Consider the following 123,728-nt stretch of genomic DNA (forward strand, 5'->3'; position numbering starts at 1 on the left):
TTATCAAGCAGGAAACATCTTATTTTTTCAAAAAGGTGATCTATCATAAGATGAAGGTCTTCAGTGTCAGGGTTTTGAAAGAATACCTGATCTATATGATTTGCCATGAGACAAGGCTGTGACTTGGTCTCAGATTCTTTATCACTGTTTGAGTCATTTTCCAAGTCTTCCCATGATGCCATCAGACCCTTCTTCTTCCTCCTTTTTTGCTTCTCCTCCTTCTTTAACTTGGGACAATCAGATTTGAAGTGCCCCATTTCCTAGCAGTTGTAACAAGTTTCTTCATTTTCCTTGAACTGCCACCTTTGCCTTTGAACTTCACCATTTTCCTGAATTTTTTGGCAAACAACACAAATTTATTTTCAGATGAGTTATCACTAGATTCATCATCCAGGGGGTTAGTTACAGAGGAAAAAGTAATTCCTTTCTTTTTTGAATCTTTTTTCAAATAAGTGTTTTCAAAAGCAAGAAGGTTTCCTCTCAAATCATCAAATGTCATGGAATCAAGACTACTGCTCTCAGAAATAATTAAAGCTTTTGTTTTCCACTCTTTAGTGAGACATCTCAACACTCTTCTCACAAGCACAAAATCAGAATGTGTTATTCCCATAGCATCCAAGCCAACAATGATGGTGTTGAACCGTTCGAACAGTTCATCAATGAATTCTCCTTCCTTCATTGTAAACATTTCATACTCTCTGTTTAACATGTCTATCCTAGTCTTCTTCACAATGGTGGTTCCCTCATGAGTGATTTGTAGTTTGTCCCAGATTTCCTTTGTCGTTGTGCATCTTGATACCCGTCGGTATTCCTCGAAGCTGATAGCATAGTTGAGTAGATTTACAGCCTTAGCATTTAGCTCAACCTTCTTTCTATCTTCCTCAGTACAGCTAGCTTCTGGTTTAAGTGTGACTACTCCTTCAACACTTGTGTTGGTTGAAAATTGAGGACCTTCTAGGATGATCTTCCAAAGCCTGTAGTCTACTGCTTGCACAAAGATTTTCATTCTCTCCTTCCAATAGGTATAGTTTTTCCCATTGAAAAGAGGCGGTCTATTGCTTAACTGTCCTTCTGTAAGGTTGAAGGACACCAGATTTGAGCCACTGCTTTCTGCCATGTGGATCTTTTCTTCAAGCTGCAAAGCTTGATCTCTTTGAGACCAAACTCTGATACCAATTGATGGTTTTCAGTGGCAAAGAGAAGGGGGGTTGAATCTTAGCCCCTTTTTATCAATTACACTTTCTGATCTTTGAGGAGACTTTTGATTTTTGTCTCGTCCCAAACCACGAGATATTTTTGGTTTTAGCTCATGTGCAGTAGAAACAGAAATGGAGTAGAAGAGAGAGAAAATTATACCCAGATATATCTTGGTTCAGCTGCTAAGTGCAGTGCAGCCTACATCCAGTCTCCATCACAATAATGATGGAATTTCACTATAATCATCCTGATTACAAACTGTAAAGTGCTAACCCAACTTACAAGGGGATTCTCACAGAATCATGAAACACAACATAGATGAACAAAGAAACTCTAAGGACATCTATGGCTTTTTCTTTTAATTTTGTACTCTCTGTCTTTTTCCGCTCTATGGCTTTTTCATACAAATCTCACAGTTTGCCTTTTTTCATGAGACTCAAGACATGAAAAAATTAAAACAAAAAATTACAAAACATAAAACATTGAAGGAGAAGAAAATCTATAAACTTAGGTAGCTATGAGACTTCTGTGCCTTGCACTCTCACTGCTTACTTCTAACTCCTTGAATCAAACCGTGACTGTTTATCCCTTTTATAGAGAGGAGAAGCCTTCATAGTTGAAACAAAAATCAAGCTTAACTTCTTTTCCTTCACACATAACTGGTTCGGCCAAAGAGATAGAAGAGATAACTCATGCAAAACCCAACATGCAAATACCTCTAGTTCTTCCTTGGTCATCACTCTTCATCAATCTGTGCGCTCCATCCTTGGCTTGCTCTCCAAGATGAAATTCTGGTCTTTGATGCTTCATGATGATGACGGCTTCATCTGCTCCAATCTCTGCCTCTTCCATCACGTAGTCACCCTAGCTACCTTCTGTGGTGGTTGAGCAGAATCAGAGACAAGCCATGCCTCCAAGGATCTTCACCTTACTGGCCGAAATCTTCTTCTACCATTTGTTGTATGAAGAAGCCAATATCTCATCACAAAATCTTTTCACAAGTGATAAGAATCTTAGCCACGGCATACTTTATATTTTTTATGTTTTCTTGTCATCAGCTTGATGGTCTTTGCCTTTTCTTCTTTTCGGTAGCTCAAAGTAGCTTCCATAGTTTGCTGTGTAAGGACCGAAGAAGAGAAGGAAAGTGATGAGAGAGAAGAAAGAAATTTGAACATCATTGAATTAGGAAAAAGAATGAAATTAATTGAAATGATTGTTCCCTTGTTGAGTAGCGTGTAGCATTAGATGCTGCAATAAAATCAGATGTCCTTTTTTCTCTCTCATTGTTTCCATACAATAAATGATAATTGAATGAATTTGAAATTCATCACATCGTAAAATGCTTTGGATCCGTTGGAAGCAATTTTCGCTTTCTTCTTTGCTTGGTTTCGGATCAAGCATGAGAAACATTCATCAAAATTAAAATTGGGCTTGGTAGCAACAACATTTAATCTGGCCCAACAATATTTTGATTCAGCCAAAACAATTGGGCTTATGGTAATGTTTGAGTTCTGGCCCAATTTATCACAAATTGCTTCAGCCACATAATATAGGAAACATTCAACACGGCTGAATATATATATTTTGATTTGGGCCTGCAACAATTTTTATTTATCGGCCCAATAGTAAACACCTGCATTGCAAAATTTAATTTAATCAATATTTAATCTAAAATTAATTTTGTAATTATATTAATAATATTTAGTTATCACAAATATTAATTTAGAGTTTTCCAAACTCATTGAATAAAAATTTATGATATAATGTATAAGACTCTTTTATTCTATATTTATAGAGAGTAAAATAATCTTATTATTTCTTTAGTCTATATTAATAGATTCTACTTAAATATAAAAATTATTATGTTTGTGTTTAAATATGATACTATTATACAATCTAAAAAAAAATAAAACTTTAATAAAAATAATTTATATTCTAATCACACAAACAATAAATACTAATTAAGTGACATTTATTTATGTTATTAAACCCCTAATGTATAATTCGTGTTACGCATAAATCATATAATTAATTTATTTTATTATATTTATGTATAATTCGTTTATAAAGAGATTAATATATATTTATTGAAAGAATTAATTTACTTAGTATTCAAAAAAATTATAGTGTAAAACCCAAATTACGTCCGGACTAAATATTGTTCTACTATAAAATTTTGTTGGTAGCTGTCTATTAATATTAATAATTATTATTTTTAATTTAAAAAATCATTGTATTAAAAATTTATTATACAAGATATAACACTATTACATTCTATAAAGACCAAAATAATGATATTTTTTGTCTATATTAATGAGTTCTACTTAAATATAAAAGTTATTATGTAAATGTGTTTAAATAAATATTGTTATACGATTACTGTTATAAATTCAAACAAATTAGAACTTTAATAAAAATATATAAGACAAAAAAAAAGCATAAGAATTAGTAAGACATATATATAAAGTGGGAAGTACCTTACATAACATATAAGCCGTTAAATAAGTTATTTTTGTTTGATGAATCTTTGTGCTTGCAATTTATCTATGAACCATTTTTATTTGTATATGAGTGTTTCCATCTAAGACATACTTTTCATCCTAATAATTTATAGAAATTCCTCATTAGATTTTTAAAAGTTATAACTAAAACCTACTTTCAATTTACTTGCCTTTAATAACTGCAATATCCAAGAAAACCATTAGGCAAAGATTCTCTTCTGGGTTTAATGTTTTCATTTGCCACCAAAATCATTTTAAAAAAAAAAATTGAAGCTAAAAGTGCAAGATGAAAGAGACAAAAAAAAGACTTATTTCTGATTTAATTAAAAACTTTTTTGTTTCACCAGTCTCTTTGAAACATCCAACCTCAAATTTTGTAATGCTCACATCTACCTTGGTATAAGCAGAAATAAGTCAATTATTAACAATACTTATATACTTAATAATGATGCACACAGAAAATAAACTCAAAACTATAACAAAATCTGATAGAATTGATGTCCTTTCGTAACATCGCATAGAAAATCTAGCTAATGAGTATTTCTTTTCAAATACTTCTGTGATAAATTGTTCATTTCAACCATCAAACATTTTTGATAATTCAATTTTTTTCTCTAAAAATAAAATATTACATTGTAATCCCCACAGTGACAGAAACATCATTGACTTATAAAGATTTGGAGAAAAAAGAAAGTATGTTGCACACGACCTTTCTCACTTATACTGACATGGAATGAGTCAAAATTATGTTCTAAATCAACATTAAGTTTCAACAACTTTGATGGATGGAGTTTCATTCTTCGTATATATCACATATTTAATGAATGATTCCTAATAAAATAGACAAAAGCAGAAAAAATGTCTATCAAAAATCTTAATAATAATTTGATGAGTTTGGAAAATTCCAATTTAATTTGATGATGAGCAAACATTATTAAAAATAATTAATTACAAAATTATTAATTTGATCTTAATTCATACTTACTTAATTAATAATTTTGTGTGTGCAGAATTGCTATTGGACCGAAAATAAAATATAAATGTTGCAAGCCCAAGTGTGAATTTTTTATTAGCATTGGTTCAAAAAATAATCAATGAAATGTGGCTGAATTGTTATTCTTGTGTTGGGCTAGACTTAATGCTTGTGGTTACAAGCCCAATTATAATCTTTGCTAAGTGATCCAATACTTGGTCCGAATCTTATTGAGAAAGAAAGCAAATTGTTTTGCTTCATTGCTTCCAACGGATCTTAAGCTTCACCAAGTAATGAAATTCAAATTTCATTAAAGTGAAGTTAATAAATGCATTGGAACTATGAGAAAGATTGTCATTGATTTGATGGTTTGCCTTAATGAGGCACGCTACCTAAGGCAAAGGGAAGTAAAAGCAAATCACTTTTTTAATTTATCAAGATCACTTAAGTGCTTTTCTTTCTTCTCTCTCATTTTTCTTTCTTCTCCTTCGGTCATATCAACACAGAGAAAGCATGGAGGCTATGGCTACACACCGAAGAAAAAGAGAAGGAGATGCACGCCAAAAGACTATCTCATATGATGGCAAGAAAATATAAAAAATACAGTGGCTGAGATTCTTATCACTTATGGTAAGATTTTGTGATGAGATCTTAGCTTCTCCATACCAAAAATGGTTGAAGAAGATTTCGGCCAGCAAGGTGAAGATCTTTGCAGGGATGGCTTGTCTCTGATTCTGCTCAACCACCATAGGAAGTAGCTAGGGTGGCTACGTGATGGAAGAGGCAGAGATTGGAGCAGATGAAGCCATCATCATCATGAAGCATCAAGGGCCAAAAATTTATCTTGGGGAGCAAGCCAAGGATGGAGCACTCGGATTGATGAAGACTAATGACCAAGGAAGAACTAGAGGTATTTGCATGTTGGGTTTTGCATGGGTTACCTCTTCTCTCTCTCTGGCCGAACTGGTTATGTGTGAAGGAAAAGAAGTTAAGCTTAGTTTGTTTGGTTTTAACCTTGGAGGCTTCTCCCTATAAATAAGGGTGAACAGCCACAATTTGATTCAAGGAGTTAGAAGTAAGCAGTGAGAGTGCAAGGCACAGGATTCTCAGAGCTACCTAAACTTACAGATTTTTTTCTCCTTCAATGTATTCTATTTTGTATTTTTCTGTTTAATTTTGTCATGTCTTGAGTCTCATGAAAAAAAAGACAAACAGTGAGGTTTCTATGAAAAAGCCATAGAGCGAAAAAAGGCAGAGAGTGCAAAATTAAAAGAAAAAACCATAGATGTCTTTAGAGTTCCTTTGTACATATGTGTTGTGTTTTATGATTCTGCGGGAATCCCCTTGTAAGTTGGGTTAGCACTTTACAGTCTGTAATCAAGAATATTATAGTAAAATTTCATCATTGTTGTGATGGAGACTGGATGTAGGCTGCACTGCAATTAGCAGCTGAACCAGGATATATCTGGGTGTAATATTCTCTCTCTTCTACTCAATTTCTGTTTCTACTGCACAGGAGCTAAAACTGAAAAATATCTCGTGCCAAGTGACGAGACAAAAATAAAAGTCTCGTGGCTAGGGACGGGACAAAAATAAAAAAGTCTCCTCAAAGACCAGCAAGTGTAACTAAGCAAAAAGGGGCTAAGATTCAACCCCCCTTCTCTTAGCCATTGAAAACCATCAATTGGTATCTTTGAGATCAAGCTTTGCAGCTTGGAGAAAAGATCCAGATGGCAGAAAGCAGTGGCTCAAATCTGGTGCCCTATAACCTTACAGAAAGACAGTCAAGCAACAGACCGCCTCTTTTTAATGGGAAAAACTATACCTATTGGAAGGAGAGAATGAAGATCTTTGTGCAAGCAGTAGACTACAGACTCTGAAAGATCATCCTAGAGGGTCCTCAATTTCCAACTAACACAAGTGCTGAAGGAGTAGTCACTCTTAAATCATAAGCAAGATGGACCGAGGAAGATAGAAAGAAGGTGGAGTTAAATGCCAAGGATGTAAATCTACTTAACTGTGCTATCAGCTTCGAAGAATACCGACGGGTATCACGATGCACAACGGCAAAGGAAATCTGGGACAAACTGCAAATCACTCATGAAGGAACCACCATTATAAAGAAGACTCGGACATATATATTAAACAGAGAGTATGAAATGTTTGCAATGAAGGAACGAGAGTCCATTGATAAACTGTTTGAAAGATTCAATATCTTCATTGTTGGCTTAGATGCTCTGGGAATAATGTATCCTAATTCTGTGCTTGTGAGGAGAGTGTTGAGATGTCTCACAAAAGAGTGGGAAACAAAAGCTTTAATTATTTCTGAGAGCAGTAGTCTAAATTCCATGACATGTGATGATTTGAGAGGAAACCTTCTTGCTTTTGAAAATATTTATTTGAAAAAAAATTCAAAAAAGAAAGGAATTGCTTTTTCTTCTGTAACTAACCCCCTGGATGATGAATCCAGTGATAATTTCTCTGAAAATGAGTTTGTGTTATTTGCCAAAAAATTCAGGAAAATGGTGAAGTTCAAAGGGAAAGGCAAAGGCAGCAGCTCAAGAAAAATGAAGAAAGACCGAAGCAAAGTAACTTGTTACAACTGCAAGAAAATGGGGCATTTCAAATTTGATTGTCCCAAGTTGAAGAAGGATGAGAAGCCAAAAGGAGGAAAGAAGAAGGGATTGATGGCATCATGGGAGGACTTGGAAAATGACTCAGACAGTGATGAAGAATCCAAAACCAAGTCACAACCTTATCTCATGGCAGATCACATAGATTAGGTAGTCTTTCACAACCCTGACACTGAAGACCTTCATCTTATGATAGATCACATTTCTGAAAAAATAAGATGTTTTCTACTTGATAATCAAGATCTTGAACAACAAATTATCATTCTTAAAGTTGAAAATGGTTTTCTTAAAGAAAAGTTAAGGGAGGCCGAAACTGCTTGTGATCTTGTTGAGGAAAATAAGCAGTTAAAAGTCCAACTTAGAAGTTGTGAAAGTGACCATTCTGTTGTTGCATATGTAAATTGTTTTAAGGAGAATGAAGAGTTACTGAAAAAGATTAAAAATCTTGAAAATGATTTAGCCAAGTTTACTCAAAGTTCTGAAAATTTAAATAAAATATTGGCTAGTCAAAAACCACTCTTTGATAAAGTTGGTTCGGGGTTTTACAAATCTGATGAGAAACTTTCTTTTGAAAATAGAGCTTCATCTTCTAAAGACACAAGGTTTCAAGATCCCACCTATTTTAACAAAACAGCAACTCCAAGGTTTTATAGGCTATGCAACCGAAACAGTCATTTTTCCATTCAATATTTTTTTTTGTGAAAGAATGATTGGTGATAAAGTTTACAAAGTTGTTTTTTATTACAACGGTTTGGGACATAGGAGATGGTTTAACGTGAAAGGATCCAAGAAGATTTGGATACCTAAGATCACTTGAGCTCATTTTGTAGGTATGCCTAGCATCCAAGAGGAAGGAAAATATGTGGTACATGGACAACGGATGTTCTAGGCACATGACCGGAAAGACAACCTTCTTCATAAAGCTTGATGAGTATGATGGAGGACTTGTCACTTTCGGTGATGATGGTAAAGGAAAGATAGTGGCTGTTGGTAAAGTTGGTAAAAGCTTTTCATCTTGTATAAATAATGTTCTTCTTGTAAATGGTTTGAAACATAATTTACTTAGTGTAAGCCAATTGTGTGATTTAGGATTTGAAATTATTTTTAGAAAATTTGTGTGTTTAGTTGTTTGTGAAAAAATTGGGGATATTTTGTTTGAAACTAAAAGATGCAACAATGTGTATGGATTAACTCTTGAGGACTTGAAAGAACAAAATGTAACATGCATGTTTTACTTCTCTTGAATCTGAAAAATGACTATGGCATAGAAAGTTGGGTCATGCTAGCATGTACCAAATTTCTAAGTTAGTAAAGAAAAATTTGGTTAAAGGAATTTTCAAAATCAAATTTGATAAGGATCTTACTTGTGATGTTTGCCAATTAGGCAAACAAGTTAAATCCTCTTTTAAACTAAAAGATGGAATTTCAACCAAAAGGCCATTAGAAATGTTACATATTGATCTTTTTAGTCCAATAAGAACTCAAAGTTTAGGAGGTAAACACTATGGTTTAGTAGTGGTGGATGATTACTCTAGATTTGGTTGGGTACTTTTTCTTGCTCATAAAAATGATGCTTTTATGCATTCTCAACCTTTTGCAAAAGAATTTAAAATGAAAAAGATTTAAAAATAGCCCACTTGAGAAGTGATCACGGAAAGGAATTTGAAAACCAAGACTTTGAAAAATTCTATGATGACTTTGGAATTGCTCATAACTTTTCATGTCCTAGAACACCTCAACAAAATGGGGTTGTTAAAAGAAGAAATAGAAGTCTTCAAGAGATGACTAGGGCTATGCTATGTGAGAATGAGGTTCCAAAGTTCCTATGGGCTGAAGCTGTAAATATAGCATGTTATATTTTGAATAGAACCATCATTAGAAAAGGGTTAAAGAAAACTCCTTATGAGCTATAGAAAGGAACCCCTCCAAATCTTAAGTACTTTCATGTTTTTGGATGCAAATATTTTGTGCTTAACAACAAAGAAAATCTTGGCAAGTTTGATCCAGAATCATATGAGGGAATATTTGTTGGTTACTCTACCACTTGCACGGCCTATAGGATTTATCTTAAAGAACATAGAACCATCGAGGAATCCATACATGTTACTTTTTGTGATTCTAATTTAATTCCCAGTACTGTGATAGATAATGATTCAGATTGTGAAGAAGCTGGAACAAGTAAAGAAAATCCCAAGTCTGCCCAAATTGAAGAATCTGCCAGTCCAGTTTTGTCTCGTCAGATTGGAGGAGTATTTTCATTTTGTCTCCTGAGCCAGCACGAGAAACTGAGACAGTGAGACCAACAGAAACTCATCAAAGCTCAACACCACAAAGGAAGCCTAGAGAATGGAAGTCCATGAGGGGTTATCCTCATGACTTCATCATTGGTGATCCCTTTCAAGGAGTAACAACAAGATCCTCAACCAAAAGACAATTCGAACCAAGCAACTTTGCACTCTTGTCACAAATGGAGCCCAACAATGTCAAACAAGCTCTTGAAGATCCCTCATGGGTCAAAGCCATGCAAGAAGAGCTTGCTCAATTCGACAAGAATGAGGTTTGGACACTAGTACCTCATTCGGATGGTAAGAAGGTAACGGGTACTAAGTGGGTTTTTAAAAATAAACTTAGTGAGGATGGACAAGTTATTCGTAACAAGGCTAGATTAGTGGCCCAAGGTTACGATCAAGAAGAGGGTATAGATTTTGATGAGTCTTTTGCTCCGGTAGCTAGAATGGAAGCAATTAGGTTGCTTCTTGCTTATGCTGTCCATAAGGGTTTTAAAATGTTTCAAATGGATGTTAAATGTGTTTTTCTTAATGGTTTTATTGATAGAGAGATGTATGTGGCACAACCCCCTGGTTTTGAACATAAAGATTTTTCAAATCATGTTTTCCAACTTTCAAAAGCTCTTTATGGCCTTAGACAAGCTCCAAGAGCTTCGTATGAAAGGCTTAGTGCCTTCTTATTGGAAAATAAATTTTAAAGGGGTACCACGGACACAACTTTATTCATTAAAGCATCTAATGATGATATTCTTCTAGTTCAAGTTTATGTGGATGATATTGTGTTTGGATCGGCCAATGAGTCCTTGTGTGAAGAGTTTGGAAAACTCATGACTAGTGAGTTTGAGATGAGTTTAATGGGAGAGCTAACTTTCTTTCTTTGCCTCCAAATTAAACAAACTCCTAGTGGTACTTTTATTCACCAAGGAAAGTATGCTAAAGAATTAATCAAGAAATTTGGCCTAGAAAATTCTAAACCAATGGGAACTCCAATGCATCCAAACACTAAGCTTGAAAAAGATGATAATGAAAAAGATGTGGATGAAACACGATATAGAGGAATGATTGGTTCACTAATGTATCTTACCTCCTCTAGACCGGATATCGTTCAAAGTGTGGGTGTATGTTCAAGGTTTCAATCTCACCCAAAGGAATCCCATCTTTCGGCTGTTAAGTGCATCATTAGATATATTAAGGGAACTAGTGATTATGGCTTGTGGTATCCAAAATCCGATGACTTTGTGCAGTAGGATTTTGTGATGCAGATTATGTGGGAGATAGAGTGGATAGAAGGAGCACCTCCGGCATGTGTTGCTTCCTTGGAAGCTCACTCAACATGTGGTCAAGCAAAAAACAAGCCACAATAGCTCTATCCATAGCTGAAGCTGAATACATATCCGCATCTGCATGTTGTTTACAATTAATTTGGTTAAAAATGCAGTTAGAAGATTATAAATTAAAGATCAATAGTATACCCTTATTTTGTGATAATATGAGTGCTATAAATATTTTAAAAAATCCTGTTTTGCACTCAAGAACTAAGCACATTGAGATTAAATATCATTTTATTAGAGAACATGTGCAAAAGGGTATTATTGATATTCAATTTGTAAAATCTGAAGAACAACTTGTTGACATTTTTACAAAGCCCTTATGTGAAGACAGATTCTGCACTTTAAGAAACAGTTTGGGAATGATAGAATTAAGTTTTGTTAAAAATTTGTGAATCATTTTGATTCTGTTTGGTTTTGTCTCGTAGGAAAGTAGGAGACAAATTTCAGAATATGTTGAACGGGCCATGATACAGGAGGAGACTGAACTGAAGTTAATTATTTTGGGCCCCACCAAATCTCTTTGACCTCACTCTGACCCGTTCCTCATTTTTTTTAAATTATACTTTTGGAAAGTTGTCAAATCAAATCTTTGTCCTTCCCTCATCCCTTGATTCTAGGAACTATTTTCACTTGTCTTGAATTAATATGGACTGCATTATTTTTCCTCATTTTTTTCAGGGTCTCTCCTTGATGACAAAAGGGGGAGAAGAAGAGAAAAAAGGCTGAATTGAAACTGTTATGTTTTATTGATTCGTTGCACTATTTTGCAGACCTGTTTTGCTCTATTTTATGCTTTGATCTGGCTTTGTTTTGAGCACCTTGTATTAGTGGATTGATTTCGAGTTGAGCTTTGATTGTCATTTGCTCAAATACAAGTGTACTGACTAGACCATTGTGTTTTGGTGAAAAACAAATATTCTGCCTTTTGTATGTTATTTTCTTTTATTTTGCAGGTGCCCCTTGATGCCAAAAGGAGGAGAAATAGTGCTGAAAATTGAAATTAGAAAAACAGGGAATAAAATCCGTATGGATTTATGATTATCCTTGTTATAAACATTGTGTTTTTGATGATTATGTTTCATTGATATAATGCTTGTGATGCATTTGTTTTAATAATGTGGCTGCCTGGTTGTTAACATGCATTCTTGTGTTGAAGCAATGGATATATCTTGATGAATATGCTTGCTACTATTGGAATAGGAATATTCTGATTCATCTTGGTAAACATGCTTGCTGAATACTTTATTTTTGGCTGTTCTTTTAAGCATTGGGTATGAAAATAAATGTTAAAAATTGTTGTGATCATGCCGTGATTAAAAATATTTTCTTACCATAAGTATGTTGCTCTGATTTGATTGGACAATATTTTTAAACAATAATTTATTTTTAAAGATATTTTTTGGTTGATTATGTTGTGTGTTTGAGCAGAAAATCAATTATTGATAACAAATGAGTTTTGATTATCATTCAACTCTGCTCATAAATCAAGCATTCAACATTTCAAAATTAATATGTTGAATAACATTGTTGCTTTAAGCTTGATAAAAATTTGTTACAGGAAAGAGCTTCCTTTGGTAAAAATAGCATATATTAAGGGGGAGCCATGTGACAATTGGAAAGGGGGAGAAATTCAAATATCCAAAGGGAGTATTCTATACTCTAATCTTTAATTTCTTTCCATTTCAATTTTTAATAATGTTTGTCATCAAGGGAGAGATTGATGAGTTTGAAAAACTCCAATTTAATTTGATGATGAACAAACATTATTAAAAACAATTAATTACAAAATTATTAATTTGATCTTAATTCATACTTGCTTAATTAATAATTTTGTGTTTGCAGATTTGCTACTGGACCGAAAATAAAATATAAATGTTGCAAGCCCAAGTGTAAATTTTTTATTAGCATTGGTTCAAAAAATAATCAACAAAATGTGGCTGAATTGTTATTCTTGTGTTGGGCCAGACTTAATGCTTGTGGTTACAAACCCAATTATAATCTTTGCTAAGTGATCTAATGCTTGGTCCGAATCTTGTTGAGAAAGAAAGCAAATCGTTTTGCTTCATTGCTTCCAACGGATCTCAAGCTTCACCAAGTAATGAAATTCAAATTTCATTAGAGTGAAGTTAATAAATGCATTGGAACTATGAGAGAGATTGTCATTGATTTGATGGTTTGCCTTAATGAGGCACGCTACCTAAAGTAAAGGGAAGTAAAAGCAAATCACTTTTTTAATTTATCAAGATCATTTAAGTGCTTTTCTTTCTTCTCTCTCATTTTTTTTTCTTCTCCTTCGGTCATATCAACACAGAGAAAGCATGGAGGCTATGGCTACACACCGAAGAAAAAGAGAAGGAGATGCACGCCAAAAGACCATTTCATATGATGGCAAGAAAACATAAAATGGCTGAGATTCTTATCACTTATGGTAAGATTTTGTGATGAGATCTTAGCTTCTCCATATCAAAAATGGTTGAAGAAGATTTCGGCCAGCAAGGTGAAGATCCTTGGAGGGATGGCTTGTCTCTGATTCTGCTCAACCACCATAGGAAGTAGCTAGGGTGGCTACGTGATGGAAGAGGTAGAGATTAGAGCAGATGAAGCCATCATCATCATGAAGCATCAAGGGCCAGAAATTCATCTTGGGGAGCAAGCCAAGGATGGAGCGCTCGAATTGATGAAGACTGATGACCAAGGAAGAACTAGAGGTATTTGCATGTTGGGTTTTGCATGGGTTACCTCTTCTCTCTCTCTGGCCGAACTGGTCATGTGTGAAGGAAAAGAAGTTAAGCTTGGTTTGTTTTGGTTTCAACCTTGGAGGCTTCTCCCTATAAGTAAGGGTGAACAGCCACGGTTTGATTCAAGGAGTTAGAAGTAAGCAGTGAGAGTGCAAGGCACAGGATTCTCAGAGCTATCTAAGCTTACAGATTTTCTTCTCCTTCAATGTATTCTATTTTGTATTTTTCTATTTAATTTTGTCATGTCTTGAGTCTCATGGATAAAAAGGCAAACAGTGAGGTTTGTATGAAAAAGCCATAGAGCGAAAAAAGGCAGAGAGTGCAAAATTAAAAGAAAAAGTCATAGATGTCCTTAAAGTTCCTTTGTACATCTGTGTTGTATTTCATGATTCTGTAGGAATCTCCTTGTAAGTTGGGTTAGCACTTTACAGTCTGTAATCAAGAAGATTATAGTGAAATTCCATCATTGTTGTGATGGAGACTGGATGTAGGCTGCACTGCACTTAGCAGCTGAACCATGATATATCTGGGTGTAATATTCTCTCTCTTCTACTCCATTTCTGTTTCTACTGCATAGGAGCTAAAACCGAAAAATATCTCGTGCCAAGTGACGAGACAAAAAAAATAAAAGTCTCGTGGCTAGAGATAAGACAAAAATAAAAAAATTTCCTCAAACCAGCAAGTGTAACTAAGCAAAAAAGGGCTAAGATTCAACCCCATTCTCTTAGCCACTGAAAACCATTATAATTTTATATACAATTTGGTAAGGTATTTCTTATGCTTCGCCCGAACTATGCACTCATTTGATATATAGTAGTTAGTTCTAATGAAAATAGAAAATAAAATATTTTGATTGAACAACAATTACGTTACTAACTGGAGTGTTTGTTGAGTGAATTTTGATTATATAAAACCATGATATGCTACTAAACGCTAAATATGTTACTAACTTTGATTGTATAAAGGCAATAAGTTAATTTATATTTTAATGCTATTGACGAACTTTTTAAAGGAGAACTACCCCTTAGTACTTGTGGCTACTGTGGAATGTAACATGGCATTTGAAATGAGCAAACTATAACCTTTATCCACTCCAAGTTAAATTTGCGACACAGGCCAAGATATTGAAGTTAATTCAAAAGATAAGTGTTAGGTGAAGAGGCAAGATGCAAGGCAATTTTCATCATCGCAATATTTTAAATCAATACTCAAAATGAATCGAAGTCTACCAAAATCAAGTAAATTAATAGAAATATAAGTATTTTTTTAGTGATTATTCACACTGTCAATATAAAGTGCTTTATATAAAATTAAACATGCATATATCTTCATAGTTTAGATCATAATCATAATTATTGGATGCACAGGAATGATGCTGAATTCATTGAAGAAATTGTGAAATATGTGTTGCAAAGGTTGAACCAAGAATACCAATGTGATCCAAAAGAATTTGTTGGAATTCATGAACCAATTGTAGAGCTAGAATTAGTATTGTGCAGGGAATCGAAAGCTGTTCTTATTGTCGGACTTTGGGGCATGGGCGGTATTGGTAAGACAACTCTAGCTAATAATATTTTCAACAGAATGCAATATGAATTTCAAGGTGTATGCTTTTTGGAGAATGTAAGAGAGAGAGTTCTGAAATATGGCATGACTCATTTATTTTTGTATCTTATTATAACAATTCTGTAACCCTATAGTGAGAATCTTTTTGAGAACGATGCTCTCACTCCCCTACAGGTTTTTTCCTTTTCAGGATATGGGCGACGAAACTTCAGAAGAGTTATATTCATTTTCTGTTTATTCGACAATATTTTGTATTATCTTAGTTTTTATTTTTCTCTCACCTTTATTTCTAGCAGTTTTTGCAAGAGGGATAGGAGTTTTAATATGTGAAGTTTGTATATTAGTATGATGTATATATATATGTATTATTTGTAAGTATTGTAATCTGTATTGTAACGTACAAATGTATGTTTGGAATATTCGGTTTCAATTTTAAACAGACTCATGTTTTAGCACTAAATATTTTAAGAGTCATCATAATACTCGAGTTATAAGAGTGACGCAGCCGGAAGAGTGATTTTGATAGTTAGGATGTTACATAGTCGATGTGATCAAAATGGACATAATCGTGTTAAATATAAAAATCTTAATCCAGAAAGAATATAAGTTTTTTTTAGATAATTCTGGCTTTATGAAGTGATTCTATTTTAATTTTACTTGTATTTGTGAAATCATACGCTTGAATTTTGTCATTTTACTTTGATTTTAATTATATTTATATAATCTTGCACTTGAATTTTGCAATTTTATTTTTATTTTAATTCTGTTTATTTTTATTTTAATTGTGTTTATGCAAAGCTGCACCTAAATTATGCACATAGTAAATTAAATTCTGCATATCTGCACTAATTCTGTGAAACTGCAATATGAAATAGGAATGTCAACTAAATAACAGGGTTAATAGAGTTATTCAAATTATCTTTTCACTGTGTATGTTTTACTCTTTGATTTTCAATTATTTTATTATAGACCATGATTACCAATAATCTATGCCGTTTTACTATTGTCATCATAAGCTCAGATCTTACACTACATAAGGACCACATTTGCCAAACGGAAAAAAAAATAGATAAACAACTAAATGAAATCCAAATTTTAACTGATTTGTAAGAGTGTAAGGTCTTAAGCTTTCCAACACCTTCGATTAAAAAAAAAGATTTTATTTGGAATATCAAAGAAAATGTTAGAAATGAATTAGGTTATTGTTAATTGTGAAAATAAACCTCTCAGAAATTACAATGCAGCAGATTATTGACATTAGTAAAACAAAACCAAATCTCTTAGAAAAATAAACACCTTCTATTAAATTTTTGGTGAATTTTACTCTATCTTTTCTAAAATAAAGGGTAAATTATCCCTTGTGATATTTATAGTGATTATTCATAAATTATTCTTCTACCAGAGCTCCAAGATTTACGTTATCTTCTCTTTTCTTTTCAATTGACGCGATGTTTCTCTTGAAACTTGATAGTAGTGTCATTTTCATAATTCCCACCAAATACATACACCTCTTCTTCTCCAATTTTAAAACCATAATTCCTCTCGAATCCAATTACCATTTCCAATCAATTAGGTTAGGGTTTTGAACTTGTTCATATGCTTTCAATCTCCCATTTCAACGAGCATATCTATTAATTTTTCAGCTCTCTCCTTCCTAAGATTTTTTTCCTAGTATTTTTCTTAAAATTCAATCAAAGCAACAATGATATTCCTCTTCAGATAACCAACTCTCATAGCCTTGTATAACTATATAACAAACACAAATTAAAATATTAGTTAGTCATAAAAACAATGAGTTAATAATTACCATTTTAAGATTTTTATTATTTGAATAATGATTGAAAAATAATTTAAGAACAATTAAAGAAAAAAATAAAAAATAAAAAATTTTGATGTCTTCTTTCACGCATCAATTACCATCATTTTTAACTAATATATCACAAATCTTTATCAATTTTTTTAGTTCTCTCGTTTTTAGGATTTTCTAGCGATTGTATTAGAGATAGCAATTAGATTTGACGATCTTATTCGAACTTTGAAACTCTGGTTGAAAGATAATTTATCAATAATCACAGTATATGTCACAAGGAATAATTTACCCTTTATTTTAGAGAGGGCATAATAGAATTCACATAAATTTTTAATTGATATAATTTTATTACAAGTTAAAGATCTAATTAATAATTGTACATTAGCTAATGTTTCATCACAAAGAAGGAAGCCATGTCTAGAACTACAGCTGGTCAAGTCATCAAGTGCAGAGGTACTGCTACTTAGCCATGTTACATTTCTTTCTCAGCTAACTAGTAATAACACCCATGTGTTAATGTTGCAAGTTTGAGAATATCAAATTAGTCCCATCTTGAAGAAAGCAAAGAAGAGTGAAAAGTTTATAAGATGATAATTAGTCCAACTCATTTGATTATGTACAGGAGGAGGAGAGTGATAATTCAATCTGGTAAAATTAAGGGGTACATCGTACATGAGCTTAATTATATAAGTGGGAACAGAATCTCTAAAAATTGAGCGACATAGACTTCTTTCAATGACAAGATGAGTAGTGATAGCAATTTTCCAATGAATAGGATGATCAATGATGCCAATCCTTTTCACTATTCTCTCTCTGAGTATTTGTCCACACACAAATCACAAAAAGATACAACATATAAAAACTATTTGCTAGATATTTTCCACATGGTGGGGTACTCATCATAATGAGAAACAGCGTTTAGATTTAGTACGATACGATACTTGTTCAACTAAAAAATTATTGCAGCATCCAATTACCATTATTATTCAGTGCACCCTTCACTTGATAAGTTAACACTATTATTATCAGTTGAATTGCAGAAGAAACTAAAATGGCTTCTTCTCCTTCCATTACTTATGATGTGTTCTTGAGTTTCAGAGGCACAGACACTCGGCGCGGTATTCTTAGCCATTTGGTTAAGGCTTTCAATCAAAAGCAAATTGAAACATATGTAGATTACATGCTGAGGGAAGGAACTGAAATATCACACTCACTCCTTACAGCCATTGAACAATCTCAAATCTCTTTGATCATATTCTCCCAAGACTATGCTTCTTCCAGATGGTGCTTGGATGAACTTGTGACAATAATGAAATGCAGAAAACAAAATGGTCAAATCGCAATACCTGTTTTCTATGAAGTGGATCCATCTTGGGTACGCCATCAAAAGGGAAGTTATCAGGATGCATTTGCTAATCACGAGAAAACTTCATCACAGGACAAGGTTCAAATCTGGAGACAAGCTCTAAACCAAGCTGCCAATTTGTCAGGATTACATTCATCAAATTTTGGGTCAGTTCCTTTCTTCATTTCTCTTAAAAGTTCAATTTTGATGAAGCGTAAACTTTTTTATAATCAATTTAACCATATTTATTCTTTTTAGTGACTATTCACACTGTCAATATAAAAGTGCTTTATATAAAATTAAACATGCATATATCTTCATAGTTTAGATCATGATCGTAATTATTGGATGCACAGGAATGATGCTGAATTCATTGAAGAAATTGTGAAACGTGTGTTGCAAAGGTTGAACCAAGCATACCAATGTGATCCAAAAGAATTTGTTGGAATTCATGAACCAATTGCAGAGCTAGAATCAGTATTGTGCAGGGAATCGAAAGCTGTTCTTGTTGTCGGACTTTGGGGCATGGGCGGTATTGGTAAGACAACCCTAGCTAGTAATATTTTCAACAGATTGCAATATGAATTTCAAGGTGTATGCTTTTTGGAGAATGTAAGGGAGAGAGTTCAGAGATATGGCATGACTCATTTGAAGAAAGAGCTTCTTTCTAAACTACTAGAGGAAAAAGATGTAGTCCCTTTCATCATGCCTGATGGAATAACCAATTTTGCCAAAAGAAGACTTAGTCGAAAGGCAATTCTTCTTGTTCTTGATGATGTCAATGATCCAGACCAATTGGAAGATTTATGTGGAAGAGGGTTTGAATGGTTTGGACCAACTACTAGAATTATAGTAACAACTAGGGATAAGCATGTATTACTTGTTAAACAAGTTGATCACATACATGAGGTTAAGCCATTGAATGACGATGAATCTCTCAAGCTTTTTAATTTGAATGCCTTCAAACAAAACTATGACATTGAAAGAGACCAAGATCATGCTGAGCTGGCCATGAAGCTGGTTACTTATGCTAATGGCATTCCATTGGCTTTGAAAGTTTTGGGCTCCTCTCTTTATGGAAGAAGCAAAGAAGAGTGGGAAAGTCAACTGTCTAAACTTGAGAAAATTCCTCATGTCAAAATTCAGAATATATTGAGAGTGAGTTACAATGACTTGGATCGTCATGATCAAAATATTTTTTTATACATTGCATGTTTCTTTGAAACAGATAATGCAGAACAGATAAAATGTCTACTTGATTCTTGTGGATATTCAACAGCCATTGGGTTGAGAAATCTTCATGATAAAGCTCTTATTTCCATTGCACCAAAAAGTATGGCAATGCATGATTTGATTCGTGACATGGGCCGCGAAGTAGTTCGCGAAGAATCTCCGAGTAATCCTGGAAATCGTAGTAGATTATGGGATCCCGTTGACATCTATGAAGTATTGAAATATAACAGGGTAAGTAGTGTATTAGTCCTGCATCCTACTATATATTATCAAATGAATGTGGCACTCTTTTCTGCGAAATTTTTATATTCTCTTGATATATGTGTAGGGAACTGAAACTGTTGAAAGCATAACATTCGACATGAAAAACATTGACATGTATTTGAGTTTGCATCCCCGGGCATTTGCAAGAATGTACAAGTTGAAGTTTTTGAGAATCAGTTGTTCTTGGACGAGGCATGGGGAATGTCTGTTGCGTGTTCCTCAAGGTATTGAATCTCTTTCAGACGAGTTGAGACTTTTGGAATGGAATGCGTGCCCTTTGAAATCTTTGCCATCATCTTTTTGTGCTGAAAACCTTGTTAAACTTATGATGATGGATAGCGGGTTAGAAAAGCTTTGAGATGATGTCCAGGTATGTAAATTTTTTCCACTTTAAATGTTCTGGTTAATCTTTTACTCTTTCCTTTTAATTTTATTTGGCAATGTTATAATAATAAAACGAAGATGACTACTTACGTAAAAATATTTTTATGTGAAAATAATATTTGATAATAGTTGAATAATTTGACATATTTAATATAATATATGTTAATATTTTAATATAAGTAGATAATTACCTAAACAATATATACAAAAGATCATAATATTAGACATCACCTATCATCATGTGAGTAATTGCAGAAGACGAATCACAAAACATTAAAATTTTAGCTACTAACCAACTATATGATACGTATTTTCAGAATATTGTAAATTTAAAGGAAGTATATCTTCAAGGATCTAGGAAGCTAATGGAGCTGCCGGATTTATCTAGAGCCTTAAAGCTTCAAGTATTAAACATTTCTGAGTGTGTGAGTCTGCGCCAAGTTCCCTCATCTATTGCATCATGCCACAATCTACTTGAGCTCAACTTAAGTAGATGTTACGAACTTGGCAGTTTCCATCACTGCATCTATCTAGAATCTCTCAAAATACTCTTCCTTGACAGCTGCATAAATCTCAGAGAGTTCTCATTATTATTGTCCACTGACAGTGACACATTGCCAGCCAAAGCCACAGCCGCAATGGCACTTGAAAATATAAGTTTGGTTGATTGTTGTAATCTTTCTCTGCTGCCACACAACATAGGCATGCTCTCATCATTGAAGTACTTGTCACTTTGTCGGAGCTACATAACTTGCTTGCCCGAAAGCATCAAGCATTTGTCACTGCTGAAATCACTCAACTTGAGGGGTTGTCAGATGCTTCAGTCCTTGCCGGAGCTTCCATCTTCTATTACAGAATTAGATGTTAGTGACTGCACCTCATTAGAGACTACTACTCCATCTACATTTGCCTACTCCGACGAGCAGATTGAGACCGAAATCTTTGCTTTTGCCAACTGCATAAAGTTAGACCATCTTACAAAGAAAGGGATTATGGAAGATGCTTGTATGAGAATAAAGAGAGCAGCGAATACTTGTCTAGCAGCAATAAAAGAGAACGAGGACGATGATAGAAGAGCATTACTTGTTAATCCACACTATCACTACAAGGTTCAGGGTTGCTTGCGAGAGAACGAGATTGAGAACGAGGATGGAAGAGAATATCAATATCATCACAGGGTTCAGTTTTGTTTGCCTGGAAAACAAGTTCCAAGTTGGTTCACTCATAGAAGTAGAAACAAAGAAACCATGATGACTATTGAACTTGTCCTTCCTCATCGTGCTTCGAATGACAGGTTTTTGGGTTTCATCTTATGTGTTGTTGTTCCTAAAAAGGGCAGTTCAGGAATCTTGGGATGTAAGTATTGCATTGAAAGTGTGGAGTATAGCAGCTGGTGGAACCCAAGTCCGAGGGTCGGTGTTATTGACAATGTGTTTTTGTGGTATGTGGGGGAATGCTGCATTGATATAGTGAGAGAAATGAAAGAAAATGTATGTAAGTTGAAGGTTTCATTTCAATTCTCCATTATTGGAGGCAATATTTGCACAAGGGACATAAGACAGTGTGGTGTCCACCCGATTTATGCCTCCGATGTGTTCAAACAAGGGGTTGTGGTGACACACATGGATGATGACAATGAGAATGAATGTGGTATAGAAGAACAAGAACAACTTCCTTGAATATTAATGATGAAGTGAAGAAGAGAGTAAAGCATACCTTGCTGTTCCAGAAGTAAAGATCAGAATGACAAAGACTACTAGTGTAGAGAATCTTCAAGCGAACTTCACCAGCCTCTGGTGGTGCTACCTCTACTTCTTCTATGGCCACTGGCTTCCCTTCTTCCCATGCAACCGCAGCTATGAACGCAATAATCATTTCATCAATGCATTGAAGAAAAAGAGAAAAAGAAACATAACATGGTTAAGTAGTAGTACCTCTGCACTTGATGACTTGACCAGCTGTAGTGCTAGACATGGCTTCCTTCTTTGTGATGAATGATGATGGAATGTTTGGTACATTCTTTTTTTTAATATTTAAAATACAAATTCAAATATCTTTAAAATCAATTTGTTTAAAACTAAATTTAAAAATCAAAATTTTAATCTGAATAAAATCCGAAATAATCTAAACGGATTCAATGAAAATAAAATAAAATAACATATATATATATAAACCATTCCAATTCCTCTATAAATTTCCCTCTGGAATTAGAAAACTTGAAGAGCGTAGTATTCAAAACTAACCTTTCTTCTAACCTTGTGCAGAGAAGAAGAAGCAAGGAAGAGAATCGAGAGGTCTTCATCTTCTGCCAAGATGCCAAGAACCCAATTACCCAAAATTGGTCAGTTTCATCTTTTTGTTTTATTTGTGAGGAATATTCATACATGAATGAGGAAATAAATTCTTTTTACCATTTCAATTTTCAAAAGAATTAGATGTAGATAATCAATGAAAATTTTCTTGTTTCAAGTTTTTTCTTTCCTGAGTGTGTAAGAATTTTTGTATGGGATAATGTCTATCTATTATGTTCTTTTTTTTTCTTTTTCAGTTCTTGCTACTTATTACATTAATGATTCAATTTTATGGTGAACTAATATGGTTTGGATTCATTATTATGAGTTCAAAACAATTTCTTTTTATTTGTTTTATGTGCCTTTATAATGTCAATCTTTACCTTTATGATAAATCTCTTTCTTTTTTTAACATATTCTGAAGATGGCCTTAAAGTGGAAGGTTTGGAACGTTTGGGAAGGCCTGTCCTTTTTGAGTTGATTGTGAATCCTGGACAGGTATCATCATATAAACTTTTCTATTATATTTTACTAGTTAATTATGAACCAAGAATTAGTCCCTCTTTAAATTTGGTGCAGGATGTGGTTGCGAAGCTACTTGAGGTTTGGGAAGCAAGCGATCAGTCTAGCTATATAATTTCAGTCTCTGGTCATATATCAAAAGCCGCAATTGGCAAACCAAGCTCAGATATGTTTTATATATATGATGTACAAACAAACAATCACTTATATGCACTTGTTCATGTGTGTCATTCTTTCATGTTCTTCTTATATTCCATTTACTTGCATGCTTTTCTATCATCTGCATGCAGGGACACTTTTAGATTCTGTCTCTGTCTGGACATTGGGGGTTTAAAAAGAGGATGGTTCTGCAGAGTATTATCTGTGCATCACATTGGCTGATTCTGATGGAGAGGTTTTTGATGGAGAGGCTTTTGGTGGCACTACTGTCAGTAGATTAATAGCTTCCGACACTGTAGAAGTAAGAAAAATTGACTTATTCCTTAACTTTCTTTCTCTCGAAAGTTTTTAAACTGTTTGTATAGAACCGTGTTACGCCAATGATTTTATTATTTCTAGTACTATTAAAAGTTGTTCATATCTATCATGAAATTGATAAAATTGTGTTGTGTACCTCCATAATTAATTGGAATTTCTTGAATTGTAATGTGATCATACATTCTACTAACTTTGTAACTTCTCTTCTAACTTCTTATGATGAATTTTGTGAAAGAAGAGGAAAAGAGCACCTAGAAAAACTGCAATGAAGCTAGAACTTCTGCTAAAGCATCATCATTAGATATTGCCCTGCTCGTGCTCCTATTCTTTGTCCTTGTGAAGATAATAGCGTGATAAGGAAAAACTAATTTGAGAACAATGTGATTAGTTTTATTTCTGAAAGGGTTACCTTTTTCGTTTGAGGATAGCATATGATTGTATGTTTGAGGTTTGGTTAAATAAATAAAGTAGACTATAAAACATTTCAGTATGATACTTGATCGCCACTCAAGAATTGCATTCATCATCAGTCATTCATTTCACTGCATTAAGCTAGCAATTACTAGCTACTTCTCTGAAATTACGTATGATGTTGCTCAGTTTCAGAGGCACACACTCACTTTGGTTGTCCAAATCAAAGATATTGAACTAGACATCTTACTTTTTAAAGAGTTAGAGAAAATAAATACAAAGCATGTGTATATGAATTCAATTTGAGAGATTCTAGATGGACGTAGTGTTGGAAACTGCCAAGTCCATAGCATCCGTTTTCAAAGAGGTCAACCATATTGTGTCATGATGCAACAGATGGGGGAACTTGACGCAGACTCACACACTCAGAAATGTGTAATACTTGAAGCTTTGAGGCTCTCCACAAATCTTCTGGCACCTCCATTAGCTTCCTAGATCCTTGAAGATATACTTCCTTTATTGTTTTGTGATTCGTTTTCTGCAACTACTCACATGATGATATTTGAATACTATAGATAAGATGTTAGATGTTGAATAATCAAACTTTTCATGTCAGAATAATTAAATACTTTTATAAAAATATAATCTAACTTTTTCATCAACACTAATTATGTATCCTATATGATACTTGATGTCTGATATTATGATCTTTTGTATATATGTAATATGACTATTTTTTAGGTAATTATCTATTTATATTAAAATATTAATATATATTATATTAAATATGTGAAATTATTCAACTGTTTTCAAATATTATTTTTACATAAAAATATTTTTACGTAAGTAGTCTTCTTCATTTTATTATCTTAAAAGTGCCAAATAAAATTAAAAGGAATGAGTAAAAGATTAACGAGAGCAGTTAAAGTGAAAAAAATTTACATACCTGGATACCATTCCCAAGCTTTTCCAACCCGCTATCCATTATCATAATTTTAACAAGGTTTTCAGCATAAAAAGATGATGGCAAAGATTTCAAAGGGCACGCATTCCATTCAAAAAGTCTCAACTTTTCTGAAAGAGACTCAATACCTCCTTCAGGAACACGTAACAGACATTTCCCATGCCTCGTCCAAGAACAACTCGTCCTCTAGGAAGACCATGCAAGAAGCGCGAAGAGTCACAATTTCAATACGTGTGTTTTTACAAATGTAGTTGATGTGGGTCATAATCGTGTTAAATATAAAAATCCTAATCCAGAAAGAATATAAATTTTTTTAGATAATTCTGACTTTATGAAGTGATTTTATTTTAATTTTAGTTATATTTGTGAAATTATACGCATAAATTTTGCCATTTTATTTTGATTTTAATTATATTTGTATAATCTTGCACTTGAATTTTGCAATTTTATTTTTATTTTAATTCAGTTTATTTTTATTTTAATTGTGTTTATGCAAAGCTGAACCTAAATTATGCACATAGTAAATTAAATTCCGCATGTTTGCACTAATTCTGTGAAACTGCAGTATGAAATAGGAATGTCAACTAAATAACAGGATTAATAGAATTATTCAAATTATCTTTTCACTATATATGTTTTAGTCTTTGGTTTTCAATTATTTCATTGTAGACCATGATTACCAATAATCTATGGCGTTTTACTATTGTCATCATAAGCTCAGATCTTAAGATATCTAATGAATAATATTATAGTTTACTACATAAGGACCAGCTTTGCCAAAAGAAAAAAAATAGATAAACAACTAAATGAAATCCAAATTTTAACTCTGACTCTAAGGTCTTAAGCTTTCCAACACCTTCGATAAAAAAAAAAGATTTTATTTGAAATATCAAAAAATGTTAGAAATGAATTAGGTTAGTTATTGTTAGTTGTGAAAATAAACCTCAGAAAATACAATATAACAGATTATGTACATAACTAAAACAAAACAAAATATCTTAGAAAAATAAACACCTTCTATTAAATTTTTAATTGATATAATTTTATTAAAAGTCAAAGATCTAATTAATAATTATATATTAGTTAAAGTTAGACAACTCTAATATTTCTCTACCGCTATTCTTTGTGTTTTTATAAAAATAGATGATATTAGTATATCAGGTTTATTTGAATGAAGTTGATGCTAAAGTTGAGTAGATCTTAGTTCAAATTTTTCATGTTCAATATTATTCTCTTTTTAGCTTGACATCACCTTGTTGACACTCAATTACTTGAAAAGCTTTAGAGTTCACTAGAGGAAGTATGGCAAATGAAAATGATCTTTTAATAGTAAAATTGAATAGTATACAAATAAAAATAATTATTTAGTGTATGAAAATATCTATTAGACTACATAAAGTGATTTGAAAATTTTCTTATGTTAAAATATTAGACTATGCTACGTGTATATTAAAATCAGCCATTAAAATTAGCTATTAGTATAAAATACATATTCGAATATAAATACATGTTGAAAATAAATTAAATCACACATATATTTATACACAAATATATTAGAAACTAATATTAGTGGCTAATCTTAATATACAAATAATATTTTTGTAAAATATTTTATACGAGCAAGAAGACTTACTATTGGTGAATTGAAGATTATGAATAATTTCGACAAAATGTAGCATATAGGAGAACTAATAAATATATAGCTGAATCATTTTGGATATATATCAACGACTTTATAATTTTCTTTATCTATAAAAAGCTAGAGATTATATCTCAAATTTTAAATACTAAATAAAATAAGAATTTAATTTTGATACACTGACATTTAATTACATAATATCACATCAATAAAAATAATTATTTTTTACATTGGTTACGTAAATAATCATTTGTATAACTGTGTAAACGTTTAATACTGACAATGCATCAAAATTAAACACATAAAATAATCATAAAATAACATTGAGAGGTTATAGTAATTCCAAAATAAAATTTTTAAGGTTTAAATAAAATTCTAAAACTATTGTCACTTGGAGTTATTTATTATATTGTTTAATTTTATATTATTGATTAGTACCGCACTGCGGCAAAGTCTTCCACAAACTTAACTTATAAATATTGATTTAAAGTCTTATTTAATTATTTTAACGTTACTTTGCATATTCAATGTTTAATTAGGGAAAACACTATTTATACAACAAATAAGAAGGCAGAGGAAGCCGCGGCCATTAATGGAATCATCATCAGTAGAGAAGAATAGAGATGATAACTTTCAGCAGGTGAATGAAAAAGATAATTAAATTGTTTTAATTTATATAATTTCCATAACCGTAATACAACTTTCTTAATTAAGGCTTCTCTATATGTCATGAAGAATTCAAAAATGTTGTTATCTGAAGCTTGAAGAAAAACAATAATGTGCTACTGAAAAAATTTACTGTTTCTTACTAGTGGATTATATTGTTGTGTCTGTTATATGATTGAAGGGAACACTATATATATGGTAGTAGTTAATGAATGAATATTGGAGTTTTACTTATTAGGGTTAGGGTGCAAGGATTTGAAACTGAACTTGATGGAATTAATTTATCGGGCCTGCTACACATACAAGCATACAAGCAACCAAGTTGGCCCAGCCCAAACACAAAACACGCGCACGAAAGAGAGATAAGATGCCGCGTCCAAATCACGCGCTCAGCATTCGAACGGTTACGTATGGGAGACTCTTCCACTTCTTCCACTTCTTCCATTTCTCAAGGCACTTTCAAATCAACGAAACCCTCTCATTTTCGAGCGAAGATCAACTTTCAAAATATAGAAATCGTAGTTCGAAAACTGCATCAAAACACCATCAACCTCTCTGTGAAGAAGAATCTGAAGAAAAAACAAACCAAGAATACTCAACGTAAGTGCATTAAAATACTGTATATTTTACTTTTCTTCTACGTCGTTCTGATAGGGTTTACTGTTACTGTTGCTTCTTTGTTATACGTCGTTCTTCTGAGTTATACGTCGTTCTTCTTAGTTCTACGTCGTTCTAAGTTCTCTTGCTATTTTTGTTGATTTTTGGGGGTTTATTCCGTATATTCGGGGGTGTAAACTGCTTAACCTTGTAATGTGGCTTTATATTAAAGCGTGGCTGAGTGATATCTCTCTGATATCTATATGGATGTATCTGAATAATATCTATGGGTGTATGTCACTGTAATCAATGGGTGTATCTTGTTTGAGATCTTTGGGTGTATCTCACTGTTATGAATGGGTGTATCTCACTGTTATGAATGGGTGTATCTTGCGAATATCTGGCTGTCTTGACTCATATATATGGGTGTATCTTACTGTTATCAATGGGTGTATCTTAGTTGTTATCAATGGGTGTATCTGAGTCATATATATATGGGTGTATATTACTGATGTCTTTGGGTGTATTTTTAGTTTCATAAAAAATGGCAGCAAGAAACCAAACCAAAGACCTCAAATGTGCCACACATCTCCTGAATGATAAGTTCAGAAACATGACTGAGGAGAAGAAGGCCATTGTCAGGGATCTTGGATTCGGTGGGTTGATGCACATCCCACCACTGAGGGTGGATCACCAACTCTTGAGAGAGTTGGCAAAAAACTTCAAACTTGGGGAGAACAAACTGAGGACAGGATATGGTTCTTTCCATATAACCCCGAAAAAAATAGGTGATGCGCTTGGCATCAATGCAACAGGTAATTAGCTCAAAATTATAGATGTATATTAAGTTGTTGCTTGGGTGTATATTAACCTGATGCTTGGGTGTATCTGAACTGACTTGGTTGCTTTGTTGTTTTCCTTTTTGTAGGAGATCTATTTCCTGAGAAAGTTGACTACAAGAAACTTTCTGAATCTGACAAAATAATTTATAAAAGATTCCAGGGTAAGACCCTCAAAAGTCTTACCGATGAAATGATGGAAATCGGCGTTGGCAACGAAGAGGAACGCCTGATGTTCAAGAGGATATTCATCCTCTACATACAGATGGCGTTCCTTTTGCCAACGACGATAAACAAAATATCGCCGGTGCACCTGGTCCCGATTTTTGAGATGGAGGGCATAGAGGAGAGAAACTGGGGGGGGCATGTCTTGACCTTCATGATCAGGGGCATAACAAACTACCAGGAGAAGAAGAAGAAGGCAATCAATGGCTGCCTCTTCGCCCTGATGACAATCTACTTTCACCTTTTAAAAAACAAACGCAACAACAGGGGTGAAAGACCACCAAAGCCATGGATTGCCAACTGGACTAAGGAGCAGTTGGTGAAAAGAATGAATGAAGAGAGAGAGGAAACTTTGGTGAGTAATCATAATAAGTTAGTGTACTTTATTTACCCTAATGGTGCTAACTAAAATATCTCATGTTTCAGGGGATTCTGAATTTGGCAGAGACAAAAGAAAAAATGAGAAAAAAAGAAAAAAAAAACAAAAAGAACAAGAAATAAAAAAAACAAAAAAAAGGAAGGCGAGCTCAACATCGTCTTCGGAGACAGAAACTACCGAGAGTGATACTTCTACCTCTGAGTCTGAGGCTCAAGAAGACTCGGAGGATTCGGGAATTAAACACCCTGGCAAAAAGGGGAAAAAGTAAGTACCATACTTGGGTGTAATTTCTTTATAGGGTTTGGGTGTATTTTGCTTGTCCACGTTGGGTGTATGTAGCTTATTAAGCAGGGTGTGTTTCTTTTGCTGCGTTGGGTGTATATTGTATACTCAGTTGGGTGTGTCTCATGAATTCAATTGGGTGTATTTTTAGTATGTTCTAAATGATGATTGTTTGCCTGCAGAATGGACTCAAGAAAAAGAAAGCAGAGGGAAGAGGAGTCGGATTCTGATTCAGAATCTGAATCTGAACCAAGTGACGAGTAATGTCCTGAAATTATTACTCCTTTCTTTTGGCTTCGTTATAAAGATTTCGTGTATTAACTGAAGCGTCTGTTATTGACTTATAGGATCGAAGAATCATTGCCTGCGGAGAAGGAGAAGAAAAAGAAAGAAACAAAAACAACTCCAAAAGAGTAAGCACTTCTTTAGATAAAATTCTGTGATAAAATTAATTTTTTATTTCTGATTGGTACTATTTTTTTTTTCCACCCAGAACACCACAAAAAAAGAAAAAAGTAGTTGTGGAGGATTCACCTCCTGAAGAAGATCAATACTTTGACGGGTACAGTACCTCATAAGCTATACTATGGTCTATCATCGTAATTATTTTTGTTAACGTCTTATTTTATGAATGTAGTGAGACATATGAAATATCGAGTGACGAACTCGATGAATGGCTAGGGGAAAACGTTCGTAAATCTGCTGTAGAGGGGTATGTCTTGCTGTGCTGTGTATTTGAGATTTTGGTGTCTTTTGTTTGCTAATAATTGTATCTTGTTTCGCAGGGACAACCAGCCTGACCTGGGATCGACAGAAGATCGCTATGTGTCCTCTGAAACGTAAGAAGCTTTATTATTTAATAAAATCTTGTTATGTATTCTGTGAAACATATGGGTGTATTCTGTGCATCAAGTTGGGTGTATCTTGTTCACTAAGTTGGATGTATATTTGTTTTGAATAACATGAAATCTGTTTAGACTACCGGCTGTCAACTTGGGAAGTGATGATACTTCCTCTCAAAGACGCACAGAACAGAGTAGTGTAACCCTGCCGTCTCAGAGCATGTAATTTCTCTTTCAAATAACCGTTACTTTTCTTCTTCTAATAACTTCTACTTCTAATTCTGTATATATTTTTTTTAGAAAAAAAAGCCCTTTATTATTTTATTCAAGAAAAAAAAGGCAGCAAAAAAAAGCAAAAACTGCAACTATGTAAGTTCTCAAAAAACAAAGCCCGTCTTCTTTTTGAATTGTTCGGGTGTATTTGTTGACCTTCTTTGCATGTATTTTAGGTTGACTCCGGACAATTCGAATATGATGGTTGTTAGGGAACAAACGCAGTCGGAAGCGCTTGCAATGTGAGATATGCAAGAATATTTCAACCTTATAACCTTAATATTTTCAAATATGTTGTTAACCTTTCATTTTTATTCTTGTTTAGAGTCCCGATCCAATTTTTTGTGCCGCCATCCCAGCAAACAACCACTGACGCAGATTCCGAACTAACCCCTATGCTACAGATTGAAGGGGCTAGAGAAACGTAAGAAAATAGTATTGGGTGTATATTTGCTTAATGTTTGGGTGTATATTGCTAAGAGTTTGGGTGTATACTCTTCCTGATCGATTTGTGCAACTGTGCAGCACTCCTGAAACCCCCAAACAACATCAAGAAACAACACCCAAGCTTCCCCCAGCTCCAACAAAAATGTAAGTTAATTAGACTAGAATCAATCCTTGCTTGTCATCCGTATATTCTTATTCTTACTATCATTCTTATACATACTGATGTAGTCATCCAGACGCCGAGGACGCTGCTGCCCTGTTGATGATGGCACGGACAGCAAGCTATGTTCCTAAAACAGATCTGCCGATGCCATCATTCAGCCTCGGATTGACAGATTCAAGCCAGGAGGGGGCGTCGACGCAGGAGACAGAAAGGGAAAAATCTCCAGAAACTGCAACTATACTGGAACAATTGGACAGTTTGGTCCAAAAGTTAGCAAAGGGAAAAGACGAAAGTCCGCAAATTCGGAGGGAGACTGGGGGAGAAAGTTCTGCTAAGTTTGAAACACCGGGGGGAACAAATCAAATTCCGGATGATATGAAAGAAAAGTGCTACATCTGGGGGACGAGACTGAAGGAGGATGCAAAGGGTGATACTAACGAGTTTGAGGAGATATGCACTGTGACTGGCCAAGGAGAGTACATTTTGATGAGAACGCACCTTGCATCCCTCCAGGCAAACAGTGATATAGAATGTCAGGTAATTTTAGACTAACATTAATGTTTTTACACCAAAGTCAACTGCAATGGTTATTAATTTAAAATTGATTTCTAGGTTGTATCTGCCATCTGCCTCATCCTAAACCAGAAAAAGGAAAAGAGGTTTCATGCACAAATATACTGTCTCCCCCCAGATATTGTGGTAAGTGTTACTTCTACGAACTTTGGGTGTATCTTATGCATTGGTTTGGGTGTATTTTTTTAGCTTAGATTGGGTGTAAGTTGTTTATGTTCATGTTTTCATTTCTTGTATTGCAATTCTTGCAGAGCATGGCACTTTCTGATCACCCAAAGGGGGAATTCATATCTCCGAAAACGAACAGAGAATTCAGGGTGGAAGCCTACCCCAATTTCATTCCCTTCATAGATAGGAAAAAATTAAGTTCGCATCCATATGTAAGTTTTTGTTTCGTAAATTTGTTAGTACGCTTATTTACTTATATGCCAAGTAAAATAACAGACTGTTAAAATGTGGCAATCTTTCAGATTTTTGCTCCTGTTTGCCACTCGGGACATTGGTGGTTATGGCTGATAAATACAAGAACGCGGAAATGTCAAATACTTGACCCGCTGCACAAAAAAGCTCCAAGCCATGAGAGAAAGGACATTAATAAATTCACTGTAAGTTCCCTCTGTCTTCTTTACTTTAATAGATACGTCTGTTTTGAAAGTTGAGTTGGGTGTATATTCTATATTCAATTGGGTGTATATTCCATATTCAATTGGGTGTATATTCCATATTAAGTTGGGTGTGTCTTGTCAATTGACTCGGGTGTATTACTGACTTGTTTTGGTATTTAAGGGATATGTATTTTCGAGATTGATAGCATATGCCGGCGGGAAACCTCTCGAGAAAGGCGAAAAGGAGAAGGAAATTAAAGCCCCATATGTTAAAATTTCAGGCCAAAAAACAAGGTATAGATTTGTGACTCTGAACCTTAAACTTTCCTAAATGAGATTTGTAATTTATTTTCTTCGTTTTCAGCTATGACTGCGCTATTTACGTAATGAAGTGGCTTGAGTTAATAGAGCCGGAAAACATTAAAAAGGGGAAGTATGAATGGGATAACTGGACACAGGTAACTGTCTTTAGAAGTATATAACTCTGTATTACTTTACTGAATTAATATTTCTGTTTAAACATAACATACTTTTTAATTGTAGGAGGAGGTGGACCACTACAGAGTGGAATATGCTTCCCGGATACTATTTAGTGAGTTGAATAGACAGAGAGATCAGGCAATTAGAGAGAGTAGTGCTATAAGGCTGTCGAAGCCATCCTCTGTATTATTGAGTCCGTTCTGTCAGATTAATTCTGAGGATATAGAAACTGGGTAGTTTGTAAATTGAACAAATGATGTAAATGTTTGCCATTCAATTTATTCAATGTATATTTTTTCCCATAGTTAAACTATCTGTGCTGCTAAACTGTCTGTGATGTATTTAAAAACTGTATTACAGGTGGTAAAACATAAAGCAAAAAATCAAGGCATACGCATATTATAAATTGTTACACCCAACGCTAGTCTAATAATACACCCGAGGTTGAGTAATAATATACACCCAATTGTCTGTGCAGTATTCAAAATGAATGAATTACAACTACTAAAATATGAAAAAAAAAACCAACTGAAAAATACGCCCATAACCTGTGAAATTTTACAGCTTTTGTTCTATATGTATCTATATATGTGTCTATATGTAAATTGTCTATTAACAAAAATACACCCAAAGGTAACAGGGATTTTACACCCATACTCCCTATAACTATACACCCAAAGAGTTATCCCCTGCTGCTGGTACCCTGAACTGATAATTTATAACTTGTCCCTGGTATTGGCTGCTACTTGAATGCGCCGCTGATGCAGCATCAAACAGGTTTATCTGAATATAACACTCACGCATTAGCTAAACAATTAACTAGAAAAATAAACTCAATCGCCACAGATTTAAAGAACATCACATTTACCTCGCTTAAAACTTTTGTCTTCTTCTTCTTTGTGGCATTTGCAATCTGTTTCTCCAGCTTTGAACCTAGCCTGTTTTTTGGACGTCCTCTTGTTCGAATCCTTGGCGGGCTTTGAAGCTCGTTAACGGATTCCAAGTTGGCGTCTTCGTGGGATAAAGAAGATGTCCCCTTCCTTTTGGCTTTTACTGCTTCCATCTCGGCCATGACGTTGTCGTACGCACGGTGCAGAATTGCAGTCAGCTCCTCTGATTCGGAGGCAAATTCGCAAATATTTTGCGAACGGAAAACAAGTTGGTCGAACCTCTTGCTTCTTGGCTCAATTAGTGGCTCGTCGTGGCTGCTCTTGATGTGTGTGTGTTGCCTCTTTACCTTCTTGCTCCATCGTTCCAGTATGTACCTAGGGGACACTTGGCTTACTTGTTCGAAGCTTAACACGCTTAGTGCGTGACGGCACAGTATCCCTCTCGACTCGAATAATAAACATTGGCATTTTACCTCGGCTGCAACTGAGTCGTAGGTAACCGCGAACTTGTCCAATATTGAGCTGGAAACTTGTTCTCCAACTTCGTATACTGAATAGCCTAGAGCAGAATTCTTTAATCTGGTGATGCAATTCGCCTTTCCTCTGAATTGGGCTTGGACTTCCCTAAACTTTGCTTGGGTGTACGCATCTTGAAACTGAGTTTCGATGGGGGGATTTGGTTGCACATGGTATGACCGTATGAAAATCTGCAGCATCTGATTCTCTCTCTGCTTGCTCCCTGCTTCCGAGGCAATTATCGTACTGTTTGACGAACTGAATGAGCGAGCTGTTACGGGTGATGTACTTGTTAAAAAATGAATGCATGCTCTCGCTCCTTTGTGTGCTTCTCATCCCTGCCCAGAAGTGGTGGTCCAGATAGATAGGAACCCATATGTGACGGTCTTCGTACAGATCTGCATAATACACCCAAACACACTGTAAAATACACCCGAGAGACAGTACAATTTACACCTCTGCTGCAGAATTTAAAAACACATTACCTGAGAGCCACTTGTTGTCCGCAAGACCAAAATTCACCAGAAAATCGTTCCAATTCCTATCGAATGAGTCTTTGCTGTGAGAGTTCCAAACAACATGGCTCATTTGTTGTTCGACATCGGCGTGTGCCTTGTACCCGTTTAATTTGCTTGGAATCTTCTTCATGATGTGCCAAATACACCAGCGGTGAACTGTTGTTGGCATACAGGCCTCTAGAGCCCTTTTCATTGATGCGCACTGATCGGTGAGAAACCCTTTCGGAGCGTTTCCTCCCATGCAACGAAGCCAGCATTGAAATAACCATTTGAATGATTCAATTTCTTCGTTCTTCATCAAAGAGCATCCGAGAAGTGTTGACTGGCCGTGGTGATTCACCCCGACAAAAGAACCACAGACCAAATTATACCTGAAACGAAGTGCCATGGTCCAGAATGCAAAATCATTAGGTACACCCCAACAAATGCTTATAATACACCCAATGACACGGCCAATATACACCTCTGCTGCGGATTAGTAAAAATAAATTAATTTAGCATCATAAAAAGGGACAGTTTGTTACCTGTTTGTATTGTAGGTGGTGTCGAATGAAATGACGTCTCCGAAATACTCACAGGCGGCTCTGCTTCTTGCGTCGGCCCAAAAGGCCAGCTTAATCGATTGATCCTCCTCGAGTTTGAGCTCGAAAAAGAAATTCGGATTCTTCTCTTTCATCCTTAACAAATATTTCCCGAATTCCTTTGCATCTTCTTGTTCGGAAACATTCCGCACTTCCCTGGTAATGTAATTCCTCACGTCCTTTTCGATGAAATTTAACTCGCGGTGACCCCCGGCAGCCGCAACAAATGATTGGTAGGTTTTGCTTGGTCTGATACCGGCCTCGTCGTTATTCTCTATCGTACGACGAATGGACATGCTTAGTTCCCTGTGCTGTTTGAGCATCTCTGCTTTGCTTGGACAGCAGGGGTGTGAATGATCCAGCACAACCTTTGAAATGATCCAAGCACCGACATCCTTCAATGTGTGTATATAAATTCTTGCAGGACAGTTTAGACCGGCTGTCGGATTGGTCTTCTCGGTTGGAGATATTTTAGATTTCCATTTTCCCTCTCTGCTACATGTAATCAGTTGATTCTTAATCTCGTTTCCCTTCCTATTTGTGCACCGAACTCTTGTAGAGAAACCTGCAGCCTTGGCGTAGTTCCTGTAAAATTTTCCGACATCTTCAAGGGTCGTAAAGGTCATTCCGACCTTCGGAACAAGCTCGTCATCAACAACAGAGAGAGGCTGCACAATAAACCGTGTCAGAACTGTGAATACACCCATAAGTATGATACAAAATACACCCAATCATGGCTAATATGATACACCCGAACCGAAACAACTCAACTACAGAATGACCTTTAAAGCCATAAACTCTCAATACACAGACTGCAGAATACACCATGTCAAAAACTAAAAACACACACAATCATGTCTGATATAATACACCTGAACAACAACAACTCAATTAAAAATAACAAAAAACCAGTAAAGTGTACATACACCCACACTTATAGCTAAAATACACCCAAAGAAGAAATTGATCTTCACCCGAGCGTCTGCTATAAATTCCAGGTAATTAAACAATGTTCAGCAATTTTTTAAACTACACAATGCTATACAAATTACTGTAAATCAAACCTCAGGAACTTCGTTAGATTCAAATTCATCTGCTATAAATTCCAGGTAATTAAACAATGTTCAGCAATTTTTAAACTACACAATGCTATACAAATTACTGTAAATCAAACCTCAGGAACTTCGTTAGATTCAAATTCATAATCCACATCGCCTGGATTCAACGCAGAATCTGAGCTTGAAGGATCCATTATCTTCAAAACGAGCTCGAACTTTGATTTCAGAAAACAACAAATCAAGAGAGAAAAACGAAGCTCGAGATGCAGAAACAGAAAAAGAGAACGTAAACGAAGAACATACCAGTGAGAAAAGAAGAGGAAAAGATCGATGGAGAAGAATGAGGAAAACGCGCGAGAAGAAGCACAACGAAATCTCAAAATAACGAAAACGAAGAAGGAAACAAATATTTTAAATTTGGAAGTTATATATACGCGGCATATTATATAGCGCGTGTAATCAACGTACCAGGAGGAGCGCGTATTTTAAATTTATTGTTTAATAAACTTGTAAAGCATACAAGCCCTAATAGCTTGTATGCAGAGCTTTTCCGTTTTTTTTATTATATTTATTACTTTAAGTATTTTTAGAATTGTCTATTTAATTGTATAAATTATAAAAAAAATTATTTTAATTGCCTATTTAATTGCACAAATATTGATAATTCAAACCTTGTTTTCTTTGTGTCCTCTATCTCTATCCTGTGCAAGAATTATAATTATAGATCATATAATTAAACAGATATGGTTTTATTTATCAAAGCTAGCTCGTTGTTTGAAAATGCATGAGATAGACAACTCTTCAATCTTAATCATAACATAAGATATCATATCATGCATTACTCTTACTAAGACAAGTGTCCCTTATTTGAAAATGCATGCTGGAAGAATTCAAGAGATACACGGCACAGGATTTGATAGCTCTGGTTGTCCACTCCTATCACTGTCACACTGTTGATACTATTTGCAGTTAAGTTTTGGAGGAACTAATATGATTAATCAGTAAATACACTAAATAATGTTATCTATCACGAGTCAATACAAGACAAAAGCAGAAGCCAACAAAACACACTCTGATCTTAAGCTTGTTGCTATTATTAGAGTTGATGTTGATAGCAGGAAGCACAGGAAGAAGATTGATGACCATAAAACACTAAAGCTAGTACTAAAGAAACACCAATCCATCATCATTCATCACAAAGAAGGAAGCCATGTCTAGCACTACAGCTGGTCAAGTCATCAAGTGCAGAGGTACTACTACTTATTCATGTTATGTTTCTTTCTCTCTTTTTCTTCAATGCATTGATGAAATGATTATTGCATTGATAGCTGCGGTTGCATGGGAAGAAGGGAAGCCACTGGCCATAGAAGAAGTAGAGGTAGCACCACCAGAGGCTGGTGAAGTTCGCTTGAAGATCCTCTACACTAGTCTTTGTCATTCTGATCTTTACTTCTGGAACAGCAAGGTATGCTTTACTCTCTTCTTCACTTCATCATTAATATTCAAGATAACTTGTTTTATTCTTATTCAGGGGGGTAGGAATTTGTTGTTTCCTCGCATACTCGGTCATGAAGCTGCAGGGTTAGTCACTTAGCCTATTATTATCTTTCTTTCTTTCTTTGCAGAATCATATGTTCTTGCTTGTTTGATTGAATGAGGTTGTTTAATTTTGAATAATCAGGATTGTGGAGAGCATAGGGGAGGGTGTGACAAATCTGAAGCCAGGAGATCATGTGCTACCTGTGTTCACCGGAGAGTGTGGCGAATGCCGAAGCTGCAAGTCTGAAGAGAGCAACCTCTGTGAAGTCCTCAGGCTCAACACTGATACTGGTGTCATGCTAAGTGATGGAAAATCAAGATTCTCCAAAGATGGAAAACCCATTTACCACTTCCTTGGAACTTCCACATTCAGTGAATACACTGTCTCACATGCTAAGTGTGTTATAAAGATCAACCCTGCTGCCCCACTTGACAAAGTTTGTGTTCTCAGTTGTGGAATCTGCACAGGTACTAACCACAATTACTACTTAATTAGTAAACAACTTTGATCCTTGCACAAAGTCTTATCCCACTGGCTAGGATCGGCTATGTAAATATATAGAGTTAGTAAACAACCTAGATAATTGTACCTTTTTTAATGTTAGATTTGTTGATGTCTGTAGGACTTGGTGCAACCTTAAATGTGGCAAAACCAAAGCCCGGTTCTACTGTTGCTGTCTTTGGATTGGGAGCAGTTGGTCTTGCTGTATGTTTCTTTACTAATCCATTATACTTAGCATTGTATTTGAGTGATTTGATAGCTTTTTTTCTTTTCCTTGTTGATTGATGTTCATGTTTAGGCTGCTGAAGGGGCAAGGCTTGCTGGTGCATCAAGAATCATTGGAGTTGATATACTTTCCAGCAGACAGGAACAGGGTAGGTTCCATAATTGCTCACAATTTTTAACATTCATTGTAACATATGCAGTTAAATTAAATTCCTCATTGAACTTTTGCCTTGTTAAAAATTTCTTGGCAGCCAAAAGTTTTGGAATCACTGACTTTGTGAACCCAAAAGATCATGACAAACCTGTGCAACAGGTTAGTTTTGTTCGAAAATATATCCACCGACAGTATATGAAAATTAAATTCTTCTGGTATTTTAAATAGACTATGCATTTTGATTGGTGAATAGGTAATTGTTGAAATGACCGATGGAGGAGTTGATCGCGCTCTAGAATGCACTGGACACGTAGAAGCCGCGATTGCAGCATTTGAATCTGTTCATGATGTATGTAATTGTTGATGGTAACTTATTAAGCAAGTAATAAGTAAGTAATGTTGCAACTTAATTGTTTCTTGATTCAGGGTTGGGGTGTTGCTGTGCTTGTTGGGCTGCCAAGCAGTGAAGATGAATTCAAAACAAAATCCATCAACTTATTGTATGAGAGGACTGTTAAGGGTACCTTCTATGGAAACTACAAACCACTCTCTGATATTCCCTCTGTTGTGGAGAAGTACATGAACAAAGTAAGGCTAACCTTACATCTAAAATATTCATATCTATGAACTTTAAATGTGTTATAAAGTCCACTTTCTAATATGTATTGCAAATTTGACACTGGTGATGCTGCAGGAGCTAGAATTGGAGAAATTCATCACTCACTCAATCCCATTCTCTGAGATCAATAAATCATTTGATTTAATGCTGAAAGGAGAGTCAATTAGGTGCCTCATCTGCATGGAAGGCTGAAACAAATTATATAATTAAGTGATTCTGAGAGTGAGAGGGGTCCCTTAATATATTTAAGCAGCAATAAAATTGTTAAAAAATAAGCAGTTGTAGCTTTTGTATTATATTTAAGCAGCATTATTTATGACCATGAGTGTTGACTGTTGAGCATATCTATTGTCCATGTCTTTGGTAGATTTTTTGCTCATTAGATTAATTATAAAACTATTCACCTTTTATTAGTTTATTATTAATTGTTTATTTGGGGATATTCCTTTGTTTTTTGGTCAAGTTGACAGTAATACAGTATCCAAACATACATTAAAATATAGTTCAATTTGGTTTCCAAATTCATGCACCTTTATATTTTATCTAACCAATCAATAAAACAGAAACAACTGATCCTAACTAATTACTACTGTACTGATATCTTAATAGTATAAGTAAATTTAGAATGAGATACCAAATGCTGAGAGCAGATGCAGTCCCCACATATTAAAAATGTTTGAATCACATGCACACACCCATGCTTTAATGCCTTTATCTTTTCTTTTCTATTCTCTATGGACCTAATAGATTGTCTTTTTCTTCATGGGGATCAAGCAACTGTTATTTGCCTTTTCATTTTCCATGGACACTTCCATATAACTTTGCTTAATTTTTTCACACCAATAAGATTGCTTTTTTACTTTTGGAGTTTCATTTGAAATACATAATTGCTTGTGACATAATAAAATAAGGATATTTACTAGTTTGGTGATTTGTTGTTATCATGTGCATGTGGATTAGTATTTAGTATAATTCCAAATGCCTATATAAGTTCACAATTTTGCATAAACAATCTGAATGAAGTATGAACATTAAACTAATTAATTAAGATAGCATGCAATGCAACCCCAAAAATATATATAACTAACATGATTTAATTTTGATATGCAATACAATAGACCAGTTACATCTTATTTTTTTATGATTATTTATACGACCAACATAAAAAAAATTGTTTTATTGATTTAATGTTATATAATTAAATATAGATGTAATTTTCTTTTTTATACCTAAACATTAAATTCTTAAAAGTTTACAAGGAAATCTAACAAAAAGAAAGCAATTTGGTATATTATCATTCAAATTTTGTGCTGCACTTTTCCCTGGTCCACCAATTATATTTATATTCTTTCCAGAATCTTATCCTTTATTTTAATATCATTTTACTCCGTTTCTATTAACATTTCATTTTGAGTTTTTGACAGTCACAATCTTTTTTATGAGTGGTGGAGTAATTACTAATTAGTAAGAGAGTAGGAGAGAGACTGAGAGAGTGTGATTTGATGGATAAGGATAAACACGTCACTGGCTTGTTCCTTCCGACAACTCTAACACATAAAAATCCATAACTGACACCTGTCTCTTCACCTAAATCCCCTTCTTTACCTATGGCCTTGTTTGGATCTTATATACTTACCATCACCACATTGAAATTTGTAATTTTCTTTTAAAAACTTTAATACTATTTGATAAAAAAAAAAAAAGTCAACCACATAATATATAGTACTAAAAATCTAAAATATTGTCACCAGTTACCATTTACCACATGATAAAAATAATTAATGCCAATATAAGTAACAACACATATAAATTAAACATTTTTATTATGTTTATTCAAGCATATTTAAGTCTAAATTAATATAGTATTATAAGCTTCAAAAGAAAGGTAAAAAAATGTTAATGCATAAAAGAAATTATATTTTTAAAAGAAATAAAGCCTCACAAGTTACAAGCTATACATTTTGATTCCCTACAAAATCTATTATTGGGTGAAAGCAAAAACAAAAAATGTAAAAGACCTTGAATAGTTGGGTTAAAATTGTACTAATCTCATTTAAAAATTATATTTATATATTAAAATTAATTATTATATATATAATTATATGTATAATTTAATTTATTTTTAATATATATTTTATATTAATAACTAATTTTAATACTAATTTTAGTGTCTATCTAGCCTTGTTGAATCTCATTTCATTTTAATCCTGTTTTAAACATCTAACTAATCTATTAAGACTCCATTTTTTGCATAAATTAAAATCAAAATCCATTTCTATCTAATAAAAGAAAACTAAAAGGAAAGTAAAAACCTCAAATCTGAAATCCCTGCTATTCCGGTTACCCATCCATCGCTTTCTCTCTTTACACACACTCTCTCTCTATAACTTACCATCAGCCCTTTGCTTTTCTCTCTCGAAATGTTCTGAAGTATTTCTCTCTCTCCTTTCCATTCCGGCAAGGTTCGAAATTTCCGGCGCCGGTGGCCAGGATGAAGACGTTGATGTTGATGGTATGACTCTCTCTGTTAATATACAAATACAAATGCTAGATCTACTCATCCTACCTCACGTTCGATCCAAGACCTGGTTCCACAAGAGGAAAAAACCCACCTTTTCCCCCTAATTCATCCCTCTTAGATTCTCAATTCCACTTTCTATTATTGTAATATATGTGATTCTTTAATTGTACTTGCAAATTGTACAGTTCCTATATTGGATAATTGTTTCTTCGTTTTTTTGAGAAAAATTTCCACTTTCCTTTTCTCTTTTAAGTTTGTACAGTTAGGGTTCTAGCCTTCTAGGTCGTAGTAGATGGTCTGGATCCGGAAAAAATCTTATTGAAAAAATCGGGTTTTGGTTTAGGGTTTTTTCTGGGTTTGTGGCGAATTGAATTGGGTCGGTTTAAGAAAGTGGCGAAGATGAACTTGGGTGCTGCCAAGGAAGAATCGACACCAGAGGTTCATGTCCCAGCCGATATTGATTGGCAGAAGCTCGATAAATCCAAGTTCTTCTTCCTCGGCGCAGCACTTTTCTCTGGGGTTTCAGCAGCACTGTACCCCGTTGTGGTATTGAAAACGAGGCAGCAAGTTGCTCAGTCCCAAGTTCCTTGCATCAAGACTGCATTTTCAGTGATTAGCCATGAGGGTTTTCGAGCATTGTATAGAGGGTTTGGTACCTCTTTGATGGGAACAATCCCTGCTAGAGCCATGTACATGGCTGCTTTAGAGATCACTAAGAGTAATGTAGGCACTGCCACTGTTAGGTTTGGGATAGCTGAGCCGACTGCAGCCACGGTCGCCAATGCAGTGGCCGGACTGAGTGCAGCCATGGCAGCTCAGCTTGTGTGGACCCCGGTCGACGTAGTGAGCCAGAGGCTAATGGTTCAAGGTGGTTCCAATGCAAGACAATATGCCAATGGGATTGATGCATTCAGGAAGATTCTCAGAACAGATGGTCCTAGAGGGTTGTACAGAGGTTTTGGGATATCAATTTTGACATATGCACCTTCAAATGCTGTTTGGTGGGCTTCATATTCTGTTGCACAGAGAATGGTTTGGGGTGGTGTTGGATACTACTTGTGCAGCAATAAGAAGGATGATGGTGAGACAACAAACGAACTGAGGCCGGATTCGAAGACAGTAATGGCAGTTCAGGGAGTCAGTGCAGCATTGGCTGGTGGCATGTCCGCATTAATCACCATGCCATTGGATACAATTAAGACAAGGCTGCAGGTCTTGGATGGTGATGAGAATGGGAATGGGCGTAGAGTACCAACGGTTGTTCAGACAGTGAGGAATTTAGTTAAGGAAGGTGGTTGGATGGCATGTTACAGAGGTTTGGGACCAAGATGGGCTTCAATGTCTTTGTCTGCAACAACAATGATCACTACTTATGAGTTCCTTAAACGACTTTCTACAAAGAATCAGGATGTTTTGACATGATGACCATGGAGATAGGATTATAACAACAACAACAACAACAAAAAGAAGAGAAAAGAAAACAAAGAAAAAGGAGGAAGAAGTTTTATCCTCTCTTAGTTTCTTTTGTCTAAACTATGCCACTTGTTTTCTTTCAACCCTTTTCTTCACTTATGCCGCATGGCTGCTTGATCAATCCAAGCATTTTAGTTGTAGGGCATCTTATATATATATATATTGAAAATAAAAAATTTTCTTCCAAGTTCTAACACAACTGCATTTTGATGTAATGTACATGCATCTGAAAATTTCACTCTGTTTGTTATAACTTCTGGGTTCCAATTGAATCTTGCCTACCATACAAACCTAGGGGTTCCAAAGCAGAATTATGGGTTTGGTGATAGCAGCATCTGATTAGTGATAGGAATCTTTTGTATTTTTCTAATGATTTTATCATTTTCAATGGATAGAAGAATGCAAGGTACTGGGAAGTGGGAGCAACTATAAGGCATTTATTAATGGGTTTGGTTTGTAGTGGATAACTTTAATTAATGGTGGGGGCTACCAACATGTTGGGTGGGGGGTCCCAAGAGTAGTGTAAAACAAGTTACTCTACTAGTTATGTAGTATGGATGATGGATCTTATTGTTCGCATATGGAATCTTCAACAGATTAAAATGTAAATATTTTACAACTAGTTCTCATTTAAAAAGAAAAAAAAAAGAAATTGAGCCTGGGTATCATCGTTATTTCCGTCAGCATGCGTGTTTACTTGACATTTCTAGGATTAATTTAAGACCCATATTAAAATTGAACATCTAGAATGAATTAATGCTCCAAGTCTCCAATTGTTCTCATTATGTTTTGTTTTTATCGTCTTCCTTTTTTATAGGATAAATTACAACCTGCGGTGATGGAATTTCATTTTTTTTAGAGAAATAGTAGGGTAAGGTAAACTGAGACCAACAATTTAGGAATATTGTGTTTCTTTTTCCTTTTTTACCCCCCTTTTTCTTAGAGGTCCTATATTATCGTTCAAGTTCCAACATGCTACAGTTTAGGATTAGTGCACTAGACGCCGACACCATCCAAATCATTGACAAAACGTGCTACGTGCAGATATAAAGTGCTTACCGGATTCGTTTGTTTACGACTTTACTAAAGCATAAACTTGAGTCTAGGTCTAATTATCTCCAATGAATCTAGGTTGACACAATGGAAAGCCTTAGACTCGTAAACGATGGCTCCTCAGACATTCAAAAGAGACTCAAATTTAAGATGGTAGGATATCACCCCATTCATTTAGGGAAGTACCTTGTCAAAAGGCGCAGTCTTAACATAAGATCTAGCTGGTCAGAACATTATGGTTCGGTTCCAATGCCAATCGTATTGGAAAAAGACTCGGTCTTCCCTGGTCAACAATGCTTCAACTACAGGGAAATAAACCCAGGGTATCAAATGACTTGCAGGAACCGACACACCATAAATCCTACAGTAGTCTACAAAATAAGCCTACATGTGTCAAAAAAAAAAGAGGGGGGAGAATTTGGGGGGGGGGGGGGGGGGGGGAGACTATCCAATAACTGTAGATAGTTAAAAATAAAATAAAAAAAAATAAAAACATGAACCAGATCAGTTATGACTCCAACAAAGCTTCTCCATTCAATGCTGTGAAATTGCTCAGCGAGCTCTCTTGTTACCACTGCATGATGGACACTTGTATTGCTTCATATGTTCTGCCCTAGCAGGGGTAATCTTCACGCATTTACCATGGAACCACTTCTCGCAGATGTCGCAGCAAATCCAGAACTCATCGGTACCGGTACTCTCGCCGCATGCCCCACAAAAGGCTTCTCCATGTTCTTCATCATCTTGCTCTTCTGCTCCTTCATCCTCATCCTTTGGTTGGAATGCCTTTGACTGTCTACCCTGCGACTCAGAAGCCCGCTGCTCCAACAGACAATAATTAGATAGCAACATAAAAGTAAAGCAGAAGTAGAGAACCACAAGCATGATAGCCCCAGGAATGCATTCACCCACAACTTCAATCAGGCAGTTCGAAAACAGAAACAAGATACTACTACTCTACTAGCATCCAATATTCACATTGCACAAGCAAAAACCAGAAACACAGAAATTTAAGAAGCAACAACATTTTTTTGGAGTTTGTTTTAGACCACTCCAAAGGCATACACACGGGCGCACACGCACTTACATATTAACACTATAGTGCCAGTAGTTGGTAAAGATAAAACAGAATAATTAAGTCCTAACTTTTGATTATACTATTCAATATGTTACTATCTATCTTGTATAGATTTAAGAATATGTACTATATTACAGTTTTTAATCCTTCACCTTTTGGTAATTAATTTTGGAAAGGATTTCTATCAGCAAATAACCTAAGCCTGGAAAGCATCCGACGTTTTCCGGAGCAACTCCAAGGGACAAGTAGGTATGAACAGATATGGTTATTCAACATATCTTGGTGTGAGGAGAAAAGTATTATTTACCGCTTTGGAGCTGGACTTAGATTTGCTGCCGCTGTTGTTTGAGACTGAGGACTTCTCTTTAGCTTGTTTTTTTGCTGAACCGGTAACAACTTCAAATATTGTCGGTAGTTCATTGATCAGATTAAATAGTCGTTTCCTGCATTACAAATGGTCAAATCATGAGTAATATATCCATTAGAGATAATAAAATGCTAAGCTGGTTCTTCTACTTTTTCCAAGAAAAAGGTGCTAAATATGTTATCAAATCACATACATCTTTACCCCCTTAGAAGGTGGTAGTTATCTCAGGATAAGAATTATGCAGTGTAAGGCATACCTGTCAGCTCTATCAAACCCAAATCTGGCTCCAAAATAGAAGGCAAGAGCAACCAGCCATGTATCGCTATGGACAGCAACTAAAGATAACCAGTCCTTTTCTTGCATGCCATCCCTAGCAAAGTTAATGCCCAGCACAGGCTCAGGAAGTTCTGGTGGAACTTCTTCAACAGGCAAATTTACTTCCCATTGCCCACTAGGTAATCCATATAAGCATAAATTCTCCTTCTCTGAAAGTAAAAACAAATGATACACAAAACTTATAATTCAAGGCACGAAATAGCCACAGTGGAAAACAATTTAAGATAAAAACAATTTTTAGTTCTACCAATACATATTTTTTAATTGCCACCAAAATTCCACTTAGCTCCGAATAGAATTTACTGCCAAAAAGGGTTTTGACAAGTTCCAAGGATTCCAAGTATACTCAGGTCAGCATCTAGGGTAGCAGTACAATTATTTCCTATGCGAGAATGACACCAAGGATGATGATGCAAATGTGTTCCCCCTGAAGGTTAGTCCATAAATATATAACAGATTAACCAATCACTGAAGTTACTGCTTTCCACTCTGTGCAAACACCAAGCGATGTGGCATGTACTATTCCCCCAATCCGTATTGAATTACAAAGTTTACAAATAGGCTTAAATTCGCTAGCAAGTATGTTGAGAAATACCAGGAATGTGTTCTAACAGCACATCCGAAACCACTTTCTTTTTTTTATTTTTTATTTTTAAACATCGTTTCTAGTTAGTAATGGAAAAGGAGCTTTTGTGGTTGTTCCAGGAACATGCATCAGATGTGCTCCAAGAAATCACAGAAGGCAACAAGTGCAGGAACAGAATTTATGGCTACATTGACAGACAAGAATAAGGAATGCAGTTCAGAATTACCCAATCAATATCCGGAGCTAGCAGTCTTATGATAGAGAACAGTTACAAACTGACAATTGAAAACACATCAAAATAAAAGAACCCTTATTCTTCCCAAAAGAGAGAGAGAGAGAGAGAGAGAGAGAGAGAGAAGCAATATTAAGGTATGATAAGAAGCTGGCCGAAATTGAAAACCCTGAATGCAAAAGCCATAAAGCATTTGAAAAGCATAACGCAGTAACACGGAAAAAAATTAGAGAACTAGCAGAAAAAGAGGATTCCCAAATTTGAGTGCGAATGAAGAGGAATTGAAATTGCAAAGAGAAAGTAAAAGTGGTTTGGAGAGTAAGTAATTAAGTAAGTAACTAACCAGGATCGCATTGGTTGTAGAAATCCTGAACATCTGCAAACGCAAAGAGGAAAAAAGAATTGAAGCGCGAATCACGAGTTACAGATCGAAGAAAGCATGAAATGTAAGAGAGGGAAAATGGAAATCGAAGAAGAAGAACTAGAAAATTGTGAATTGGAAGAAAGGAATGAAGGAAGAAGGGTTAGAATTAGATACCGGTTGTGAGGGCTTTGATGATGGCAGCTCTTCGACCCTTGAAATCCTCGTAAATCTCTTCCACCGTTCGTCCTCCTCCTTCCATTGCTCTCTTCTCTTGTCTTCTCTTCTTTTCTCGTCTATTCAGTTATCAGAAGAAGTAAACGAAAAAGAAGGGTTTGGAGTTATGAGTTAATTACATGAGGGAACAAAACGGTACCGTTTTGAGGCGTGTTATTACTTATTAGTTATTATGTTATTGCATGAATCAAATCACACTCTCTCTTCGAGACAAGACAAGACAAGAGAACACAACAGATGCAGAATATTATTCACTAACTCGCACTCTTTCAACCACGTGGATCTTAATCTTTTTTAATCTTATCTTATTAGTACTAATTTAGTAATTTACTGTGTAGCCTTAGGAGAGTATTATTAGTACTTATTAGTAGTAAGTTTAACTCCTAATTTCTTTTCATTATTTTTTAATATAGATTATAAAAATAATTCACAATGATGAAAATGTGTGGGACCCGCCAGTCTCCCCTGGCACTCCCGTCAGCGCTTTTCTTGTGTTTAATATTTAATTTATCATAATTTGTGCAAAGTGTAAACACATTTTATTAGCCTTGGATTTAAGGGTAGTATCTAAAAGAGTTGTGTTATGTACAAGTCTATTCATGATAAAGTGAAGATAATAGGGGAGATACGCGTGTTATTTCAAACAATTTAGTTGGTGAAAGTAATCACTATAGATTAATCATTAAACATTAAACATGTGTAAATCAAACCAACTCACATTGTATCATTTTTTCTTCCTTCATAATACTCTTCAACTCTTCAACTCTTTCCCCAAACAAGTTTATCTTGGGAATGGACAACTCCATAATATATACACTGATAAAAATAAAAACTTCCGTGCAGTTATTTTTATATGAAATTGATATTTAATAAGTTTGATTACATCATCATTTAATAATTTTTCACTAACAATTTTATATAAAGACAACTGTATGTTGAGTCATAATAAAATCTGCACATCATTGCCTTGCAAAAGACAGAAACTGTATATAGATAGATAGATATGAGCCAAGGATGACTTCCCAAATGGAATACATGGTGCCCTGCAAGGGGATCACATAAGAACAGACAGACGGCGGTGACTGGCGGTGCCACCGGTATCTGCCGTATAGTCCTGGATATCCCTTCCAATGTAAGCCTGGTAGGAAGTGGTGGTGGTGGTAGAAGTAACCTTTGATTGGACGAGGTTCTTAGTGTTGAGAAAGCGTCCACCAGCACCTCTAGCTCTCTTGAGTGCATGTAGATGGCGAGACTCGTGAAGATAAGGCTGTAGAACAATACTAATTGTTAGAGTATAATTAGAATCAATTAGATCAATTAGCATTATTTAATATATCTGAATATTTATTAGCACTATAAATATCTTTTTATATTGTATGATTCCAGATAACTTAAACACATCTTTTTTCTACTGCTCTCTCTTCCTTTTCTAACATGATGTAATTGATCCTAATTATACTGCCACACTAGTTAGCGTAGATTATGAGTTATGAGAGATTGAGTTAGAAAATGCACTTACTTTGCGATCTCTGATGAGTTTGTTATGTGCTTCGAGTTTAGCTCGGTACTGTCTACGTCTCAGTATAGCATGATACTGCTTTGAATTCACATATATAGGTTCTTCTCTCAGATCAAGTGGCAGAGGAATCCGAACTGCTGCACTTCCAATTACCTGCATATTAATGGATAATCATGACTTATGTTTGATGCTATAGGAAATTCTAACAAGAATGATCATGCTCTCATATAATGATCTCATTTTCAGTACATGTTAGATTATGCTGTTTATTGCAGATTTAATTATTTTACTATGTTAGGTTTGATTATTTTGGTAACAAATTATTTACTTGAAAAAGTGTATAAATATACACAAATACATAATAGTTGATTTGGTAGATGATTTATAGCGTGCACGTAGCATCTTTTAGTTCCATAAATTAAGATAAGCAATTGGAAAATAAGATCAAACAAGATGCAAAGGAAAACTAAGAAACATTTTCAAAGAGAAACAAAATACAACAGAGAAACTTGTTGAACAATTAGCATGCAACTTTAGAAAGTTCTTGTTAGAAAACAAGAATTTACTAATAAGAACAAATGAATGGAGTTTACTAAATGAATTACCTTAGAGTGTTGGCCATATGCAGCAGCTAGTATGCCACCATAGCATGGATATGCACAATGAAATGCAATTGGAGCCTGAAACACACATTCCAACTAAAATGATCTCCTCATTCATGTCTTTCATCCCAAAAATCACAACCATATAACTACTTACAGTTGATTGGCCGCGATCGAGTTCCGAAGGAGGGAAGGAAAAATCAAGAATCCCCATTGAAGAACTGATTTGATTTCCAGCACTCTTCTCCATATTTCTGCTAAGTGATGATGAACAAGCTGAAGAATTGCTATGCTGGATAGAAATTTGACCTGGTTTCAAGTATACTAATTAAGCCATCAAATCCAAGGCTAATAACAAATTTTGAAACAAGAACTATATTATATAGAATTCTCAAGTACCAGATTGATTGGTGGAAAGAGTTGAAGATGAATCCTGCTCTTGAAATTGGAGATTTAGTGGCCTACTCTTGTGACATTGTTGTGGCAGAACAACACCCATGTTTAAGTTCAATTTATCAGACATGGATGATTGTTGGACAACATCAGATTCAGGAGAATTACCCCATGATGATGAGCATCCAAGAACATAGGCTGGTGTTGCATGAACAGAACATAGAGCAGATTCTTTTTCACACATGCACTTCATTGTTTTCCACTATGCCTCCCAACTTCAACTCTTTTCACTCCTTAACCGGAAAGCTTCTCATAAAGAGTTCATTCCAAGAACATACACAGAAACCAACAAAAAAGAAATCATTGCTAAGAATAACTGTGAGTGAGTGAGAGAGTGAAGAATCAGCCATCAGCAAATAGTAAGATACACATAGCAAGAAAAACTCCATCTAAGACAGTCAATAGCAAGTATGTTGTTTTATGCAATTTGCTGCTTTTTATGATTAAATTATAAGATTAGTTGCATCATTTCAAGCCCCAAATGCTACCCTTTTGTTGACTCACAACTATATCAAAAATTAAAACAAAAAGAGGAAGAGAAGAATGTGAACTGAAATAGAGAAAAATAAGAAGAAACCTTGAAAATTTAGGGAATTTGAAGAAGCAGCAGCAGTGGGAATTGATGTAAAACCAGAAGCTGTTGTGTGTGTCTTTGTGGGGTTTGAACTTTGAAGGTTGCAAGCTTAGAAGAAGCACTTGTTCTCACTCTCATTCACATAATCACAATCACACACTTAAAACTCTCTTCAGTGTTGTCTGTCTTTGTATTTGTTTCACTTAGCTTTGGTACTAAGACACTCTTTCTTTCTTAAGTCTTGACCCTTCAATTCAAGGGACACTCATCATCACTGCTAAACAAAACAATAATGTTTTTAGATTATGTTTAATAGTTATAATTCTACACAAATACATACATTAACACTACCAACTATAGTCACCCCCACCACCACCACTTCTCACTTATTATTTTTATTATTATGATATATGTTACCAAGAAATAAGATAATAAAACAAGTAAGCTATGATCTATAAGTTATTATTTTACACCTGATCTTGTTTGGTATATCTATCTGATAAGAATAACTAAGAAAATCGTTTTTCAGTGGAGCCATTACATTTTTGTCGTTTTCCTGTAATAAATAAAATGGTTAAAAAATGCATTATGACAAGTGAATACATATAAAACTAGTTAATACTAGAGAAATTAATAATTATATGCCTCTTATACAATTCAGTTTTTATTTCTTTATCCTCTGATCCTGCTTGTTCTTTTCTGTCCATAAATAAATAATCATGATGCTTTGCCATTCAATAATAACTATAAATAATTAAATATGAAAATATTGAGTTTCTTTCTATCCCAAAAAGTCAAAAGATAAAGAAAACAATGCTCCTTGACATGTGGATGGTTTCAAACGATGAAAATAGGAGTTACATTAAATATGAGACAGTTTAGTTAATTAAAATCTGTCTTCGCTGGATGATGACGTGTGTAATATATCAAAGTACTATGATGAATAATTATATATATATATAGCCAGCAAAACCATACCAAACTTTGATATTGGTTTTAGTATGTGGCTTCATATTCACACCGCTTCAAATATGAGAGAGAAAGGAGAAACGTGGCTCCACTTAGTTAACGAGAAATGAAGAAGGAGCTTAGAAAGATTACTTGATATGACAACTCAGTGCGATTTTGTACGCTTTAGTAATGTGGACAAACACACCTCACCAAACACTAATACAAAAATATTAAGGGTACAAATTTGGTTTATTTATCTAAAGGATTGCAAGTTTGGCATCTTTCCGGAACGATGGCAAACAGATAAATTTAAAAATCAAAGAATGACGGTCCATATAAGAGAAAGCATCAAATCATCGTGTAGGCAATGATATTGATGTAAAATAATAATACATCAGTTTTGGGTGGTTATGAAGTACAGTGTATATAACTATAGTATATATGGTATCATGACAATTCTAGGATGTTAAGAAAAATTATTTTGGACAAGTTTTAATTCGTATTTCTCAAATTTATTTTATAGAATGTGATTGTCATTTTCATTTTAGCATCACATCTTATGAGCAAACCATTTTAGTTTTGTTTATCTCGGACATCATACACCTACGATGTCACAGACAGCTGTGAGCGAAAACCAACAGTTCTAATTGTGTTGGATTAATATTAATTAAGAAAAAGACATTTACTCCACCGCACTATATTTTGTGATTTTAAAGAGTGGCATACTCATTGTGTTTAACTTTTTCTTTATTACGCTAGCATTAGCTTATGAAGTTAGAAAAGCTGAAAAGAACTCAACAAAAAAAGGGAGAGCAGAATTACATTCCATACGTGCGTGCTAAAAGGAGAATGCGTACTTTGTACTAGCCTAATATGAACTTACCCTGCGTGTTTCTAACTTTTGAAACCAAGTGTAACACTCGGCAAGTTTTGCTTACACTATCACAATTTATTTAACTAATACAACATGCTTGAAATGTTTTGCGCTATCAAATTAGATATCTTGAACTTATCTGGTGTTTTATTATTGTGATAATTAATCTTTTTAAAATCATTTTTGAGGAGGCAATACAAGACAAGAATTGCTACTTTGGGTGTAATCGGTATGATAATGACGTAATATAACAATAGCAAAGCTTAATTATCCTGATTAAGATTGGAAAATATACTTTTTTTTAAGGATATAATACGGGCAGCACACATCACAATTTTCTTTTAACGATAATTTGGTGTACCTTAGAGTACTTTTGGGCAGACTGCTCATTGTTTATATGTTTAAAGTTTAAACCAAAAGTCATATGATGAAATCAACGAAAGCATGTACTAAACTTATATGGCAGTAAAACCATGGATGATGAATGCGTAGAAATTAAAAGTAGATGTTGCATAGTAATAAGAGAATTTTAAAAAATAAAAATAAAAAGAACATGGGATCAATATAAGTTAAGTTATTAGTATTACACAACCAAAACCTGAGAAATCCCGAAAGATGTATGGATTAATACATGGACATAAAAACATATCTCAGAATGATCCTGCTTGCCTATAAAAGCCAGTATATGATGTTCCTATATCAGCTGTGGATATCGCCAATTAAAAACATTTCGAATCATCCACTAAGTTTATTCTTTTCAGGCAAGGAATGTACTTGCCAAGAATGCACAAACAGCCAAGTCCTCAATAATCCCGTCCCTTGTATGGCATTTCCTGTAAAATAACCAAGTGAACGGTTGAGTTTCCAGGAAACCTGAAGCACAAGAAGATGAAGAAATTTGACGGAAAGGGGAAAAGAAATTGAGAGAAACAAGAGTCCGTACAGGAGGTAGGTAACTCGGCATGTATAAAACCTGCCTAGGATGACCAATAAGCTGACCATACTGCAATTAAATATTAAGGAATTATCATAAAGCACCAATATCCACTAACAGTCACCGGTAAAGTTTACTATAATGGATATCCTACCTGTGGGCCATTTGGATGAAAATATGGTTGAGATGGCATTTGCGCTACCTGCGGATTATATATCATGTGTTGTGGCCCAGTAAAAGTAGGTCCAACCTGTGAACAATATGCAATATAATCAAGTTTCGAAACAGACTCGAGGCAGAAGGGATTAAAAAGTAGACCCTAATAATCCTGCATAGTCTCCTTTACAAACTATTTAACAATGCTCTAGAAAGAAAATGTCCTAAATTTTAAAGGTAAAGAGCCCCTATTTGATAAAACCTACCAAATTTCTGCAACACTATGCTCTAAGAGTTAGCAAACTATGTACTAACTAGCATAATAAATTCCTAGCACCCTCTCCAGTATGGATCTATGGCCCTATTAAATTAAAAATTAATACAAGAACAAGGGTAAAAAATTAAAATCGAAAAAAAGAGTATCATACATAGCTTCCTCAATGAATAGGAAGGAATTTCTGAAAAGGGAATACTCACTCCAATACTCATGGGCATGCCTGGCATATTTGGTACAGTAGATACATTGGGTGGAAAATAAAAGGAACCGTCGGACACGGGGGTAGGAGGCCGAACAGGTGTTTGAGAGGGAACAAAACTCTTTGCATTAGGATTGAGCTTGAATTCCTTATAAAATAAAAAGTAAAACAGAAAAAAGAGCCTCAAAGACATTAGTCAGTAATACAAAAGACCAGAATCAGCAAAATAAGGCTTATTTCAAATTCAATCTTGAACTTGCACACCTTGGCATTGGGATTAAGAGTTGATTTTTCAGAAGACAATGAACCAACAGATGAACTTGGAGACAAACCAAGACCAGAGGATGCTGCCACACCTCCCACAGAATCTGAAGCAGATGATGTCCCACGTGGACTTACAAACTTTGCTTCCCCATTAATTTTTCCAGCAAGTGAACGCTGAGTCAAATCCCCAGGTGAGCCAGTCTTTTCGTGAGTCTTTGATGGAACATGAGATGAAGCGGCATAAGGGGTGACATTAGAAGATAATACCCCTTTATCAGAGCCATCTTTCTTTGAGTGGAGTGATGCATGTAAATCTGCACCAGAAATTGCTAAAGATTTGAGGAACACGTGTAAGAAGCAGCCACCAAAATTAGTTTCAAGCATACTTAGGAGCGGCATTCATGAATACTATTGAGTACTGACAAAAACCTTCTGCTCTTCTCTCATGCGGGATAAAATGGAGGAAGATTTGAAAAAGGATCTTAACAGTGTCTAAGGTCCTCTAAATATCCTTTTTCTTTTCATCAGGATTATTAAACACAGATTTGCAACGGTAAGAAAAAAAAGGACACTTGGGAGAGTGCAGTCAGGCAGAAACAAAATAATCAATTATATGATAATACTTGAGTTTCATCTTTAATCATGTTGGCCACAACACTATAGAACTGCCCAATTTACATGATACAAGAGGATAAAAAAGGATTCACAAACCTTCAGATTTTGACAGTTGAACATCCTCAGATTGCTGCATCAATTAAAGAAAAAATAAAAGAAAAGTATTGGGAGTGGTAGAACCTACAGATATCACGTGAAATATTACTTTAAACAAAAGTTTAAGAATGCTAAGACTTGAACTTACTTTCTGATTTTCTTCCTTGTTATTACCACTGGATCTATGTAGATCACTGGCCAAATGATCCTGAATCCTGTAAGATGGAGGATATGAAAATTATAGTAAAGCTTTCATGTATAGAAATGGCATCATTAGGAAAGCAATACAAACGATTACAGTGGAAACAACTAATCATAACATGAAAAAAAGGAAACAAAAACCTGTTTTCCTCGTCTGAAGATGAGTAGATTTTAGTAGGGAGTTCCGATGCCAATTGCTTGGCATGATCATAAGAACCAGAGCGGCTCAAATCCACACCAGTGCTTGATTGAGATGACTGTGGAAGATCCTACAAACAAATAATTACTATTTAAGAGGAGAAAAAGTATGGCAAATTGAGAGAATAACACCCAACGTTTTTCACAAGGGAAATCTTTACTGTAAGTCTCATGTTAATGATCTATCTCACCAAATTAGTTTATCTCCCTCGTAATTATGAGTTTATGAGAGGAGAAAAATATTTATATAATGATCCACACTGATATAGATATGCAGCATCCGTAATCCAGTAACATCAATTAACACGAATTTAAAATGTAGTAGAACATGAAATGACAAAACCAGTGTCTTTAAGTAATCAAATATTTACCAAATCAAGTAGATATAAAGAAATTTTTTACTAAAAAACATGTATGTGAAGACACATTAAGTCACAAGTAAGGATATGGTCATCCAATGTGAAAAATGATTGAGATCATCACACTTTCAGAAATCAAATCATGGATTGAGGAGATACCAAAGAGGACGAATTTGCTAGTGCTCCATCATTCCCTTTTCCACCAGTTATTTCACCAGGTCCCTTACCTACTGAGCCAAGTATACCACCAAAGGTTTCGGAATTGAGTGAATCAGACAGTATGTCCTCATTTTCATCATATCCGCTATCATCAACACCTTTACCCCTAGCGACTGAAGAGAATCTAGTTTCTTCATCAATATCAAAGTTTTCATGAAAGTGAAGTCCTCTTTCCTGTTGACAAAATCCGTCAGGATTGAGGATTTAAATAGACTAAACAGGTTTTGGGATACATATATTAAACAGTATATAAAAACTCAAATAGGACAAAGAACCTAACAGTTGAAACAACACTAACCTCCGCAAGATGCAGATCTTGGGTTTCCTCACCCTCAATTTCTCTTGCTATTCTTAAGGCTTGTTTTTCCAGTTCTCTTGTCCGAGGCCCTTTTTCAAGCTTTGTGGTATATAGTTCCTCATTGAATGTGCTTTTTACACCAAACAAGGCCTCATTTGTTTCAAACTGATCCCATCCCCTTGAAAAGTATAGGAAAAGAAAATAGCCAATTTAAAACCAAAATGGACAGCCTATGAAGAAATCGAAATAAACAAAGAAAGGGGAAAGAAAACCTGTAGCTAAAATAACAAGATTATAGCAACAGCTGCATATGAATACACCATAAAAATCCTTTTTTTTCCTTTTGCTATATCAATAATATATCCATATCCAAATTTTGAGCCAATGACCATTCAATCATTCCTGACAAACCATTTCTTAGTTTCCACTAATGGTGACAATATATTTGAAACGTGCATGCAAACAAATAAAAAACCTATGAGTCCTCAGACAGAACTTTATTAAAAACTGCTCCCAAACATATACTTGAGAGTGTTGTAACAAGTTGAATGGTTGCGGAATAAATCAGACATCTTGATTGATTAATTGTGTGTGTGCACCCGCGCATGAGAGAGAGAGAGAGAGAGAGAGAGAGAGAGAGAGAGAGAGAGAAGATTACACAATCACAACATTGTATTAAGTGGAAAAATACCTATTCCAAGGACCATCAAAGGTATTTTCCAGTTCTGGGCATTGTGGAACATCTTCATCAGGTACCCAGGGTTTCAATTCTCTCCCTAACTCAACATGTCGAGAATGAGATATTAACGAATCTACCATGATTTCCTGATGCATATCATGATGCAATTCACTAGGTAGGCCATCCCTAGTAACGGCAACTCCCTGCCATGATTAACATGCCAAATATATCATCAGCAAACAATTTAGCATTGTATTAAAAGTGATATCACCTAATCCTTGAGAAACCTCTCAACCACCATTGATGACTACACAACATTCTAATAAAACTAATATGATCGTAGATTTTGACACTAAGTAACTAACACAATTTTCCAAGTGAATTGTAAATACTTGAAAAGTTGCAAACCTTTGCTATAACTTGTACAAGTTCTTTGGCAGGTATAATTAAGATCTTAGAAGGAGCCTTGCTGACAGGTTCTGCACTAGACTTCTGCCCTCTTAAAGAACCATCCTTAATTAAGCGAGCCATTTTCAAAACAATTCCTAGATGAACAGTAATGATGATGTAAGCAGGAAAGAAAGTCAAATTACCCATGATCTACCTCACTAATAATGAAAAACACGAAGCAAGTATATATAAGAATTTTTTTATTATGGGGTGCAGGCAAAGTTATTATTATTAGATAAATATCCAGAAGATTAAAAAGCAATAACTAACAAATTAGACAAATAGCATAACTATCCAAACTAACAGGCTCAAAAACTGTGCCAGATATACATTCAATTCCACAAAAAATAAAATGAGGAATATTACCAATTCTGTTAAGAATATAATAGAACCTACCAAAATCATTGTCAGCGTTTGTTGCATGAAATATTCCAGAGTACATTGACCCATTTTTCACCTGAACTTCCACCTGGTGCCCAATAAGACATGTTGTTACATATACTAGACGATCATGTGAAGGACTCTCATAGCCACCACCTTTACAGCCAGTCACAGCACCTGTAACAGACACCAAATATCAGGAAGGGCAAAACTGCAACATAGAAAAATTTTTGTTTTGGGCCCGGTGATCTTCTATGAAGCACCTAGTAGCTACATGATTCAGCTCAAAAGTTCACCTGTATTTGCTAATCTGGCGGAATTTAATTTTCCAGATGGGATTTTGTTCTCTGACTTTGTTGCCCCTTCTCTTTCAGATTTTCGACGCCCATATCCATTAGAAGATTTAGGCTGCCCAGCTTGTTGCAAATTCATCCTCACTTACAGCCTCTCCACTCTAATTACTTAGAAAATCAGTTTACTGTACAAACAAAAAACATGACGACAACAACAAATAACAACAATAACAATAACAAAGCCTTCTCCTACTAGATGGGGTCATTTACCTGGATCAAACGAGCTATTGTGCCCTATCATCTTATATACACATGCGAAGAATGAAACATATATACACACACACAACAAAATATCCCAAAATATTTTACTTATTACAGAACAGGAAGTTAGGATCGATCTTTCATAGGGATCTCAGTAGTTGCATTTCCAAGCTGATCTTAGTCTTTTTGAAAACAATAATAAAAATGATAACAGACGAGTGTCTTATTGAAAATCGAAGGATTTTTCTTAACAGGTAGCCATATGACAGCGAACAATTCGAGGCTAACATAGAATAATGTAGGGTGTAACATCCAGGTTCCTAACTTTTAGTCAGAGGAGCTCGAAACCCTAGTAGTCTAAGTCTCTGAATTTGAGAGATTAAATGAGACAAGGCATTAGGAAAAATTCACATGCCTAACCCCACCACGTTCCCATTCAAACCACAGCCCACCATTACTAATATTGCCTGCCCTCTCCCTTGTTCCCATTCACAAGGTGGCATGCTTCTTTCATGTTCAAATCTTTTTGAGAATGGTATGGTGTATTAAATAATTAAAAGACATGTAGATTGGGGAAGTTACTTTGTCTGTTCCAGGTCCCCAACCCAGTCATATTAGGTATCCAAGCTACATTGCCACCATATATGCAGTTTTTATTGCTCGCAATCTCATAACATTTATTAAAACTTACATTACTCCATATCATACCAAACATAGGGAGCCTACTTGAATAGAGGAACTATGACTTGGAAGTGCATATTGCTGTGCCATCAACAAGTTTTAATCTTACTCTACAGCTCCATAAACAGCAAAAACTCGTTTTTATTGAAGTCCTCCTTAGGATTATATGCGTACTTCTACAGTTTAAGCCCTAATCTACCTAACAGTTTCAATAGGATCAAAACTTACACAAAAACGTGAATAAATAAATAAATAAATAAGTAAATAGTCGGATACAGAATTGGATAGAGCAGAATAGAGAAAACATCGCGAAAGCGAGCTGAGAGAGGAACAGCGAACCTGTGGTGAGGTAGATGAGAGAGAATCCAATTCCAGCAAGGGTTGAGCAGATGAGCTGGAGTCGGTTAGGGATTTCACGGCGGTGCAGTGGGCGGAGAGGGAAGGTGCGGCAACGGGGAAGTTGGGAGTAGTGAGAGAGAGTGAGTAAATATCGGTGTGATCGAGAGAGAGAGAGAGAGAGAGAGAGAGAGAGATGAATTTGATTTGATTTGAAGGAACGAGAAAAAGAAACGAAGCAGAGAGAGATGAATGAAACAAGCTGAGCTACCCCTAAAAAAATTTAAAACATAATAATAATAATAATAATAATAATAATAATAATAATAATAATAAAAATAAAAATAAAAAGATATTAACTATTAAGTGTTAAGTATTAAGTATTAACTATTAAGAATCAATTTGCGGTACTCGGGTCTACCGTGGCCCGTGCGTTTGTTATTAATTGAAAATTAAAATCACTGCTGAGGGGTAACATCTATTAATTAAATGATAATAACGTATGAAAATAAATCAATTAGATTGCCAGTTATTACATACGTGATGTGACTTTTAAAATAATGAATATGTAAATTAATTAAGAGCAAAAGCAGAAAATAGCAAAATATTTTTTTGGCATGGGAAATAATTAGTTAGTTTAATACACTTTCTTAGTCTTTTCGAGGTGCCAACTATTATTTTCATTTTATTTGATCAACTTGAATAGTGCATGAACGTTATTTGCGTAATTTCAAGTCTTAGAAAACTATGACTAAATAGTAAATAGAACTTCATTAACTTTTAGTAACTTATTATATTTTCTAATTTCTATAGTGATTCTTGACTCTTTTTTTTTTTTTTTTCATTTCATCCAGTACAGCAAAATTGGGCCAATCTATTGAGGGATGATTTGGTTGATCCATTAGATTTGGTTTTTAAATCTCCATTGGATAAGGTTTTTTTCACTAGTTCTGAACAAACATCTAAAAAAGAAATAAAAGAAAAGGCCAGTCCAAGACAATTGTTGAATTTGGTCTCAGCCAGACCCACTCAACGCATTTGTTAGGGGAAAAAAAAGAAAAAGCCTAGCAGGCTGTTGAACAAAAAAGGTCAAAAAGGCTGAAGGCGGAAGCCCTGAACTAAGGCGACACTCCGAAGAAATGAAGGAGTACTTTTTACCCAAAACAAAAAAAGGAAAAAGGAGTACAATATTCGTTAAATTCTAAATTATAAATTTTATATTCTTATCATAAAAAAAAATTCTAAATTTTAAATTCTAAACTATAAATTATGAATCCTAAATTATAAACTCTAAATATGAGTCCTTAATATAAAATATAATAAACAAAGAATTAATATTTGTTTAATTAATAAAAAACGCAATACTCCTTATTTAATAAGAAGCATTTAAGATGAGACATTTATTCATCTCTCAGATATTAAAAATTAATTTTTACTATGTACAAAAGAAATTGATTTAGCTAAAAAGTTACTAAAGGTTAAATTCATTGGCTAAGGTGTGTTTGCATTTTTTATTTTAATTTTTATTTTTTCACAAAATTTTAAAAATATAAATACTAAAAATAAAAAATAAAATGCAAACTTGACGCATCTCTCTTTTTTTTTTTTTCAATGCATTCAATATATAGAGAATTCAAAATAAGTATGAGTGTATGACTATTTACATTTTCCATTTAAATGTTCCACTCATGATATTCTTAAAGAGTGCTCCTTTAGACACTTTTATCAAAACTCATTAAAAATATAGTAAAACATATATAAGAGTGAAAATGAAATCTCAAATGAATGAGATAAGGAAAAATGAATTAAATCCATAAGTTTAGAGTAAACTAATGATTATGAATTAAGTGTTCAATTTAAAAGATCAACATAAATATATATATTTGGTAAACTCTGACTCTGTCATATAGAATATGCCCTCCCCTATATATGTTTATTGATTTATTCAAAACTTAGTTTGCGGAGTCTTCACTCTTCATCAACATTAGGATTTAAAACCACATCTCCCATTATATCCGTACTTAATTTATTAAGTTAAAAATTAAATATTGGTCTTCCAATAGGACTGGAGTAACTAAGTCTTCCTACTAATCACTTGGTTTGAAATGGTCACAACAAGACTTGGCTATATTATTCTTCGTTACTTTTATAACACTAATTCATTTGTCACATATATAATAAACTCAAATTTTATTTAAAGCATATACAAACCAATCAAATCAACTTAAATTAGTAGAGTAGTCCGTTCATTCATCTGTCTAAACAAGTGTTAGGAGTTTAAATTTTGCGCATGTAATAACTTATTGTCCAATTACAAATTCTTAAATAAAAATTTAAATCTACAAGGTTGCGTTTATTTACAGAGACATGACATTAAAATAAGGAATAGAGACATAAAATCATGTTTGACAGAAGAGACATAAACAGAGACAATATATCCACAGATACTGAATTAATGTATTTTGTGTCTATCCTGACAAAAAGGACAGGAAGACACTAACAACGAACACAATTTATTTTTTATTTTTTTTATTATTCTTATTATTTTTTATAATTATATTTTTTATTATTATATTTTTTGTCTTATTTTTTGAATGAAAAAAAATAAGAATATATTAAATTTTTATAATTTATTTTAGTTTATCACAAAACAGAATATAAGAACACAAAAATTTTGTTATCTAGTCTTAACTTATTTATTCTCATAAATAAACGTAATTTAATAAATTAATTTTTGGTCTGTCGAATAGAAAAATAACGTGAAAAATTAAAATAAAAAGCAGTCATATACAAACACAGGTTATGGATTGTTTTTGTTAGGCACCACACACGTCCCCGTAAGTCACGGTAATAGGGAGCAAAAAAAATCCAAAAATGACAGCATTCATAACCTATACGACACGAAACAACTCAAATTATTTTATTTTATATGTAACTATTCAGTGTTTCATTTTTCAAAAATATTTGATACAAAAAATAGCCAATATTAAATGAGACTTGTCTAAATCGAAAGATGTAGATTCGAAAACAGATTATGATCCCGTTTCAGAAAATAATAGACACGTGAAAAATTCCATCCAGCACAACATTCCCCCGAATAATTAGAGTCTAGTTGGTTTAGTTAGTCCCCATCGTTTAATACTTACTTAATACCGAAAATAATTAAGAAGATAATCAATTAAAAAATACTTAATTTGGTAAAATTTTTAAGAGATGTTTATATTTTTTAAAAATATAATTACTATTATTTTTTATTAAAAAATATTTTTATTAGTTTAATTTATTAAAAAATCTATTTTTCAAAAATTAATTTTAATAAATTATTTTAAAAAGGTAAAAACTTTACCGAATAATTGCCAAGTCAAGGTTGAAAAATGAAAGCAAAAATGTACGACCCTACCTGGCGGCTTTCTTAGAATAATAATGGCGAATATTATCATCCAATTTTGATAATGAAACTAAACGTCAATGATAATAACCTCACTGATATGCATAGAAAGCTAAACAGATATTTCTTCTTGAACGCGTTACCCCACACTATACGTATATGGTATCACTATAAATACACATCTCTTACCCTTCCACCTTTGCTCATAACAAAAACTGTTTTTTTTTTCTATCTAATAGCTTAAATAATGAAAATGGAAAACAAGTTACCGATGATACTTGTGGCCATGGCACTTGTCATGATTGCGAGTGTTAGTGCTCAAAATTGTGGATGTGCATCGGACTTGTGTTGTAGCAAGTACGGATACTGTGGCACCGGCGACGATTATTGCGGCGACGGATGTCAACAGGGTCCTTGCTATAGCTCACCAAGCACTCCGACCACTCCTAGCTCCGGCAGCGGTAGTGTTAACGTCGCCGACGTAGTCACACAAGATTTCTTCAATTCTATAATCAACCAAGCTGGTCCTAATTGTGAAGGCAAAAATTTTTACACTCGCGACGCTTTTCTTAGCGCTCTCAATTCCTACAGTACTTTTGGTCAGCTGAGCTCAACCGACGACTCTAAGCGCGAAATTGCAGCTGCCTTTGCTCATTTTACACACGAAACTGGCTGTGAGTATATATGAATTTAATTTTGATACATTATAAATATTAAGGTAAAAACTTTGGTGCAGTCAACTTAAAACGTTAGATAATTTAATTGATTTAACTAAATTTTCATCTAACGACTCTCAACTATCAATTTCACGTGAAGTCGACTGCACCTTGAGTTCCACCAAATATTAAACGTTTTATACTGTCAGAACATTTAATGACCGTAACCTATACATGTAGACTTTTGCTATATTAATGAGCAAAATGGTGCATCACACAACTATTGTGACTCAAGCTACACACAATATCCATGCAACCCTAACAAGCAATACTTTGGTCGTGGACCTCTTCAACTAACATGGAACTACAACTACGGAGCGGCCGGAAACGCGAACAATTTCGACGGATTGAATGCGCCGGAGACGGTGGGGAATGATGCCGTGGTGTCATTCAAGGCGGCGTTGTGGTTTTGGATGAACAATGTAAGGTCAGTTGAGAGCCAGGGGTTTGGTGCAACCATTAGGGCCATTAATAGTGGTGAATGCAATGGTGGTAACACTTCGGAGATGAACGATCGTGTGAACCTATACAAACAATACTGTCAAGATTTTGGTGTTGCTCCTGGTGATAATCTTACTTGCTAAGTTAATTAAGTAGTTATTAACATATACATGGCCTCTTTGATTATGTAGTTGGAAGAAATATTAATAATGATGTTATAATTAATAATAACAATGGATTACCCTCTTCACTAGTAATCCTCGATTATTGTATCTTTTATATATGAATGAAAATAAAGTGAATACCAGGATTATTTTATGGCTTAATTTGATTTTGGTACAGTGTTATTCCTTTATCATTTTGTTACAGTGATAAACGATATACTTAACCAATTATATCTCAAATGACATAACTTTTTTATATTTATTTAAAATTATTTAAAGTTATTTAATTTAATAATTAATAATACATAAATAATATTTTAAATTTTAAAATGTGATAAAAAAAAGCTCAAAATATATTTGAGTGGAAGGTTTTTTTTTTTCGAATCGAATTAAATCAAATTAAAAATTTTATTATGAAAATAATATTTCAATTGAAAAGTTCAAATCGCAAATAAAATTAAGATAGAATTTAAAGTTATTTATTTTCACTTAGTGTATAATTGTATATATAAATAGTGAGTCCTGAAATAATTCTCTCCCAATGAGATACAGAAGATTACACAAATAGAAAGTCTAATAGTAGTAAAGACTAAAGACAGCTCATCAATAACTATGCATCTCATCCATTTATTAATTCACCCGGTAATAACTCTCATTAATGAAGAGCATAATAAGTCAACAATGGCAACATAAACTTGTACCAACAATGGTAGTGTTTGGATACTGTTCATGTCTTAAAAGAGCTAAAATTAATTAAATTTGTCTTCGAAAAATAATCAATTTGGTCGCCTTAGTCTTTTCGTGATCTCTTGCGTTAAGGTGGTTAACGCTTGCTGATATGGTCTGTTAAATGCCAGCGTGACACTTACTTAGTATACTCTCTTGTTACTGATAAAATAAATTTATTAGATCAATTCAAATTAGTTCTTAAGTCCATAAATCTTAATTCCAAATTCAAAGAGAAAAACAAGGAAAACTTTTTCCTTAAAAACGGTAATAACTTGGTTAAATTCTTGAGGCTTCTGATTTGTGATCCAAACATCAGCACTAGCTCCCCTCAACAGAAAAGCCAACTCCATCAGTAATAAAGGACCACTTGAACAACAACACAGACAAAAAATAATATTTTTTTCTTTCTTGAATTCAGCTGACAAAAAGAAAAAAATGAAAGAGACGAAAAAACATACCTGAAAGGGAGAGCTCATGAAAAACGATGAAAGGACCTCATGAAATCAAGGGAAGAGGGAGCGTTTCCGAATTGGAAAGAGGAGCGAATCTGATTATCTTGGTCTACAAAGTGGTTATTGTCAGTGGCGATAGTGGTGGTACAGGGAATGAAGCTATTGAGTCTGATGAAAATAACATGGCAGTGGAGAGAGACAAGATTGCCACTAACATCAGCGGCCATCTCTTCTTCGGCATTTCCATCCATGTCTACGCATGCTTTGTCATTGCTTCGCTTCTTACTTTCCAAATTTATGAATTCTTACCTACTAATTCCACATTGTCATTGTGATTCTGGTTTCGAGGTTCATGCACTGTTGGATTTTCGGATTTCAAGGTCTCATTGTTAACTTGGCCATTAACTGCCTTTGTTTTGCCGATCAAACATACTAATTAATCCACAATTCTTAAATTCTACCACAAATACTAATAAATCTACCATTGATACGTAGGCGATGACGGCGTTGAAGACATAGGTAGTGACGTGGACGGTAGCATGAACAATCTGGGAACATGGAATTTTCTATGAAGGTGAATTTCGATTTTTTTGGATTTGGGATTAGAGTTCATGGACTTATGGACTGATTTGAATTGATTTAATAAACTTATCTTATCAGCAACAAGATGGTACACTAAGCGAGTGTCATGCTGGCAGTTAACAGGCCATGTCAGCGAGCGTTAACCACCTCAGTGCAGGAGATAACGAAAGGGCTAATGCGACCAAATTGGTTATCTTTCGAGAATAAATTTAATTAATTTTATCTTTTAAGGACGAAAATGAATATCGAGATATTTTTTAGGAATGGTTTTGACTATTAACTTATAATTTATTAGTGTTATATGTGACCAAGTGTTTAAAGAGGCATGCTACACATACAAGTCTTTTTGTCTTACAAATCTTACAAGTTGGTACAAGCCCAACAAAAAACACGCATTACACTCCCACATTCAAGAGTAAATAAACGCACGTTATTCGATCACTTCCTGTTTCCAAAGCGCGCTACTCACCATGCATTATAAACGACTCTTCTTCTTCTTCTTCCATAAAAACGAGTTTCTTGACAAATTTGAAGATAATGGAACTTCAGAAATACACACAAACAATTACAGAAATACACTCAAACGATTACAAAAATACACCCAAACGGTTACAGGAATTCACCCAAACGATTATAGAAATACACCCAAAGGATTACAGAAATACACCCAAAGGATTACAAAAACTAAACCCAAAGGATTTAAAAAATACACCCAAAATTCGTTGAAGTACATCTTATGCATAATTCAGAACTCTTTCTCTATCTCCTCCTCATCTTCTGCTGCTTCTTTTTCTTCAAAAACGATTTCAGAACTTGATGTCAAAAAACAATGAAAATCGAGAATAATGAAGAAAGAAAACAGAAAGAAAAGCATGTAAATGAAGAAGGAGAAAGAGAAGGCAAGAAGGAGGTACAGTGAAAACGTACAGTAGCGGTTGAAAAAGGAGAAAGAGAAGGCAAAAAACGAAAGAAAAGAAGAAGAAAAAGAGGAAGAGGAAGAAAAACGCGCAACAAGAAGAAGAAGAAGGTGCAGTGAAAACGTGCAGTAATGGTTGAAGAAGGAGAAAGAGAAGGCAAGAAACGAAAGAAAAGAAGAAGAGGAAGAGGAAGAAGAACATGCGCAAGAAGAAGAAGGTGTAATTATAAAGACTTGTATAAAAAAATGCTTGTATGTGGAGAATTTCTCGTGTTTAAAAAGACAGTTTAGTATAGTCTTTAAAACACAAAATATGATGACCAAATGTCTATGAACACTTGAAAACTATATTTCATTGATTTTGAGCTGTACATAGCTAAGTTGCATTGCAGGCCAAGTAGCATACAAAGTATGAAGTTTTTTGTTTTTAAACTTTTTATTATTATTATTATTTTAAAAGTAAAAATAAAACAAAAAGATTTGCAAGTATATATCACGCTTATTATTTTTTGTGTGGAAAAGAGCTGAGTACATCTCACAATGATAGGAGAAGAGATGAGTTTTTCATTGCTATGGTGTGAACAAATCGGTCCCTCCGATTTGTTTCATTTTTTAAATCAACAATCACAAATCGATCGGATGGTCTGATTTGTGTTTTTGAAAATAAAAAAATTTTACTGTTGAAATCGGACCGTCCAATTTCTATTTCAAAAAATAAAAAAAAAATTAAAAATACAAAACGGACCATGCGATTTGTAGTTTTTTTTTATCAAACAAATCGGACTCTCTGATTTGTACTTTACTTTTTTTTCAAACAAATCGGACCGTCCGATTTGAATAAAACACCATATAAAAAAAAACACCTAATCTTCCCATAACAATGTATTACACATATATTTATACAATATAAAAAAAAATTAGCCGTATATATCAGGCAGCTGAACAATTTAAATGTTTTAATAGATATAGTTCGAAAATTTTAAGACATAAAACACTATAAAAATAAAGTTTTTACCCCCCCCCCCCCCCCTTCCCCCCCAATTGATCAATTCTTAACTGCTTAAATTCACCATTCTGGCATTCTATTGAATAATCATTTTTGCCATAATATAAAAAATAAAAAGTGAAAAGACACTAAGCGCACATTTATATTTTTATTGTTTAGCTCAATAATATTCACATACAATAGAAACTACAATAAAAATTTTACAATAATAATATATACAATTATGATTTTATTATGCAGATAAAGCAAGGAAAATAGAGACTGCAACACCAAGCGAGTAGGCCCCAACAGCAGTCCCAACCACTTGTCCTCCGGCGTGAGTGACGGCTCCGACTCCGGCGATACCAGCTACGCCGACGGGAACCCGCAGCAGAAGCGCTTTTCCGGCGCCGGACAGCACAGCATCAGTGTACAGCTCCAGAGCCCAATCCTTGAACATCACAGGTCCAAGAATTTCATTGCCGGACTTCGACGACGATCGGTTTGTGACGCGGCGCAGCGCGGAGTCAACCTGGGAACGATCTGGTGGCGCGTCGACCCACCTCTGGATGAGCGCGTGAGTGGACAGCTGGCCGTGGAGATGCTCGGCGGCGCTGTTGAGTTGGTAAGGCAACACTCCCGGGAACGCGTGCTGAGTCAGATCGAGGCAGTGCGAGAACGTTGAGTCGCAGGCCGAGTCAAACTCGGGCGAGTTCAATAACGAACTCTTCACTCGCTTCGAAGCCGATAACCCCATTGCCTAAAAAAAATCTCAACTCGATTCACTCTCGCGTACTTGTTCTTTTGTTATTGGGCCTATGATCGAAAACGGGCCTATATGTAAAGCCCAACACGGCCCATTTTTATTTTATCATCTTCGTTTTGTGTAGGTGTGAACCCTTTCAGTGTTTGAATATGATAATAACAGCCAGACCTTCGTTAGTTCAGTGGAGTTTCGAGGGTTCTGCGATTCACCGTTTCAAGCCTATAACTTTACCGTGTTTATCGAAGATTAGCGTAAGGATAAAGAGTAATGAGAGGAGGATTAAGATTAATTGCGGGCTTCGTGCTAGCTACAAGAAGAAGCCACCTTCTAAGGTCATATCAAAAGAAGCGATTCAAGTGATTCAAGCACTTAAGCTAGCAAAATCTTCACCGCAGAAAATAGATCAAATTCTAAAAGAAAGGTTCACTAGGCTTCTAAAGGACGATGTTTTAGATGTGTTATCTGAGTTGCAGCGACAAAACTACTTGGATTTATCCCTCAAGGTAACTAATACTAATGTACTAGTACTATACTCTTTTGTGTTATGTTAGGTTGTGTTTGGATGATGTTTCTGAGATAAATACTATTGTGTAGGTTTTTGAGTTAATTCGTGAGGAGGAAGGGTATGGTACGATGTTATCATTGTACTCTGATATGATAATGTTTTTGGGGAGGAGGAAGATGATTGAGGAGGCTGAGGGGATATTCTGTGGAGTGATGGAGAGAGGGTTGAGACCGGATACGAGGATGCATACGGAGATGATTGGAGCGTATATACAGGTGGGGATGATGGAGAAGGCCATGGAGATATACGGTTCCATGAAGGAATCGGGGTGCAAGCCAGATAGGTTGACATTCATGATACTAATTAGGAACCTTGAGAAGGTTGGAGATAAAGAGATGGTGGAGGCTTTGAAAGAAGAGTGTTTTCAGTTTGTGGACTATCCTGATAAGTTCATTCAAGAAGTGGAGCACAAACAGAAACATGTAAGATCAATATTCAATCTTCAATCGTACATATTTTGTTGTATAGAATTGTGTTTGTATTAATTTTGCATTTATGTCTTTAGGCAAAAAAGAGATCACTCCATATCGCATAAGCATGAAATTTTCCAGATTTGGATAGAAGGCTTGGCGGCTGCTTCTTGTTGGAGTGTGTTGTGCAACAATGCAGCATTGTTGAAATGCTGGTTTCAATTTGTTCAATTTGCATCAAATCCTGAGAATCAACTAACTTATAGTTTCTATGTATTGTACTGCTGTCTCTTCTAATCAATAAGTGACAATTAATATACTAAACTATGAAATCGGTGACTTGAATAATTTTTCTGCTACGGAAATGAATACTAATTGCCATTAGTTGCCGAATATTAGTAGAATGTATGTATGTAAAAAAATTAGTACAACAAAAATAGTCTCTCTCTGCCTTCTATTTATTTTTTCTCTCCTTTACAAGATACAGGTAAAAATTGGTTATAAACATAGTTCATCAATAAGATCAAACCACACACAAAAAAGGACAAAAAGACTCTTGGAGTAAAAACTAGATACAGAAAAATCACAATTGCTTGATCAAGTGGCTAAATGGCTCGGAGAGTTGTTGAACATGCTGTGCCACATAAATGCACGGGAAAGCACCATCTCGAGCTCCTGGTGAGACCAGTTGTGAGTTGGAAGGTGTTGAAGGAACATTACCAACTCCTGGAAATCAAGCTTCTTTAGCTTGTCTGACCACTGAGAAAACCATAACAGAGAATATTATCTTAACCATATTAAACTATGAAAAATGTGGAAAAAGGATGCATATTATACTTTAAATTATCCACTTAAGTGTACCAAGCTAATAAACATGCACGAAAAAATTAATTGATGGACATAAATTATTATGCTGGGTCCGCATTTAGTTAGAATTGATTTTATAAGAAAAGGCCAAAGCATGGCATCTCACCGTTAGAAGAAAACTGGCAAATATATACACAAGAAAATCTGGTAAGGCATCTCCTTCGGCTAGATACGTGTCCCAGAGGCGTGTGACAAGATGGAAGGGTATCTGGTTACATAAATCAGATATCAGATTAGGCAAAATCGTTAAATCATGCAAAATTTGTGTAGTTTATTAATTTTAGTTTTTCACCATCAGACTTCGAAGTGCTTGGGAATTGATATTAAATCACTTTAAGATTCATTTATGAAGCTTTTCATAATCAATAAGCACTTATAAAGACAAAATAGTAGTTCTTGGAGTAAACCTCGCGGATTAGAAGGCAGTTGAACCAGCGGAAAGCAAACTGAAGAAATTCTAGTCCCTGAAGCTCCATGTGGTTTGAAACAGGCTCTGGCACGGTTCAAAAGTTTCACTAGGACGTATGAGATTGTATTACTATTTTAGAGGCATGGTGAAATAATACAGATCCAAACCACGTGCGATGATGAGGCATTAAGTTTGTGTAATTATACACAGATATTATGGAAAAATTAATGAGCCCGAAGAAAAGCTTACCATCAATCCTCCTGACCAATTCCTTCAACTTAAAAACAAGCCTCTGAATTCCTGGTTGAGCAAACGTGTAATGGTCTTGCATACCATCCAGTAATTTTGACAAGCACCAATAGCAATCAGCCTCTATATTAGAAATTTTCTCTGCAGATAGATCAGACATTGACCAATTATCGATACCCCCTTGCAAGTGTTCTGATAGGAAAACGACTAGAAATGGTGTAACAAGATCATTTATCCCCTGAACATATCCACTGGCAGGATGTCGAATAGCCCTGGCAGAAGAACAATAAGTCATATAAGTAAATGACTATAATCATAATACACAAAAATTAGCATTAAAAAATTAGTCAAAACAAAGTATGATCCGGAGTATCAACCAGGGATAAAGTTTGATATACTTAAAATCGGAAAAGTAAGAGCCTAAAACAAAAAGATCTATTCTGGTTGTAGGTTCTTTTTCCTATATACTTTTCCTAAGTAAGCTATTTCTCTGAACTGATAATCAGAAGTAAAGGTACTCTGGAACAGAGCAATTATTCCCAACACCTTCTGAAGTATACATATAGGCTTCTTCACATGTTAATTCCCACTAGAATGGAATCTGATAACAGTGTTAATCAAGATTATAATTCTGCGTAATAAATGGAACGTATATATGAAGGGTAGCTATATGTATTTCTTCTTTTAACAGAAAAAAGTAAGAAAATATCTGTGCCACAAAACAGAGTACTGAAGATATCTAACCATGTGTAAAGAATACGCTCGAGTGACTTCTGGACTTGCTGTTGCTGGAAGAATGGAACATCAGGTACGGTTCTAGGACAATCTACCGCAATCTACAAATACACGAAGCAAAGTGTTAGAAAGAAGAAACCTTTTTATTTTTTTCAACTGGTCAAAAAGAAGAAACTTATTTTTACCAATAATCAAGTTGGAAATATGTTATAAGTTATAACAGACAATACCTGGCGGAGCATGTTGATCTCATCATCTGAGCGAACTGTCTCAGGAATATCATAATACTGCGAAACACAATCAAGATACTCTAGGCGCTTCCTCCTCAAAACCCCATCCCTTCTATCTGAATTAGGTGGTGCATATCCCTGTTGTCAGTAATCTTTAAATTTCCAAGAAGAAAAGAAACTATGCATATTGTTACAGACTTACAGGAGGTCAAATAATGTTGATCTATTAACTTAACAATTTAATATATAGGGTAAATAATCCACAAGTTTCTTTTCTAAATGCTTCAGTGCGGTCTTGTTTTAAATAATTTTGATCTTAGCACTAATTTCAGCTATGGATAAAGAATCCCCGTTCATATCCTAGCACATTCTGAACTAAACAGCAAACTTTTATTGATATCATGCATCTTATGGTTGATATGGCTAATGGCTATCATGAAAGCATGAGCTTGAGCACAAGAAAGAGCTTAAGGTTGTAAAGCCTACCAAGAGAAGTCTCCATACTGTAGGACGCATGTAATCTGGAACACCACTCCAAGCTAACTCACGCAACTTATCTACAATATAGATTTAAAGTAAGCAGCGACGTCATGTGTAAGTATGTAAGCAGCTTACAATTACAGATGATTCTTCCATAACTGGATTTGGCCATATACAGGAGTAAAAAAGACAACAGAAATAACTGACATGAAAGAAAATAAATATATAAATTAAGATACCTAATATAACCATTGTCCCGGAAAGCACCTTATTGAATTTCATCACTCTTGCAGAATCCGTAGCTCTAGTACTCACGGAAGATTTCCGCACTTCTTCAGACGGGTTCTCTATGCGTAAAGTTGATAATTTTAACACATTCTCATTAGGAGAAGCAATTGGTTTACTTGTACTACGAACTTCCTCCTATATTTCGAGTAGAACTTTCACAGGTTAAGTGCTACTCATCCATGATCCATGAAGTGAAATTGATAGAGGCAATATAACTATGAAATATGGACGCAAAAATGACCTCTAGTGTCTCAGGTGTGTGATCACTTGTGCCGGTATCACTTAATGGTGAGCTCCTTTCATAAGAAGGCGGCGAGTATGAATTTGGGGTATCTGGCAGGTCTACCCTCTGGCTTAGTAATATCTTACCAGGAATGCTACGACCCTTGAGTAACCTTGACAAAGAAACAACACAAACTTCCATCAATATATTCGTATCTAAGCTACATCCTATAAGCTTCCCCTGTAGGTGAAAACAGATATATAAATTTTCTAAGGAAAACGTAAAAGGAGCTAAACTATCAATAAATCAACACACTATATACGAGGAAATGAAGAACACAAGATCCTAATTCTGTAAATCCGTGATATCTAAGTGCATTTACGAATACAAAATTCGATAATAGAACAGAATTAAACGAATTTCTGAGGTGAGAACAAAAATTAAGCACAGATCACGTAGAGTTTGATCGATGAGAAATCGTGATCTGAATCCCGAGAAGAAGAAGCGAAATTATGGAGATCGAGAGAGAATAATACCCTTGAACATTTCTGAGAGTCTGGTTGAATCGGGAATCTACGGAGGCAGCAGAGTCTTCGTTTTGCTGCTTATTGTCGTCGTCGTTGCTGTTCTTCATGCTTGAGATCTCTCTCTCTCTATGCTTCTACAGTTTGTGTGAGAGCCTATCTCTACTCACCACTCATCAGTCATGAGCGCCACCTTCACTTCTCTTTTTTTTTTTTCTAATAATAATAATAATAATAATGTTTCATTCTTTTCCCCATTACAATTCCTGTGAATTGTGATCCTCTATTACTCTTTGTTATTAGTTTTTTTTGTTATATTTTATTTATATTTTTAGCACGCAGAAATTAGAACAACAATCAATAATGTTGCTGCATATGCCAAAGGAAACAAAATAATGAAAAGAGAAACACATTAAGAAAGAAGAGTGCTCAACTTGTATCTCAAAACAAGCAAGTAAAATAGTCACAAAAAAAAAAAAACAAGCAAGTAAAATGTTTTAAACTTCTCTCATAATTGGGCAAGCCATCTACCTATATCAACAATGCTAGGGAACCAACTCTATATAAGTCAAGAATCAGCCAACTGGTAAACCAGAGGCACCGGTGACTTTAACCGGATGTTGCTACTGATAGGCACACGGATGTTTTTTTTCTTGTAAATTGGATGATTTTGGATATGATTTCTATGTTTCATGTGTTACGCATTAATAAAACATAATTAATTATATGGAATAACTAATTAATGCTGTTCCGTGATTCTCTCCTATCACGAGCGTATCTTCTCTCATGTTTTGAACGTGGTCAACAATAATTTAAAAAATAAATTAAATTATAAATTAATAAAACTAATTATAATTAATTATGTTGTTCCATTTTTGGCTGATTATTAGTTGGTTCCATATATTTTTCCTATATCTATTTATGAGCAATGTTAGGGCCAATAATTTTTGTGATTAATAGTCATCAAATAGTCATTAATGATGATTTAATAGTGTGAGATTGGCGCGAAATTTTATCCAATAGCTCACCTTTCTCTATAAAAATATATAGTCATTATAATTTTATTTAGATTTAATATTAATTTTTAATATTTTTTTATTAAATAGTTTCTTATGTATAAAAATTAATTAATTTTAATTCTGCACAATGCGAGAATTTAAATCTAGTTATTCATTATTTACATGATTTTTCATAATATAATTTATCTTACAACCATTTTTTTACATCACATATTTTAGTTTAATTTTCACAATTAAACTCAACAATATCATAAATTATACAGAAGAAAAAAAAAAGCATGTGAAAATCAATGAGAGGATTCTAGATTCTTCTTAAAGACACACCATAATCAATCCAGCCTCCTCAATAGATATGCAACTTGAACTTCTTTTGTCAATGGCATGATCCAATCACCACATAACTCAGCAACTAAGCTTGGAACTATTTTGTATACTGCCTCAATTTTTATACATGCTGGTTAAAATTCAATAAAATTGCTGTCCTAGACTTTTCCTTTATTTATTTGTCGAATCCTCAAAATAATACGATACATCATTGAATGGATTGTATTTATGTATTACGTCTGCTTTACTTGATATTAAAATTTTAATAGAACGACAACCATTAAAAAATAGAATTATTTTGGTGAAGAGTCACTAAATTTGTAGAAAACATCATTTTTGTTGCAACTATGTTAGGAAGACGATGAAAAATTTTAACAAAATGTATCACGAGTTTTAAATTTGGACTAATACAAAAAAAATTTAAACAGTTATTTCTAAAGAAATTTATCCAAACATATTCTTTTTTTAAATTGTCCAATATCTAATCTCTTCAATTATCTCACCTCTTCAACATTAGAAGCTCTTTCACCAGCCATCAAACAACTATCCACATAGTTATTAAAATAACTAGCTATCTAGTGAAATGACCATCTATTATTTGTTAATTGTATATACTTTAATTGAATCGAACATAATAATCATCCAATTAAAAATTAAAATAATCATCTACATACTTAACAGCACATTTACGGAATTAAAAAAATCGACGGTGATGGGTGAAGACAGGAAAACGATTCAACGATGGAAGAACAAGACACGCAAGTCATTCCTTTAATGTGCATCTGACGTACCTAAACATTTCTCTCGTTGGTCTCTGTCTACAGTGGCTTCAAAACCAGCATCTTCAATGGCCTCCCGAATGGTCTCCTCGTTAACAAAAGTGGGGTAGTAGAGGACATGAGCATAGTTGTTAAGAACATCTACTATGCAAAAGGTGGCCGGAACTCAAGCCTCCATCGTTGCATACGCAAGCTAACGCCAGAAAATTGTAAGCCATGGCGGCATGCGAACAATAACTACGTAACAACAGCAACAGGGCAAGAGACGGAAGAGGAGGAGAAGTCGAATCGTTGGGAGTAAAGGCAATGTCGATGAGGTACAGCACAGCAGCGGCAGCAACAACGGCGCCACGGGGAGGACAGGCAGAATGCAAAGAGGCTGGACGATGCTGCTCGAGCTGTCGCGGTGCGCACGGCGGCGTCAAGTGGAGCTATGGACGACAGCGGTTGTTGTCGGTAGCGGCGCGGCACCGGTAAAACAAGACAGGAGAGACAGGACGAGAAGAAAGTCACCTCGCATGGAGAAGAAGAAGACCGTTTTTGCGTAACTGTTATAAATCTTTATTTAATTTAAACTTCATTAGCTTCCCATACTTTCTCTATTCTGATATTTTCCATTATAAAAATGGCAATCTTCGCACTTCTTTTAAAATTCTTCTTCGAAGTTCGAAAGGTACAATACGCCATAAAATTACAGGTTTATAAGTGAGCAATATACTCTCGTGTAGTCGTGTTAAAGATACTTTTGGACTAGTACTTTACATGCATCTCTTGTATATATCATAGCAGAATGCATTTTCTCCAAAATTAAGAACTAACATTTCTTGATATCCTAATAGTGGAAATAAAATCTCGAACCTAAAAAAGATGGAAACAAAATCCAACTCGTGATCCATAGAACTATGAAATATTAAGCAAAGTATACATCTTGAATACAGAACAATACATTATTATTATAAGATCCCATTTCCACTTTCCAGTAAACTCTAAGATCCAATATAGCAAAGGAAACAGCAAACCGAACTTACAATCCGGAATTCTATACATGACTTTCTGCAGCTTCTGAGTATGTTCATTTGAAATGCTACTGTCATGTTTCTTGTTTTGACTGTATTTGGAGGTACTATTCATGCAAAACAAAATATATTATTCCTCATCATTGGCTGCCGTCGTTACCCCATACATTGTCCCAAGCACCACTTGGAGCCGCCTTTGGTCCCTCAATGTAGTTCATGTTTTGGGGGTGTGGTCCAGGCAGTGGCTGTCCATTTGGACCTTGTGGGTCAACCTTCTTGGGTTTAGTTCTAATCCCAAGCAAGCGCAGCACAAATCTAGCTAGCTCTCCATACAATAAACCAGAACGATCAAAAAGCTGCATGACACCAGGTAAATATTTAAGATTTAAATACTCTCGTCACACTTGATAAAATGCAAGTGAATATGTAGCAGGTTCCCAGATTTGACAATGTGCAATGTTCAAAAGACCAGTAAGACAGTAGTATCCGAGTCTAAACCACACCAAAGGCCAGTTTTGCTTTTAATTAAATTGTTTGGTCACTTATAATAGATTGTTTAATGAAAGGCAGGTAGGAAACAGCTTTCAAATTTCCACGCTGAAAGTGATATATGCAGAGGAAGAAGGGGTTTTTGTTTTGGAAAAAAGAAGGGGGGAGGGGGGGGGGTTCTAAAGGGGACAATTTTAAAATGCACCTTTTAGAATTTAGACGAGTTTCGAAACAAAAAGAACAATAATGGCCAAGATTGTCTTACTGGCTGCTGTTACAAATAGACAGAACAGAACAGTATAATAAGATAATCATGAACAAAAACCTGTAGGAGTGCAGTCATGAACAGATGGAAGGCCTGTGTATTCTGGTCAATGAGTATTGATATCCGACCAAAAAAGTTAACCACTCCTTGCATCTGTCATTAGAAGGAAATCAGTTCAGCATATGCAATGTTAAGTCTTCAACAACAAAGAATGTGTTCATGGCAAATGAAACCAAAGGGGATGGAGGTGAGAGAGACAAGTAATTTTTTCTTTTAATTGCACAATATAGAATTTATTCAGGAAAGGAAAGTGAGTTTAAACCAGAACCAACAACCCATCAGAAATTTGGAATAAGTTTGCACTCAAAGAGAATGAGGGAAAGCTTAATATGCAATATAACAAATGGCTCACCACACGTAGAACAGAAATCCAAAATCCTGGAGGGGATGGAGGGGCTCCATAGGGGTTATTAGGATCTTGATCTCCATAAGGACCACCACCCATGCCATAACCACCCATCCCACCCATGCCATAACCACCCATCCCACTGCTATACATCCCACCTCCATACATCCCAGATGACCCGTAAAGGCCACCACCATATCCTCCCCTATACATACTGTTACCATACATTCCACCACCATACATTCCCCCACCTAGCCCACCATAAGAAGAACCGTAAGAAGATCCATACAGTCCTGAGCCATATCCAGAACCATAATTCATTGTAGAACCATAACCTGAAGATACCGCAAAAATAAAAAGATCAATCTAATGTAATCAGGAAAACTAGGAAAATGTTGAAAGAACTCAATGGGCTACAAGATGACATGATAACCAAAGTCACCTCCGTAGCTGCTGTTTCCATAACTCTGCTGTTGCTGCCATGGCCTTGAAGGAAGGGGCCTCCCAACAGCATTCTGGTTGGCAGTTGCATTCTGGTTGGAAACGATTTCCCGGGTTTTGCAGTCCCAGAAGCTTCCACTACATTACTGGTGTTGCCTGCGGACGGAGGCTTAAAGGGTGACGGGCCAGCCGAGGAACCGGCTTGCTCCCAAGGCTTTGGCGGAGGACCACTCCCTGCAACACAAATTCAAGCACACAACAAAAACCCTCAGAAATTATTGATGGCTATAATTTGTAAAGATTGAACGATCATCTCGGCTGTTCAAACATCAAATCAGGCTAAGAACCTATTACCTATACATGATTCCTATAAAAATATAAAGCAGAAAACCACTTAGGGAAGGCTCAGATTATCATAGTGATACTCAACCGGAAAAAAAATCCACGACATGTAATTCATGAATAGTGCCGAATCAGACATATATCCACACAAGCACGAAGGGGAAAACGGAAGGGGGAAGGATGCCTACGTTTCTAGGGTTCGGCGAAGGGAGAAGAGGGGAACAACAACGCTGGAAATTGATTGATTGATAAAATCAATTGAATTTAATCGGAAAGGAAGAGCATACCCTAACCTAGAAAATAAAGAGCGAGCGCGAACACAAACATGTATAAGAATCTGGCAATCTAAAGCATGGTGAAGGAAGAGTAAGGTAGGTAGGTAGATACCTGATGGTTGAGGCTTAGATTGGTCCATGATTGTAATTGCAGAGAAAAGAAGAGCAGCGAATGTTGAAATCAGAAGCACCGAACGACAATTCTATTCTCTCTGTGATGTGTGTTGAGTGCGGGGTGATATCAGCTCATCGATCGTTCTGTTTGGGGCTCAGAGAAGAAGAAGAAGAAGAATTATTGGTATTTGGTTGCATATTCATTCATCCGCATAACTATAAGCATCGTCATCTCCAAATTGTTTCTGTCCCTATGTGGCCCCCACGCACCTTGGGTTGTGTGTAATGCACTCGCCACTCACCTCAGCCCAATCCACCTTTTAGGAGATCAGATTACTCTCTCTTTAAATTTTTATTTTTTTTTATTGACGAAAAAATAAAATACAGATAATGAAATTGACTGTAAAAGATTAAATATAATCTAATATGTTTAAAAGATGGTGAATTATATGGTAAAGATGTTGTTTTAAAGATGTGATATGTGGCAAAATCTGAACCACTCATTCTAAAACCACACTTTTAATTTAAAATCGTTGCCCTTTTCAAAGAAAAGCGTCACCTTATGGAAAAAACTAGTAAATTAGAAGATTTAAGAGAAAAAATAATTAATCTATCAAAATTAATAGATCAAAAACTAATGATTTTAACTAATGTCAATTGTAATGACACCGAATTCTTAAAATCAATACAAAATGTTTTTTCTCAAAATCTTTATTTTACTATAAGTTTTATTGAAGGACTTCAAAAGCCCGAAAAAACTTATATTTCACATGGAGTTTCTAAAAAATGTTATCAGGGAGATAATTATCCCCACCTTCATCATACTTTTAATCCACAATTAAATTCTATAATAGATATGCTTGAAGAAATATTAGTTTCTCTAAAATTTCAGAAAAATAAAGAAAAGGAAGAACCTAATATGATAAATAAAATTGAACAAATACTTGATAAACATTTCCAAAAAGAAATTCCTAAAAAAGAAGAAGTCCAAAATAAAATCGATACAACAAATCTAAAGATTAGACCACCTCTAAAATTATGAATATTGATGAAAAATTAGAAGTTACAATGCTTTTTAAACAATTAAAAATGGCTCAAGAAGATAATCTTATGGAACAAGGTTTTCAGATTAAAGAAGAACCAGATTTTTCTGAAAGAGAAGAATATGTTTTAGACTATTCTAGTGATGAAGAACCAGTACATCCAGTACAAGTAAAGGATGAAGCTGGAACATCTGGGAATAATAATCAAACCCAATTTAAATGGGAAACAGGTTTTGAAAATTATGCTTTCAAAAAAGGTTTTATAAGCAAAAATTCGAAATATACTAAAATACCATCAAAATACATTCCTAAAATTCAAGAGCTAGAAGGAGAAAAAATGCTTGACCTAGATTGCAAAAAGAACGAAAAAGAAATTTTCGAAGATTGGATGAACTCTTTTCTGTTAGAAGCTTATACAAACCCAAAATTAAATGAATTATCTGAAATGGATATTTGGAACTTCATAGGTTTCCACACTAAAGGAACCATAAGAAATTATATGTTATCAATAGATAATAAAATAATAGAAGAATTAGCTGAAAAAACAACAGCTTATGATAGAATAGCACACATAATGAGGGTTCTATACAAAGAATTTTTTGGAAAAAATGTCATAAATTATAGAACCGAAATTTCTGAAAAAGAGTATTTAGAAGCAAAAAATCACTTGGCCAATATTCAAATATTCGATCTATGCTATATAGAATCCTATATTTGTGAATATAGAATATATTATTATAAATTAAAAGAAGAAGATAAAAATCATTATCTTAACATGTATATCACAAAACTTCCATATCCTGCTAATGAAATTATTATGGGAAGATTTATAAGAGAAATAAATAATAAAACAATTGAAAATAATTTCGGTGGAGCAACATCTGCAATAAGAGAGGAAATAAAAGAACGCTGTATGCAGGAAGCTACTCAGAAAAGATTTAATAATATAATTAGAATTTGTTGTCAAGATAACGAAGAAATTCCTCAAAATATGGTTCTAATAAAAATATTCGGAAATACCATCCTTATAAAAATATCCAAAGAAAAAGAAAATATCATTTTAGAAAAAGAAAATATTATCCAAATTGGAGAAAAAAGAGATATTTTAGGGAAAGAAGTATCAATAAAAAACAAAAGAACTATTGCCCAAATAAAAAGAAAACTGTAAATGTTGGTATTGTCAAGAAGAAGGACATTATGCAAATGAATGTCCAAAAAAGAAGGATAAAAAAGACCTAACTAAACAACTAGAAGTCGCAAAAACTTGTTTTATGGAACCTTTAGAAGAATCTGATGATGAACTAAAATATATTTTTGAATATGTCTCAGAAACAGACTCAGAGACAAACTCAGGAACTGAGTAATAGCGCTACATTTATTACTGTAAAAATTACAGAAAAATTTATTAATGCCTTCATAGACACAGGGGCAACAAAATGTTTTGCAAGTTCAAATATAAAACTTAACTGGAAAAAATTAAAAAATCCACTAAGAATTAGAATAGCCGATAAATCTATACACAAAATTAATTTTAAAGCAGAAATGATTGAAGTCTTCATTCAAAATTACAGATTCATCATTCCAGCTATATATAAATTAGAATCTGGAATAGATTTAATTATAGGAAATAATTTCCTTAAACTTTATCACCCTTTTATCCAAGAATTAACATATATAGTTCTAAAAGCCCCATATGATTCCTCTCTAAATCAAACGGCAAAATTAATAAAAATCCCAACTACTACTATAAACGAAATTCTAAAATTCAAAATATTTTCTATTCTAGAAGAATGTTATTTGAACCTATATTTTCAGATAAAAACTCCAAAAAATGACCTTGAAATTAAAATAGAAGAACTTTTAAATGAAGTTTGTGCTGAAAATCCTTTAGATATTAAAAATACAAACAAAGAATTAATAAGTATTAAGCTAAAAGTTCCTACAAGGGAAATAAATGTTCCAAATAGAATCCCCTATTCAGCTCGAGATAAGGAAGAATTTTCATCCGAATGTAAGGATCTTTTGGATAAAGGAATTATAAGACTAAGTAAAAGCCCTCATGCGGCCCCAGCCTTCTATGTTGAAAACAATAACGAAATTAAAAGAGGAAAACGAAGAATGGTTATTAATTATAAAAAATGAATGAAGCAACCATAGGAGATGCTCATAAGCTCCCAAGAAAGGATTCCATTCTAGAAAAAATCAAAGGAGCAACTTGGTTTTCATCGCTCGATGCAAAATCAGGATATTGGCAACTTCGTTTAGACGAAGAAACAAAGAAATTAACTGCCTTTACTTGTCCAACAAAAGAATCAACAGGAGTTTTACTCTACGAATGGAATGTCCTACCATTTGGACTAAAACAAGCTCCAGGTATTTATCAAAGATTTATGGAAGAAAATTTAAAAGATTTAAATGATTTTGTTCTAGTTTACATTGATGATATACTAATCTTTACAAAACAAGATAAAGAAGATCATCTTCAAAAATTACTAATTGTTTTAGAAAGATGTAAGGAAAAAGGTTTAGTCCTTAGTAAAAAGAAAGCTAAGATAGCAAAACAAGAAATAGAATTTCTTGGATTAATTCTATCTACTGAAGGGAAGTTAAAACTTCAACCAAATGTATTAGAAAAAGTAGATTTATTTCCTGATAAAATGGAAGATAGAAAACAATTACAAAGATTTTTAGGATGCATAAATTATATTTCTGAACAAGGATTTTTAAAAAATATAACAGATTATACTAAAAACTTATTTTCAAAAATAAGTATAAAAAAGAGTTGGAAATGGGAAGAAAAGGATAGCCTGCAAATTCAAAAAATTAAAGAACTTTGTAAAAATCTTCCAGAACTTTATATTCCGGAAGAAGATGACTATTTAATAGTAGAAACAGATGCTTCAGACAAGACCTGGTCAGGCTGTCTAAAAGCTAAAAAAGCTGAAAAAAGCTTGAACAAAGAAAAAGAATCACTAGATTCTAAACATTCCTCAAAGGAATTACTATGCAGATATATTTCTGGAACATTTACACCAACAGAACAGAGGTATACTACCCATGAAAAAGAAACTCTAGCAGCAATAAAACTATTAAGAAATGGAGGATTGATCTACTTCCAAGGGAATTTACATTACGAACAGACTCAAGTTATTTAACAGGTTTTATTAGATATAATTTACAATCTGACTATAATCAGGGTCGTCTGGTAAGATGGCAAATGTTTCTATTACAATATCCGATAAAAATCGAGTACATTAAAGGAAATAAAAATATTATTGCAGATACATTGACAAGAGAATGGAGTTTATTGTCAACACAATGAATCAAGAAATCCAGAAGCTTGAACAAGAGCTTGAAAGGTGCAATCATTGCCACCAGCTAAGAGCTAAAATTCAATCTATCAAGAAGGCCATGGAAGCCATGAAAGTTCCCCAGCAATCAACATTACCTGCTCCAATACCAATGCTCGCAACACCATCAGAGTTCAGCCAGCTAAGCGTGGTGGACCAACCACAAAACCCAAAACCAATTTTTTCTGAAAAAATCCCTGAAAATAAAACTCTGGCAGAAATAGTTAAAAAATCAACTCAGGATAAAAAATATTATGTCATCTATAATGGCCCAATGAAAGGAGTCTACGACGATTGGGCTAAAGCAGCACCATTCACCCATCAGCCCAAAACTATTCATAAAGGAGGTTTCTTGACAATAGAAGACGCAAAAGAATCCCTCAGAGAATATGAAGTGCTCCATCCAGAGCAAATTCTAAAAAGAGCAGAAAAAGCTCCAGTACAAATCCAAAGAACAGCCCAAGCCCAAAGAACTGGACTAATGAAAAATATTCCCACAAGGGCCGAAATAAATGACAAGAAAAGGGTCTGCAGATCAAACTATAGAGAAACCTTAAATCTGGTTCTAAATTGGACTCTAGACAAAAGAGCAATATTGGGATATTATCCCATTAACAAAGAACAGCTAACAAAGCTGGTAATCTTCCCAGAGGCTTCACCCTCTGATACATATCAGTTTTTCCAATACGGATTAATTGATACAATCTTAATTTTTGACAATTTAAATATCATTAAAGAATTTCCTGCAGGTTTTATAGATGCAGTGAAAAAATTCAAAAATATGATTGATGCAAGAGAACCAAGGGATATATCTCTAAAATTTACAAGTAGTCAGCCAATCTTCAATGAAGAAGGAGAATGTTTGATCCCAGCATTTCAAGTAATTTTCATGTCAGTCTTCCCAGGAGATTTTCAACCAATAGAACAAGTTCAAGATCTATCAATTTATAGTAACGAAGGGAGATTGGCCAGCACATTAGCAAGGGTCTTCGAGAGAGCCCAAAAAATAAACAAAGAATCCAGAACAAGAATAAACTACAAAAGCAGAAACACTCTAATTGTTTCTAGTAAGAAAAACCAAATTGAATCAAGAGAAATGAGACTCCTAGTAGATTTTGAATCAGCATTTTACAATTTTTCTGGATTACTAGAAAAGCTTCCTGAAGGGATAAGGAGGAATCTATGCCATTTACTAAAAGACAAAGAAGACCATAGGTGCCAGCTGTGCACCTTAGAGATGTCTGAAGAAAGCAACAATGCTGAAGACCCCACCCACGTGGAAAAAGAAGTGGATGAAACATCTGAGTCATCCATCAACATTATTGTTGAATGATGTAAGAGCTTACGTCACAAAGCACCAATAATGTAGTTGGTGCGAATTATTGCTCAATGACGTAAGCAATGACGTCATAAGAAGGGTAAGGATGGGATTTGTCCATCAAACCCAACCATTATAAATAGATTGCTAAGTTATTTGATAGAGCATCAGAAATCAGAAAGCAGGAAGCTTAGAGTACTCACAGGCCAGGAGGGCGAAGAGGAAGTAGCTGAGGCGATTCTGGAGTCTGATCCATTAGAAAAATAATTCTAAGAAATTCCCCTCTGGAATTAATTTGTAAAATCTCCCCTCTGGAGAACAAAACACATATTGTAAAATAGCAATAAATAAAGAAGTTTATTCTCCAGAAAGGTACATCTTTATCCCAATCTTTTTAAGTTATGAATTATTTAGAAGATATAGAAATAACTGAAGAATCTGATTACTATAAGCTAACTGCTTTACTTGATAATGAAAAACAAGCTATTTTAAAAACGGAATTAGATCTTAAACCTAACGATAATTTTAATAAACAAAATCCTCTAAAAGAAATCTTTAATAGAAAAAATATAATATATTATGGAAAAATTCAGATTGAAACTCCAATAAAAATACGATCCGCAAATGGAGAACTTGAAATAGCTCTGATAAATGAACAAGATGTAAATAAACAAATTGGAAAAATTAAAGATCAACAAAAAAGATCTAAAATTGGATGGATTCATATTAGTACCATTCAAGTTTTAGTTAAATCCACATACATGAAAGGAATTAATTCTCCAATAAGTCTGGCAATCTGTGATAAAAGAATCACTAATCCTAGAGATCAAATAATTGGAATAATCCATGGTAACTTGGCAAATGTAAATGTTAAATTCAATGCTCATATTGGATACGCTATTCCTCTATCAACCGAAAATCTCGGCAGATCCTTAAGTCTGGCCTATAAATTCCATAAGATAGATTTAATGGAACAAAATGATGAACCATTTTCTATCACATATGCAATTAATTATGCGCTGACAAATAGTCATCATAGTATAGACTTCAAAGATAAAGAAAGAATTTATGTTGATGAACTATTTCAAAAGTTTGTAAAAACAGAAATTCCAAGAAATAAGGCTATTGAAAGCCCAGTTTTGTTATTAAAACAACCGTCAAGAAATTCATTTTCATCATCTAGTTTTAGAATAAGAGAATCTAAAATTAACAGCCCTCTAAGTCTATCTCATTTAAAAATTGAAGAAAAAGATTCTGAAATAAAGGAATTAACAAAAAGAATTGAAAAGTTGAATGAAACTTTAAATAATAAATTATGACGATAAATAAAGAAGAAATATACGTGTCTTATCAAGATAAGAAACAAGAACTCTTTGAAAGAGAAAATCATTTGAAATATTTAAAGCTTTCTGAAATAAACCAAAGAGCTTTCAAAACTTTAGTATTATCTTATAACAATCTGAAAAAAGAAGTCGAAGAATTAGAAAAATAATAGAATCTTTAGAAAATAACAATGAAGCTATGGCAGAAGATGCAGAAATTCTAATATGAAAGATTTTCAAAAAAGTCTTATTTCTTTAAAAACAATTAAAAGGAATATGAAAACAAGAATAATGGCTATATCTATAAAAATAAGAAATTTGACAACTGAATCTTCAGATTTAGAAACAGAAATCAAGAAGGTAAACAAAAGATATTTAGAACAAGAAAATTAATACAACATTTTAAAACTAAAAATCAGTCAAAAATTTAAAAGAAAATATTAAGAATAAACAAATTTATCGTGCTCGAAGATTGCATTATCTTCACATACAAAATATGATTGCATTACAAGCTTTTGAATCAAGAATACATGTTCAAAATATTCAAGTAATACAACCTCTACAGGTTGAACCCCTAGAACAAGTACAAATTGAATCTGAACAAGAATTACAAGTATAAAATGCCTGGTTTAGCAAATCAAACGATACAAGAATTAAAAAATGATTTAGATTTTCAGAAAAGTCAAAAAAGATATTATGAAGTAAGATTACAGAATAGTAACATTTACACAAGAAATAGAGAAGAAGTGGAACAATTCTGTAAAAATTGTATAGAAAGCATATCAAGAGAAATAGAAAATTTGTTAAAAGAAATAGAAAATTTTAATAATGCAAATCCAACCCAAGAAAAATATTTCAAAAACCTGCATTGATAAAAATTGGTATCAGAGCCAAGTTAACGATTAAGGATAACACTTTTCTCTTTAAAGCAACGCTTTTTAGTGACACGCTTTTTTGCCATAAAAGACAAAAATCTGTAAAGATGCATCTTTACAGTAGTAGGCACCTTAAAAGATTAAGCAACTCTTATCTTAACAACAATATGATAATAATTTAGGATCGAGATCTTTTAAAATAAAAGATTCAGTAAAATAATAAAATAATTCATTATTAAATTAAGATAGTAAGATATATATTTTATGATAGTTAGATTATAATAATGATCAATCTTTTATTTATCATTTTATTAATTTTTTATTCTAGAGAATTTAAATTTAATAATTTATACTTTTAATTGATTAATTCTCAAATATATAGAATTTTTTACTTTATGATAAAATATTACAATGTAACCAATAAAATAATATTTTAGTTGAGATTTGAGAAAAAATTCATCGTTCTCAACTGTTTTTTCCTCCTAATAAAACGATGTCCTCTTTCAATAAAAATAGAGTGGAATTTTAAAATTTCCGGTGTAAATTTCTGAAACAAAACATGCTAACACGTGATAGATAGATTTTCGACCGTGTTAATTTCTTCACGGTGTTGACCGCTGACTCCGCCAAACACTTTTTTCCACGAAACTTCACCAAAATACATTCACTATCGTTTACTGGTTAGAGAAGGATTAACAAAATGGAAATTCAACCATCAAACACACACGACAATCGTTATTTTCTTATCGTAATTACACATTATTATCTCATGGCAAATAATCTATAATCTATACTATTAACTGATATACTGAACTTGAAAGCTATTTGCCTATGTCCTAATTAGCGACTAATGTGAATGAATTTCTATGTTGCTTCTAACCTATAACTTTAACGTGCCATTGCAATGCTTGAGCTTCCATCTGAGTTCAGCAAGACTCTGAAAACGAAGGACTTGAGTAAATTGTTGCATTGAAGTATCCATATCCAACATAACCTCGTATGTTATGCTATGAGTCACATCCTAGGTAGCAACTACTGCAGCTGGAGCTGCTTAAATTGCATGGTATGTCGCGAACAACAAACCTGACACAACTTTTCCCAACTTCATCCAATATTTCGATACACTCCTGCAAATCTGAGTCATCTAACAACCTCACCAACTCTTGTTCATTATCTAGATATTTGAGTTGAAACGACCCATTTTGTAATTTGAACCTTGTTGCAACTTCTTCATATAGCTTCAAACAACCCCAGGATGGATCAAACTTGAAACGAACAGTGTCTTCGCCATAGGTAGCTTTGGCTTGAAGTTTCAACCCAGTTTTATCGGCAAAGGTTGATTTGCCTTTCAAGTTCTGCCTCTGGTTTGAACCAGAATCATTAGATGAGTTTGTAAAGCCTGAAGAAGAAGGGTGGTTATGTTCAACAGCTCCATCATCATCCCTATTAACCAAGATACTTGAATGTTTCGATTTGTCTTCTCTTGAACCACCCTTGTTCAGAACCCATTTTTCTTTTGCAGTAACATTCTCAGGGTGCAAAAGAGTATCGTGTGCATCAATTTCTTGGATGATTGATTCTCCTTCTCTTGATACAAGTGCCCCTATACAGGGATCAAACTTCAACCCTCCTTCCAGTCCTTCGACAGTGTCGAGCACGGTCTGTATTTTCTTTAACGATCGGTTCACTTTCTTGATCTTGCGGGATGGCCATCTCGAAATCCCTTGTTTCCTGCATATCCTTTTCAGAGTTGTCGGGCAAACTGCTCAAGGAAGAAATGTTTTTTGGTTAAGAACAAATAAGAATTACATTTCAGAAAGCATTTTCTTCTTGGACAAAGAAATGCATTATTTGTTTGAGATAGACCAGCCGTAAAAATGGTAAAAAATTAAATTGTCATTAACAAGCTTGTTAATGAACTATACATCACTTCAATTTGGTCATTGAGTAATCAGCACTAATCAAACAATTTTATTATAGAAAATTCGACTGGATTAATTTCATTATTATTTCTCTGGTAATAGTGAGTACTGGTAGCAAATCAACAAGCATGAAATTCACAATGGCTTTGACAACCTAAACGTATACAGTTCAACAAATATACAGAAATTAGCACAAATAATGTTGGAATCTAACCACCAATGCTCCTAGCAGCATCCTTCAGAGTACCGGAGAAGTGTTGCTGAAGAACACTCAAACTAACTTTCTTCTCAGCTGGTCTCTTTGTCTCAACCATCCTTCTTGATCCATTTCTTTCCTGCAAGACAAATTCCAACATTTGTTAAAGGACAATAACTTACAAAGCTGTTCCATAAATTATACATCAAAGATTTTTGCTCCAATGTTCTGTACCATGATTAAAAATCACTTGATTCAATTCTAGCAAATGCTTGCTCGAAATTTCACCATTATTATAATAATGAATTTTTAATTGCCTACTATGAAGGTGTGGACATACTAGATCATAACTTCAGCAGGAATAAATAAATAACCATCAAAGCATTGCATTCGTTGGTCTTGAAAAACAGATTAGAGGTAAGAAAGTTCTTCTTTTCATAATGATTAATAATATGAAAAGCTCGACTATGAAGATGTATTAGTTGGAATATATAGATAATCTTACGAACTTTGAAAATGCTGATCACATGCCTCAGGTAGTCAATCATTTTTGGACTGAAGTTTTTCAGACTTACTGGTTACAAAGGAATTGCTATAACAAATATCAAGCTAGTGAAAATGCATTAGGATCAAATGACATAATTTACATACCTGGTTATGAGAAGACTCAATTCCATTGTTTCCTTGGTTAGATGCCTTGATGGACATCTTACGGACTGAATCATGGTTACTGTTTGTTAATGGTATTTGGGAGTTTCTCCTGGACATAGGAAAAATTCTAGGGACATTTTTGTTTTTAAATTCTACATGTGAGCCTTTCATTCTTGATAATTCCTCATCTGAAACTGTTCTTAAATTCCTACAAACTTTCTGCATGGTACCTGAGAGGTTGTCTAAGAGAAGTTGCTGTTCTGAGCTCCCTTTCATGTTTACAGGCAAAAAGAATTCCAGTATGTAATCATCATCATTAGTATAAGTACTCCTCAGCCTAATTGCAACTGCAGCATTCAGATTGTACTTGCGCGCATGATGAACAAGTGGATATTCACTAATATTATAGGCCTTCACATCAGGACAAAAGAAAGGATGATTTGATTGATGAGCTCTCCCAGCTATACCTTTCCCTTCCTGAAGATGGTGTTCAATGCAAGCATGAACAAATCCTTCCATTGCTTTATCAGTTACATAGCATGCTGATTCTTCAACGCATAGTATGTTCTTTTCACGAGGACTCGAATGACCCTCTTTAATGTGTATCTTTGTATCTTTACCTTCTGCGTCTTCAGCGACACAACAAGGAATCCATGTCAGTGCTATTGGCAATCTATGCGCATGACAAACGGATCGTAAGACATCAACTATGGCCGTCAAAGCAGCACGTTTGCTGTTTGAAAGACACTGAAGAAAAATAAATAATATTGTAAGAAATTATGAAACAAGATAAAAAGACATACCCCCCACCCCCCAAAAAAAAAAAACAAAAAAGAAAATGCATTTTCATGTTAGTTTAGGTATTCATGCTCCTATGTTTCATTTGCATATTATAGAAAAAAACTAATGAAAAAAATTCAAGTAAATACCTGAGGAAGAAGTCGAGGAGGCATATTAGCCGTTAGATCTACATTCTGCAGAAGTCATGATAATGCATTTATCATTACTTAATTCAATTGTAATATAATGTGCAAATTTATAACACAATTTTTAGAGAGAGAGAGAGAGAGAGAGAGAGAGAGAGAGAGAGAGAGAGAGAGAGAGAGAGAGAGAATGTATTTTTCAAATTTTTGAATGATTCCTAAAATGTGATCACGGGAAACACAGTCAAAAAACATCATCCATTGACATTCCTCTGCCTCCATAGAGTTCCTTTGCACTTTGAGAACAACATAGAATATTGAAAGTTCTGTATGATAACATCAGGTCCCTATTGGTGAATTGTGAAAACAATAAGTCTTAAATAGTGTAACACTTGACAGCCAAACAAACTCTCAAACATAACTGCTCAAAATTCAGACATGAATAAAACCTTTGTTAGACTCAACATAAGTAGCAAGACAGGTAAAGTGAAGCACTGAAGTTGAGCAGTAAATAGCAAAGGAAAAAACCTACCTGTAGTGCATGACAAACAATATCCATTTCCTTCTCAAAATCAGGCTTTTCATTTGTAGTGACAAGTTCCAGTACAGCACAACATGGCAGTTCAGAGTGCAGATCAGATATGGGTAAACCAATTGATCCACGAACCTCATGATTAATCGCATCATCCATCCTCAAGTACTCATTCTTATTGTAATAACCAATGTTGGAAGTCCACTCAGGAGTTTTGGACATAAACACACGACCAGGAAGTCCTGGGAGAGAACCCGGTTTTCCTTCAGTAGAAAATGTGTATGTTCTTGACACTTCACGATATCCGGCAAGAATTTGGTCTAGTAAATAAGGCTGTTCACTTGTGGTCAAGAAGAATTGATCACCATCCTTTATAGGAACCCAAACCTGTGCCAATATTCCACCACCAGCTGATTCCTTAAAGACGGACAAGGCTTTCAACATTCTCTCATCAAGTGACAAACTAGCTGGCTTGGACATGATATAACTGCCAATGGCATCAAGGTGTTGAGAAGAGCCATTAATTTTTTGCATAGAACTTAAACTATGTGTATCATCTGTGCCATCAAAAAAACCAAGTAAGGTGTCCATTTGTTGAAACGCAATTTTCTCCCCATAACCAGGGGAGCCTTGTTTAGTGTTGAAATATCCATTCATTTCTGTCCTGAAGAATTGGCTACTATTGTTTTCCTCTAGATTGAACCCAGGGGTAGACGGATATGATGATGGAAGGCCATTATTGAAAACCTGATCAGTTATCGATGGGCTATTGTACAAGCCGGCATAAGGATCAAAATTCATGAGCCCGGAGAAGCTACAAGCCATATCATCTGAAATTGAATTGCTCATATCACCATCTAATGATGTTGTTCCCTCCAATTGAACTCTACAAGATCCCCAATACGAGGCTCCACTTCTCTTGGGAGAATAAGGGTATGGTTCCATACTGACGTTGGATATCAAAATTGAAATTTGGCCAACGTTAAGAGTCCCAAATTTGCACAAAAAACATTGCTCCACTATTCAACAGCACTCTTGAAACCTGAAAGTTAGCATACACAATTCAGCATCAGCAAACAATTGACGCTTAAGCATAATCCAAGAAATAAATTTTCTTGAATAGGTAATTATCATAAGGGCATGATAAAAATCAAAGTTAAGCACGAAAAAATGGAGGAAACCAAAGTAATCTCAACTCCCCAGACCCAAGCAATCAGGCGAAAACGAATGCCTACAAAAAACTCTGGTGATGTTAAACTTGACCCTCTCAAGAAGAAACTTCAATCAAAGTTTTTCCTGGAAGCAAATTAGAATGCTTGTTTGAAGATATAAAATTTGATAACTACACTGCCTTTTATAGCGGGTCTGAAGTCCTCTGTACATTAAATATTAGTCATCTTTCTAGCTCATTCTAAACCACCTTCAACATAAAAATAAATAATAAAAACAATAATAATATATCATCAAAGTCCTCTCTTCTGAATCTAGAGACTAGAAAGTACCAGGATAATAACAGCCTAAAACCTGCATGTTTCCAAATTAAGCATCAAGGCTGTGCATAAAATATCCCCAAAGAGAGATTCAATAAACATATAAACTAAAAGAAGAAAAGATACTCCAAACATTTTACTTAAACCATAAGCCAATTCCAAAAAAAGCTGAAACATAATCACAGAAAATAAGGGAACAAGGGTTCCCAAGAACCTGAAAGGATGGGGATTTGAGCTCAGAAGTAAACTTAACCACGTAACTGAATGGCACAGCGGTGGAATTGGGAAGCTTGACATCAATGACCAGCAAATAGTGGGGTCCCAAATCCTAATTGCAGGGAACAGTTCACAAAAACAAATACGCATATAAAATGAATAAAAAATAAAAAAGAAACAACAAAATCAGAGAAACCATAAATTGTAATTGAGGGGGTCCAATTACATACCAAGAGAAGTGGCTTTGATTGGAATAGTCAATGAAATAGTATGGCCAAGAAATCGCCGACCTCAAAATCCTCGAAAATGACGTCATGTTTTTGTCCATAAAAGTCAGCAGAGGACATGGTTTAGCTCTCAAGTGAAGTTGAACTTTTATCAAATAGTTGGCAGGGTGAATAAAAAAGGTAGGTAATAACTGGTAAGTGTTTCGGTTGCTTCTATAAAAGGAAAGACTAAACAGTTAAAAGTTAAAACTTAAAGTTCTCTTACGATGGAAACTATCACACAATTTTTTTTAACTATAAATAGCACGACGGTGTTTTCAACTACGTACGGTGTTCTATCCTAAGCCACCTATATCATTATGAAATGAAATCACTTTCATTCGGCATTTGCCATTTTCATTTATAAATATTAAAAGGCTTTGGGAATGAAAGTACCAGGGTGCCCATACTCTCCTAGAATTTTCCAATACTATAACGATACATGTGACATGTTCCATAAATGATCAGAAAGAATCAATAGAAAACTCAATTTTCATCAATTAAATAAAAAAATATCTATTCTCGGGTATAAATAAGTTGTTGGTGAATCTTATGTTTAAAGAAGATATATGTATATATAGTAATAATTTAAATTTGTAATGGGTGACGCAAAAGAAATATTGATTGAGACGTGAACACGTAGAGAAAGAGAACCTTTGAACCAAAGGCAAGTTGGACTTGGAATCTTGGATTAGATTCCGTTTTATATTAACATTTTTAGAATTTTCGAGTTTTTAATTTGGTAAGGTGGAGTTAAATTTATATAAAGTTAATAATTCGTTAAATAAAAATTTAACAAATAAATTAAATTATTTAACTATTCTTAACTATTAATTTCATTAAAGTTGTCTGTGCTTAAATTTTTAAGAACTAATTTCTAATTTCTATGCCAACGACCCTAAACAACGTTGGCATTTGGCAATAAGAGGTGATCGTTATGACTTGATGGCTTGACTTCATTAAGAGTTATAAGTCCATGAGGATATACTATCAGGCCCATAATTTCTAAGAACTTTACTTGTGGGCCCTACTAAAAGGCTTATGGGCCCAACAATCCAGACCCAAAAAGATTAACTCAGCAAACAAAGTATTAAGACCCAAAAATATTTATTCATTCATCTTATGATTTATGCGTTAAATGACACTATAATATTTTTCAAAAATGCTATAACCACAAAAAAAAAAATTAGTAATGAATAAGTCACTATATATTTTATATAAATATATATTTAATTCATTTTTTAATATATATTTTATATTTCAGTATGTATATTTATATAAGTGGTTGATTTGGTAATTGAATTTTAATTAATGTATATATAATATAATTGAATATTTTTAACAATTTTTGGCAGAATAACATGACTTATGAATAAATAGTGATGTTTATTATCCTGTAGTGATTTATATAATTTGGTTAAGGGTTCATCTACTGTACAGATGCATGTTTGTACAGATTTATAGATTTTGATTTAAAAGCGTATCACTAAAAGTGTTGCTTAAAGAGAAAGTGTTACCCTTAATCGTTAACTTGGCTCTGATACCAATTTTTAAAAGTAAAACGACTTTAAAAATTTTTCGAATAATTTGCCAATTCATAATCAAAAGTATTGACCATAATTCTGATTTTTATAGTTTTTCAATCTTGTTTTAGTTTATAATATTCTTTTTTGCATGAATTATTGTATATAAAATCTTTTATCTGTTTGTCTTTTTTTTTAATATATTTTTTTAAATCCTCAAAAACTTCTTTTATTTCTACACTTTCTGTTGTTTCTAAATATCTTTTTAATTTTTCAACTTCATTCTCCATTTTTTTTTAATAGCTTTAATTCTTTTAAGTCATAATATGGTTTTCCAGGCATTTATAAATATTTTAAGTTTAACTCCAACTTGTTTATATTTATTCTTATTTCTATCCTTTTTATTATAAAGTCATCAATTTCGATCTGAAGATTATTTAATTCCCTTTTATACTCCTTTATTTTACTTTTTAATTTTTTCGCCCTTTTCCTTTTTATTTTATTTTCTGGTCTCTCAATCTTTGTATGCTTCATTATTTATCTTAGAATTTCTGCAAATTCTATCATCGATTCATCACTATTTTCTAGAGATTCTATTAATTTTTCTAACTCTTCGACTTCTCTTTTTAACTTGTCAGAGATTATTTTTAGAGCTTCAAATGCTCTTTGATTTATTTCAGAAAACTGTAAATAATTCAACCGATTTTCTCTTTCAAAGAGCTCTTGTTTCTTGTCTTGATAAGTTACATATATTTTTTCTTTATTTATTGTCATAATTTAATGTTTAGGGTTTTATTTAATTTTTCGACCTTTTTTGTTAATTCTTTTATTTCAGAATTTTCTTCTTTAATCTTTAACTTGGATAAACTTAAAGGGCTATTAATTTTAGATTCTCTTATTTAAAAATTCGATGAAACTAATTTTCCTGATGGTTCTTTTAATAATAGAACTGGATTTTCAATAGCTTTATATTTTGGTATTTCTGTTTTTACAATTTTCTGAAATAATTCATCAACATAAATTCTTTCTCTGTTTTTAAATATTATACTATGATGGCTATTTGTTAAAGCATAATTTATTGCATATGTAATTGAAAATGGTTCATCGTCTTGTTCCATTAGATTCTTTCTGTGAAATTTATAAGCCAAACTTATAGATCTTCCAAGATTTTCAGTTGATAAAGGTATAACATATCCAAGATGGGCATTGAATTTAACATTTACGTTTGCCAAGTTTCCATGAACAATTCCAATTATTTGATCTATTGGGTCATCAGTAATTCTTTTGTCACAGATTGCTAAGCTTATTGGTGAATTAATTCCTTTCATATATGTAGATTTGATTAAGACTTAGTATAGTACTAATATGAATCCATCCAATTTTAGATCTTTTTTGTTGATCCTTAATTTTCTCAATCTGTTTACTCAATTCTTCATCATTTATCAAAGCTATTTCAAGTTCTCCATTAGCGGATTTTATCTTTATAGGGGCTTCAAATTGAATTTTTCCATAGTATATTATATTTTTTCTATTAAAAACTTCTTTTAAAAGATTTTGTTTAAAATTTTCATTTGATTTGAGATTTAATTCTGTTTTTAGAACAGCCTGTTTTTCATTATCTAATAAAGCAGATAATCTATAATAATCAGATTCTTTCGTTAATTCTAAACTTTCTAAATAATTCATAACTAAGAGATTAGGATAAAGGCGTACCTTTCTGGAGAAAAACTTCCTTTATTTAGAATATTTTACATAAGATGTTTTTATCTCCAGAGGGGAGATTGTAGATACTAACTCCAGAGGGGAGTTTAGAATTGGTTTTTCCTAAGGGAATTCTTCTTCAGACTATAGAATCGCCTCGGCAGCTTCCTCCTTGCTCTCCTAGCATATGAGTACTCTTAGCCTTCTGCTTTCTATTGTCTGATGCCTTCTACAATTGCCTAAGCGATCTATTTATAATGGTTGGGTCTGATGGACAATTCCCATCCTTACCCTTCTTATGACGTCATTGCTTACGTCATTGTTTATTATCTTGCACCAGCTACATTGTTGGTGCTCTATGACCTAAGCGTTTACGTCATTATGCAATAATGTCGAGAGATGCTTCAGATGCGCTGTCCTCTTCTTTTATGTGGGTGGATGAGCTGTCCTCTTCTTTTATCATGTGGGTGGATCCCATTTCATTATTGCTTTCTTCAGATATTTCTGAGACACACAGCTGGCACTTGTGGTCTTCTCTGTTTTTTATCAAATAGCAGAGATTCCTTTTTATCCCTTCAGGGAGTTTTTCTAAGAGTCCAGATAGATTGTAGAATGCAGATTCAAACTTTACCAAGAGTCTCATCTCTCTTTCTTCAATTTCATTTCTTTTACTGGACACAAGCAGAGTATTTCTGCTTTTATAATTGATTCTTGTGTGAGATTCCCTTGTTATCTTTTGAGTTCTTTCGAAGACCCTTGCTAGTGTGCTGGCTAGTCTACCTTCATGACTATAGATTGTTAAATCTTGAACTTGATCAATTGGTTGAAAATTTTCTGGAAAGACGGACATGAATATTACTTGATGTGCTGGAACCAAGCATTCTTCTTCTTCATTAAAAATAGGTTGACTATTCGTAAATTTTAGGGATATATCCCTTGGATTTACATTGTCAATCATATTTTTAAATCTCTTTACTGCATCAACGAATCCTGCAGGAAACTCACTAATAATTTTTAGATCATTAAAAATTAAAATTGTATCAATTAATCCATACTGGAAAAACTGATATGTGTCTGATGGGAAAGCATCTGGAAATATAACCAGCTTTGTTAGCTGTTCTTTGGCAATAGGATAATATCCCAAAATTGCCCTTTTTTCTTCAGTCCAATCTAGGACTATGTTGAGGGTTTCTCTGAGATTTGATCTACAGACCCTTTTCTTTTCCTTGATTTCAGCTCTTGTAGGAATATTAGTTTGTTCTGGATGAAGAGCTTCATATTCACTGAAGGATTCCTTTGCCTCTTCGAGTGTTGAAAATCCTCCTTTATGAATTATCCTTGACTGGTGTGTAAATGGTGCTGCTTTTTTCCAGGCATCATATACTCCTTTCATGGGGTCATTATAAATTACATAATATTTTTTATCTTGGGTGGATTTTTTAATGATTTCAGCAATTGTTTTATTTTTCGAAATTTTTTCTTCACCTGATTTGTCCACCATGCTTAGCTGGCTGAACTCTGATGGTTTTGCTTATTGTGTTGATTTCATTGCTTCAATGACCTTCTTGAGAGATTGGATCTGTGTCCTTAGTTGCTGGCAATGCTTGCATTTTTCGAGTTCTTGCTCATATTTTTGAATTTCTTGATCTAATGCGTTGTAGACGAACTCCATTCTCTTGTTAATGTATCTGCAATAACATTTTTGTCACCCTTAATATATTCAATTTTTATTGGATATTGTAACAAAAATAATTGCCATCTTACCAATCGTTCATGATTATAATCAACTTTTAAATTATATCGTATGAAACCTGTTAGGTAACTTGAATCTGTCCTTAATGTAAACTCTCTGGGTAGTAAATCAAATTTCCATTTCTTAAGAGATTCAATTGCTGCTAGAGTTTCCTTTTCATGAGCGGTATATCTCTGTTCTGTTGGAGTAAAAGTCCCTGAAATATACCTGCAAAGTAATTCCTTTGGGGAATATTTAGAATCTAATGATTCTTTTTCTTGTTCCAAACTTTTTATAGCTTTCTTAGCTTTTAGACATCCTGACCAGGTTTTGTCTGAAGCATCTGTTTCTACTATTAAGTAGTCATTTTCTTCTGGAATATAAAATTCTGGAAGTTTTTCACATAATTCTTTAATCCCTTGAATTTGCATACTGTCTTTTTCATCCCATTTTCATTCTTTTTTAGTACTTATTTTTGGAAATAAGCTTTTAGTGTATTCTGTTATATTCTTTAAAAATCCTTAATCAGAAATATAATTTATACACCCTAAAAATTTTTGTAATTGTTTTCTATCTTCTATTTTATTAGGAAATAAATTTACCTTTTCTAGGACATTTGGCTAAAGTTTTAGCTTTCCTTGAGTGGATAGAATTAATCCAAAAAACTCTATTTCTTGTTTTGCTATTCTTGCTTTCTTTTTGCTAAGAACTAATCCTTTTTCTTTACATCTTTCTAAAACAATTAATAATTTTTGAAGATGATCTTCTTTATCCTGTTTTGTAAAAATTAGTATATCATCAATGTATACTAAAACAAATTCATTTAACTCTTTTAGATTTTCTTTCATAAATCTTTGATAAATACCTGGGGCTTGTTTTAATCCGAATGGTAATACATTCCATTCATAGAGCAACACACTTGTTGATTCTTTTGTTGGGCAAGTAAAAGCAGTTAATTTCTTTGTTTTTTCGTCTAAACGAAGTTGCCAATATCCTGATTTTGCATCAAGAGATGAAAACCACGTTGCTCCTTTGATTTTTTCTAAAATAGAATCTTTTCTTGGAAGTTTATGAGCATCACCAATAGTTGCTTCATTCATTTTCTTATAGTTAATAACCATCCTTCGTTTTCCCCTTTTAATTTCATTATTGTTTTCGACGTAAAAGGCCGGAGCCGCATGAGGACTTTTACTTAATCTTATAATTCCTTTTTCCAAAAGATCTTTACATTCTAATGAAAACTCTTCTCTATCTCTTGCGAAATAAGGAATTTTATTTGGAATATTTATTTCTTTTGTAGGATCTTTTAATTTAATGCTTACTAATTCGTTATTTGTATTTTTAATATCTAAAGGATTTTCAGCACAAATTTTATCCAAAAGTTCTTCTATCTTTATTTCAAGATTATTTTTTGGAATATTTATCTGAAAGTATAAATTTAAATAACATGTCTCTAATATAGAAAATATTTTAAATTTTAAGATCTTATCTATAGTAGTAGTCGGTATTTTTATACGTTTTGATTTTTGATTTATTGAAGAATCGTGTGGAGCTTTTAAAACTATATATGTTAATTCTTGAATGAATGGATGATATAGCTTTAAAAAGTTATTTCCTATAATAAAATCCATTCCAGAATCTAACATATATATAGATGGAACAATGAACCTATAATTTTGAATAAAAATTTCAGCCATCTCTGCTTTTTGTTCAATTTTATGTATTGATTTGTCAGCTATTCTAACTCTTAATGGTTTCTTTAATTTTTTCCAATCAAGTTTTATATTTGAACTAGCAAAGCATTGTGTTGCTCCAGAATCTATGAAAGCATTTATAAACTTTTCTGTTATTTTTATAGTAATAAATGTAGCATTATTACTCAATCTCTGAGTCTGTTTCTGAGACATATTCAAAAATATAGTCTAAGTTATCATCAGATTCCTCTAATGGTTCCATGAAACAAGACTTAGCAATTTCTATTTGCTTAGTAAGATCTTTTTTATCCTTCTTTTTGGGACATTCATTCGCATAGTGTCCTTCTTCTTGGCAATACCAACACTTGCAATTTTCTTTTTTATTCGGGCAATAGTCATTTTTTTGTCTTTTGTTTTTATTGTTATCTCTTTTTCTAAAGTACCTCTTTTTTCTCCAGTTTGGATAGTATTTTCTTTTTCTAAATTGATATTTTCTTTTTCTTTGAAAATTTTTATTAAGACCATATTTTTGGGGTATTTCTTCATTATCCTGACAGCAAATTCTAATTATATTTGCAAATCTTTTTTGAGTCGCTTCTTGCATACAACGTTCTTTTATTTCCTCTCTTATTGCAGAGGTTGCTCCACCAAAATTATTTTCAATTGTCCCTCTATTTATTTCTCTTATAAATCTTCCCATTATAAATTCATTAGCAGGATATGGAAGTTTTGTTATATACATACTAAGATAATGATTTTTATCTTCTTCTTTTAATTTGTAATAATGTATTCTATATTCACATATATAAGACTCTACATTACATAGATCATATATCTGAATATTAGCTAGATGGTTTTTTGCTTCTTGATATTCTTTATTATAGACTTCTTGTCTATGATCTATAATATTTTTTCCAAAAAATTCTTTATATAGAATCATCATTATATATAATATTTTATCATAACCTGTTATTTTTGTTGCTAATTCTTCTATTATTTGGTTCTCTATTGATGTCATATAATCTCTTATAGATCCTTTAGTATGAAACCCTATGTAATTCCAAATATTTCTTCCAGACAATTCACTAAGTTTTGGATTAGTAAAGGCTTCTAATAAAAAGGAATTCAACCAATTTTCGAAAATTTCATTTTCATTCTTTTTACAGTCTAAGTCAAGCATTCTTTCTCCTTCCATTTCCTGGATTTTAGGAACGTATTTTGATGGTATTTTTGTATATTTTGAATCTTTATTTATAAACCCTTTTTTGAAAGCATAATTATCAAAACCTGTTTCCCATTTAAATTGAGATTGATTATCCTTAGATGTTCCAGCTTCATTTTTTACTTGTATTGGAATTGCTGGTTCTTCGTCACTTGAATAATCTAGAATGTGTTCTTCATTTTCTATATTTTCAGAATTAACTAACTCTTCTTCTATTTGAAAACCATGTTCCATAATATTATTTTCTTGAGCCATTTTTAATTGTTTAAAAAGCATTGTAACTTCTTCTAATTTTTCTTCAATATTCATAATTTCAATGGTGGTTTTACTTTTAGATCTGTTATGTTGATTATATTTTGAAATTTTTCTTCTTTGAGATTCTCTTTTTCCTTATCCCTTTGAAATTTTATGGATACTAATATTTTTTCAAGCATATCTACTATAGAATTTAATTGTGGGTTGAAGGTATGATAAAGATGTGGGGAATTATTTCCATGGTAACATTTTTTAGAAATTCCGTGTGAAAAATAAGTTTTTTCAGGTTTTTGAAGTCCTTCAATAAAACTTATAGTAAAATAAAGATTTTGAGAAAAATCATTTTGTATTGATTTTAAGAATTCGGTGTCATTACAATTAACATTAGTTAAAATCATTAATTTTTGATCTATTAATTTTGATAACTTAATTATTTTTTCTCTTAAATCTTCTAATTTACTTTTTTCCATTAGGTGACGCTTTTCTTTGTGAAGAGTTATGGTTTTGAGTGAAAAAGTGTGGTTTAGATTTTACCACATCATTATATCTTTAAATCTGTATAGATTTAGATCTGTACCATATAATTTTCTTTTGGTTAAAAGAAAGGCCAAATATTTGTAATCAATTTAAACTTAGCAAAGTGAAGTATGAAGGCTCTGAAATAGTGACCAGATAGAATCATATTCATATATACGAGCAACTGTTAATTATGGAACCCTATGTGTGACAGTGGCAACAGGAACAGGAAGCAAGAAAATAAAACACAGATTGGTCAAAACAACTGTACAAAATAGAGTACATTTTCTAGTTCAACAAACAAATAAACAGGGTCTTCGAAATAATTATTTACCTAACCTAACTTGTAGTCTTGTACAATGTACATATATAAATATATAAAAAATGATAGGACAAGGGATCACTTGATTCTAAGAAAAATATACGACACTTAAAATAAGATACAAAAACAGTGACATAAAAAATAGTATTATTGTATTTTATTTAGTGATTTTAATTTATTTTTTATTTAAAAAATTTAAAAAAATATATAATTATAAAAATAATAATAATAATAATAAATTATATTTTTTATTAATATTTCTATATCTTTATTGTCACATGAATACAAAATATATTAATTTAATATTTTTAGTATAATATTTTTATGTTTCATTTATCAAACATAATTTTATATTTTTATATTTATATCTTAATGTCTTATATGCGTAAATAAATGCAAGCTTATATGCACAGACTATGTGACACAGCTAGCTAGCGAGTCAAAGGTCCTAAATGGCACAAGGTTGGTTCTCACGTAAAGGGTGAAGGACACTACTATAAATTCTATGCAGAAATTAAAAGGGATAATGTTGTGGTCAATCTGAATTGATGATGCAAATGGTGGTGTCTTTGAAACTGTTCGATCTTCCACCACGATTTGCGGAAACAATTGGAGTAAAAAGTACACATAATAAATATTGAACGGAGTAGTATCCTATGGAATTTCTTTAACAGAATTCCTTGCAGTTCCTAGCTTTTATTTTACTACTATGTGTTAAAGAAAATCACCATCATAATTGGGGAGGACTTATGTCACTTTACGCGTTAAAATGGGTTAAATTTATTAAGTCAGTCTGTTTACTTATTTAAATAGGTAAATTTTGCCTTTAAAATTAAGTTCGATTAAATTTAAGGCTAAACAGGTTGAACTCGATTAATTCAAAAAAAAAAAATCAGTTAAAGGTCTAGTTTGCGGGTTAAACAGATTGTCCGTTTATTTTTTTTACATTTATAAAAAAAATAACACTTTTAGTCAATATTTTTTCGATATGACCCGAAAATTCGACCCATAAACTAAAAAATATTATTTTTTAATAGTTTTTGCCATAAAAATGATATTTTTTGTCAAAATATTTTTAAAAAATAAAATAAGCGAATAAAACGGGTTTAAATGGGCCAGCCTATTTAACCCACGAGTTTAACGGGTTGGGCCTAAATGGGTCGGACTAACCTATTTGACAGCCCTACTTTACGTAATTATGAGTGAAAAAAGGATTATATATGTATGTATTAGGATGTTTAAATTTAAATCGATTTAAATTAAATTGTTCATTTAATTTAATTCAAATAAAAAATCGATTAAAATTGTATTAATTTAGATTTAATTGGATTATTTTTTGTTACAAACCATTGGATCAGATCGAATTTCGTATCTATTTTTTATAATCGATCCAATCCAATCCAAACCACACAATATGTTATAATATTATTATTTTATTATTATATTTATAATTATACTTATAATATGTTCAATTTGTTATATATTTTTATATTATTTATGTATTATTATTATTTAATAAATATTTTATGTTCAAAATGTGATTTATTTATTTATTTATTTAAACTAACCTATAATTTTATTTGTCAATGAGTTATAACTTAAATGTCATAGTCTTTCTATACTCAAGTAAGAAGTCGCGGTCCAAAACATAACAAAAAATATTTAAAATTTAACAAAAATAAGATATTCATAAAATATTTCTAATTTAAATTATCATAAAAAAAATTTAAAACTTAATGAAAAATTATTCAAAATAAAAAATATAAAACCAAACAATAACAAACATCTAAAATTATTATAAAATTATTTTAAAATTTTTGAATAAAAAATATATAAAACGTAACAAAAAAATATCCAACCTAACAAAAATAAAATATTTAATTTTTTTTCTAATTTCAAAATCTAACAAAATGATACCTCTAACAAAATATTTTAAAAAATGAAACTAAAAAAACACATCTAAAATTATTAAAAAATCATCTAAAACCTAAAAAAAATATTCAAAACAATAAAAATAAAAAATTTAGGTGAATCATATTATTTAAATTAGTAGTTATCCACAATATTAGTTTTTTTTATATTTTTAATCATATTATTGATTTTTATTTTTTTTATAGTAATTATTTATAATATCTTCTAATTTAATAAGATAAGTCAATGATTAATTCGTTGTGAATTTAAGCTTTATTACATAAAGTCATAAACAAGACAAAATTTAAATTTTAATATTTATTTAAACAAAGGAGTGAAATAATAATTCGACAAAATCTAAATTAGTTATTATTGATTATTATTGGATTATTGGTCGCATCGACATTGACTAAGTCTTGACTCTGTATATGGTTTATGTATGCCATGGAGAAATTCTTTCGAGCAAATATTGTATAATTAATATTTGAAAAAAATAAAAAATTTTAAAAAAATAAAAACATTTTAAATTTAAACTTAACGAAAGTTTAATTTTAGTAAATTTTATATTGAATTTGTTTAATAATTTGTTATAATATTAACTAAAATTGATGGTTATAATGTTGATTTTCTATAATTATTTGATGCGAAATTTATGAGCATGAGGAATTATATTAGAGTAGTATTAGAAAACTAATTTTTTAGTCAAGATTAGTCAACTCTTTTAAAATTATTTTATTTATTTTAAATTTTAAATCTTAGGATAAATTTTTAATTCTGTAATTTAACAAAAAAAAATTTTTATATTAAAATTAGTTACTAATATATTTATTTATAAATATATATGTAATTTAATTTATTTTTAATGTATATTTATATTTTAATATTTTTTATACTAATAATTAATATTAATGTATAAGTAGTATAATCAAACTAACAATTAATTCATTATACTTTCTTTGTATATTATTATTACAAATTAATTTTCATGCTAAGTTTTATAATAAGAGATAATTAATGGTGTATAATCATGTAACTAATTTTCAAATTTGTTAATTAAAAATGATTTAAATATATAAATATAATTAAATAATAATATAAAATTTTTTATACAATTAATATATCAAAATTAAATTCTTATTATTATCATTAAATTGTGTACATTGTTGATGGAAAAAGATCCTCTCCAGTTTTTTTAACAATTGATAGAATTCAGTGTGATCTATCACCTTTGACTCTATGAGTGAGACCAGATATAAATAAGAGAGAGAATGCAATGAATAGTTAGATTGAACACTGGATACCATCCAATTTTTTTTTCACTGGAGAGGATCCACTCCCATTGTTGATTCAAAATCGAAAACAACATATTAGATTTAGTTGACCAAAACATAAATACTTGCTATATTAAATAATTTTTTATTATTATCTTCACTTGGCACAAGATATTTTTAATGATTATGATTATGATATCTTTGGGAAAAGATTTGTGGCCTTGATTACGGACTATATATGTATCTAAGCAGAATCACGTTAACAATAAAATATGAATTAGTAAAAAACAATAGGACAGATGAAATTAATTAAGCATGGCAAAATGGTTAATGATAATATTGACCTTCTAGAAGAAACTCTTATTTCGCTTTCGTTGCAGTAACATTCAATCAAAGCAATTTTTCATTATCAAGATAATTAAAAATAAAAAGAAAAAATAATAAGAAATTAAGAAACGGTCTTTCTCATTGTTATTTGGAGAGCGAATAATGGCGACGGAGCCACCGTGGAGCTCCACCGCTACCTCAACCCGAAAAACCCTTTCCCTCCTTTTTTCTTTTATTTCTCTCTCTCATTCACTCTCTCTCTCAATAGCATAGATCGCAACGCATCCTTCTCTTCCCATTTCGATTCTAATTTCTAATTTGCAATTTTTGAAACAGGTTCCTCAATTTTTTGAATTTCTCGTGTTTTCGCCATTTTCCCCCTCCCTGTTTCATCTAATTGTCGAGAACCGAGAAATCGGCAACTATATCTCGCGTTCTCTCTGTGCAAAGCACGAATTATTCTGCGTTCGCTTTCACCATTTGTCTTGACATCATAAAAAAGGAAGAAGACAAAAAAAAAAAAAGAACGAAACGTGCATGAAGTTTTTGTCTTTTTAAATTTTTATTTTATTTTTATCTTAGTTAGTAGTTGAGCGCGGTGATGGTGGTGGAGCTTGGGGAGGAGGGTAAGAGGGAAGAGAGGGAGAAGAGTGTGATGTGTGGAGAAGAGAGGCAATGGAGTTGCGGCGGAAGAGCTGGCAGTGTGAATTTGAGGAAAGTGAGTTCCATCGTTCGGGACATTGGGGATCCATGCCTATCTCACTCCCCTGTAAAGGTTTGTTCTTTCAATTTATGCTGTTTATGTTGATTTCCATTGTTATAATTGTTGAAGAATCCTGCATGTTTTTCAATTCAACTGTGAACTGTTGTGTTGTGGATTCAGTGAAATGCATATTGAGATTTTAGAACCTCTTTAGATTATCTCTCTATATGATCGCACTATTAGCTACTTTCAGCATTATTATTATGTAAACTAAACATGTATTAGTGGAGATTCCTCTTGGTTTCTCATTTGAACTGCTCAGCATTCAGGAGATATTGTTGTTTACTGTAGAAAAAAAGAAGTCTTGTTCTTGTTATAAGGTCTATTGTTTGATATGAAGCAGGCACACAGAGTTCTTAAGCCAGACAAATGGCAAGCTATGTTTGATAGTGAAGGGAAACTGTTTGGATTCCAGAAGGCACTAAAGCTGATTGTGCTTGGGGTATGTCGTTACCTATTCATGGCTCGCTCCCCATGCCCTCTTTTTCTTCTTTTTCTTGTATTTCGACATCATAATCATATACTGATCTTTGTAATGTGTTTCATTTGCTTAATCCCTTATTTACATTAGGGTGTAGATCCATCGATACGACCTGAAGTCTGGGAGTTTTTACTTGGTTGTTATGCACTGAGCAGCACTACCGAGTATCGGAGAAGTTTGAGAGCAGCTAGGAGGTTAGGGTCCATCTACTCTCCTCATTTTTTTCGTCAGTTGCTGGATGTTAAATTGATCTTGTTTCATTCAGTGTAGCATCTTTCTGAGTTTTTGAATATATAATTATTAATATTATTACTATGGACATTTCTGATGGTCTTTCCTTACAGGGAACATTATAGGGACTTGATTAAACAATGCCAAGCGATGCATTCAAGTGTTGGAACTGGTTCTTTGGCATATGTTGTCGGATCCAAAGTTATGGATATGAGGACTTCTTCTAGAGATGATCGGCAACCACAAGCTAAAATAGGAAGATTGACTTCTAACAATAATAATATTGAAGTAGGAAAACATAGTGATGGGAGCATTACTTGTACAGAGGCAGCAAATGCAAGCCAACAGGAGAGCTCCAATAATTGTGTTGAACTAGTTGGTTTGAGAACAAGCACAGATACTGCAACATATAATTCTTCTGTTCAACAGAACTGCAGTTCCCCAAATTTTGGAAGAGAATCGGATGCATCACATTATGAGATTGACAGTTGTTTTGATTTCCCTCCGTTACCTGTCACTAATCTGTTTGAAAAGAGTGGTAAAGATGAATGGTCAGGCATTGAGCATGGAGACAAATTTTCTGCACAACATAAATTAAGTTTTGAAGGTGGCAGAATGCACAGTTTTCAAATAAGCAACAATGAAGACTTAGTTATTGAATCAAATGGTCAACAACCACTTTCTACCTTGCATGCTGTGGACTCTGAAATTGAGATTGCTTCACTTGAAGATGATGAACCAGAATTTCTGTCCTCCAATCCAGTTTATGAATCGGGGATGATTAATCAACTAAAAATATCAGATGTACCACAGCCAGCAATTATAAACACCTCAATTGCTCAGGGATGGTCTGCCAATGAAGACAAGGTATCAGAGTGGCTTTGGACCTTGCACAGGATAGGTATCTATCTTTTATGTTGTGGCTCCCCTGTCTTCCCTTTAGTTTGAGATGACATTGGTTTTCTTCTTGATGACATCATATGTTAAAACTGCTCTTCTTTCTAGTTAATGAGATTGTTCCTTTCCAGTTGTTGATGTTGTGAGGACAGATAGCCACCTTGAATTTTATGAGGACAGGAGAAATTTAGCTAGGATGTCTGATATTCTTGCTGTTTATGCCTGGGTTGATCCTGCAACAGGGTATTGTCAAGGTTGTGTTTTTTTCCTGGGAATTTTTTCATGATTATGAATCTATTCTCTCTAAGTTACACTGACCTTGGAAACCAAAACTTACATTCTTTTCACTGACACTGGATTTCAGGTATGAGTGATTTGCTGTCGCCTTTTGTCGTTATCTTTGAGGATAATGCAGATGCATTTTGGTGTTTTGAGATGCTTTTAAGGAGAATGGTATTATCAAATTTAGCTTAGATTCAACAAAGTTACCATAGTTTTATTTTCAGTGGCTAACTTGCTTCCTTTCACATAAATCCAGAGAGAAAATTTTCAAATGGAAGGGCCAACTAGGGTGATGAAGCAGTTACGTGCAATATGGCATATCCTTGAAATGACAGACAAGGAAATGTTTGCGCACCTGGCAAAAATTGGTGCTGAAAGCCTTCATTTTGCGTTCCGTATGTTGCTAGTTCTTTTCCGGAGGGAGTTGTCCTTTACCGAGTCTCTTTCAATGTGGGAGGTTGGTGCTTTATGCTTCCAGTTCTCTCCACCTGAGAATCCCATTATTTGTTTTCAAGTTCTTACAAATCAATTAAAATGTAAGCCTTAAAGTTTAATCTTTGAGTAACACTTTTCTTCTTTGTCCACCTCTGCGTGGGGAGATACGGTTGGTGATGTTGGAAATAAGTGAAATATGATCCTAGTTTTAGATTATTTGCTATAATAAATCCTTTTGATACATTATTGGTATAGTTTGTCAAAACATAGTCTCAGTGCTCTGGCATAATGACAGATGATGTGGGCAGCTGACTTTGAGGAATCCTTGGCATATGATTTAAAAGAGAAATGTCTGAAAGCATTGGATGTACATCTACCCAGAGACTCAATTCATGATATGAGAGAAGAAAGTGCAGTTCCTGGTGATGGTAGCGTGAAGAGTGGTTCTCAATCTAAGCACAATCAAAATCATAGCAAAAATGCCAGCCTGCAGTCCAATCATGTGAATACTGATCACTCTGTATCTGATGTCAAATTAAAGTCACTATCATCTTATGCCTTTTGTGGTTTGGCGAGGTCTATTTGGCCAAGTCGTCATGGAGTTCAAATGGGCACTATTTCCTCAAAAAGGAGAGGAAATGATGAGTTGTCTATATTCTGCGTTGCAGCAATTCTTGTTTCAAACCGCCAGAAGATCATTCGAGAAACCCACTCCTTTGATGATATGATAAAGGCAGGTCCACTGATTTTTTTTTTTCCAATTGTTTTGCTGTTATGAACATCATATTAGTATTTTAGTGGAATAACTAAAATGCTGTTGCATTATTTGTGCTTTCTATGTTAATAATGTCTATGTTTGGTTACCTTATTCTGTTTGCTTCGTGTGAATTATGTTGTCTTTCTAATTTTATGTTCCATTTACAGATATTCAATGACAACATGTTGAAGATCAATGTAAAAAGATGCATAACTACAGCAATTAAGCTCCGAAAGAAATATTTAAACAAGGTGAGAGTCCTAATATTTGCAAACTTTCCATTATTTTTTGGTTTGGTGAATGTTTGATATGCTTTTTTTAAAAAAAAGTATTTTTATTGATCAAACAATTTGTTTTAGTACGGCAGCAATGTGTTTTTCATCTTTATTTCATTCTAATGAAGCAGATGGATAACAGAATGCTTAAAAGATCTAATTCTTGTTTCCTTATGATGTTTCATATGCAAGGGGAAATTTAAATTCAAATAATCTTTCTTCTGTTATAGTTCTGTGCAGTGGGTTTTGAGTGATGCTTTCACCAAATACACAACTCTATGAGTTTATCATTCCTTGATGCTGATATTAAAGTCTCATCCTTTGGCAGGTTATCAGGAAAAGGAAGTATGTTCCAGAGAAAGAGGACTAGGGTAATATCATTTCAAAATACATCCTTGCAGCGAAAGCACTGAATCGCAGAGCATCATTTTAATGACTCTGCTTTTTCAAATCGGAGTATAATGTTTTTGTTAGGCATTACTTATCCACTTTGGATGGGAAACGTTTTAGTGTAAAGTGCCTTTGCTTTTGGAGGCTGATCCAGCTGTTGTACCTTTATAATCTACTCTTTTTTACAAGGTAATTTCACTTTGTTCTGCCTTATATTTTGTTTGCATAAGGGATTCTAGGAATTTAGTTTATCTACTCCAATAAGGAATTTGTACAGTTTTCTATCGTATCGGAAAAACACTGATTTTTCTCAGAATTATGCACATTAAGTTGCTGAGTTAAACAATATCCAGTCACCAAGAGTACCAGAGAATATCCAAATTGGACGATTCACTAACTTCATCAGTAGTGCTGATGAGATTTTGAAACCAATGTAATGTTTTTGGAGGGCAGAATCTGCGAGCTTTGCAATTTATTAGAGATTTTGTTTACAAATATTAAATAGATTCGAAACAGCATATCCTCCCACCTCATTTTTTCTTTAATTTAAAAAATCCCTGAGTAACCCCCTTTTTCTTTAGTGAGAAGTATGTTATGTGAGGAATATGATTGTTTTCCTGTTAGGAATATCATATTAAATATTTCTTTCCATTGCTTATGTTATATTCTTTCTCTTTCCTCTTCATGTAGCCAGTGTGAAGATTGAAGGAGGGGATTTTTCATCACTCTGGTTGCACCCGGGTCTGATCAATTTGCAGTGTTGAATACTTGCATATGTTATGTGAACAAATTTTCTTTCTTTAACCTTTTGGTTGAGCTCTTACATTTGAAAAAAAAAAAAATCATACATGTTTCTGTTATTGCCATAGATATAGGGGGTGTAACAAGTTTAGAAAAAGCACACAAGCATACAATAGATGTAAAGAGAGAGAGAGAGAGAGAGAGAGGAAAGGGGGGAGGGGTTTTGTAAGGATGAGATCATTGTTGTTAATGATAACAACTGGAATGGTTATATTGGCAGAAGAAATTATTCATACATGCTACAGAGAACTTTTTTTTCTCTCAAGTGACTTCTCTTGAACTGTTGGAATTCATTTACTTATTCATGTTTTATTCTTTACCTTGAGAACACAACAATTATGTTTAAATTTAGAACTGGGCAAGCCTTGATCAACAGCACAAGATATCACTTTGCACTCATTTGCTTTTGGCCTTGTTTGTATATCGACAATTTTGGCGTATCTCTCCTTGGTTTCCTGTTAAAACATTGATGTTCCCCATCTTGTACATTGATTCGGCAAAAGCTCTCCGAAAATCTTCAAATCCCGCAGCAAATTCCTCAGTGATCTGTATAGTGTCATTACCATACAGTAATTGTTGATCAATTTCCAGGACAGCTTCATGCCTTAAGATCCTCTTGTAGTATGATTCTGAGAAGCTGTAATGGGGTCCAGATTCTGGGTCTAGATACACCGATGGGTCATGTTCTCCCTTCTTTCTAGGTGGACATAGATTTCTCAAGGTGTTAAGAAGAGTAGCATTCATGCTTGGGTCTGGCTTTCCACTACCATTGTAGTTGTACAGCCTATCAACAACATATCTACAATGTGTTTTTCCCATTGAGTGTGCACCTGTGTTGATAACAAAACAACACACACATTCATAATAAGAACACAGTTATCAGGATGTTATTTTTGTTGTGTATTGTGAGCTTGTCTTACCTAGGAGTGTGGTCATGTCTAGTACATCCAACCCCTTTGATTGGAAGTATGATAGAGCTTGTTGCCATGTGATGGATGGTGATGGTAGGTCTACTGATGCAGCATCTGATTTCGGGCCATCCCTTCTTCCTGTGAAAACTGGATAACCTGGTGCACCTGCCTGTTCACATCAACCCTCAAGTTGATTACTTTTATGCCCCCCTATTGTGTTAGTTTTTCATCCATTCCAATATACAAAGTGGGTGTTGAAAAGAGTTACCAGTTTCAGAGCATCCCTAGCAGCAAGTTGGAGTATATCAGCACAAGAGACAACTCCGGGGCATCGCGAATCCAGCACTGTTTTGATCTTGTCAATCAATGTGAAACCTCCAAGCCCCTGGTTCTGTAGCGCCTTCTTCTCCGGATTGGCTCCTTCGTCAAGCAATATCGACGCATCACAACCCTAGTCAACAACAATGTGACTTGGTAAGTTTAGAACAACAAAGATGATTTGGATAAAGAGAGAAGGAAATAGGACATACATGGACAAAACAATCTGAATAAACCAAGCGAGCAAGCTTCGGAGCAATGCTTTTATCTTTCTTCCAAAACAACTCAACTTCGTGGCGGACGTACACCTCGGCATAACGACACGAGTTCCTGTAGTGATGCCACTGCAACCTGGGCTTTGGAGGTGCACCAGCTGCATCTGCTATGAGAAACAAACTCAACAATGCAAGTGCTACTAAGGGCAAAGCCATGCACTTCATTCTCCTCATTTTGGGTTATGCAACTAAGAGTAACCTTAATAGCTTGTTATGTGTCTAGTACTTCCAACAACGTTTACCTTATATAGTAAACACACATTGTCCTGTTGGCATAACCGACAACTTCCAAAGAATGGAAGAGAGAAGAGAGTTTATTTATTAATTCACATTGTGCTCTCTAATCTATCAACTCAAGTTTGAAGGTGTAGAAGAATATTATTCCAAGGATTACGGGCAGCGTGTGGCTGAGGAGTGAGGCATGGAGCTGTTCACATGCACCAAGGTGCATTTGTGAGTTATTATGCTTCATTCACAAGCCATGATAGTTTGTATTAAGCAACGTGCTCTCATGTGATCTCTACTTGGGATTTTGGGTTCCCTTTTTCAAATTTCAATTCCCTCCCTAACTACGAGAAACACTAAACTTTTTTTGTGATCCAATAATTTCTGCACATCGATAATGTATTTCTACAAAAACCACTCTAACGTGTAGTCGTGCATTATTTTATTATATATACATATACCATGATGATGTGATTATTGACTAATACCATATGGCATGTGCCTTGTACGCAATTCATTATTTGGTTAATTATGGGCATGGCTGTGTGAGATGGATCTGCTTAATTATTCTCTGTACAGTTTACATCATGCAACTACAACTACATACGTGCAGTCATGCATTAATTGTAACTGGATTTGTTAGTTGTTACTGATCAACGACCTTCGTAAATGAAATAAGTCAATAGGCAACATTTTGTATACTATTATTATCGATTATGCTACGTACATTAGTCACTAAAATCAGTTATCAATATAAAACAGAAGTTAAAATACAAATACACATTGAAAATAAATTAAATTATATATATATTTTATATATTATTATTATTATACACATTAGAAGGAAAAAAAGATCAAGTTTGAAGTAATAGTCTATAGATTATGTTTATATTTGTAGTCATTACTTATTTTACGCACTTTAGAGTTTAGAGTAAAGATGCATATATGTTTTGCTTTGTGGTAACTTAGTTTCAAAGGTTTTGACTGTTGAATAAGTAGGGCTATGCTAGCCAGGTCGTTGAACATAATTAACTCAAAAATTGAATTTTTTTTTTTTTTGAAAGAAAGCAGCTCAACACACTAAGTGGAACGTAAGAAAATAACAAAAGACCAACAACAGTTATAATGAATAAAGAAAATTAGCCAACGAACGCTAAATTTTATTCCTTGTCATCTCTGGCATTGTTATCAACAACAAAAGGGATTCACACCTAACTACTCCTTATAGTTTATAAAGGACATATGGATAATCTCGTCAACCCCTTTTCTTTTATGCTGAAAAATTCTTCTATTCTTTTTTAGCCATATATTCAAATAATCGCACAGAAACACACCATCCATCTTTTACGCATTTCCTTGCTAATGAATATCTCCGTCCAACTCAAGAAATATTCCTTCAACGTCCCTGAGCATGCTCATTGCCTTCCAACAAATGATAGCCAAACACACCAAACTTGCCACAAAAAATCACAGATAAGAAATAAATGATAATTATATTCAACATTTTTGTTACATAATACACAAACAACATCTTCCTGGTTGATAATCCTAGGAAATTAAATGGAAAAATTAAATGAAATTAATTTAGTAGTATGCAATATGTTATTATGTTGGTTGATATATAAACTATATAACAATTTTTTATTAGTTGATATATATAATATATAGCATCTTTACTTTCTTTGTGCATATATATAAAAACTGAAATAGAAAAAAAAAGAAACATATAAAAAACAAGCAAAGGGTATAGACCCAGAAATTAGAAAACGAGTTTAAAATAAAGGCATTTTAAGCAGCAAAAGCAAAGCTAATTAAAGGGGCTTTTTCTAAATGTGTTGTAATTTGTACACATAACAGTCTTATGTTTAAGAAGAGTAGTAATCAAGCAAGGTGCCAAGGTAGTACAAGTTGCCTAGTTGGACTTGGGGTGTGTGTTTATAATTATATATACAATATACATAGATATATTCTTAGGATATTAATTAGTTAAGGCTTTTGGCCTAGCACGAATATAAATTTTTAAATTTTATTACGAATTTAAATAAGTGTAAAAAGAGATTTATCTTAATATTGAACTTAGTAATAGTGTAATACTATATTATTAAAAGAGCAATAATAGACTATTATTAAAATTTATTTTTTTTATTATTAATTAATCATTAATATTTAAAAATATAGAATAAAATATATTATTATATTATTAGACTAAAAAAATTAAATTGATGGTTAAAAATAATAAATTTTAATTATTTTTTGTTAAAAATAATTACTTTTGTTAACTATAATATAAATAATTATCAAAAACATATATCATCTAATAATTATATAAAATATTTTATATTTTCAGTCTATTAAAAATTTAAAATGAATCTCTAAATATCGTAACTACTATCTTTTAGAACATTAAACATTTGATATATATTATCCAAGAATGGAAAGGAATCTACGTAAAACATCCACATATATTCGCTGGCCTCGATTATGTTGAGTTTGAAAATCTGTGCTTAATTTAAGCCAAAGTTAGTTAGTTCATAATAACAAAGCTGTAGTATGAAATCACTTTTTGAAGCATTGTGCTGGCAAGGGCTAAAGGATTCATTTTGATTATTATATAATTATTAAGAAAAAAACTGTAATAATCATTTTGGTTTTTAGATTTTATACCAATATGGAAATGGTACCTATAATCTGGATGATTAGTATTGGACTAATAATTATAGTTATACCATGCAATTTAAATGATTTTGGATTGGTTTCAGTCATCGAATTAGTTTGAGTAAAATCCGATTGAAATTATTTTTTTTTAAATTAAGAATAAGAATAGAGAGATTATCCATTTTGAATTTAAGAGTTATTGATTTTGTTTATTAAATTTCATAAAATCAAACTCGATGAGCTAGTAATTCGGTGCAATATATTATTACTCTTTACATTCTTTTTATAAATATTAATTATAATACACATTCAACTCAACCATGCAACATGATAAGATTTTTGAACTCTTCAGAGTGGTAAAGGACTAAAGGTGGCAATTTCCAATTATAGTTTTACTCTAATTAACTTTCTTTTTTCTTATCTTTATTACTCTATTTTTGTTGTGCTAAACTATCTTCACTCAAGAAAAACACCACCAGTCAATTTAATAGTGATGAAATTAATATCTAAATTGTCAATTGAAAATAGATTAATTGACATTGTTTAGGTGGTTAGAAATCTTGCTCTTTTGGAATTTTGGTTACAACCTTTAATTGTGACATTAAATTAAAAAAAAAGTTATTGTACAGATAAATAGTCACATTTTTTTATGTTCAAATAATATATATTGCTAAAAAGTTTTGTTAAATAATTTAATAGAATTACTAATACAAAAACCTTTATGTTAAAAAACGAAAGAATTTTAAAATTTTATTGTATTTTTAATAATTTATTTATGATTTGTAAATCTTATTATGACCATCCCTCATCGGTTGCTCGCGGATTCCATTATCCAGAAGCGTATCCACAGTTTCTTGTACCAATTTCTCCTGTCACATTACTAATTCGCTTGGCGTAGATCTACTTGTTGTTAATAGATCGATAAGAGTAATTTAAAAAATTTAATATTTATGTCTTAAATTATAATTTAATTTTGATGTACTGATATATAGTGTAAAATATTTTAGATAATAATTATATTCATTTTTTTAGATAATAATTCTAATATAAAAAATAATTATTTTTAATAATGTAATATTATATAACTAAGAGTGAATAACTCACTCGACCCCTGATAATTATTTTGAAAGAATTACGAGATTCTTAACAAAAAAATACCCAATTCGACTCTTGATTTTTTTTTGAAGCTCATGTGTCAAAAAAATAATATTAATTTTTTTTAGCATATGAACTAATCAATCTCCTAAAAATAAAATTCAAAAGTCAAATTGAATATTTTTTTTATCAAAGATCTTATTATCTTTTCAAATACTGTTTAGAATTTTTTCTCTATACGTATAAAATTATTTTACATTTACAAGGTATCAAAATTAAATTCGTTAGAGTAACCTTAACATATTACTATTAGCAAGATAGTTGTGAAAAAGAAAGAAAAGAAAGAAGAAAGAAAAATAAGGCAAAGAAAGAAAGAGAGGACAAAATGGTAAATTGAAGAGTGCCATGAAAGCAGTATCATTGATTTTCATCCTGCAGAGTAGACCCATTGGGGCAAAGCAAAATTGGAATTCCAGAAAATCCCTATTCCTTAAAAAGGCAAAATTTTCCTCATTTTTCCCTTTTCAATTTTCCACACTCTGCAATTCCACCTCCTTCAAACTTCAAACTTCAAACTTCAAACCTCCAAATCAAAACCCTCTCTTTCTCTCTCTCTGTCTGTTATTTTATCCTTTCATCGTCTCTATCACTATCAACACCTCTCTCTGAATTCATTTTTCGGTGGGTGGCGGCGGCTGGCGGCAATTGGCGGGAACAAGCCGTTAATTTTGGATAACGCTTTGAATCGGATTCGGGTTAAAAAGTTGCTTTGGTTAATTGAGCAAGTTGACGGGGTTTATCGGTTTGTCATCGATGGCGAACCCTTCTGGGAACCACCAAGAACAGACTCATGTTTCTTCTTCGCTCAACGGCAACAACAACCCCGAGGCTTCGGCTTCTGCTTCTGCTCTCGCCATGAAGCACAACCCTGGAATCTCTCTCGATTGGACCCCCGAAGAACAGGCCATTCTTGAAGATGGACTCAGCAAGTGAGTACAGTTTCTGTTATGTACTACTATTGGGGTTTTTTGTAATTTGGGATATGTGACTTGTTGTGCTTAAATAATGATGTTTTATACTTTTATTTTTTGTTAATAATGATATTTAATTGAGCTGTTAATTATTCAAGCTTGAATTGCATTTTATACTTAGATTGCACATCAAAATCAATTTGTGAACTTGTGGTAGTGTTTAGTAACTGGCTCTTGAATAGAAAATGGTGTTTGTTTAATTCCGGGGAAAGAGAAGAGAAGAGAAAACAAAAGAAAAAGGAATAGTTTTTGAATTGATGAGAATTTTAATGTGTTACTTGTAGGTATGCCTCGGAAACAAATATAGTGCGGTATGCAAAGATAGCCCTTCAACTACAAAGCAAGACAGTCCGAGATGTTGCGCTGCGAGTTAGATGGATGAATGTAAGATTCATTTGTGCTATGGAATGCTGTACAATTTTATTTCCTCTGGGTTGATCATGTTTCTATCATTACATATGAATGTATGACTATTGAGCCATTTGGATCACATGTCATATGAGGAAGCTGATTCTGATTATCCTCGTTGTTTATTAGAATATCGGTGCTAGGTGTACAAGTGAATTTAACCAAGTTCAAGCCAAGCGGCCCCAAAAACAAGTGACACTTCATTTTTTGTTTTTCTTCTTCGTTTCTTGGTTAGAAACTTGGCTTAGTTTTACTTGTACACGCAGCTTTTCTGTTATTCGAATTAGAAAATTGTCATTGAGGCGTTCGAGGCTTTATGGTTCTACTTCATGGTTGCATGATTTTTTTGTTTGATGGAGATATTTGGACCTTATGTATTATAGAATCATCAACTATGGATTTGGTTCCTTCATTAAAATTGTGCTAGGAACTTTTATTCCTTTTGCAACCCATCCTTAATAAACTTGGTTACTTCATACTCTTATTGGTAACACATGTTTGGTGTGCTTTCTTGCAGAAGAAAGAAAATAGCAAAAGAAGGAAGGATGATCACAATTTGACGAGGAAAAGTAAAGATAAGAAGGTACTACTAACATTTATTTAATATTTCAATATTCTTGCAATCGTTATATTAGTTTTATTGTGGTATGTATATTCTGCCCTGTCCTTGCATTTAAAGGCACTATTTAGTGTCTACCTGTTCGTTTCTGCATTGGTGTATGCTTGTGCCATGTGGATTGAGGGCTGACCTATTTTTATGTTCTCTTGTTGATTGCTTAGTTGACTTTAAACCCCTTTTCCCTTAGCCTAAGTGGAAAAAAATAAGAATAATCTTCAACCCTTGTACCAAGGTTCTTCATCTCCATCAAGTTTTTAACTTTGAACTGATGATCTTAATTTTTATTTTTTAGTCCTGGTGAAATAATTGATTGGTTTTCCAGAATGCTAAGGTGAACACCAATAAATTTCACTTCATGATGTTATGAGCAATAGTTATTCAACCAAAACTTTGTGACATTCATTCATAGTACATCTTTAGAAAACTGTTGTTCTTCTTGAATAAAAATGCTGCTTAATTTTTACTTTCCTAAACACTATTCCCTAATTTCCAACACTTGGTGTACAAAAAACAAAGCAGAAATTTAACAAATATGAAATCATTTGTAGAATACTGGACAACTGTAGTTTCTTTCTTTATGTCCCTTTTCATTCTCAATGGGAATTTAGATGCTTAGCAAAAGTCTATCTTTATTTCCAGGAAAGAGTTTCAGATGCTGGCGCAAAGTCATCTCACTTTCCTGCTCGTTCCAATGTTCCCCCATATGCTCCTCCTATGATTACAATGGACAATGATGATGGTATCCCTTGTACAGGTCAGGCTCCGTAACTTCTGAGTGGTCTCATTGCTTAGGATGGTGTGGTTTGTGATTACAGGCTTCTGTCCAACATAAGCATTTGTTTCACCTTTGAAGCATCTCATGTACTCTAATGTTCAAGCAGCTTTATCTTATTTGAATTGGTCTTTTGGCAGCAATCGGAGGTCCCACTGGCGAGCTATTGGAACAAAATGCACAGGCATTGAATCAGATCTCTGCTAATCTTTCTTCTTTTATGGTGGGTTAATAACAGTTTTGACTGATTTTAATTTATGAAAAAGACCACATGAACAAAAACAGGATTTGCATATTTTCTCTTCCATGTTTTTGTTTTTTTCCGTATACTGTGCTAATTTACTCAACAATCTAGTATCATGAATCTTTCAAGTGTTTGTAAAACAGCGGAAATGACTATAGTTGGGATATCTTGTTATTACAAAACTAGGGCTCTCGTCTATCGGTGTCCTTTCCATTCTTAGGCCATTCTTTGCAGCTGATGTCGAATTTTTTTTTTCTTTTTGATTTTGTTTTCAGATACAAGATAACATCAATCTTTTCTGCCAAACCAGAGACAACATCCTTAAAATCATGAATGAGTAAGTCATACTGTTTAATGTATCTTGAAATTATATTATTTAATATTTTCTTTAATTTTAATTTGACTCGAGCAAAAATACTTGCTTTCTTCTTCTCTATTTCCATGGCAGGTTGAACGATTCGCCGGAAGTGATGAAGCAAATGCCGCCTCTTCCTGTGAAGGTGAACGACGATCTAGCGAATTCCATACTTCCAAGAACTACTCTCCCAACACAATCATGATGCTACTTTGTCATCCCTTTTTTCCATATTTCTGCCTTCAGTGGAACTCAATTCATATTCTGCCTCTGATCGGGATAATAACTGCCAATCACTGAATCAAGTTGACTCAAGATTTACCAGTTGGAGGAAAAAAGAGAAAAGAAAAAGGAGAGATATAATGAAATAATTGTTGATAATTAAGTTGTACTAGTCTTCAATTTTTTTTGTTAATTCTGTTTTGCAAATGTTGGTTGTTTTTCTCTTGTTCGTATTGGCTCTAACCTTAGTTGGAACTATAGGAATTATTAGTGTTCTTGTTATTAATTGAGTTCAATTAAATTTAGTAGATGATTGATCAGTAAGTAGTGCTATAATTCCATTTATCGTCCATGTTATTTTGTTTGCAGATCTTAATGTTGTTCATATTGTTTTAAATTATAGATGTATTTACCTTATTTGTTTCCCATGTCTCCTTCAAGTGTAATTGGATTTCATTAAGGTGCTGTTTATGCATTTTCCTCTCCCCCTGCAAATCCCATATTTCCAATTTTCATTTGAACTGTAAAACTCAGATAAAAAAGATATAATTTTTTTTACCTGATTAAAGACTAGACAAGGGTAAGATTCAGTTTTTTTTTTTTGTGTGTGGATATTAGGGTAAGATTCAGTTTAAACTTCATTTTAAACATATTTGCAGGTTTAAACCCATCAATCCAAATTCTATGTGGATCATAAATCCCTCATTAATCTAAATGTTATTTATGTATTATTAGCAAATTGAATTATTAGTTTAGTAATACTAAAAAAGTGAATGCTATTGTGCCTTTGAGATTGTGTCTAATTTATCAAAAAAGGCAAATAGATAATATTTAATAAATTTTAAATATTTTATTTTTTACTTTAAACATTTTATTTTGTACTTTTAAAAACAAGTTAGGCAATTTAGGTACCATAGTAAAAGGTACCATAGAACTCACCTACTAAAAATACTTCTGTAAAAGAAAGGAATTTGACTTCAAATTTTTATTTGTTCAACATGTGTATATATATTTTGAGAAAATGACAAATAGGTCCTTGACCTTTTGCCCCGCATACATTTTCGTCCCTAACCATTGAAAAATACTTTTAAGTCCCTGACCTTCACAAAATTTGGACGGATCAGTCCCTGATGGAGGCATTTAGACGGAGGGACGTCCAAATTTTGTGAAGGTCATGGACTTAAAAGTATTTTTCAATAGTCAGGGACAAAAATGTCCGCGGAACAAAAGATCAGAGACCTATTTGTCCTTTTCTCATATATTTTTATGAACATATACAATAATATTAAGAGTGACCCAAATATAAGAATTAGGTTTTAGGCTACTTTGGCCAAATAATTCTTAGTTATAGTGAACTATATAATTGTTTTTATATGCTGGGTAACGTTAAATTTCATTGTTTTCCCAAGTGAAATATGATTTGTTCCATTATTTTTCTTTGCCTTGACAAAGAAGTTTGCCACAAATATTGAGTTGATGGTTGATATTACCCCCACTAAGCATTTTCATGATGATTATTACTAGTTAATTGTGATTGGAATTTAGACTTCATTTCAAAAGTACGTGTAGTACACACCATATTTGGTGTGCTTGTAAAAAGTTTTAATTCTAAGTTCTAAATAGTTGACTTTTTCAATGGCTCTTCTTGTACTCCCAATTGAACATTAAACTTCAAATATGTTGGAACCTTCCTTGTAATGCTTTTGATAGAGTCTATTTTGCATTTACTTTCGGCTTATGAAAGATGAAGTTTAATTGGAAGCAATGGCTTGGTCTCACGTAGCAACATGCAATGGATAATTTATGGCTTTCGGCAAAGTTATCATTTAATAAAAATAAAAACGCTTCTTAAAGTAAGATATTCCAATAACTATATAATTCTTGGTGTTTAAGAGTAGAACAATATATAAATTGACACAGCACACGGTTGGAATCACTTTTATTATCTTCTTGAAAAATAGCCTTTCTTGCATGGTCAAAATTCGTGTGCCAGGTTATAAAAGTGTAATTTTATAATTAGTCTTTTATCCATTTCAAAATAATACATTAAAAAAAAAAAAGTTACGAATTGATATTTGATAGTTGTTTAAAAAAGACTATATGAATGAACAAAATCACTTTTTAATGATATTTATTTAATCCCATGATACTGACATCATTATATTATCTTACTATAGGTAATATCTTGGTGTTAAAAATATTGAAATAAAGTGTTATGATACCAGTATGTATACCTATATCTTCTCATAATATTTTAAAAAGTATTTTTTTAAATTATACAAAAATTAAATTATCTTAATAAATTTAATTTATATCTTTTTTTATTGTGTATCTACCTTAGTTAATATAATTTACAAACAAAATATTTACATTTCATGCATTATTGAATTAATTAGTCAAATATCTATTAAAAAATAAATTCTACAAATAATATCATGGTATTATATTATATTATATTATATCATGTTACAGCAGGTAACATTCCAGCACAAAAAATTATTGACGCAAAGCATTTTGATTTCAGTATGCCGTTAATTTTTTTTGTTATGGAAGTAAAAGTGGTAATATACTTTAATATTGTAATTTTTTGTGTTTTTTAAATTTGTGGAAGTACATAAATCGGAGGATCTGATTTCTGTACCTCAAATTTTTATAATTTTTTAAAACACAAATCGGACTGTCTACTCTAAATTTTTTTAATCGGCCCGTCCGAGTACTGTACTCGGACCGTCAAATTAGACGGTCCGATTTCTGTACTTCTTAAAAATCGGACGGTCCGATTTGTACTCCGTATATTAAATCATCCCACATTTTAGAAAAAATACCATAGTTGATCACAATTTAAAAAAACACCATTGTTAATCCAATATTAAAAATAAAAAAGTGTCATTATGCATATCTCTTTTCTCTCATAATATTTTAAAAAATAACTATGTTACGTGTATATTAAAATCAATCACTAATATAAAATACATATTAAAATACAAAATACGCAATAAAAATAAATTAAACAACACATATATTTATACATTTTAGTGGCTGATTTTGATATAAAAAATAATATTTTTGATTGAGAAATTATATTCTTTGGAATTATATGAAATTTGATATTTAATGACTAAAAGTCTCAAATTTTATTAATTGTAAGTTCTGGTTTGATTAATTAGTCAAATATCTATTAAAAAATAAAATCTAAAAATAATATTATTTTAGAATAATAAAATATGAATAATAATTAAAAAACTTAATTTATTTTTTTAATTATCTTTCTAATACTTAAATGAATAAAAATATAAATATATTTAATTTTTTTTAATCATTAAAAAAATAAAAAATATAAATTTTTATCTGTTTAAAAAATAAAAAATAATTAAAAAGATAAGTTAAAACTTCTAATAATTTTTATATAAATCAATAAAAAATAAAAAATAAAAAAATACTAATACAAACATGAATTAAATAGAC

At 33.3% G+C, this 123,728-nt stretch overlaps 20 protein-coding genes across 38 annotated transcripts; 11 read left to right on the forward strand and 9 right to left on the reverse strand.

Annotated features, from left to right (window-relative positions):
- Window positions 1-18,012: 18,012 nt before the first annotated feature.
- On the forward strand, window positions 18,013-24,576 carry LOC130944696 (disease resistance protein RPV1-like). 11 transcript variants are annotated; one of them, XR_009072143.1, is made up of 8 exons: window positions 18,013-18,549; window positions 18,739-19,846; window positions 19,944-20,249; window positions 22,528-22,604; window positions 22,979-23,052; window positions 23,134-23,262; window positions 23,367-23,536; window positions 23,789-24,576. XR_009072143.1 is itself a non-coding variant. In XM_057873159.1 (4 exons), the coding sequence occupies exons 1-3, from the start codon at window positions 18,089-18,091 to the stop codon at window positions 20,235-20,237; spliced, it is 1,863 nt and encodes a 620-aa protein (XP_057729142.1). In that variant the 5' UTR covers window positions 18,013-18,088; the 3' UTR covers window positions 20,238-20,249; window positions 20,581-20,840. The 11 variants fall into 11 exon arrangements, 1 of the variants encoding a protein (XP_057729142.1); XR_009072142.1 differs by having other exon boundaries at window positions 23,792-24,576; XR_009072144.1 differs by having other exon boundaries at window positions 24,361-24,576.
- A 3,823-nt stretch (window positions 24,577-28,399) lies between these two features.
- On the forward strand, window positions 28,400-29,357 carry LOC130945628 (uncharacterized). The gene is made up of 3 exons (XM_057874334.1): window positions 28,400-28,645; window positions 28,759-29,249; window positions 29,340-29,357. Exons 1-3 carry the CDS (start codon window positions 28,444-28,446, stop codon window positions 29,355-29,357), a joined length of 711 nt encoding a protein of 236 aa, XP_057730317.1. The 5' UTR covers window positions 28,400-28,443.
- A 326-nt stretch (window positions 29,358-29,683) lies between these two features.
- LOC130945629 (uncharacterized) lies at window positions 29,684-30,916 on the forward strand. The gene is made up of 7 exons (XM_057874335.1): window positions 29,684-29,815; window positions 29,903-29,968; window positions 30,049-30,117; window positions 30,193-30,267; window positions 30,341-30,394; window positions 30,533-30,619; window positions 30,847-30,916. The coding sequence occupies exons 1-7, from the start codon at window positions 29,739-29,741 to the stop codon at window positions 30,914-30,916; spliced, it is 498 nt and encodes a 165-aa protein (XP_057730318.1). The 5' UTR covers window positions 29,684-29,738.
- A 148-nt stretch (window positions 30,917-31,064) lies between these two features.
- Window positions 31,065-33,224, forward strand: LOC130946456 (uncharacterized). Its single transcript, XM_057875212.1, has 9 exons — window positions 31,065-31,094; window positions 31,196-31,261; window positions 31,346-31,817; window positions 31,893-31,979; window positions 32,105-32,233; window positions 32,324-32,458; window positions 32,640-32,752; window positions 32,823-32,916; window positions 33,002-33,224. The coding sequence occupies exons 1-9, from the start codon at window positions 31,066-31,068 to the stop codon at window positions 33,173-33,175; spliced, it is 1,299 nt and encodes a 432-aa protein (XP_057731195.1). The 5' UTR covers window position 31,065; the 3' UTR covers window positions 33,176-33,224.
- A 380-nt stretch (window positions 33,225-33,604) lies between these two features.
- LOC130945631 (protein FAR1-RELATED SEQUENCE 5-like) lies at window positions 33,605-35,032 on the reverse strand. Its single transcript, XM_057874336.1, has 5 exons — window positions 34,830-35,032; window positions 34,474-34,742; window positions 34,302-34,387; window positions 34,176-34,203; window positions 33,605-33,721 (listed from the first exon to the last, which is right to left on the reverse strand). Exons 1-5 carry the CDS (start codon window positions 35,029-35,031, stop codon window positions 33,605-33,607), a joined length of 702 nt encoding a protein of 233 aa, XP_057730319.1. The 5' UTR covers window position 35,032.
- Window positions 35,033-37,520: 2,488 nt separating this feature from the next.
- On the forward strand, window positions 37,521-39,958 carry LOC130944613 (alcohol dehydrogenase 1-like). The gene is made up of 10 exons (XM_057873015.1): window positions 37,521-37,751; window positions 37,830-37,966; window positions 38,033-38,082; window positions 38,183-38,508; window positions 38,664-38,746; window positions 38,841-38,916; window positions 39,019-39,080; window positions 39,175-39,270; window positions 39,348-39,509; window positions 39,616-39,958. Exons 1-10 carry the CDS (start codon window positions 37,712-37,714, stop codon window positions 39,730-39,732), a joined length of 1,149 nt encoding a protein of 382 aa, XP_057728998.1. The 5' UTR covers window positions 37,521-37,711; the 3' UTR covers window positions 39,733-39,958.
- A 1,993-nt stretch (window positions 39,959-41,951) lies between these two features.
- Window positions 41,952-43,796, forward strand: LOC130946783 (uncharacterized). Its single transcript, XM_057875628.1, has one exon. The coding sequence runs from the start codon at window positions 42,461-42,463 to the stop codon at window positions 43,481-43,483; it is 1,023 nt and encodes a 340-aa protein (XP_057731611.1). The 5' UTR covers window positions 41,952-42,460; the 3' UTR covers window positions 43,484-43,796.
- A 935-nt stretch (window positions 43,797-44,731) lies between these two features.
- Window positions 44,732-48,611, reverse strand: LOC130946785 (PHD finger protein ALFIN-LIKE 4-like). Of its 3 annotated transcripts, none has more exons than XR_009072356.1 (6): window positions 47,725-47,924; window positions 47,530-47,562; window positions 46,289-46,517; window positions 45,973-46,108; window positions 45,088-45,406; window positions 44,732-44,889 (listed from the first exon to the last, which is right to left on the reverse strand). XR_009072356.1 is itself a non-coding variant. In XM_057875631.1 (6 exons), exons 2-6 carry the CDS (start codon window positions 47,807-47,809, stop codon window positions 45,140-45,142), a joined length of 750 nt encoding a protein of 249 aa, XP_057731614.1. In that variant the 5' UTR covers window positions 47,810-47,843; window positions 48,503-48,611; the 3' UTR covers window positions 44,732-45,139. The 3 variants fall into 3 exon arrangements, 2 of the variants coding, with proteins under 2 accessions (XP_057731614.1, XP_057731613.1); XM_057875631.1 differs by adding an exon at window positions 48,503-48,611 and having other exon boundaries at window positions 44,732-45,406; window positions 47,725-47,843; XM_057875630.1 differs by having other exon boundaries at window positions 44,732-45,406.
- LOC130946784 (nuclear transcription factor Y subunit A-8-like) lies at window positions 48,608-51,294 on the reverse strand. Its single transcript, XM_057875629.1, has 6 exons — window positions 50,936-51,294; window positions 50,305-50,604; window positions 50,063-50,214; window positions 49,909-49,983; window positions 49,304-49,456; window positions 48,608-49,051 (listed from the first exon to the last, which is right to left on the reverse strand). The coding sequence occupies exons 2-6, from the start codon at window positions 50,549-50,551 to the stop codon at window positions 48,839-48,841; spliced, it is 840 nt and encodes a 279-aa protein (XP_057731612.1). The 5' UTR covers window positions 50,552-50,604; window positions 50,936-51,294; the 3' UTR covers window positions 48,608-48,838.
- A 1,971-nt stretch (window positions 51,295-53,265) lies between these two features.
- On the reverse strand, window positions 53,266-59,899 carry LOC130945053 (polyadenylate-binding protein-interacting protein 3). Its single transcript, XM_057873711.1, has 15 exons — window positions 59,658-59,899; window positions 58,380-58,537; window positions 58,099-58,260; window positions 57,661-57,797; window positions 57,265-57,455; window positions 56,574-56,751; window positions 56,216-56,449; window positions 55,641-55,768; window positions 55,447-55,513; window positions 55,299-55,332; window positions 54,588-54,901; window positions 54,325-54,471; window positions 53,846-53,941; window positions 53,701-53,760; window positions 53,266-53,590 (listed from the first exon to the last, which is right to left on the reverse strand). The coding sequence occupies exons 2-15, from the start codon at window positions 58,513-58,515 to the stop codon at window positions 53,561-53,563; spliced, it is 1,914 nt and encodes a 637-aa protein (XP_057729694.1). The 5' UTR covers window positions 58,516-58,537; window positions 59,658-59,899; the 3' UTR covers window positions 53,266-53,560.
- Window positions 59,900-63,227: 3,328 nt separating this feature from the next.
- LOC130944597 (endochitinase PR4-like) lies at window positions 63,228-64,525 on the forward strand. Its single transcript, XM_057872984.1, has 2 exons — window positions 63,228-63,716; window positions 63,939-64,525. The coding sequence occupies exons 1-2, from the start codon at window positions 63,290-63,292 to the stop codon at window positions 64,340-64,342; spliced, it is 831 nt and encodes a 276-aa protein (XP_057728967.1). The 5' UTR covers window positions 63,228-63,289; the 3' UTR covers window positions 64,343-64,525.
- A 3,755-nt stretch (window positions 64,526-68,280) lies between these two features.
- Window positions 68,281-68,784, reverse strand: LOC130944547 (uncharacterized). The gene has a single exon (XM_057872905.1). The coding sequence runs from the start codon at window positions 68,782-68,784 to the stop codon at window positions 68,281-68,283; it is 504 nt and encodes a 167-aa protein (XP_057728888.1).
- Window positions 68,785-68,902: 118 nt separating this feature from the next.
- On the forward strand, window positions 68,903-70,223 carry LOC130944546 (pentatricopeptide repeat-containing protein At1g62350-like). Its single transcript, XM_057872904.1, has 3 exons — window positions 68,903-69,296; window positions 69,388-69,780; window positions 69,864-70,223. Exons 1-3 carry the CDS (start codon window positions 68,943-68,945, stop codon window positions 69,891-69,893), a joined length of 777 nt encoding a protein of 258 aa, XP_057728887.1. The 5' UTR covers window positions 68,903-68,942; the 3' UTR covers window positions 69,894-70,223.
- LOC130944544 (uncharacterized) lies at window positions 70,117-74,083 on the reverse strand. Its single transcript, XM_057872903.1, has 10 exons — window positions 73,786-74,083; window positions 73,268-73,421; window positions 72,978-73,161; window positions 72,745-72,815; window positions 72,259-72,396; window positions 72,038-72,129; window positions 71,294-71,565; window positions 71,043-71,128; window positions 70,742-70,843; window positions 70,117-70,527 (listed from the first exon to the last, which is right to left on the reverse strand). The coding sequence occupies exons 1-10, from the start codon at window positions 73,881-73,883 to the stop codon at window positions 70,366-70,368; spliced, it is 1,359 nt and encodes a 452-aa protein (XP_057728886.1). The 5' UTR covers window positions 73,884-74,083; the 3' UTR covers window positions 70,117-70,365.
- Window positions 74,084-76,765: 2,682 nt separating this feature from the next.
- LOC130945632 (peroxisomal membrane protein 13) lies at window positions 76,766-79,269 on the reverse strand. Its single transcript, XM_057874337.1, is given in 6 exon segments — window positions 76,766-77,267; window positions 77,726-77,818; window positions 78,078-78,406; window positions 78,514-78,618; window positions 78,621-78,746; window positions 79,242-79,269. Coding segments are annotated over 6 exon segments (897 nt in total). The 3' UTR covers window positions 76,766-77,051.
- Window positions 79,270-83,604: 4,335 nt separating this feature from the next.
- On the forward strand, window positions 83,605-84,969 carry LOC130945633 (uncharacterized). Its single transcript, XM_057874338.1, has one exon. The coding sequence runs from the start codon at window positions 83,605-83,607 to the stop codon at window positions 84,967-84,969; it is 1,365 nt and encodes a 454-aa protein (XP_057730321.1).
- Window positions 84,970-87,858: 2,889 nt separating this feature from the next.
- LOC130944143 (protein NLP2-like) lies at window positions 87,859-93,535 on the reverse strand. 6 transcript variants are annotated; one of them, XM_057872320.1, is made up of 7 exons: window positions 93,312-93,535; window positions 93,127-93,193; window positions 91,376-92,417; window positions 90,850-90,894; window positions 89,921-90,667; window positions 89,288-89,408; window positions 87,859-88,913 (listed from the first exon to the last, which is right to left on the reverse strand). In XM_057872320.1, exons 3-7 carry the CDS (start codon window positions 92,318-92,320, stop codon window positions 88,159-88,161), a joined length of 2,613 nt encoding a protein of 870 aa, XP_057728303.1. In that variant the 5' UTR covers window positions 92,321-92,417; window positions 93,127-93,193; window positions 93,312-93,535; the 3' UTR covers window positions 87,859-88,158. The 6 variants fall into 6 exon arrangements, with proteins under 6 accessions (XP_057728303.1, XP_057728301.1, XP_057728302.1 ...); XM_057872318.1 differs by having other exon boundaries at window positions 93,080-93,193; window positions 93,312-93,534; XM_057872319.1 differs by lacking the exon at window positions 93,312-93,535 and having other exon boundaries at window positions 93,127-93,302.
- Window positions 93,536-105,958: 12,423 nt separating this feature from the next.
- LOC130944997 (uncharacterized) lies at window positions 105,959-111,254 on the forward strand. Of its 2 annotated transcripts, none has more exons than XM_057873629.1 (11): window positions 105,959-106,596; window positions 106,928-107,026; window positions 107,156-107,259; window positions 107,410-108,197; window positions 108,325-108,447; window positions 108,558-108,646; window positions 108,732-108,932; window positions 109,206-109,643; window positions 109,835-109,918; window positions 110,271-110,521; window positions 111,023-111,254. In XM_057873629.1, exons 1-10 carry the CDS (start codon window positions 106,423-106,425, stop codon window positions 110,310-110,312), a joined length of 2,142 nt encoding a protein of 713 aa, XP_057729612.1. In that variant the 5' UTR covers window positions 105,959-106,422; the 3' UTR covers window positions 110,313-110,521; window positions 111,023-111,254. The 2 variants fall into 2 exon arrangements, with proteins under 2 accessions (XP_057729612.1, XP_057729613.1); XM_057873630.1 differs by having other exon boundaries at window positions 111,027-111,249.
- A 266-nt stretch (window positions 111,255-111,520) lies between these two features.
- Window positions 111,521-112,910, reverse strand: LOC130944998 (probable peroxidase 26). Its single transcript, XM_057873631.1, has 4 exons — window positions 112,575-112,910; window positions 112,313-112,495; window positions 112,054-112,213; window positions 111,521-111,963 (listed from the first exon to the last, which is right to left on the reverse strand). Exons 1-4 carry the CDS (start codon window positions 112,809-112,811, stop codon window positions 111,530-111,532), a joined length of 1,014 nt encoding a protein of 337 aa, XP_057729614.1. The 5' UTR covers window positions 112,812-112,910; the 3' UTR covers window positions 111,521-111,529.
- Window positions 112,911-117,037: 4,127 nt separating this feature from the next.
- Window positions 117,038-120,693, forward strand: LOC130943523 (uncharacterized). The gene is made up of 7 exons (XM_057871432.1): window positions 117,038-117,601; window positions 117,928-118,027; window positions 118,569-118,634; window positions 119,310-119,424; window positions 119,583-119,665; window positions 119,962-120,023; window positions 120,135-120,693. The coding sequence occupies exons 1-7, from the start codon at window positions 117,426-117,428 to the stop codon at window positions 120,244-120,246; spliced, it is 714 nt and encodes a 237-aa protein (XP_057727415.1). The 5' UTR covers window positions 117,038-117,425; the 3' UTR covers window positions 120,247-120,693.
- Window positions 120,694-123,728: the final 3,035 nt, after the last annotated feature.

The sequence above is a fragment of the Arachis stenosperma genome, chromosome 8, assembly GCF_014773155.1.
Source record: "Arachis stenosperma cultivar V10309 chromosome 8, arast.V10309.gnm1.PFL2, whole genome shotgun sequence".
Classification (NCBI taxonomy): Eukaryota; Viridiplantae; Streptophyta; class Magnoliopsida; order Fabales; family Fabaceae; genus Arachis; species Arachis stenosperma.

Bases quoted from the DNA above. Each gene is read 5' to 3' on its own strand.
- LOC130945053 (XM_057873711.1), bottom strand. From the start codon at position 58,515: ATGAATTTGCAACAAGCTGGGCAGCCTAAATCTTCTAATGGATATGGG. The intron at 55,769-56,215 runs GTATCTCCTCAA...ATTTGTTTGTAG, and splicing joins TAGCAAATTCGTCCTCTTTG to GATCTTCCACAGTCATCTCA. The intron at 53,942-54,324 runs GTGAGTATTCCC...TATTGTTCACAG, and splicing joins GCATGCCCATGAGTATTGGA to GTTGGACCTACTTTTACTGG.
- LOC130945633 (XM_057874338.1), top strand. From the start codon at position 83,605: ATGAATCAAGAAATCCAGAAGCTTGAACAAGAGCTTGAAAGGTGCAAT.
- LOC130946783 (XM_057875628.1), top strand. From the start codon at position 42,461: ATGAACTTGGGTGCTGCCAAGGAAGAATCGACACCAGAGGTTCATGTC.
- LOC130944547 (XM_057872905.1), bottom strand. From the start codon at position 68,784: ATGGGGTTATCGGCTTCGAAGCGAGTGAAGAGTTCGTTATTGAACTCG.
- LOC130946456 (XM_057875212.1), top strand. From the start codon at position 31,066: ATGCTACAGATTGAAGGGGCTAGAGAAAC. The intron at 31,262-31,345 runs GTAAGTTAATTA...ATACTGATGTAG, and splicing joins CCCCCAGCTCCAACAAAAAT to TCATCCAGACGCCGAGGACG. The intron at 32,234-32,323 runs GTAAGTTTTTGT...GCAATCTTTCAG, and splicing joins AATTAAGTTCGCATCCATAT to ATTTTTGCTCCTGTTTGCCA.
- LOC130946785 (XM_057875631.1), bottom strand. From the start codon at position 47,809: ATGGAAGGAGGAGGACGAACGGTGGAAGAGATTTACGAGGATTTCAAG. The intron at 47,563-47,724 runs GTATCTAATTCT...TTGCGTTTGCAG, and splicing joins CATCAAAGCCCTCACAACCG to ATGTTCAGGATTTCTACAAC. The intron at 46,109-46,288 runs GTATGCCTTACA...TTTGTAATGCAG, and splicing joins GGGTTTGATAGAGCTGACAG to GAAACGACTATTTAATCTGA.
- LOC130944613 (XM_057873015.1), top strand. From the start codon at position 37,712: ATGTCTAGCACTACAGCTGGTCAAGTCATCAAGTGCAGAG. The intron at 38,509-38,663 runs GTACTAACCACA...TGATGTCTGTAG, and splicing joins CAGTTGTGGAATCTGCACAG to GACTTGGTGCAACCTTAAAT. The intron at 39,081-39,174 runs GTTAGTTTTGTT...ATTGGTGAATAG, and splicing joins ATGACAAACCTGTGCAACAG to GTAATTGTTGAAATGACCGA.
- LOC130944597 (XM_057872984.1), top strand. From the start codon at position 63,290: ATGAAAATGGAAAACAAGTTACCGATGATACTTGTGGCCATGGCACTT. The intron at 63,717-63,938 runs GTGAGTATATAT...CTATACATGTAG, and splicing joins TTTTACACACGAAACTGGCT to ACTTTTGCTATATTAATGAG.
- LOC130944546 (XM_057872904.1), top strand. From the start codon at position 68,943: ATGATAATAACAGCCAGACCTTCGTTAGTTCAGTGGAGTTTCGAGGGT. The intron at 69,297-69,387 runs GTAACTAATACT...ACTATTGTGTAG, and splicing joins ACTTGGATTTATCCCTCAAG to GTTTTTGAGTTAATTCGTGA. The intron at 69,781-69,863 runs GTAAGATCAATA...TTATGTCTTTAG, and splicing joins TGGAGCACAAACAGAAACAT to GCAAAAAAGAGATCACTCCA.
- LOC130946784 (XM_057875629.1), bottom strand. From the start codon at position 50,551: ATGAAGTGCATGTGTGAAAAAGAATCTGCTCTATGTTCTGTTCATGCA. The intron at 49,457-49,908 runs GTAATTCATTTA...ATTAATATGCAG, and splicing joins CATATGGCCAACACTCTAAG to GTAATTGGAAGTGCAGCAGT. The intron at 49,052-49,303 runs GTAAGTGCATTT...ATTGTTCTACAG, and splicing joins AACTCATCAGAGATCGCAAA to CCTTATCTTCACGAGTCTCG.
- LOC130944143 (XM_057872320.1), bottom strand. From the start codon at position 92,320: ATGGAACCATACCCTTATTCTCCCAAGAGAAGTGGAGCCTCGTATTGG. The intron at 90,895-91,375 runs GTAGGTTTTTTC...TGACTTCTGCAG, and splicing joins TTGTTTGTCATGCACTACAG to AATGTAGATCTAACGGCTAA. The intron at 88,914-89,287 runs GTTAGATTCCAA...TTCCTTGAGCAG, and splicing joins TGCTGCTAGGAGCATTGGTG to TTTGCCCGACAACTCTGAAA.
- LOC130944544 (XM_057872903.1), bottom strand. From the start codon at position 73,883: ATGAAGAACAGCAACGACGACGACAATAAGCAGCAAAACGAAGACTCT. The intron at 72,816-72,977 runs GTATCTTAATTT...TCTATATTGTAG, and splicing joins CGGGACAATGGTTATATTAG to ATAAGTTGCGTGAGTTAGCT. The intron at 70,528-70,741 runs GTGAGATGCCAT...TGGTTTTCTCAG, and splicing joins TTGCCAGTTTTCTTCTAACG to TGGTCAGACAAGCTAAAGAA.
- LOC130944998 (XM_057873631.1), bottom strand. From the start codon at position 112,811: ATGAGGAGAATGAAGTGCATGGCTTTGCCCTTAGTAGCACTTGCATTG. The intron at 112,496-112,574 runs GTATGTCCTATT...GTTGTTGACTAG, and splicing joins ATTCAGATTGTTTTGTCCAT to GGTTGTGATGCGTCGATATT. The intron at 112,214-112,312 runs GTAACTCTTTTC...TGATGTGAACAG, and splicing joins CTAGGGATGCTCTGAAACTG to GCAGGTGCACCAGGTTATCC.
- LOC130945629 (XM_057874335.1), top strand. From the start codon at position 29,739: ATGGACTCAAGAAAAAGAAAGCAGAGGGAAGAGGAGTCGGATTCTGAT. The intron at 29,969-30,048 runs GTAAGCACTTCT...TTTTCCACCCAG, and splicing joins ACAAAAACAACTCCAAAAGA to AACACCACAAAAAAAGAAAA. The intron at 30,620-30,846 runs GTAATTTCTCTT...CATGTATTTTAG, and splicing joins ACCCTGCCGTCTCAGAGCAT to GTTGACTCCGGACAATTCGA.
- LOC130945628 (XM_057874334.1), top strand. From the start codon at position 28,444: ATGACTGAGGAGAAGAAGGCCATTGTCAGGGATCTTGGATTCGGTGGG. The intron at 28,646-28,758 runs GTAATTAGCTCA...TCCTTTTTGTAG, and splicing joins GCTTGGCATCAATGCAACAG to GAGATCTATTTCCTGAGAAA.
- LOC130944997 (XM_057873629.1), top strand. From the start codon at position 106,423: ATGGTGGTGGAGCTTGGGGAGGAGGGTAAGAGGGAAGAGAGGGAGAAG. The intron at 106,597-106,927 runs GTTTGTTCTTTC...GATATGAAGCAG, and splicing joins TATCTCACTCCCCTGTAAAG to GCACACAGAGTTCTTAAGCC. The intron at 107,260-107,409 runs GTTAGGGTCCAT...CTTTCCTTACAG, and splicing joins AGTTTGAGAGCAGCTAGGAG to GGAACATTATAGGGACTTGA.
- LOC130945631 (XM_057874336.1), bottom strand. From the start codon at position 35,031: ATGCCAACAACAGTTCACCGCTGGTGTATTTGGCACATCATGAAGAAG. The intron at 34,204-34,301 runs GTAAAATGCCAA...AGTGTCCCCTAG, and splicing joins ACGACTCAGTTGCAGCCGAG to GTACATACTGGAACGATGGA. The intron at 33,722-34,175 runs GTAAAGAGGCAA...TGTTATATTCAG, and splicing joins TGGAACGATGGAGCAAGAAG to ATAAACCTGTTTGATGCTGC.
- LOC130944696 (XM_057873159.1), top strand. From the start codon at position 18,089: ATGGCTTCTTCTCCTTCCATTACTTATGATGTGTTCTTGAGTTTCAGA. The intron at 18,550-18,738 runs GTCAGTTCCTTT...TTGGATGCACAG, and splicing joins TTACATTCATCAAATTTTGG to GAATGATGCTGAATTCATTG. The intron at 19,847-19,943 runs GTAAGTAGTGTA...ATATATGTGTAG, and splicing joins AAGTATTGAAATATAACAGG to GGAACTGAAACTGTTGAAAG.
- LOC130943523 (XM_057871432.1), top strand. From the start codon at position 117,426: ATGGCGAACCCTTCTGGGAACCACCAAGAACAGACTCATGTTTCTTCT. The intron at 117,602-117,927 runs GTGAGTACAGTT...TGTTACTTGTAG, and splicing joins CTTGAAGATGGACTCAGCAA to GTATGCCTCGGAAACAAATA. The intron at 119,666-119,961 runs GTGGGTTAATAA...TTTTGTTTTCAG, and splicing joins CTAATCTTTCTTCTTTTATG to ATACAAGATAACATCAATCT.